This window comes from Hevea brasiliensis, chromosome 8 (genome assembly GCF_030052815.1).
Source record: "Hevea brasiliensis isolate MT/VB/25A 57/8 chromosome 8, ASM3005281v1, whole genome shotgun sequence".
Classification (NCBI taxonomy): Eukaryota; Viridiplantae; Streptophyta; class Magnoliopsida; order Malpighiales; family Euphorbiaceae; genus Hevea; species Hevea brasiliensis.
Genome location: NC_079500.1, coordinates 98,509,269 through 98,626,914, shown reverse-complemented (window position 1 = coordinate 98,626,914; position 117,646 = coordinate 98,509,269). Strand labels below are relative to the sequence as shown.

General features: G+C 33.4%; 8 protein-coding genes, 2 long non-coding RNA genes, 1 other non-coding gene and 2 pseudogenes across 12 annotated transcripts; 7 read left to right on the top strand and 6 right to left on the bottom strand.

The window, feature by feature from the left end:
* Positions 1–9,062: 9,062 nt before the first annotated feature.
* LOC131182554 (uncharacterized) lies at positions 9,063–10,060 on the bottom strand. The gene is made up of 2 exons (XR_009150822.1): positions 9,427–10,060; positions 9,063–9,304 (listed from the first exon to the last, which is right to left on the bottom strand). It is a non-coding gene; the product is annotated as an uncharacterized LOC131182554 (long non-coding RNA).
* A 6,381-nt stretch (positions 10,061–16,441) lies between these two features.
* Positions 16,442–16,548, top strand: LOC131182651 (small nucleolar RNA R71). The gene has a single exon (XR_009150913.1). It is a non-coding gene; the product is annotated as a small nucleolar RNA R71 (small nucleolar RNA).
* A 14,535-nt stretch (positions 16,549–31,083) lies between these two features.
* LOC110664311 (uncharacterized) lies at positions 31,084–33,450 on the bottom strand. Its single transcript, XM_021823933.2, has 3 exons — positions 33,310–33,450; positions 32,548–32,796; positions 31,084–31,406 (listed from the first exon to the last, which is right to left on the bottom strand). Exon 2 carries the CDS (start codon positions 32,789–32,791, stop codon positions 32,558–32,560), a length of 234 nt encoding a protein of 77 aa, XP_021679625.1. The 5' UTR covers positions 32,792–32,796; positions 33,310–33,450; the 3' UTR covers positions 31,084–31,406; positions 32,548–32,557.
* A 610-nt stretch (positions 33,451–34,060) lies between these two features.
* On the top strand, positions 34,061–36,051 carry LOC110664313 (uncharacterized). The gene is made up of 2 exons (XR_009150722.1): positions 34,061–34,199; positions 34,772–36,051. It is a non-coding gene; the product is annotated as an uncharacterized LOC110664313 (long non-coding RNA).
* Positions 36,052–42,481: 6,430 nt separating this feature from the next.
* Positions 42,482–45,684, bottom strand: LOC110664312 (O-fucosyltransferase 19). The gene is made up of 8 exons (XM_021823935.2): positions 45,286–45,684; positions 44,563–44,635; positions 44,391–44,461; positions 44,191–44,279; positions 43,980–44,112; positions 43,667–43,899; positions 43,107–43,583; positions 42,482–42,999 (listed from the first exon to the last, which is right to left on the bottom strand). The coding sequence occupies exons 1-8, from the start codon at positions 45,682–45,684 to the stop codon at positions 42,771–42,773; spliced, it is 1,704 nt and encodes a 567-aa protein (XP_021679627.2). The 3' UTR covers positions 42,482–42,770.
* Positions 45,685–48,057: 2,373 nt separating this feature from the next.
* Positions 48,058–49,651, top strand: LOC110664310 (60S ribosomal protein L35a-1). Its single transcript, XM_021823932.2, has 5 exons — positions 48,058–48,189; positions 48,324–48,359; positions 48,905–49,133; positions 49,221–49,263; positions 49,432–49,651. The coding sequence occupies exons 1-4, from the start codon at positions 48,158–48,160 to the stop codon at positions 49,260–49,262; spliced, it is 339 nt and encodes a 112-aa protein (XP_021679624.1). The 5' UTR covers positions 48,058–48,157; the 3' UTR covers position 49,263; positions 49,432–49,651.
* Positions 49,652–56,297: 6,646 nt separating this feature from the next.
* LOC110664309 (probable sugar phosphate/phosphate translocator At3g11320) lies at positions 56,298–60,660 on the top strand. The gene is made up of 4 exons (XM_021823931.2): positions 56,298–57,161; positions 58,030–58,133; positions 58,263–58,491; positions 60,114–60,660. Exons 1-4 carry the CDS (start codon positions 56,721–56,723, stop codon positions 60,258–60,260), a joined length of 921 nt encoding a protein of 306 aa, XP_021679623.1. The 5' UTR covers positions 56,298–56,720; the 3' UTR covers positions 60,261–60,660.
* A 754-nt stretch (positions 60,661–61,414) lies between these two features.
* Positions 61,415–65,853, bottom strand: LOC110664308 (proline transporter 2). Of its 2 annotated transcripts, XM_021823930.2 has the most exons (8): positions 65,320–65,853; positions 64,599–64,823; positions 64,370–64,464; positions 63,879–64,068; positions 63,061–63,185; positions 62,029–62,244; positions 61,889–61,940; positions 61,415–61,807 (listed from the first exon to the last, which is right to left on the bottom strand). In XM_021823930.2, exons 1-8 carry the CDS (start codon positions 65,420–65,422, stop codon positions 61,563–61,565), a joined length of 1,251 nt encoding a protein of 416 aa, XP_021679622.1. In that variant the 5' UTR covers positions 65,423–65,853; the 3' UTR covers positions 61,415–61,562. The 2 variants fall into 2 exon arrangements, with proteins under 2 accessions (XP_021679622.1, XP_021679621.1); XM_021823929.2 differs by having other exon boundaries at positions 61,415–61,940; positions 65,320–65,852.
* A 5,765-nt stretch (positions 65,854–71,618) lies between these two features.
* On the bottom strand, positions 71,619–73,327 carry LOC110664307 (L-type lectin-domain containing receptor kinase IV.3). Its single transcript, XM_021823928.2, is given in 4 exon segments — positions 71,619–71,878; positions 72,104–72,336; positions 72,338–72,459; positions 72,462–73,327. Coding segments are annotated over 3 exon segments (987 nt in total). The 5' UTR covers positions 73,165–73,327; the 3' UTR covers positions 71,619–71,878; positions 72,104–72,174.
* Positions 73,328–88,877: 15,550 nt separating this feature from the next.
* LOC110664306 (transcription factor MYB1-like) lies at positions 88,878–94,271 on the top strand (annotated as a pseudogene).
* Positions 94,272–95,083: 812 nt separating this feature from the next.
* On the top strand, positions 95,084–100,036 carry LOC110664304 (uncharacterized). The gene is made up of 2 exons (XM_021823925.2): positions 95,084–96,226; positions 99,509–100,036. Exons 1-2 carry the CDS (start codon positions 95,856–95,858, stop codon positions 99,741–99,743), a joined length of 606 nt encoding a protein of 201 aa, XP_021679617.1. The 5' UTR covers positions 95,084–95,855; the 3' UTR covers positions 99,744–100,036.
* A 6,395-nt stretch (positions 100,037–106,431) lies between these two features.
* On the top strand, positions 106,432–108,742 carry LOC110664301 (uncharacterized). Its single transcript, XM_021823923.2, has 3 exons — positions 106,432–106,957; positions 107,058–107,423; positions 107,977–108,742. The coding sequence occupies exons 1-3, from the start codon at positions 106,673–106,675 to the stop codon at positions 108,622–108,624; spliced, it is 1,299 nt and encodes a 432-aa protein (XP_021679615.2). The 5' UTR covers positions 106,432–106,672; the 3' UTR covers positions 108,625–108,742.
* Positions 108,743–114,975: 6,233 nt separating this feature from the next.
* LOC110664305 (18.1 kDa class I heat shock protein-like) lies at positions 114,976–115,775 on the bottom strand (annotated as a pseudogene).
* Positions 115,776–117,646: the final 1,871 nt, after the last annotated feature.

Genomic DNA, 117,646 nt, shown 5'->3' with positions numbered 1-117,646 from the left:
AAAATTGAATGTAAAATAGCATTATCATCTCATTCAAGCAAGGAACTACTATGTAACAGCCTTAATTTTTAAATTTATTATTTTTGGATAAATATTGATATTTTATTTTAATTAAATTTTGGGAAATTAATTGAGATTTTTCGTTTTAGAAATTGGGTTCGATTTTTCGAAATTATAAAATTTTGATGATTTTTAAAAATTAATTTAAAGACCATGTAGCAAAACTAAAAATATATTTGCAGTCTATGAATTTTTCTGAGTTTTCTAGAATTTTTTCGGAATTTTTGGGCCTCGTTTTCGGTCCCAAGGCAGAGTAAAATTTTAAAATTTTGTATCATAAATCGAACTAGTCGAATCGAACCGGATCGGACCGACCCTTTTCTTTTTCTTCCTTCTTCTCCCTTGTGCGCCCGACCTTCCCTCCTTCCCTTCCTGTTTTCTCTCTCCTCCCTCACCCCCAGGCCACGCTGCCGCCTCCTCAGCCACCCCACCTCGCTGGCGTGCCGCCCCACCACCTCCCCACGACTAGCCGACGCTCCAGGCAGTCGAAAAAAGCGCTCGAAGACCACCCGACGCGCGCGCGCCGTTTAGACTTCCCTGTCGAAATCCGGTCGATCTGGCCACCGATTGGGCCGGGTCTTATGACAAACAACATCTATACCTTAAGAGCTTTCCATAGACACCATGAACACTAAAATCCATCAAGCGGTTTGTCCAATTTTTGTTCGGGAAGTTTTAGCCCATTTTGACTTTCGGGCTAGATTTCTCACAAACCGTGAACCCCATGAGAAAACCGAGAGTACCAGAGCGCTCCACTAATCGAGAGCTTCGCGGCAATATAAATTTCAAAATTTTCCGACACCGTTTTTCGGTGGGTCCTACGGAACTTTGTTGTTTTTTTTCGAGCATTAAATGAGCTTAGAAAATTCTGTAAAAATTTTATACTAACCCCCGTGTTGTGAGCTTCGTGTAGGTACCTTCGACAGTTGTCTGAGTCTGTGAATTTCCGACCAGACAGACCGGCTACCGAAAAAGTTTTGAAATTGGATCGGAATTTTGGCTACCCAATCGTTGTCAGATGCCCCGAGCGCATTCCCGAGATCGAAATAGGCATAGGTAAACCCGAACCTTACTTTTTCGTAATTTTCTTGTGCTTAAATGGGATTCAAAATCCAATAAAATATTCGTGGTAGCTCAAAAAATTATGATTCTTTTTGAATTAGCCTAATAATATTGCTAAGGACCGCAGGGCAAAGTTTTAGAGTTTTTAGAGTTTATTTGGGTAGTTTTTGCAAAAATGGTCAATTAGAATGACTAAACTGTAAATTTACATTGTAACACCCCTGATTTTTTTATATATTATTATTGGGCTTCGTGTAGGTATCCTCAATTCGCGGAAATTCGACAGTTGTCCGGATCTGTGAATTTCGGCATGCAGACCGACTACGGAAAAGTCTCGGGTGGGCCGAGGTTTTGGCTAGCCCCCATTGTCGACGCCCCGGCGTCCCCGAAGTCGGAATCGGCAAAGGTAAACCCGAACCTAGTTTTTACGTAATTTTCTAGTGCTTAAATAGGATTAAAAATCCATAAAATATTCGTGGTAGCTTAGAAAATTACGATTCTTTTTGCAATAGCTTAGTAATATTGCTAAGGACCGCGGGGCAAAGTTTTATAATTTTTAGAGCTTGTTTGGGCAGTTTTTGCAAAAATGATCAATAATAAGGACTAAATTGAAATTTTGCGTATTGTGATGGATGATTGATTTGATGGGCCCAGGAGGGGCTGTGTGATATGATTGAACTGTTGATGTATGGATTGTGAGCATAGAAGTGCGTTTTTAGCCCTTTTGCAGGTTGGGTAGGTCCTAGGTATAGGCGAGACTCTGCCGGATTTTCGGCACGACTTAGGACGTATTGGTCTTTTTCTTTGTTTGTATTGAGTCAGATTTATTAAATGATTGTAATAAAATTGTCAGGTGAGCATGGACAGCTTTCTTCCTCCGCCCAGCCGCCACAGTAATTTGTCGTCAAGTTTGTGAGTAAAATATTAATTTTAATTGTAATTTCGATATTATTATATGTTCAGCATGCCCATGCATCACTTATATGCATATATTTATGTAGTTAAACTCTAGGCAAGATTTATGTTGCATTCATAACTGTTGATGTGCCATGAATGTTGTTGTGGTAATTTGGAGCGAGCAGCGTTGGCGTGCGTGTGATGTGGTGTGGACTATGGATAGGACGGGGTAGTCACGGCTTGAGTAATTCGCTGGGACCCGTTCCTTCGAGGGGTAGTCACGGCTTGAGTAATTCGCTGGGACCCTCGATTTGGTTATTAAGTGGAAGTCCGAGCTTGAGTAATTCGCTGGCACCAGGTTGGATTTAAGAGAGCTGTATAGGGGATCAGCTCCCATATGTTATGATTGATACTACAGGGTGTGTGAGTGCTCCAAATTACCTTTTTGATGTTATGATGTAAAAATGTTGTTAATGTTGCATTTCACTCTACAGGGTGCATTAGTTCTAGATAGTTATAGAGATTATGGTTAAAATTGATATTTTACTCTCTGAGTCGAACGCTCACTCCTGTTCAATATTTTTTCAGGCTACAGGAGGATTTTATTTTGGTTAACCTGCTTTTCTCCCTCGCAGGTCAATTATTACTGTTTGTATAAACTTGTTAAATCTTAGAATTTCCGCATGTGTTAGAAATGTTATTTGATTTGGGTCTGTAAACTAAATTATTATTTTGGGACTCAGAAACTTAATATGCTATGCATGTTGATGGATTGGATGAGGGAGCTGAGCTCCCATTTATTATTATGTTGATGATTATGTGGAGGGTGAGCTGAGCTCCCCAATGGATTGTTTATTGTGTTTACAGGTCGGGTGAGTCGAAAACTCCCCGTTGGTAAGTCCATTTTATGGCCGGACTCTGTCCGTTTGTTTTTTTGATATTGGGCCCAAATGGGCCTTAGAGTTGGGTTAATGAACAGTTAGGCTTACTACGGGCCTCGGGGCTTTAGGTGGCCTGTGTCCTAGTCTGGGTCCGGCCCATAGGTTGGGTCGTGACAAATGTGGTATCAGAGCTTAGGCTCCAGATTCATAGGGAAAAATCATCTAAGTGTTGGGAAGAGTCTACTAGGAGTCACATGCGGAGTATAGGATTCTGTTTCGTCTTTTCCTGTAATTCTTTGTTTCTAGATTCTACGTTATACCTCGGGAAATATAAGATTACCTCAGTTAGTGTCTTGATTTTCATGGAGTACATAGAAATGTGAAATAGAGTTAGTAGACGTGTGAGGTCTATCATGAGGATACGTACTCCAATAAATGTTATATTTTTGTCAGTATGGGTTTAAATGGTGTGCCCATTTCGTGTAAGGCACGAGTACATAAAAGTGAGTCTTAAAAGAACAGTTGACCTAGATAAGGATGAGTATACCACTCTTGGCAACATCAGTAGATGACCCAGTCAGAATAAGTTTGTGATAATAGAAGATTCATGAGAGATAAGAAATTAGGAGACCTAGTCTGTCAGGACGTATCGTAGTAACTATACAATGTTCTCGATGTCTGCTCTGTAAGCTGCAGATTACAGTACCGATATGAGATTATTGTGTAGAGCTGCGTGCATCTCCATGGTGCTCCATAATGAGGGTGTTTGAGATGGCTTCTGTTTTGGTACAGTTATGCCAGAACGGAGTTCTGTATTTGCAGAGGAGTTGGGAACTCTTGGTTAAGAGTCTAGAGTTAGAATATTGAAAGGTTACAGTTGGGTGATAACTAGAGTCAGTGACTCAGTTACCCCAGCATGAGCTAGAGTTACATCAAGAGTTGCCATCAGACCAGAGGTTTCGGACTAGTTGCAAAGTAAAGGTGACACTTATAGAGTGAGAATAGTATACCTTGTGTGTATCAGTATGGAATAAAGTACAACTCTACTACCTAGAGAAGGTCGAAACTATGAATTGATGATTTATAGAGCTATGATATGATAAAAGAGTCATTAACTTGACATGGTTCTGGCAAGGTGGTAGATGTAGTACCTTTGTTGCAGCAAGTTAGGATATAGTCCTATCTTTTCAGAATGGATCGAAGGTTATTACTGATAATGATGACTTATGGAATAGTGTCCCAGATGGGACTGTAGAGTGTGGTAGAGAGTAGTTGGCTCGGGTATCCTGGAGAGGATACAAGTTCCATTATAGGAATCATATATAATCAGATCATGATGGATGTAAATCCTTTGAATTGGATGACAGGTTTGTGTGCCCGGAATCTTAAGTTTTGGCTAGTTGAGTAAACATGGAAAATAATAATAATAATAATAATAATAAAATTACTGCAAAATTAGTTCTCGAGGTAGTAAGGGTATTATGTAAGCTAAAGGATAAGAATAGAGATCATACAATAAAAGTATGACTGTAATTTGCTGAGTTCCTTTCTAATTTCAAATTATTCAAAACAATAGTATAATCTAATTATAATAGTGTTAAGAGTAATAAATTAGCGAAGATAAATCACAGAAGGCCAATGGATAAAGAAAGTGCAGAATGAAAGTTTGGACAATTGATTGCAGATGCAATATAATCTAAATGCTAGTGGAAGTACTAGCTAGAGTGGTCAAAGGACCAAATCGAGTAGCAGGACATATGATAACGCGATAGAGACTCTGAAGATATAGTTAGCAAATCTTTGCTATTATGTTAGGAAAAAGAATAGAACCAGGGATAGAATAGTCAAGTTCTATTTTGGGTAAGACAAAGGAAATAAATGAAAGGACAACCTAAAGAGCGCATAATAAAAGCAACAAAGTTAAGATATAGGATAGGCTAAGTGTTATTCTTGGCAAGGAGAATGACAAGGATGGAAAACCCAAAATGGGACCACATTAGTGAGAAAAGTGATGGAGGTATGGAATACAATAATAATGAGTAAATGTTAAAAGGTGTGCGATGGTATTGCGGACTACCTAAATAGGTAGAGAAAGAGAAGTTAGTAAGCAGTAAGTTGAATAAAAGTCAGTCTAAGGGATCAAATAGGTATGATGAGAGGAAAAGAATGATAGATAATGACACATAGGTTTTAGGTTAGACTTTTGAGATAGTGAGAAGGTAGTTAGAGGTTCGTTATGAATGTCAGCAAACATTTTTAGTGTGATCAACGAATCACTTTGTAGTGAAGCAATAACGACAGGACAATAGTAGGGGTAGAACGAAAAGTGACAAGTCCGGATGGTTATAAATCACTAGAAAGTTCAAGGATCAAATTAATGACCCTAGATAAGGGTGGAATTAGTGTTGGAAGAATTTATTAGTGAGAGAAATCTTTCAGGAATCAACAAAAGTTAAGGGCACAATAAAAACGATGATAGATATGAATCATAGGTCGAGTATAAGTAAAGTTAATAAATTATAAAATATTATGTCAAGAAGGAAAATGGTACGGTAAAGGGTTCATGCAGATGATACCTTATAGGTAGAGCATAATTGTGCTAGGAGATGATGAAATTTGGAGAGAAAGACCAAGAAACTTAGGTGAAACGTTATAATATGACAATCGGGTGTAGTTGAATATAAGAGGATATTTTCTTTCTTTTCAAGTTTAGCTTGTGCTTTTGGTTCTAGAAGGTTATATAAGGAACAGAAACTGAGTCAAGGAGACCTAGTTATTGAGATTTTGATAGGCACCAATTCATATACAATTTCCTGATATGAGAATGACAGTAAGTGCATACCTAGTGTTAAGTATGAAAGGACGATCAGAGTAATGACAGGAGTTAAATTGAGTTAGCTACTAAGGCTTGCGACTGTTTTAAACTATGAGCTAGATGAAGTACTATTTATGGATGAGTTTCAATAGATGAAATTGTTGCTGATGGGTAATTTGAGGTTGAAGTTTAGAAAGCTATGGGCAGTATATATGATTATATTAAGGAGAATGAACACGTGAAGTATCTTGTTTGGAATTAAGGCATGACACATATTTCCTACAGCCGTGTTAGTTCAGATGGAACTTATAGTTTATGGGGCTCATATTCATCCAGGATAAGCAATTTCTTACTAAGGCTGGTAGGGAATGATAATGTTCTGATAGTTAAGTTGGAAAAAAAAGGGGATACAAGAAAAAAATTCTCTATGGGTAATTATAAGTGTTACATAAGGTGAAGGATGTGCTGGTAGGAGTAAATCATAGGATTAGAATTCTCGAAGTAATGAAACTAATAATCAAGATAAGACTAAGAAATAAAAAGAAAGTTAAAGTTGATGATGGGATAGACATCTTTGAAGGAAAAGGTGTAAAGATGAGATAGGACTAAAATTAAGGAATAAGTACAGCAGGTTGAAATGATACCAACAATACCAAAAATAGGAAAAGGGAAGTGGATAAGATGCAAAGGACAGGAAGAGAGCTCGATAGAGTCAGTTATACTGATGAGGATAAGGAGTGTCTAACCACTGTCCCTGTGTTAACACTACCTATGAGCGGTGAAGGATACACCGTGTACTGTGACGCCTCCAGAGTTGGCCTAGGGTGTGTTTTGATGCGAAATAGAAAAGTAGTGGCTTATGCTTCAAGACAGCTGAAGAGACATGAGCAGAACTATCCCACCCATGATTTGGAAATGGCGGCTGTAGTCTTTGCACTAAAAATCTGGAGACACTACCTGTATGGTGAAGTGTGCGAGATATACACCGACCATAAGAGTTTGAAGTACATCTTCCAACAGAGGGATTTAAACTTGAGACAGAGGAGATGGATGGAGCTTACGAAGACTATGATTGCCCCATCCAGTACCACCACAGGAAGGCCAATGTAGTAGCAGATGCTTTAAGCGTAAAATCTTCCGCGATTTGGCGCACATTTCAGCAGAGAAGAGACTGTTGATTCAGGAGGTACATGAGTTGATGGATCAAGGTTTAATCCTAGATCTTTCAGATGAGGGGGAATTGTTGGCTCACTTTTCAGTGAGGCCAGACTTGAGGGACAGAGTTAGAGTTTCCCAGCACAGAGACCAACAATTGATGAAGATTATAGAAAGAGTACAAAGAAGGTGAAGGTGGTGAGTTCGGATTTGCCAATGATGGCGCCCTAGTGCAAGGTTCTAGGATATGTGTGTCCGATGTGGACAACCTCAGGAATGAAATCATGCGAGAGGCACACTACACACTGTACAGTGTCCACCCAGGTTCCACCAAGATGTAATATGATGTGAAAGATAGCTATTGGTGGAATGGCATGAAGAGAAACATAGCAGACTTTGTGTCCAAGTGCTTGACTTGTCAGAAGGTGAAGTTTGAACACTAGAGACCGTTAGGGAAGCTGCAAGAGCTCCCTATCCCAGAATGGAAGTGGGAAATGATCACTATGGATTTTGTGACTGGGTTGCCTCGTACCACGCGAGGATATGATTCGATATGGGTAATTGTAGACCGCTTGACCAAATCAGCTCACTTCTTACCTGTAAAGACTACATACTCTGTGGCACAGTATGCCTGGCTCTACATTCGAGAAATAGTCAGATTGCATGGAGTTCCGGCTTCCATAATATCTGACAGAGGGCCCCAGTTCACTTCTCGATTTTGGAGAAAGTTGCAGGAGGCACTTGGCACCTGATTGAACTTCAAGATGACCTTCCACCCTCGACAGACGGACAAATCGAAAGGACGATCCAAACACTGGAAGACATGCTTCGCATGAGTGTCTTGGATTTTGGAGGTCAGTGGGATGAGCAGCTAGCTCTGGTGGAGTTTGCCTACAACAACAGTTATCACTCTAGCATAGGGTTGGCACCCTATGAGGCATTATATGGAAGAAAGTGTAGGTCTCCTCTGTGTTGGACAGAAATGTGATACGGTGTCCGCAAGTGCACGGGTCACAGTAGTATAGTTTTTAAAAATTGATATCGATCCCACAGGGAATTGTGCTTAAATTGGAAATAAAAGTATAAGCAAATTAGAATGACAAAAATTAAAAGATATTAAAAATAAAATCTAAAAATTAAAATTAAGACAAAAATTAAAGATGTAAAATGAAATTTGGAATTAAAATTGGTATTTGAGGAATTAAAACTAGATCAATCAATTAACTAAAATTAATTAAACTAGATTACCCAAAAAATTAATTTGAAATATCTATTTATGAAATTGAGAGAAATTAAATCTAAATTCAATAAAAATAAAAATAAAGTGATTATAGAAATTGGATTTAAATTGGATTTAAATTTAAATTGCTATTTATGAGGTTTGGAGGATTTATATCTAATTTCAATGAAAAATAAATTGATTCTAGAGATTGGATTTTCAATATTGTTTGCATGTGGTTTTTCCTAATTTAGCCAAACACATGAGAATTGCAATTTTGAGAAATCAATTCTTAAATTTTGAAACCTTTTTCAAGCATCTCAAAATTGGTTTTCATTAAATCAAACCCTGTTTTCACGGTATTTCAAATCTAACAAAACCCAATTAATGCTCTAATTGATTTTGGAAAGTTCCCCTTAATCTTCTTAGCTTATTTCTAACACCAAGAAAATAAAGTTTATTGCAAGATTATCCATCCCCAATATTCACTTTTCAGTCCATCTATTAAGGATTAAAACTTAACTTAATGAGGGCCCATTCATCAAGCAAGGAAATAAGCACACAAGCAATAAATCAAAATATAACAATCTTCATTTAAATGGCTAAATCAGTTCAAAACCACAAAACAAATCAATATTTACAAACCCATCTCTAGAATCTCAATCAACTACTCACAAATCATTGTTTAAAGACAAACCCAAATGAAGAAATGAAGAAATAATGGAAATGTAAGCTAAAAGGGGTAGAAAAACCCAGCAAATTTGCAGCAGGATCTCTGCAGAAAAGTCTGAGAAACTTGATCCTTCTTTCTTCTTTGAAGATCTGAGAAGATGCTCCTCCCCTTCCCTCTTTCTATCTTTCTAAAAATGCCTCCCTTGCTCTCTTTCTATCTTTCTAAAAATGCCTCCCTTGCTCTCTATGCTCTCTATATCCCAAGAAAGTGATAAAATGGGTCTTTATATAGGCTAAGGGATTGTTCTAGAATGGGTAAAAGGGGGAAGGATCTAGAAAAAGTGAGGTAAAAAGGCTGGAGTAACGGAAATGCCACGTCAAAAAATTTTCCAGTAAAAACGACATAAGCCGAGTCAGTTGTGTCGCTCTCGGCCATTTTTTTTTCTCAACTTCAAAATTTTTTTTTTTTTTTTTGCAATTCGATTTTAATCTCCTCCAAATGGCTACTCTGATCAAAATACATCAAATTTCTCCAGATTTAACCTACAAAACAAATAAATTTCAAAAATTAAACTAAGAAATGTGAAAATTGTAAAATTGACTAAATATATACTAATATCTAAAATAATAGCTATGAATAAGGGTAAATTATGTGCAAAAATTACTCCTAAATGATGATATAAAATGCATGCATCAAATTCCCCCATACTCAAACTCTTGCTTGTCCTCAAGCAAAATTTCATTAAAACTCATTTGGAAGGGAATAGAATCAGTCTTTGAAAACACAAAATTCACTAATCCAAACCACCAACTTACCTCTAGCCACCAACATTCCAAATTCCCACCAGCAAAAGCACAAAGAATGAAGCAAGCACTCTCAACTATTACAGAATAGCTAAGAATTAACCAATCAACCCAAGCAACAAATACCAACCAACTACAAGAGTCAATTGTGCCAAAACAAACCTAAATGAAATAGATAGCCAATGTGTCTCAAATAGATGGTGAGTAATGTATGGAAGATTATATTGCCAAACCCATATGCAAGCATAAAAGATCTAACTCTACTAATGTAACAAGCATTTTTCAAAGAATCATTAGGTCTTTTTAAGGGTTGTAATGGGGTCTAATAGGGTAAAATTGTGGTTAACAAAGAAAGGGAATAAGGTAAACAAAATATGAGAATAATATTAATCATGAAACTCAAAGTGCATCCAATATTTTTTTTTTTTTTTATATCAAGAGGAAAGAAATTCACAATGAATCTCAAGTGCTATCACAATGATTATACAAAGGGACTATTTTTATGCTTATTTTATTTTATTTTATTTTGATTTTGTATGTGTCCCTATTTCATGTCACACCCAAAATTAACTTTGTGTTATTTTGGTGAACTTTTCAACTTTTTACAATTACTATAGCATTTTTCAAGATGTTTCAATCCTCAGAGTTTTTTTTTTTTTTATTATTATTATTTTATTATTATTAATTTTTTTTTATATCATTATCATTTTTTTATGCACTTAATTGCTAAAATACTATTCACATAGATAGGTGGTAGTGTTTAGGTTTAATGGCTAGGTAAATGATTTGGGTTCCAAAGAAATAAGTAGATTAAGGTTAAAGGGTTTGCAAGGGTTAAAATGAAATTGAGGTAGGTTAAGGCTAAATGTGAGGTTTAAAATATGAAGGAATGCCTAAATCATATTCTTATCAAATGCAAGTTAAAAATTTCGCTTTGAAAGATCTAAGATGCTTGTTCTAGGAATGGTGAGACGACAATGACCATTTTCTTCCTTAAAGGCTTATCAAGACACTCAAAACTCAAAATAACTAACTAGCTTTGCATACCTAAATTGATATATTAATTTTCAGCTATTAAGTAAGAGAAAGAATAATGCTTAAGACTTTGTACCCAGCTGGAACTTTCATTCCACTAACCATCTAAAGGCAAGCTGGATTGCTTGAATAAGTGGCTTATGGAATTCAAAGACTGGTTTAAAAATTCAAAAATTTTAAATGAGTGAATGATATGCATGAGTGTAAATGTATAGTCAACCTAATTGCAACTAAGTATGCGTAACTAAGTATATGAGGCTATATGCAAGTGTATATACGTAGTAATGAATGTGTCACTATATGCAAATGAAAAAGGAAAAATAATTTTTGCAAAAAATTTACCCTCTCCCCCATACTCAGAATGAACATTGTCCTCAATGTTAGAAGAGTGCATGGAATGGGATAATGTGCAGAAAATGGGTAGATCATATGTGCATAAAGAATTATTACCCTGTTGCATAAGCGATAGCACAACTTGTGTTGTGATGACACAAGTTGAGATGAGAATTGTTACCTCATTGAAGTGCGACCAATTTAATTAGATAAAATTTGGACAATTCTTGCACTCATTGCAAAAGAACAGTGCAATGGAATCCATTAATTAAATCGATTAATCTCAAAAATTTGGAATAGGGAAGTTAAGCTCAAAAATATAGCCATCAAGTGTAAATCCGAAGTAGCACATAAAAGCAAGTGAGCAATGTACTAAAAATATAAAAGAAAAATGTATTTTATGAGGAACTAAAAAAAACTGAATAAGTAAATGGTTCAAGTAAAATAAAAACAACACAAGCAAAATAAGTTCAAAATATGAAGTAATTAAGCAATGAAATTAAATCAAAGAAATTTTTTTTTTTTTTTTTTTTTTTTTTTTTTTTTATATGCTCATTTGCTTGCAATGCATTGTATCCCATCTGCACAAGGAAATTAGAACAATGTTAAACTCTGAATAAGGAGTATATAAAAAAAAACTTAAAACAAATGAAAGAAAAATTGGGAGTTATGCACAAAAATGCTAAGTTTAGGTCTTTAGCTTGACCATACTTACTCAAAATTTCATGGAGAATGAGAAAGATAGCAAGTTGCTATTTTCTCAATTGGCTCACCGGCTAAATAATGCCTCAACCTTTGTCCATTTACCTTGAAATTACCAGATTTTTCACCAAAAATTTCCACAGCACCATGAGGTAAAACTTTCACAATTTTGAATGGACCTGACCACCTTGATTTTAATTTTCCTGGAAAAAATTTTAACCTTGAATTGAATAAGAGAACCAAATCTCCTTCTTTTAAGTCCTTTTTCTTGATATGCTTATCATGCCATTTTTTAGTTCTTTCTTTATAGATCCTAGCATTTTCATAAGCATCAAGTCTCAATTCTTCTAATTCATCAAGTTGCAAAAGTCTTTTATGTCCATGACTTGCAAATCAAAATTGATTGCTCTAATGGCCCAATAAGCTTTGTGTTCTAATTCTACGGGCAAATGGCATGATTTCCCAAAAACTAACCTATAAGGTGTAGTTCCTATGGGGTTTTAAATCTGTTCTATATGCCCAAAGAGTGTCATCTAATTTAAGGGACCAATCTTTTACGGACTTATTGTGATTTTCTCCAAGATTTGCTTGATTTCTCTATTTGTGATTTCTACTTGGCCATTTGTTTGAGGTGATATGGTGTGGCAATCCTATGCTTTACCCCATATTTTCTCATCAACTTTTCAAATTGGTGGTTGCAAAAATGGCTACCACCATCACTGATTATGTACGTGGGGCACCAAACACAGTCAAAACAAATTTTTGAAATTTTACCGCAACTTTTGCATCATTGGTAGGTGTAGATCTAGCTTCTACCCATTTAGATACATAGTCCACCCCTCCCAAGATATTTTTATTCCCATATGAAGATGGAACTGGCCCCATGAAATCAATTCCCAACACATCAAAAAATTCAACTTCTAATATGGTGTTGGGGCATCTCATCTCTCTTGGAAATGTTGCCTACCCTTTGGCACCTATCACACTTGCTTACAAAGTCTCTCACATGTTTAAACATTTTAGGCCAATAGAAACCTGATGTCAAGACTTTTCAACAGTTTTGAGACACTAAAATGACCACCATATTCGGAGGAATGACAATGGTAAATAACATCATGCATTTCTTCCTCTGGTATAGATCTTCTTATTATTCCATCATTGCATCTCCTAAACAAAAGCGGTTCTTCCCAAGAATAAATTTTAACATCATGCAATAATCTTTTCTTTTGCTGCCAAGATAAATCAGTGGCAAGACACCACAAGACAAGAAATTCACAATATCGACCAAACCATGGAAGTGCAGAATTCAACACATACAAGCTGCTCATTCATGAAAAATTCATCAATTGGCACAATTTCATCATCTTTATTTTGTTTTTATCCTAGAAAGGTGATCGGCCACCACATTCTCAACACCCTTTATATCTCTTATTTAAAAATCAAATTCTATAAGTAATAAAAACCATCAAATCAAACTAGATTTAGCTTCTTTCTTGCTCATTAAGTACTTTATTCTTTGCATGATCGGTGAAAACAATTACCTTTGAGTTGACCAAATAAGAGCGAAATTTATTGAGTGCAAATACTACATAAGGAACTCCTTTTCGATTGTGGCGTAATTGACTTGAGCTTCATCAAGGGTTCGGCTTGCATAGTAAATGGCATAAGGTTTTCTATCTTTTATTTGGCCAGGCGGCTCAACGACAAACTCACTTGCATCACACATAATTTGAATGGCAAAGTCCAATGCGGGGTTGCATGATAGGAGTATTGTTAATGCCGTCTTTAACCTGCAAAAGCAACCATACAATCTTGATTAAAATCAAATTTAACATCATGATTCAAAAGATTTGTTAAGGGTTTAGCAAGTTTAGAAAAATCCTGAATAAATCGCCGGTAAAACCCAGCATGTCCAAGGAAACTCCGCACTCCTTTGACAGTGGTTGGAGGGGGCATTTTTTCAATAATTTCTATTTTGGCTCTATCCACTTCAATTCCCCTTTTTGAGATTAAATGCCTAAAGCGATTCCCTCTTGGACCATAAAGTGGCATTTCTCCCAATTCAACACCAAATCATTATCGGCACATCTCTCTGCAAGATTTTAGACAAATTAGTCAAGCATGAATCAAAATTAGTTCCATATACTGAAAAGTCATCCATGAAGACCTCCATAATTTCTTCAATAAAATCAGAAAAAATAGCCATCATGCACCTTTGAAATGTGCCAGGCGCATTACACAATCGAATGGCATCCTTCGATATGCAAAGGTGCCATAGGGACATGTAAAGGTAGTTTTTTCTTGGTCATCAGGATGTATTGGAATTTGAAAGAAACCAGAATATCCATCTAAGTAACAAAAGAATGAATGCTTGGCTAATCTCTCTAACATTTGATCCATAAAAGGAAGAGGAAAATGGTCTTTTCTTGTGGCATTGTTCAACTTCCTATAGTCTATGCACATTCTCCAACTTTACTTGATTCTAGTGGGTATCAATTCATTATTTTCATTTTTAACAACTGTCACCCCACCTTTCTTTGGTACAACATGCACAGGACTAACCCACTCCTTTATCGGAAATAGGGTAAATAATTCCAGACTAGTAATTTTAGGATTTCCTTTTTCACAACATCCTTCATTGTAGGATTCAATCTTCTTTGATGTTCAATGGAAGGTTTACTATTTGGCTCAAGGAAAATCCTATGCATACAAACTGTTGGACTAATTCCTTTTATATCATCAATTGCATAACCCAAAACTCTTCTATATTCTCTCAATACTCTCAACAATTTGTCATTCTCAATATTAGTCAAACATGCATTAATTATAACGAGGATATGTTTCATTGGGTCCAAGAAAAGCATACGAGGTTGGAAGGAAGAGGTTTAAGATCTACCTTTGGGGCATCCTCTACCTTTAATGATGGTGGTTTGATCTCCAAATTTTGCACTCCTTCAAGTTGAAAAATTGTGGCTTGAGGATGTGGTGGAGAGCTTTCCAAGTATTGCAAAAATAGCCATGTTATCATCATCAATGCTCCCACCATGGACTAAGCAATTTTCAAGTGGGTCTTGTGGATAGCTTTTTCGAAATGCTCTTGAACAATCTCATCAATAATGTCTACCCATAAACAAGACTCAACTTCTTCATGTTTTCTTTTCATGGTGGATTGATGTTGAATATCATTTGATCATCTCCCACTCTAAGTGTCAATTGCTCACCCTTTACATCAATTAATGCACCAGTATTTGCCAAAAAGGGTCTTCCCAATAAGATAGGAACTTTTGTGTCTTCTTCCATATCCAAAATGACAAAGTCCACGGAATGTAAAATTTTCCAACCTTGATAGGCACATTTTCAAGAATGCCTTAGGATACTTAATTGAGCAGTCACCAATGAGAGATACATGTTTGTGGGCTTCAACTCTCCCATATTCAATTTTCATATATTGAAAGAGGCATTAGGTGACACTAGCTCCAAGGTCACATAAGGCATTTGCCACCTGATTATCACCAATATGACAAGGAATGGAAAACACACCGGATCTTTGAGTTTGGGAGGTAACTATACGGATTATAGCACTGCATTGCTCTCCCAAATTGATGGTGTCATAATCTTCTAGCCTTCTCTTGTTGGAAAGAATCTCCTTCAAAAACTTGGCATAACTTCGGCATTTGGGATAGTGCCTCAGTGAATGGCACATTGATATACAATTTTTTTAGCACTTCAAGGAACTTGCCAAATTGCTTGTCTAGTTTGTGCTTGATGAATCTTTGAGGGTAGGGAAGGGTGGGTTTGTAAGGTTCAGGTGGGATGTATGGTTTCTCTCCCTCATCTTGCTCACTTTTGCTTTCTTCTTCTTTTTCATTTTTCTTGCTCTCAACTGAATTTTCTTCTTTTGTGCTTTCTTTTTCTTCTCTCTTGTTTTCACTCTCTTGACCTACTTTCTTACCACTTCTCAAGGTCACCAACTTACATTGTTCATGAGGGTTTTGTGGTTGGCTAGGTAGTTTCCCATAGGAATTGCTTCCTGATGAGCTTGCTTGTTGCGCCAATTGAGTCTCAACATGCGGTTGTGGACTTGTAATTGATCCATGGTTTGTCTCATGTGTTGCATTTCTTCCTCCAATTTGCTATTCATCTTGCTTTGTTCAGCAAAAATTTCTCCATCATGTTCTCCAAGGATGGCTTCGGTTCATGGGATGGAAGGGATTGTTGTGCTCTTGCTTGATATCCAGGTGGTGGCTGCCTTGTGGGCTGAAATTGAGGCTGAAATTGAGGCTTGTTCTGCTGCATAAACTGCTGGTTATGAGCATAATTTGAGCTTTGGCCTTGTTGAGCAAAAGTTGCTTGTGGTCTCCATGTTGAGTTGTTCATATTAGAATAAGAATTTCCCATAGGTTTTGTTGATAACCTCCTGCATAAGCTTGCTCTTGCAAATAATCATCACCATAAGAAGAATAATTAACTCCACAACTTTGAGTTCCATTTGTGAAGGCAACTTGTTGCATAGTTGTAGGAGTTGAGGTTGTTGCCTTTGTGCAAAAATCACTAAGAAGCTGAGTCAACTGATCAAATTTTGCATTCATGTAGTTAACTGAGTCAAGTTCATAGATCCCAGCTTTCTTTGGCTCAAGTGCTCTAGGATTTCCCCATAAATGGGTATTATGAGCAATCTTCTCTAATAGATCATAGCATTCTTCACTTGTCATTCTCATGAAATCTCCTCCTGCTTGTGAATCAATTGTGTTTCTTATGGCTGGAGTAACTCTGGTGTAGAAATTCTGAACAATCATCCATTTGGGTATTTCATGATGAGGACATTGCCTTTCAAGCTCCTTAAATCTCATCCAAGATTCATACAAAGTTTCATCATCTCTTGGTTTAAAAGCTACCATCAAATTCCTCAAATGAGTAGTTTTCCCAGGTGGGAAAAATTGAGATAGAAAAGCTTGAGATATAACTGCTCCCAAGTAGCTATAATAGCTTGTGGGAGTGAGTCATACCACTCCAATCTTTGAATCCCGAAGAGAAAATGGAAATAATGTGAGCCGAATAACTTCATCAGAAACTCCAGGTTGTCTTTGTGTACCACATATCATCAAAAATTTCTTCAAATGAGAATGAGGATTTTCAAGTGGGCTACCTCCAAATTGTGAATTCTGAACCATTTGAATAAGACCAGTTTTTAATTCAAATTGATTAGCTCCAATAATAGGTGCATTATCTCTCACATCTGCACATCTAGGAAAAGCATAGTCTAACATGGATCTTCTTTGAGGATCATTTTGATTAACCACAGCATTTTGCCCGTTTTGCTCATTTGCTCCATTGTTTCCACCAATAGCTCTATTTTGATTCTCCATATTTTCTATTGTCTCCTCTTGCTCAAATATTTGTTGTTCTTCTTTTTCTGCTTCTTTTCTTCTCTTGTACTCCTTTTTGTTGGCTCGACAGAATTTTTCAATTTCTGGGTTGAACAACAATTCAGTATCACTTGTGCTTTTCGATCGTCTCATAAACAAGAAAAGTACCTGAAAAACACAAGGAACAATAGTGAAAATAAAAGAAAATAAAAATTCTAATTAGCTTAAAACAATTAAAATCCAACTTAAAAACAAACAATTCCCCGGCAACGGCGCCAAAAACTTGATACGGTGTCCGCAAGTGCACGGGTCACAGTAGTATAGTTTTTAAAAATTGATATCGATCCCACAGGGAATTGTGCTTAAATTGGAAATAAAAGTATAAGCAAATTAGAATGACAAAAATTAAAAGATATTAAAAATAAAATCTAAAAATTAAAATTAAGACAAAAATTAAAGATGTAAAATGAAATTTGGAATTAAAATTGGTATTTGAGGAATTAAAACTAGATCAATCAATTAACTAAAATTAATTAAACTAGATTACCCAAAAAATTAATTTGAAATATCTATTTATGAAATTGAGAGAAATTAAATCTAAATTCAATAAAAATAAAAATAAAGTGATTATAGAAATTGGATTTAAATTGGATTTAAATTTAAATTGCTATTTATGAGGTTTGGAGGATTTATATCTAATTTCAATGAAAAATAAATTGATTCTAGAGATTGGATTTTCAATATTGTTTGCATGTGGTTTTTCCTAATTTAGCCAAACACATGAGAATTGCAATTTTGAGGAAATCAATTCTTAAATTTTGAAACCTTTTCAAGCATCTCAAAATTGGTTTTCATTAAATCAAACCACTGTTTTCACGGTATTTCAAATCTAACAAAACACAATTAATGCTCTAATTGATTTTTGGAAAGTTCCCCTTAATCTTCTTAGCTTATTTCTAACACCAAGAAAATAAAGTTTATTGCAAGATTATCCATCCCCAATATTCACTTTTCAGTCCATCTATTAAGGATTAAAACTTAACTTAATGAGGGCCCATTCATCAAGCAAGGAAATAAGCACACAAGCAATAAATCAAAATATAACAATCTTCATTTAAATGGCTAAATCAGTTCAAAACCACAAAACAAATCAATATTTACAAACCCATCTCTAGAATCTCAATCAACTACTCACAAATCATTGTTTAAAGACAAACCCAAATGAAGAAATGAAGAAATAATGGAAATGTAAGCTAAAAGGGGTAGAAAAACCCAGCAAATTTGCAGTGGATCTCTGAGAAAAGTGCGAAACTTGATCCTTCTTCTTTGAAGAAGATCTGAAAGATGCTCCTCCCTTTCCCTCTTTCTATCTTTCTAAAAATGCCTCCCTTGCTCTCTTTCTATCTTTCTAAAATGCCTCCCTTGCTCTCTATGCTCTCTATATCCCAAGAAAGTGATAAAATGGGTCTTTATATAGGCTAAGGGATTGTTCTAGAATGGGTAAAAGGGGGAAGGATCTAGAAAAAGTGAGGTAAAAAGGCTGGAGTAACGGAAATGCCACGTCAAAAAATTTTCCAGTAAAAACGACATAAGCCGAGTCAGTTGTGTCGCTCTCGGCCATTTTTTTTTCTCAACTTCAAATTTTTTTTTTTTTTTTTTTTTTTTTTTTTTGCAATTCGATTTTAATCTCCTCCAAATGGCTACTCTGATCAAAATACATCAAATTTCTCCAGATTTAACCTACAAAACAAATAAATTTCAAAAATTAAACTAAGAAATGTGAAAATTGTAAAATTGACTAAATATATACTAATATCTAAAATAATAGCTATGAATAAGGGTAAATTATGTGCAAAAATTACTCCTAAATGATGATATAAAATGCATGCATCAAAATGGGGGAAGCAAAAGTGCATGATGTAGACCTAGTGCAGTACACTTCAGAGGTAGTTCCTTTAATCAGGGAACGATCGAGGCGGCTTTCGATGGCGAGAAGAGTTATACGCACCCAGACGGAGGGATGTGGAGTTTGCGATGGCGACTATGTATTCTGAAGGTTTCTCCAATGAAGGGAGTCATGAGATTTGGAAAGAAGGGCAAGTTGGCACCTCGGTATATTGGACCTTTTGAGGTTCTGAGATAGAGTTGGAGCGATTTGCCTACGGTTGGAGCTACCACCCAACCTTTCTCACGTTCATCCGTGTTTCACATCTCCATGCTCGAAATACATTCAGATCCTTCTCATGTACTACAACCGGATGTAATAGAGCTAAAAGAGAACTTGACATTTGAGGAGCAACTCAGTAGCCATAGTGGACTACCAAGTGAGACACTAAGATCAAAGCAGATCCCTATGGTTAAGGTTTTGTGGAAGAGCCGATCGTGGAAGAGTGCACACTGGAGTCGAAGCGGGACATGCGTAGCAAGTACCCTTATCATTCAATGTGTAATCATATACTTTATTACGCCTTGTGTAAAATTCGAGGCGAATTTTTACGTAAGGGGAAGAATGTAACACCCACGATTTTTATATATTATTATTGGGCTTCGTGTAGGTATCCTCAATTCGCGAAAATTCGGCGGTTGTCGGATCGTGAATTTCGGCCAGAACGGACCAGACTCTGGAAAAGTCTCGAATTGGGCCGAGGTTTTGGCTAGCCCCATTGTCGGGCGTCGGCGCGTCCCGAAGTCGGAATCGGCAAAGGTAAACCCGAACCTAGTTTTTACGTAATTTTCTAGTGCTTAAATAGGATTAAAAATCCATAAAATATTCGTGGTAGCTTAGAAAATTACGATTCTTTTTACAATAGCTTAGTAATATTGCTAAGGACCGCGGGGCACAGTTTTATAATTTTTATAGATTGTTTGGTCTGTATTTGCTAAAATGATCAATAATAAGGACTAAATTGAAATTTTGCGTATTGTGATGGATGATTGATTTGATGGGCCCAGGAGGGGCTGTGTGATATGATTGAACTGTTGATGTATGGATTGTGAGCATAGAAGTGCGTTTTTAGCCCTTTTGCAGGTTGGGAAGGTCCTAGGTATAGGCGAGACTCTGTCGGATTTTCTACGACTTAGGGCGTATTGGTCTTTTCTTTGTTTGTATTGAGTCAGATTTATTATATGATTGTAATAATATTGTCGGTGAGCATGGACATGACTTTCTTCCTCCGCCCGCCACGATAATTTGTCGTCAAGTTTGTGAGTAAAATATTAATTTTAATTGTAATTTCGATATTATTATATGTTCAGCATGCCCATGCATCACTTATATGCATATATTTATGTAGTTAAACTCTAGGCACGATTTATGTTGCATTCATAACTGTTGATGTGCCATGAATGTTGTTGTGGTAATTTGGAGCAGTGTGCGTGCGTTGGCGTGCGTGTGATATGGTGTGGACTATGGATAGGACGGGGTAGTCACGGCTTGAGTAATTCGCTGGGACCCGTTCCTTCGAGGGGTAGTCACGGCTTGAGTAATTCGCTGGGACCCTCGATTTGGTTATTAAGTGGAAGTCCGAGCTTGAGTAATTGTGGCACGAAGTTGGATTTAAGAGAGCTGTATAGGGGATCAGCTCCCATATGTTATGATTGATACTACAGGGTGTGTGAGTGCTCCAAATTACCTTTTTGATGTTATGATGTGAAAATGTTGTTAATGTTGCATTTCACTCTACAGGGTGCATTAGTTCTAGATAGTTATAGAGATTATGGTTAAAATTGATATTTTACTCTCTGAGTCGAACGCTCACTCCTGTTCAATATTTTTCAAACTCTGAGGAGGATTTTATTTTGGTTAACCTGCTTTTCTCCCTCGCAGGTCAATTATTACTGTTTGTATAAACTTGTTAAATCTTAGAATTTCCGCATGTGTTAGAAATGTTATTTGATTTGGGTCTGTAAACTAAATTATTATTTTGGGACCTGTAAACTTAATATGCTATGCATGTTGATGGATTGGATGAGGGAGCTGAGCTCCCATTTATTATTATGTTGATGATTATGTGGAGGGTGAGCTGAGCTCCCCAATGGATTGTTTATTGTGTTTACAGGTCGGGTGAGTCGAAAACTCCCCGTTGGTAAGTCCATTTTATGGCCGGACTCTGTCCGTTTGTTTTCTTGATATTGGGCCCAAATGGGCCTTAGAGTTGGGTTAATGAACAGTTAGGCTTACTACGGGCCTCGGGGGCTTTAGGCTGGCCCAGGTCCTAGTGCCGGTCCGGCCCATAGGTTGGGTCGTGACATACATATTGTGATTGATGACTGTTTGGATGGGCCTAGGAGGGGCTGTGTGATATGATTGAGTTGTGAGTGTATGATTTGTGAATATAGAAGTGTGTTTTGAGCCCTTTTGCAAGTTGGGTAGGTCCTAGGTATAGGGGAGACTCTGCCGGATTTTCGGCACGACTTAGGATGTATTTGGTCTTTTCTTGGTTTGTATTGAGTCAATTGTATTAAATAATTGTAATAAAATTGTTAGGTGAGCCTAGATAGTATTCTTCCTCCGTCTAGCCACCACAGTGACTGCTGTCAAGTCTGTGAGTAAAATATTAATTTTAATTGTAATTTCGATATTATTATATGTTCAAGCATGCCCATGCATCACCTATATGTAAATATCTATGTAGTTAAACTCTAGGCACGTTTTATGTTGCATTCACAACTGTTAAAGTGCCATGGATGTTATTGTGGTAATTTGGAGCAGTGTGCGTGCGTTGGCGTGCGTGTGGTATAGTGTTGGCTATGGACCGGACGGGTAGACACGGCTTGAGATCTTCGCTGGGACCCGGTCATTCGGGGTAGACACGGCTTGAGTTCTTTGCTGGGACCCCGATTTGGTTTACTAAGCGAAAGTCCGGCTTGAGTTCTTCGCTGGCACAGGTTGGATTTAAGAGAGCTGTATAGGGGATCAGCTCCCACATATTTATGATTTGACATTACTGGGTGTGTGAGTGCTTCAAATTACCTTTTTGCTGTTATGATGTGAAAATATTACTGATGTTGTATTTCACTCTACAGGGTGCATTAGCTTTAGATAGTTATAGAGATTATGGTTAAAATTGATATTTTACTCTTTGAGTCAAATGCTCACTCATGTTCATTATTTTTCAGGCTACAGGAGAATTTTGTTGTAGTTAACCTGTTTTTCTCCTTCGCAGGTTGTTTATTAATATTTGTGTAATTTTATTAACTCCTAGAATTTCCGCATGTGTTAGAAGTATTTATTTGATTTGGGTCTGTAATATAATTATCATGTTGGACCTGTAAACGTATTATTATATGCATGTTTGATAGACTGGATGAGGGAGCTGAGCTCCCATTTATTTTTATGACATTCAGTATGTGGAGGGTGAGCTGAGCTCCCCAATTGAGTATATATTGTGTTTACAGGTCAGGTGAGTCAAAAACTCCCTGTTGAAAGGTCCACTTTATGGCCGGATTCTGTCCGGTTGAATTCTTGAAATTGGGCCCAAATGGGCCTTAGAGTTGGGTTAAGGAATAGTTAGGCTTACTACAGGCCTCGGGGGCTTTAGGTTGGCCCAAGTCCTAGTGCCGGTCCGGCCCATAGGTTGGGTCGTGACAAATGTGGTATCAGAGCTTAGGCTCCAGATTCATAAGGAATAATTGTCTAAAGTGTTGGGAAGAGTCTATTAGGAGTCACATGCGGAAAATAGGGTCCACATTCGTCTTGCATTGTCATATTTGCTTCTAGTTTCTGCTTCATATAATTATGTATAAATATGAGTCTATAGAGCTGTGTAACATGCTATTTTGAATTTTGTGGGCTAATGCTGCTGAATTTCAGAAAAATGCGTAGAAGCAGGAGAGCTGCCACTGCACCAGAATTAGATGTGCCTGACAAGGTGTTGGCACAGGATGAGGCGCCTGTCCCGAGGAGGCCGGGTAGGAGGCCTAGAGCTGCTCAAGTAGAAGAGCAGCTGCCACCAGTTCAGGATCAGTCTTTTATGGCACAGGGTCCCATGGATCCAATGGCAGCTATTCTAACTGGTTTGCAGAGAACCATCGATATGATGGCATAGTATATGGTCCACCCTCCACAGCAGCAGCAGTCCACCGCACCAAGAGGGGAACCTTACAAACAGATAATCAATTTCAAGAAGTTGATGCCTGGTACTTATGATGTGTCAGACGATGCATATCAGTTTTTGGATTCCTGCAGATAGGCAGGAACAGAGTTGCAATTGACTGATAGAAGACTTATATAGTGTATACATTATGTCATGGGGCCTATGCCTAAACAATGGATAAATGACTACATATTACTTCGGATGGAGGGTTTGTCGTGGACTCAGTTTGTGGAACTGTTCATCAACCGGTTTGTACCAGAAAGTTTCAGAGATCAAAAGCAGTGGGCCTTTGAGGCCTTAAGACAGAATGGCAGGTCTGTAGATGAATATGCTACATAATTTCTGGAACTGAGCAGGTATGCCCCTACAACAGTAGCTACAGAAACTATGAAGGTGAAGAGGTTCCTAAAGGGGCTTGACAGAAGGTATGCAAACCTGGCCATGATGTCTGATTAGTCTTTTGATGTGGTGGTTGATCAAGCCAGACAGATTGAGATTAGCTATGCTGTGGATGACAGCGGAAGGGTAAAGAAAAATAGAGCAGAGGGTTCTTCAGGTATTCCCCACATGGGTGCTCCAGATAGCAGAGGCCAGAGTAATTACAGAGGAAGAAGTAGGAACAAGAAGAGTGGTTTTAGACACAAATCTCGAGGATTCAGACAAGGGTATGGATCCAGCAGTGGTCATAGTTTGAGATACAGCAGTTCTGGGTCTGGTTCAGGATCCTCCTTTGCACCTTGTGCACAGTGTGGAAGAGGACATTCAGGATCTTGTATAATGGGTTCAGGAGTATGCTTCAGATGTGGCCAACAAGGTCACTTTGCTAGGGAATGCCTCGTGTTTAGCGAGCCACAGATGGGGTCATAGGGTTCTGTTGCCAATGTTCCTCGTCAGTTGTATCCTGGTGCTTCCAGCATGGCAGTCAGTCAGTTCAGTAGCCAACAGGGCCGAGGACAAGGGAGACGTGGATTTGGAGGCAGATCAAGATGTAGAAGTCAGTATCAGGGTTCTACCACCCAAGGTAGGGGTCAAGCTCGGGTTTTCACCCTAACTCACTAGGATGCTCAGGCTTCCAATACAGTTGTGGCAGGTATTCTTCTAGTCTGTTCCTATGAGGCTCGTATTTTGATAGATCCGGGTGCTACGTACTCATTTGTCTCCCCTGTGTTTGCCATGAGATTGGGTAGAAACCCTATAACTTTAGAATGTCCTTTATCTGTAGCTACCCCACTTAGTGACAATATAGATGTAGACATGGTTTTTCCGGATAGCCCAGTAATAGTGGATGGAAAGATCCTCCCAGCAGACTTGGTTCCTCTACCAGTAATGGATTTCGATGTAATCTTGGGAATGGATTGGTTGGCAACTCATTATGCCACTTTAGACTGCAGGAACAAAAATGTGTATTTTCACATACCTAGTGTGGAAGAGTTTAGCTTTGATAGTGACAGGAGCGTGGCTCCATATAATTTGGTGTCAGCAATTAGTGCTAGAAAAATGTTGAGGCGTGAATGTCAAGGGTATTTAGCATTGGTAAGAGATACATCTATCGAAGGTGTCAACATGGAAAATGTTCCTGTTGTCAGAGAATTCATGGATGTCTTCCCTGAGGAGCTTCCAGGGTTGCCACCGAGAAGGGAAAAAGAGTTCTGCATTGATGTTGTGCTGGGTACAAACCCCATATCAATGCTGCCTTACAGGATGGCACCAGCAGAATTGAAAGAGCTAAGGGAGCAACTACAGGAGCTTTTGGACAAGGATTTTATACGTCCGAGCACTTTATCCTGGGGCGCTCCTGTTCTATTTGTGAGAAAGAAAGATGGGTCCTTGAGGTTGTGTATTGACTATAGACAGCTGAACAAGGTGATTGTGAAGAACAAGTATCCACTTTCTCGGATCGATGATCTGTTTGATCAGCTCCAAGGGGCTAGATTCTTTTCCAAGATAGACCTGCGATCAGGCTGCCATCAGTTTAGAATCAGGAATGAGGATGTATCCAAAACAACATTCAGGACAAGATATGATCATTATGAGTTCTTGGTGATGTCTTTTGGACTCACTAATGCACCAACAGCCTTCATGGACCTGATGAACAGGGTGTTCAGGCCATTCCTAGACCGTTTTGTCATCGTATTCATAGATGATATTTTGGTATACTCTTGGACCGAGGAAGAACACATGTGGCACTTGAGGATGGTGTTGCAGACTTTGAGGGAGCACCAGCTATATGCCAAATTTTCAAAATGTGAATTTTGGCTAGAAAGCATCTCATTCTTGGGACACGTGGTTTCTAGTGAAGGTATTCAAGTGGATCCCAAGAAAATTGAAACTGTAACTGATTGGCTTAGGCCTACAACAGTCAGTAAGGTGCGAAGTTTTCTAGGCCTAGTTGGCTACTATAGGAGTTTTGTGCAGGATTTTTCGAGTATAGCAGCTCCCCTAACTAAGTTGATTCAGAAGAATGTTCCATTCATTTGGACAGATGACTGTGAGGAGAGTTTCCAGAAGCTTAAGGAGTATCTAACCACCGCCCCTGTGTTGACACTACCTATGAGTGGTGAAGGATACACCGTGTACTGTGACGCCTCCAAGGTTGGCTTAGGGTGTGTTTTGACGCAGAATGGAAAAGTAGTAGCTTATGCTTCAAGACAGCTGAAGAGGCATGAGCAGAACTACCCCACCCATAATTTGAAAATGGCAACTGTAGTCTTTGCACTAAAGATCCGGAGATACTACCTGTATGGTGAAGTGTGCGAGATATACACCGACCACAAGAGTTTGAAATACATCTTCCAACAGAGGAATTTAAACTTGAGACAGAGGAGATGGATGGAGCTTCTGAAGGACTATGATTGCACCATCCAGTACCACCCTGGGAAGGCCAATGTAGTGGCAGATGCTTTGAGCAGAAAATCTTCTGACAGCTTAGTGCACATATCAGCCGAGAAGAGACCGTTGATTCAGGAAGTACATGAGTTGATGGATCAAGGTCTAATCCTAAATCTTTCAGATGAGGGGGTATTATTGGCTCATTTTTCAGTGAGACCAGACCTGCGAGATAGAGTTAGAGTTTCCCAGCACAGAGACCAACAATTGATGAAGATCATAGAAAGAGTACAGTAGGGTGAAGGTGGTGAGTTTGGATTTGCCAATGATGGCGCCCTAGTGCAGGGTTCTAGGATATGTGTGCCTAATGTGGACAATCTCAAAAATGAAATCATGCAAGAGGCACATTATACACTGTACAATGTCCACCCAGGCTCCACCAAAATGTACCATGATGTGAAAGATAACTATTGGTAGAATGGCATGAAGAGAGACATAGCAAACTTCATGTCCAAGTGCTTGACTTGTCAGAAGGTGAAGTTTGAACACCAGAGGCCGTCAGGGAAGCTGCAAGAGCTCCCTATCCCAGAATGGAAGTAGGAGATGATTACTATGGATTTTATGACTAGGTTGCCTCGTACCACGCTAGAATATGATTTGATATGAGTAATTGTAGACCGCCTAACTAAATCAGCTCATTTCTTGCCTGTGAATATCACATATTCTGTTGCACAATACGCCCGGCTCTACATTCGAGAAATAGTCAGATTGCATGAAATTTCGGCTTCCATAATATCTGACAGAGGGCCCTAGTTCACTTCTCGATTTTGGAGGAAGTTGCAGGAGGCACTTGGCACACAGTTGAACTTTAGTACTGCTTTCCACCCTCAGACAGACGGACAGTCCAAAAGGACAATCCAAATATTGGAAGACATGCTTTGCATGAGTGTTTTGGATTTTGGAGGTCAATGAGATGATCAGCTACCTTTAATGGAGTTTGCCTACAATAACAGTTACCATTCCAGCATAGGGATGGCACCCTATGAGGCACTATATGGAAGAAAGTGTAGGTCTCCTCTCTATTGGACGAAAATGGGAGAAACGAAGGTGCATGATGTAGACCTAGTGCAGTACACTTCAGAGGTAGTTCCTTTAATCAGGGAACGATTAAAAATAGCTTTCAGTAGGCAGAAGAGTTATGCAGACCACAGACGGAGGGATGTAAAGTTTGCAGTAGGCAACTACGTATTCCTGAAAGTTTCTCCGATGAAGGAAGTCATGAGATTTAGAAAGAAGGGCAAGTTGGCACCTCGGTATATTGGACCTTTTGAGGTTACGGATAGAGTTGGAGCAGTTGCCTACCGGTTGGAGTTACCACCCAACCTTTCTCATGTTCATCCTGTATTTCACATCTCCATGCTCAGGAAATACATTCCTAATCCTTCTCATGTGCTACAGCTGGATATAATAGAGCTGAAAGAAAACCTGACATTTGAGGAGCAACCTGTAGCCATAGTGGACTACCAAGTGAGGCAGCTAAGATCAAAACAGATCCCTATGGTTAAGGTTTTGTGGAGGAGTCAGTCAGTAGAAGAGTGCACCTGGGAATCAGAGCGGGACATGCGTAGTAAGTACCTTTATCTATTCAATGTATAATTCTGTACTTTATTCTGCCTTGTGTAATATTCAAGGACAAATTTTCTGTAAGGGAGAAAGAATGTAACACCCCTAATTTTTAAATTTATTATTTTTGGGTAAATATTGATATTTTATTTTAATTAAATTTTGGGAAATTAATTGAGATTTTTCGAGTTTTAGAAATCGGGTTCGATTTTTCGAAATTATAAAACTTTGATGATTTTTAAAAATTAATTTAAAGACCATGTGGCAAAACTAAAAATATATTTGAAGTTTACGAATTTTTCTGAGTTTTCTAAAATTTTTTTGGAAATTTTGGACCTCGTTTTCGGTCCCAAGGCAGAGTAAAAATTTAAAATTTTGTATCATGGATCGAACCGATCGAATCGGACTGGCCCTTTTCTTTTTCTTCCTTTTTCTCCCTCGTGCGCCCGACCTCCCCTCCTTCCCTTCTCGTTTTCTCTCTCCTCCCTCACCCCTAGGCCGCGCTGCCGCCACCCCACCTCGCCGACGCGCAGCCCCATTACCTCTCCAAGGCCGGCCGATGCTCCAGGCGGCCAGAAAATGTGCGCGAAGGCCACTCGACGCGCACGTGTCGTTTCGACTTCCCAGCTGAAATCTGGCCGATTCGGCCACCGATTGGGCCGGGTCTTATGTCAAACAACATCTATAACTCGAGAGCTTTCCATAGACACCAAGAACACCAAAATCCATCGAGCGGTTTGTCCAATTTTTATCCAGGAAGTTTTAGCTCATTTTGACTTTCGGGCTAGATTTCTCACAAACCGTGAACCCCACTAAAAATCCGAGAGTATCAGAGCGCTCCACTCGTCGAGAGCTTCGCGGAAATATAAATTTCAAAATTTTTCGACACGATTTTTCAGTGGGTCCCACAAAACTTCGTAGTGTTTTTCCGAGCATTAAATGAGCTTAAAAAATTCCCTAAAAATTTTATACTAACCCCCATGTTGTAGGCTTCGTGTAGGTACCTTCAATTCACGGAAATTCGACAGTTGTCCGAGTTTGTGAATTTTCGGCCAGACAGACCGGCTACCGAAAAAGTCTTAGAATTGGATCGGGATTTTGGCTACCCCACCATTGTCAGATGCCCCAAGCATGTTTCCGAGATCAGAATCAGCATAGGTAAACCCAAACCTTGCTTTTTCGTAATTTTCTAGTGCTTAAATGGGATTAAAAATCCATAAAATATTCGTGGTAGCTCAAAAAATTATGATTATTTTTGCATTAGCCTAATAATATTGCTAAGGACCGCGGGGCAAAGTTTTAGAATTTTTAGAGTTTATTTAGGTAGTTTTTACAAAAAGGGTCAATTATAAAGACTAAACTGTAAATTTACATATTGTGATTGATGACTGCTTGGATGGGCCTAGGAGGGGCTATGTGATATGATTGAGTTGTGAGTGTATGATTTGTGAATATAGAAGTGCGTTTTGAGCCCTTTTGCAGGTTGGGTAGGTCCTAAATATAGGGGAGACTCTGCCGGATTTTCTGCACGACTTAGGACGTATTTGGTCTTTTCTTAGTTTGTATTGAGTCAATTGTATTAAATAATTGTAATAAAATTGTCAGGTGAGCCGGGACAGCCTTCTTCCTCCGCCCAACCTCCACAGTGACTGCTGTCAAGTCTGTGAGTAAAATATTAATTTTAATTGTAATTTCGATATTATTATATGTTCAAGCATGCCCATGCATCACTTATATATAAATATCTATGTAGTTAAACTCTAGACATGTTTTATGTTGCATTCACAACTGTTAAAGTACCATGGATGTTGTTGTGGTAATTTGGAGCAGTGTGCGTGCGTTAGCGTGCGTGTGGTATAGTGTTGGCTATGGATAGGACGGGTAGACACGGCTTGAGATCTTTGCTGAGACCCGGTCCTTCGGGGTAGACACGGCTTGAGTTCTTCGCTGGGACCCCGATTTGGTTTATTAAACAAAAGTCCGGCTTGAGTTCTTCGCTGGCACAGGTTGGATTTAAGAGAGCTGTATAGGGGATCGGCTCCCATATATTTATGATTTGACGTTATTAGGTGTGTGAATGCTCCAAATTACCTTTTTGCTATTATGATGTAAAAATATTGCTGATGCTGTATTTCACTGTACAGGGTGCATTAGCTTTAGATAGTTATAGAGATTATGATTAAAATTGATATTTTACTCTCTAAATCGAACGCTCATTCATGTTCATTATTTTTCAGGCTACAGGAGGATTTTGTTGTGGTTAACCTGCTTTTCTCCTTTGCAGGTTGTTTATTAATGTTTGTGTAATTTTATTAACTCCTAGAATTTCCGTATGTGTTAGAAGTATTTATTTGATTTGGGTCTGTAATATAATTATCATGTTGGACCTGTAAACGTATTATTATATGCATGTTTGATGGACTGGATGAGGGAGTTGAGCTCCCATTTATTTTTATGACATTGAATATGTGAAGGGTGAGCTGAGCTCCCCAATTGATTATATATTGTGTTTACAGGTTGGGTGAGTAAAAAACTCTCCGTTGAAAGGTCCACTTTATGGCCGAACTCTGTCCGGTTGAATTCTTGAAATTGGACCCAAATGGGCCTTAGAGTTGGGTTAATAAATAGTTAGGCTTACTACGGGCATCGGGGGATTTAAGCTGGCTCAGGTCCTAGTGCCGGTCCAGCCCATAGGTTGGGTCGTGACACACTAATTATCAAACTTGCAAAAACAAGTGCTATTAAGATTGAAATTAATGGTTTAGCATTGGGGAAATTGGGATTAGTTTTAAGCATTATCAACCGGTAATTAGTTTCAGTGATCAAATTTTATATTTCAATTCCATTAACCAAGTATTACAATGATCAAATTTTATATTTCAATTCCATTAACCAAGTATTACAATGATCAGATTGTAACTACTTGATGTTACCTTGTAGGTTGCAGTCTTGAGGTTTCTACCTTAGCAAATTAGCAAGAAATAAAAATTGCAGATTAAATTTGTTGGTTATGACACAACCAAGGCAAAAATGTTAAGGAGATACCATGGAGGCCATCCCATCAACTGTAATTAGTCTCCAGTTTATGTAGGTGCAAGTATTTTCATTGAGGAAGAGCTGGACCATTCAAAACTTTGAACATCTAGTAACATGGTAATGGTTTTGAAAATCTAGTACCACAATCTACCTACCAACAACAAATTAGCTATCCTGATACCTTCAATCTGCAAATACAGGTAACAACATGAACATGAAGGCAGTAACAGCCATCTCATACATGTATGCCTTGGTTGAATCAGTTAAGAAAGGTGTGCTCTCAAGTAAAGCCATTTCCAACACAATTCACATTTGCCGGATTATTCAATCGCAGAATGCTCATTGCAAAAGGACATAAATACTAACAGAATTAACATATGTTCAGAAAGGTTAAGTCCAGAGTTGGCTACAAGCCTATATGAGCAAAACTTAAAAGCAGTAAAAGTTGTCTCATTCAGCCATTAGTGTAAGGATGGTCAAAGTCCTCACTTCAACACAGCAATTATCAAGAAAAATTATATTTCCATTGCATTCTGGCAAAAAAATTTAGGTTAATGAGCCAACAAAAATGTCATATATAAGGTCAATTTCTAAAACTTCTAAAAGAATACAAAAACCATGTTATAAATTTTTTATCAAACACCAAAATATCCTCATCTGCATGACTGATTGTGTTTTCAAGGCTAGGGTTACAACCTGAAACTCACTAATCATACAAAAGAGAATTTCAACTGCAGCCTTGAATTTTCTATATGCTTCTCTGCCCTTCCAAAAAGAATCTTTGTTTTTGCAGACGCCTTTTAGTCAGAAGCAACTAAATGACTCCTGCAGTCAATGAAGTAAGCAAAAACAAAACACTTGATTAATCACAATGTCAATGAATGCCCTTTTTTTTTTAACAAAGAAACATACATTCATCTAATGCAAGTTAAAATATAGTAGATCAAGGGAAGATGAGAACTCCAGAAGAAATAAAAAATAAAAAATAAAAAAAGAAAAGAAAAAAGCAACAACGTATTAAAATCAAACTAGGGGCAATTAATTGCCTCTGATACACAAATATGCATTTGTTCTACTCTTGGTTAGAAAAGAAATCAGTCTATCTAAGGGTTGAATAAAAGGCAAATAAAAGATTAGCCAACAAGGGATGAGGAAAGAAAATCCATGAATTAATTCATTATCTGTATCTGGGAACGAAGGATAGAGACATAGCATAGAATTCCGTCAATGCCTTGGCAAGTTTGTTATGATTATTGATGTGATATATTCCTTTAGTTGCTGAGTTCTGTCTTTGTATCCAAGCTGAAGTCATGTATAGTTCCCTTCCTACCTAATTAGTTTTACAAAATAGATTTTTCAAGTACAAATTGCATTTGCATATCCTCATAGTTCAACGTTCACCATCCCTGTGGCTGACTGGTGCACACATGTAAGGATAAGTTACGAGAAGGTATAACACATTTGCTTCATATTCTCAACGTGGGGGTTCCAGGGGGAGGCCCAGGGGAAAAAAAAGACGGAGAAAGGAAAAGAAGGAAAAGATTCTTTTCATAGTGTCATTTGTGACATTACAGTTGAATGCTTGTACCACAAGAGACCATATCTAGAAGACAGGCCTATTGAATTTTGACAAAAGCCTGCTAGTTATGAAGGCCTCCAAATCCACTCCCAAATTCTAGATTTATGTTTATGCAGCAAAATGACACTTTGAAGTTAACACAAACTAGCAACTACCCTTTTATCTACCATGATATCCTTGCCAAACAATAACAAGCTATTTAAAGGACTCAGTTTCTGTCTTTGATTAACATGTTATATTTCATAGACCATTCCCACCAAATGGGAAGGGTTACACTTACACTCTCCATGTTCCATACTTCCATTAACATTTGACATTAAATTCACCCTTACAAAGCATAAGCAACCATTGAGCAGATATAAATATAAGCGTATGGTCATATATTACCTTAGCGGCATCATCCAGACACTAGCTTTACAACAATGCAAATGGCATTCAGTATTATAAGAGGAACTCTCATGTACTGGGTTGCATAAATAAGCCCCATAAGCTGCCCTTTGAAAGACTTTGTTCGACCTCCTGAAAACTCTGAGAAGCTCCAGCCTCTTGGTGCAAGGAACCGGTCTTCATTTAATATTGCTAGAGCATTTGCAAGAAGAAGACAGCCCTCCAGTAATGTCCACAAGCCCATGTTCACTACAGGATAAAGAACCCACTAATTAAATGGATTTTTTTTAACAGTGTTTTCCTTTCGTTTTGATCTAAAACAAGCCATGAAATTTTTTTTTTTTATTAATTATTACCCAAATTGTCTCATAACTAAGCTAAATTATTAGCAGGATCTTCAACAGAAAGATCAAAATGAAGCTAGCATCAATGACCCGTGTTCAACAAACTAGCATAAAAGAGCAAATCAGCAAGCAATTCAGATTGCGTTTTAAAATAATAGAGTTATATCCAAAATCCAAGGAATATGACATAAAATTAAATTAAAAAAAAATCAGAAATATGCATGGATCATTCAAATGAAAGATACCCATTGCAGATTTTTGAGGTTTTTGAAGAACAGATAACGAAAAAAGAGAAAATGGAGGATTCCAAAATCAGATTTACGTTTCGAAGAGGAAAATGATTAATGATGCTAAGTTAAAGAAACTAAAGAGAATTAAACACAAAATTGAAATATTAAGGTGCTAGAGTATAATAAACCTGCGGAGTTGCTGCTACTTGAATCGCGTACCGGAGTAGCTAATGCGAGCGACGACCGAGAACCGGAATCTGACTCAGAGTGTGTTGATGTTGAAGTATTTGTTTAAGCAAGCAACCTCCAGATTCAGACCCATTTCTTCTATTCGGGTTGGGCCAACCCATACAATTTAGAATGTACCCATTAATTACCGGGTAAAGGTCGGTTCGCCCGACCGTTTGAGCTACTGTTTGAATTTTTTAATTAAAATTTATTAATCTGAAAAGGATATCCTGCTCAGTCAGGCCACCAGCTATCACTTAAGTCCCTCAGTCCCTGGTGGACCCCACTGAGCCCTACCCCACCACACGACGCCTTTCAGCGCAAACTTACAAGAACGGGATTCGAACCCGAGACCTACCACAGGACCGCATGGCTCTGATATTGATAATATCCTGTCCAATCAGACCACCGGCTACCACTTAAATCCCTCAATCCCTGACGGACCCCACTAGACCCTACCCAATTCATCTTAAAATTTAATTATTATTATTTAAAAAATATTTAAATTTATTTAATTTAATATATTCAATAAAAATTTATATAAAAATTTATTTTTAATAATAATTTATATTTTAAAATTTTAATAATTTTGTAAAATATTTTAATTTTATTTTACATAAAATATATAGAAATTTATAAATATTATTATAAAAAATATATATTTTATATTTAACTAATATTTATATAAATAAATTCGAATAGCCGTAAAATTCCGGCCGTTGCCATCCCAGCAGCGACGACTCTTTAGTTTTTCTGTGGAGAGAAACGCAACAACATCATAAATTTGTGAAGCAAAGCTAAGGTTGGTTGTTCTGTGTATCCAAATCTCCACATCAAGTCTAAGGATGAGGTATTTTTCTTCTTCTTCTTCTTCTTCTTCTTCTTCTTCTTATGCTTCCTATTTGTTGGGAGATATTCAATCCCATGTTTATTTTTCTTTCTGCAATTTCAAATACTGCTTAATGGAGGATTTCTCAAAAATATGGCTGGACTATTGTTGATTTTAATCTAAACAGCTTCTTTCTGTTTATTCCTATGACGGTCGCTGTGAAAAAAACTTAACGCAGGGAAATTGTTTTCCTCTGTGTTTCTTTTATAAGAAGAGTACTAAAAATTGAGTCTTTTGTGTGAAAATAATAGTGCTGACTCTGAAGATTGAGCCTTTTGTTACTTTTCATATGGGTTTAAATTGTGTAGAATAAAGCAGGTTAATTGTTCCCTCAATGTTTTATGCTATATTGGAAATTGCATATTTTTTGCTTCCTTCCTCATTTCATCCTTAAGTTTGGGATCATGATCATTACAGTTGTCAGACCTGGCTGATCGGACTGGTTTAACCGGGAATTGAATTATTGATAGATTCAATTTATATTTTAAACCCTCTTTTGTGAGGAACTGAGGCCGATTTCCACAAATTTTCAGTTAACTGGCAACTTGGTCTGGCTTAAAAGAGATAGACAGGTTTCTTTGGATGGCATGACAGCTTCAGCAGTTGCCACATCATACTGCTGGCAAGGATGGCCCTCGACTTAAAGCTTCACCTCACAAGGTCATGATCACTTGAACTAACTTGAACTCGCCTGGTAGTTATTACTTTCTATTCTAAAATATATATATTTCTTATTTCAAGATATTTATTTTATTATAACAAACATATATCTCTTATCCCAGGATAATCATTTTAGTACCATCCCTCTAAAAGGTCCAAATTGTTGAAGTAGAGAGAAGAAATTGTTCCCTCTATGTTCCATATGGAAATTTCTTTTCCCTTTTTCTATGGTTTCATTTGTTGTCCTGCAAAAAAAAGACACAAACACAGTTTTACAGATAGGAAAGTTTTAACGTGTAACAAGAGGTTTTTACTAGAGTAGGTGTCTCTTCTTGTATGTACACAAAATTCCCATAATTTTAACTGCCCAAAGCTCAGCTTCATCATATTTTTTCGTTAGAATTTATTTTTGTAGTAGTTGTCACCCTTTTGTTATAGTTGTGAAATTGACCATACAGTAATCAAATAGCTTTTATTCCCTGTGGTGTTTGTTTAGGTGAATTCAGAGATCCATCCCTCTTCACAGGCCTTTCTTTTTCTCTTTCTTGTTTTGAGCCTAGTTTGGAAAGGATGATTGGACATTTTAGATCATTTGGTCTGGTGGCCCGCATAAGATTTTATCAAGATCCAAACTTTGTGCCACTAGATATTTTGGAAGATATCAAATGCACTTCATCACATGGCAGGCATGCTGGTAGTAGGGCGATAGAAATAGATAAAAATCCAAAATCCTATAATCAATAACAAAACGTCAGAGTAATATACTTTTGTCCCTCTGTACTAACTTGAATCTCAGATTTCTTACCCAGTTTTCTAAATTCTTCTAATTAAAAAGTTTTGGCATGTTAGTTGATAACACAATTGAAATTCAATTTAAATTGATGTTAAATGAGTTTAGTAGTTCAGTTTTAGACAATATACTGTTTAATTTTGTGTCTGTGATTTATTCTTTATTCCCATATGAGGGAGGGCTGCTTAACTTCTTTCATTCTTTCTTTCAATCTATTTGTTTTAATTTCTTTTGAATGGACAATCAATTGTGATGGTCTTTACTGTTAGATTGTGAAACAATGACAAGAGTCAGGGACAGGACTGAGGATTTTAAAGATGCAGTGAGGCACACTGCTGCTTCTTTGGGGTACAATGAGGTAATCTTCTTTTGTTTTTTTCTCTTTGAATTTCTTTCAATCTTTAATTTGGTATTTTTAAGGTTCCAAATTGTGTTGTTTGTGAAATTTCAGATTTTAATTTCTTTTACATAGAGATTCTGTATTCAGGCTCAAAAAAAGTTTGTGCAATTGATTATTGCCTATTAATATTTTGTTGTATTTTTGGATAATAATTTAGCTTACTGTTTTGTTGACAGACAAATCATTTGTGATGATGTTCTTCTTGGGTGATTTCATGTGTGTGTGTAAACCAATGTTTGAAAATACTGAAGTAATTTCATAATGTTGTTACTGATTTCTGTTTTTCTATGCGGTGCCATGTCCTTCAACAGTCCAAATTGGCAGCCATTTTGGCATCTTTCATTATTCATAAACCTCGATAGCACTTACCTTTTACCAAGGCTGCACTAACAACGGTATGTTGCTGTTGCTATAATGCCATTCTTATTGCTAGAAGTGCTTGGTGGAAATCATAATCAACTTTTCTCTGGGCTTTTTTTATTTTTTTTTTTTTCTGTTTTTTTTACTTTTGAAAGAAATTATGCATCATGAGTTATGGATTTTTTTACTGTCATCTGGTTTTTAGCAAGAAAACATTGGAACTTTGGAACAGTTTATAATAAAGCATCGGAAGGATTATGTGGATCTCCACCAAACCACTGAATAGGAGAGAGATAGTACTAAACATGAGGTAAGTTTTGGAATATGTCTGGGCCATTGTATTTGTAGTCATCATGAAAATACAAGATAACAAATGATTCTTAATGTTTATTGAGTTTGATAGTAGTTAGTTAATTGACCATTTTTTTTTCTATCTGACTTGGTTTTTAACTTTTCTATAACTTTAATTGCCTGTAATTATCACATTAGACCCTAATTGGGTTATAGCTTAGGGCATCAGGGTTTCTGGTTTCGCATATTCCTTGGGTGGATTCTTATTTTGTTTTTATTAACTGAGTTTATAGTTTTGATTTGGCCTTTTTTCTCCCCTTTTGTTGATATTTGCTTATACATTTTCTACTATGTCAATTTTTTTTCAGGTTATGGCATTTATCAAAGCATGTAAAGAACAAATTGATTTTCTTAAAAATAACATAAATGATGAAGAAGCAAACACTAAAGGTTGGCTTGGCATTAAGGGGGACAGCTCCAATACTGATACGGTAGCACACAAAAGTGGTATGACCATGCTTTTCTATAATTTTATATTATGCTTATTGATTGTATATAAAGTAAACTGGTCAAGGGCTGGAATGTTTGTCTGCCTTGGCAAATCATTCCTTTTTTCCTCAAAAGAGAGATGGTGGTGGAATGAGGAAGTACAAAAGACAGTGAAGAGAAAAAGAGAATTGTATAAGAAATTACCTAAATGTGATAATAATGAGGCATATGAACAGTACAAGATAGCAAAGAAAGAGGCAAAAAAGGCAGTTAGTCAAGTAAGAGCACAGGCCTTTGAAAAGTTATATGAGAAATTTGGAACTAAAGAAGGGGAGAAAGATATTTATAGATTAGCAAGGATGAGAGAAAGGAAATGTCAAGATCTAAATCAAGTTAGGTGCATTAAGGATAAAGAAGGAAAAGTGTTGGTGAAAGATGAGGACATTAAAGAAAGATGGAGAAATTATTTTAATGATATCTTTAATAATAGTCAAAATGGTAATAGCGTGAATATAGACTATAGAACAATAGAAAAGAATGTGAATTATACTAGAAGGATTAGATCTTTAGAAGTAAAGGAAGCACTTAAGAGAATGAAAGTGGGTAAAGCCTGTGGACCTGATGAAATACCAATTGAAGTGTGGAAGTGTTTGGGAGATATGGGAGTGGCATGGTTAACTAAATTATTTAATAAGATTCTAAACTCAAAGAAAATGCCTGATGAATGGAGGAGGAGTATTTTAATACTTATTTTTAAAAATAAGGGAGACATACAGAGTTGCTCAAACTATAGAGGAATTAAACTCATGAGCCATACTATGAAGTTGTGGGAGAGAGTTGTGGAGCTTCGACTACGTCATGATACTTCTATCTCTCTCAATCAATTTGGTTTCATGCCCGGTCGTTCAACTATGGAAGCGATCTTTCTTATTAGAAGCTTGATGGAGAAATATAGAGATGTGAAGAAAGATCTACACATGGTTTTTATTGATTTGGAAAAGGCTTATGATAGTGTTCCAAGAGATGTCTTATGGAATGTGTTAGAACAAAAGGGAGTATCTATTAGATACATACAAGTATTGAAAGATATGTATGAAAGAGCAACTACTATTGTGTGCACAGTGGGAGGGGACACAAGAGATTTTCCGATCTCAATTGGATTACGCCAAGGATCAGCCATAAGCCCTTACCTTTTTACGTTAGTTTTAGATGAATTGACAAAACATATACAAGAGAGTATTCCTTGGTGCATGTTGTTTGCGGATGATATTGTTCTGATAGATGAAACACGAGAAGGAGTCAATAGAAAGCTAAAGCTTTGGAGAAGCACTCTAGAGTCAAAGGGTTTTAAATTAAGTAAAACGAAGACAGAATACATGCATTGCAAGTTCAGTGAAGGCCAAACTGGTGATAGGGAAGGAGTTAGTTTGAATGGAGTGGTACTGTCCCAAAGTAATCACTTTAAATATCTAGGCTCAGTCCTTCAAGTAGATGGGGGATGTGAGGAGGATGTTAGTCATACGATTAAAGCCGGATGGTTGAAATGGAAACGTGCCATAGGAGTTTTATGTGATCGTAAAATTCCCAATAAGTTGAAAGGAAAATTTTATCGTACAGCCATACGACCGGCTATGTTATATGGTAGTGAGTGTTGGGCACTGAAAGAGTTATATGCGTCTAAGATAAGAGTTGCAGAGATGAGAATGTTAAGGTGGATGAGTGGCCATACTAGACTAGATAAAGTCCGTAATGAGAGTATTAGAGAAAAGGCAGGAGTGGTGTCAATCGAAGATAAGTTGAGAGAAGGGAGATTGAGATTGTTGGGTCATGTGAAGCGTAGGCATTCGGAGGCTCCAGTTAGACAAGTAGAGCACATTAGGTTAGAGGATAGAAAGAAAAAAAGGGTAGACCTAAATTGACTTGGAGGAGAGTAGTACAACATGACCTAGAAGCATTACACATTTCTGAGGATTTAACCCAAAAACATTTAGAGTGGAGAAAGCGAATCCATATTGCCAACCCCAAATCTTTGGGATAAAGGTTTAGTTGAGTTGAGTTGAGTACTGAATGTTTGAAGATTGTTATTTTCTATGCATATGATTTTTCTATATATCAACTGTAGCAAGAACAAAATCTAATTATGGACCTTTGAATTTTGGTAGTAGGAGGAAAATGGATAATTGCTTGAAAGACATGTTATTGTGAGGTGCATTTATAAATAAATGCTTCCTTCAACTAAGTATGGTCTTTAGTGTTGATTATAATGATAACGGCTTTAGAAAATAAAAATATGTGATTGTTCGACTTTTAATTGCTATTGTTCAAATGTGAATCTTCACAATGTTGGTGGTTTAGTTCATCTGACTAAAATTCAGATTAAGATTTGGACTTCTTTATTGAGAATAATTTAGGCCACCACATGCGTACTGAATTAGTGATGTACATGTGCATAGAGGGTGGTGTGGGTGGTTATTGGAAATCCAAGCTTGCCATCTTGGTGCTACCCGAAGGGCATTCACACATGGAGTAGCCTGGCTATGTGTCCTGACTGGATATTTACTCTCGGAAAACAAGACTTGGCTTGCCATAAATGTAACTGTCATATGCAATTCTCTAAAAATATCCAGGTTCAACACGGTTGTTACTTTGATCATTATGCGTTATAATTGCTTGTATACTCATAAATCGAAGGGAATATTTTGTACTTCTTTGTGTTGTCTGATGTAAACCCTCTTCTTTTTCATCATGGTAACTTGTCTTTGTTTCAGTCTTTCTTCAAATTTTATCCTGTCCTGATTCAGGACTGGCTATTCACTTCACCTTGTATGTTCAAATTACAACATGGTATCACCCATTTTTGGAATGACACAAAAGGCATTTTTAGCTGATTTAATTTACTGTTATGCTACTTTGTATCTGCAGGTAACTCCATTCAGTAACATCACAGTTTGATCAACTAAGAGCCATGTGGTTCAAAGATGCTATTAATAAAAGGATGCCAAGAAGGAAACCTAACCGGGTTGCAAATCCAAGTTCCACAGATTCACCTAAAATAAACAATTCAGAGTTCAGGGAACCTGATGAAATTCAAGCAGAGCCTCTTAGAGTTCAGCAGCAATTATTGGATGATGAAACTCGTGCACTTCACGTAATCTGCATAGTTTTTGTTTGGTGAGATTTTTACTACCTTTCTAACGTCAGGTCCTCCATAGTTCATTTGGTCTTTGAGCACCTTGTTGAAGTTGACTGCTTTATTTGTGATGAAGGTGGAGTTGACTAGTCTTCTAGATTCAGTTCAACAAACTGAAACTAAAATGGTTGAAATGTCTGCATTGAATCATTTAATGTCCACACATGTTCTAAAACAAGCACAGCAGATAGAGCTCCTGTATGAACAGGTTAGGCATTTCTCCATCATGGTTATATTTGCTGCCAGTTATTATCTTGCTAGCATTTTTACAATGCTATTACCTCATATAATCTATTTATCTTTTTAACTTCCAGGTTGGAACATTGTTGCTTATGGCAATTGTGAACAGAATGTCATTTTCCTTGTGAACTTGGGGTTGAAAAGGAGCACAAAATCTGTCAACGTCATTTAGGTTTCTCTTTTGTCTTTTCATCATTGCATCCCGGCTGTTTGGTTTAGAATTAGATAAAATAATGTCAATTAATTTTGCTACGAACTTGTAACTTATTATGGGCTCAAATTACCAGAAGTGGTATTTAGTCATGTTGGATGAGTATCTATCTCTTGCTACATTCCTTAATTTCTATGGTAATCATAATGCAAGGACAGTAGGACGTTCTACCTCCCTTTGTTTTATGGGTTCAGAAGAACATAAATGCAGTTATCATTTTACATTGAAAATTTTGAAAATTCTAACCATGCTCTTTGTGAATTTTGGTAGAATGAAATGGAACATAATGGAATTTAACAAAACAAAATGGTCAATAGAACAACAAACTAGAGAGTATAGATTTATTTCATTACGTCACATTCCAATATTCCATTTCGCTCCATTAGATTTCTACCAAGTACCAAACATGCATTTTGCTGGTTATAAGATATGATAGGGCCTACCTGTGCACAAGAAAATTTATTCTTCTTAATTAAGTTTCAGGTCTGATATTTCATATTTGGGAATGGATATTTGGTGATTAGGTCATATTCACTATTAATAGGTTAAGTTAATCCTATTAGGATTTGTGTAATTTGGTGACACTAGGAGTGGAATTGTATAAATAGGTTTGTAAAGCCTAGTAGCATGTTAGGTATTTCTTTGTTTTGCATTAGCGTCTTAGAACCTCTTTACAGTTTCTAATTTCTCTTTCCTCTGTTTATTGCTATAAATCAATTTTGCTTTCTCATATGTAAATTCTGCTGTTGTTCAGAGATTATTAAACTTTTATAGTCTGTTTTGTTTGTTTAATTCTCCACAATCAGGTTTTCAATACTAATAAACTTCCTTGTTAAATTCAGGTTTCTGTATCTGAATTTTCTTGATATTTTAAATCTGTAATCTTTTGAACTTTTGGGCGCATTTCATGGGGTAATTTTAAAACATGTCCTACATTGCTTACAGTATGCATCTAGTTGTCAATAATTTTTTTTTTCAGTGTTCAATTTATAATCTTTTCTTATTGCCTTCCTTTTTTTGGTTGCTTTTATTCCTTACAACAGGCAGTTGAAGCCACAAAGAATGTTGAACTTGGTAACAAAGAGTTGTCTCAAGCTATATACAGCGAAATAGCAGCAGCAGGACTTTTCTCTTGCTTTTTCTGTTTGTATTTACTTTTTCAATCATCTTTCTTGAGTGGTATAGTTAATTGGATCATTCTATCATTCCCATATCATATACACTTAAGGGAGTGCTTCACCTTGTGGCTTTCTTTGATGTACAAACAAAATGGGAGAAAAAGGTAGACAGATTGAAATTTGAGCAAATTGGTTTTAGTTAGTTTCTAGTAAATGTTGAAATTGAAAACCTTACTCTTGTTGCCATAAATCTCATTTTGCTGGTCGACATGCATTCTTTCAGGTCACAATTTGTCATGCTACCTGTCATTTCGGCTGAGAGGATTGTTTGAATTTTGTATGGAGGATGAATGATTGGGTTAGTTTTTCATTTAACTCACATTTTCAGTTAACACTGATTCTCGTTTCTATTTTCTGTAACAAAAGGAAGGAAAGGAAACAAAAAGATTCGCAAACAAATGGATTGGATCAATGATTCCATAAAATCAGCTTTCGAATGCTTCAACATTGAGTCCATAATGAAAAGGTACATTTAATTTCTTTTGCTGCATTCAAATCTGCAATCTCGCTTGCTTTCATTCACACATTAAGACTGAGTCACATTTGTATTGAATACCAGCCAGAGCTTCAAAATCAATATAGAAAACATAAACTTTTCAATACTCAATATGCACATCACATCTTGATCGTCTCTATCAGATTGGCTATTGCAACCATAGATGTAGGTGTTAGTGTATTGCACAATCCTCTAATCCTCTGTAAGGTTAGATTTGACTATTCCTACTATTTTATCAAGTTTATTGTCTGCATGATGCTTGGTCTTGACTTGTCACATATACAGCCTGGAAAAGGATTTGCATAAAAATTTTCCTCACGTCTTGGGGATTCTCCAGGCAATCTACGAGCAGGCACTCCAATTCTATTTCTATGCAAGTTTCTAACTTCTGATGAAAATTTATTCCAAGATATCATACCATTGTCTAATCTGTCGATCAGTCTTACAAAATTTAATCTGCAAAAATAAAGCAAGCATTCATTCAATACAAAATGATACATTTATGATCAAAAGTTGATAAAAAAAAAAATTCTGATATTATTATAGCTAGTTCATATACGTACTTGTCAGGGATGATGGTTTTTCGAAAACCTTCAAATCTTCTGTGACCTGTGACTGCCTTAGCCATATTTCCATCGTAGCTGTAAATAAAAACATTGCTTTCAACTGCTACAATGTAATCCAGAGCTGCAAGTTGATTTTGACGATTCTTGAAAGGTTTTAATTCCTCCTCTGTTGCTAGGGTGAAATGGGTATATACATTTGGATACTTTGCTTCAAGTGCTTTAATCCCATTTTGCCCATAAATTTCCCCTGCAACTATATAAATCTTTGTGTCATAAGGAAACCCCATTGCCTCAAGAAACACAGTTACCTCTCTTGGGGTCATAGGGCATAATCCTTCAAGTCTCCTTTGTGTACCATTGATATTTTTTTCCTTCCAATGCTTTACCTTAATTCTCATTCTCCTTAACTCTTTATCTTCAGCTTTTGTAAGATTATGACTGCACCCTGTAAAAGCAAGCATGTCCTTTTCATATCTGCAATTATTTTTTTGTAACTAATCAGTAAGACCAACTAACAAAACTCCAGAAACTATATCATCAAATTTATAACAAGTTACCTTAGATGAAGAGCTATGAATGGCTCACCATTGTTCTTGAGTCTATCAATTAACTTCCTTCCCAAATCTTCATTTTCTTTGGTGAATCTTAGCGCTTTGTACATTACACGACAACGGAGTCTCTGAATTGAAGCAGCAACACCATTGTTGGCAAGGCGGGAATCTGAGTGTGTAAATTTAATCACTCTATGCCCTTTTAACAAGGAAACAATGTTCTTCCTGTAATAACTAGGCTGCACAAAATAATCAAATCAACATTTTAGAGTATAATACAAGCTGTGAAGTTTCAGGTGTAAAAAGTCTGAAAGCATACCTTGGACCAAGAGACAGGAGGTTTCTGTAATGGCTTTACTGATGCAAATTGTTCTGGAACAGACTCCACAACTTCAATATCATCTTTCAGAACTTCAATGAAGTGCTTCCAATCAAAGATATCTTTAAAATCACTGAATCAATCAATTTCGTTAAAAAAAATAACTTTTTTACTTGCATATAATAATTAAATGTACAGAAAATAGACAAACCTGGAATCTGTCCAAAAGGAAGAATTATCTAATGATGGAAGAACCAAAGTAGCATTCATAATTTTGGCTATAGCAACCATATCACTTATCTGCAATCCAAAAAATTTGAACCCAAAAAAATAATTGCATAATTAAATCATCAATTGCTTGAAATGCTGATTTGGATTCGATCCGGCTGAATCAAGTTTATGGTATCTTACCCCTATTTTCATTTGATTCAATCCACCATTTGCATGAACTAGAACGTACCCATTTGTGGCCTTTGAAATCCCTAGAAGGTACTTGAAAGTTACAAAAACAAGTAAATGATGGTTAAAGGGAAAAAGGACAAACTAAGAAAGGTATAAAAGGAAAATAATATTCTGAACATACTTTTTTCACTTGTGGATCGGTTAATACATTTATAGAAGTTATCACTGTTGGGCTTCATCCAAATTTCTGGATTCTGAGAATGAAAATAAAATGAAATTAAATTGGGTTCACAATCTAATTAAAAGTGACTGAAAATGATACATCAACTGTATTATTGTCAGCAACTTCACAAAAAGAACTTAAAACCTAATGATATGTATATGCAATTTTGATAAAAACAACACCAACAATATATCACACTTGACATGCTTGTTATGTACAAAAATTCATCTGGAGTTGGCAAATGGGCAGGGATTTGTTTGTACACGTTTCTACAATCTGTTACACGTGCTTCCTGCGTTTTAGCTCCTTTAATGGCTCCTAGTAGGTTTCTGGGTATCCATGGCTACCTAAAGAAAAACCCAAAAACCAACCATACAATCCTAGCTAATGCATTAGCTGGTTAGCCTGACGATAAGTGTATCTCTCAATTCGGGCAAAGTTTCGGGTTTGAATTCCAGGTTCAGAAACAAGAGCCTGTGAATGAAGAAACCAATAAAACTAACAACGAAAATCATACGAGAAAATTCATGCACATTTTGCTTGGAAGCCAAAACAGAAACGGGGAACTTTAAGAATTAAGAGACTGATCAGCTACGGAGAAGACTTTAGGTTCCACGTAAGTTCGAAATTGCATAAAAATGTACGTGCAAATATACATGTTTTCAAGAGTTCTAGTCTAACCGGAATCATCTGGGAAGAAGGAGTCTGCCTGGATTCTTGATCTCCATAATTTCTTTCCTTCACAACATTGTTCACAGATGAGTCATCCACAACTACTGTTGGTTGAATAATCAAATGACTTTTCTCCGACTTCTGCAAGCTATTTAGCAATGCAACCTTGGTAAGCATTGTCAGGGAAGCCAGAACCATCAAGCTCACAAACATCCATCGTCCAAGAATCTTCCCCGGCCGTAACAGTTCCGGTAAGTATCGTGCTCTTTTGTGCAAGAACGCAGCCTGGTTTCGCATCGACATGGTTCCTGACCCTCCATCTTGTGATTCTATCAACTCTATCACTCCACGTCTTCTCGTCTTGTACGCAGGGGTGACGCTGCATGAGTTCTGTGCAGAGCCTGACATGGCCAACCCAGAAAGACAGATGGTAGAAAGAAGTGCAAATTGGGATTATGAGATTGTTCAAGGAAAAGTGCAGAGCCGCAGAGGTCGAGCTGACGGTTGATGGAACTTAGATTTTTTTTTTCTTTTTTCCTATTTTCCTGTGCACTTTCTCTGTTAATAATGGGAGCGAAATAGAGGGCGTAAGAGACTCATTTGTTCTAAATTAATTAGTGTGGTGATGGAGAAAGGAGTTTTGGGATTTCAATTGCATGCTTAACCATCAAATTGTTAGACAATAAAAGAGTTCTAATTAGCTTACTCTAGCTTAGAGTTTATCTTATAAGTTATAAAAATAATTCGATCTATTTGTTTATAATAATTTTTAAACTTATAAAATTAAAAAATAAGGGTTTGATACTTATTAAAAATAACTTTTCATTTTGATAGTTTTATATATGATTTTTATTTAATTTTTAAAATTTTATCATAAATCTCATTTAATGTCTTTTTTATTCATTTTAATAATAAATATGCTTATAAGTTATATTTTATTAAATATATTAACGATTTATTAATTACTTATAAATACTTTAATTAACACACGTCGCTACTTAAAATTTTAAATATTTCTAAAATAAATTAAGCTAATCACCCTTTTAATTTAGTAGCGAAAGCATATCATTTTACTGGTAGAGTCATATTCGAACTCTTCTAACTTTATTAAATAAATAAATAAATAAAGAGTTCTAATTATACAATTAAGCTAATTTTTTGAGATGGTTTTGCTGTGGACTTTTTTTTTCCCATGTCAACCCTATTATTCTAAGCTCTAATTTTATATTTATTTTGAATAGTTTGGATTAAAAATTTAAACTTGAGTAATGGTTGAATGATTGATCATATATAGGGAGGAAAATTAGGATTTTAAATTCTAATAAAATTTGTATCCACAATTAATCCTATCGATAAAATGGCTTAATTTTTCTTTTAATCAGTAAAATAATTTTTTATAAACCTATTTTAATTTTTGAGTACCCCAAATACTAAAAAAGTGTGGAAATCTGCAAATCAAACAGAGCCTTCAAATCTCCCTTCCCTTCATGCTAAAAATTGCAGAGATTGGCAATGGGAATAGTAGACGTGGGGATGAGTTCTTCTAAGGTAAGAGGTTTAAGTTGGGAAGCCAGCAACCGAATATTAGTAGTGATGGTGGAGCACTAACGTCTTGAACAAAAATGAAATAAAATTATGTTTCTCAAAGTCAGAAGAAAGTAAGTGACATGAGCAATTGCAGTTATGGATTCTCACCAACTCAATTCTGTTTGGGTCACCACTTACTAACATACCAAACAATATGGGAAAATAGAAACAATTAATTAATTGTTGTTTTGTTAATATTATAACAATCAATCTAGCCTGGTTTTATTATTATAGTGTTATTAAATTCGGTCCAAAAATTGATTCGGAAGAAACTGAGTGAATGTGTTAGTGATTCAATTAGTAGATCATTAAAAATTAATTAAATATAATAGTTATTAATATAAACAAATAAATTAATATAATTAATTAAATTTTAATTATTTAAATAATACTTTAATATTTATTAAATTATATTTAATAAAATTTGATAGTGTTTTTAGATTTTATATAAAAATATTAAATAATATAATACATAAAAATTTATACGAAATATATAATTCTCTTTTTAATATTTATAAATTATTAAGTATATGTTAAAAATAAATATACATTTCTGAGGATTTAACTCAAAATTATTTAGAGTGGATAAAGAGAATCCATATAGCCGATTCCAAATTTTTGAGATAAAAATAGCCGACTCTAAATTTTTGGGATAAAAACTTAGTTGAATTGAGTTGAATTGTATATGTTAAAAATAAATATCTTTAAATTAAAAAAAAATACATAATTATCAAGTTAGTTCAATTGATTTTAATTTTAAAATTTTTTTATTAAATTTTGAGTTCATTTATCTAAATCCATATATGAAAACAAAAAGATTCTATTTAATAATTGAATCAGTCGTATTAACTGGACTACACTAATTGACGAATTCAATTATCAAATTAATCATATTACTTTTTTATCTAATTTAATTATAAATTCAAATCAATTCAAGGATAATTTCACCCGTTGAATTCGAATTAATAATTATAGTACATTAATCACGTGATAGATTCAAATTTCAATCTTCACTGTTTAATTTCTTTATTACAAAAATATTATAATATATCGTTGGGCCAATTTTTAATGGAACACAAACACATCCTCCAAGCAAGTGTCAGAAAGATTGGTGAAATTTTTAATGGGCCAAAAAGGAGCCCAATTATAATATATCGTTGGGCTTAGGGTCCACATGCTACCATCTACAACTTGGGCTCGCTCTGTATTTATATGCCAGCTGATTAGGGTTTTAGTAATCGTCATCGCAACTCTTCAAGTGTAACCACTTTCAGCCAGACAAACTTGGTGGAAAATGGTGAAGGGACGCCAAGGAGAGCGAGTTAGGTCTGTCATTGATCTATCTATCGTTTCCTTTTTCTAAAATCCTGGCTCTGAAAATTTCATTTCGTGAACGCAATTCTGCAGCTATGAACTAATTTTTACTTCAATTTTTTTTTCTTTGACCTTTTTGTTTGTAGACTCTACGTCAGAGGGACCATCCTGGGATACAAGAGGTAATACGGCTTGATTTTTGATAAATTTTGTTTTTGATGTATTTTTTGGAGATTTAGTTTATTTATTTATTGGCTGTTCAGTTCATTTTTTGTGTTAATGAATCTTAGAATGAAGAAATTAAGATATTAGCACCAGTTTTGATCTGTTGTATTGTTAATTACTCTTAGCTTCTTAATGTATTTGGCTGCTTACTAAACTTGGTATACTTGAAAAGGAAATCAATTTTGGTTTACGTGTTGTGTTAAGGGCAGTCGAATATGCTTTGTTCAGGAGGACTTGAACTATAAGTAGTAAACTAATGTATCATGTACGCATTTGAGTTTGAAGTATTTGTTTGTTTATCGAGAGAACTCATTTGAGCAGAGGAACTTGGACTTTCAATGGAAGCAATGTGATCTATTGTTGAGACTAGGGTCCCTGGAAATGACGATTTATTGTATTGCCTCTTTTAATTGGGCAGCTGTTGTTAGAAATTAGAATTGAAATTGAGGATCTGGGACTGTGTTAATAGTTTTGGGGGCTAAATATGCTTATTGGTTGCTAGGTCCAAGTCAAACCAGTATCCAAACACATCATTGATCCAGATTGAGGGAGTGAATACCAAGGAAGAGGTTGCCTGGTATGCTGGAAAGCGCATGGCTTATATCTACAAGGCCAAGGTAAAGAAGAATGGATCACATTATCGCTGCATTTGGGGCAAAGTCACCAGGCCTCATGGTAACAGTGGTGTTGTACGAGCTAAGTTCAAGTCCAATCTGCCCCCAAAATCAATGGTATTGTAAAAGAATAGCTTCTGTGATTGCTTTGCCATGTCTTTTAGGTTTCTATCTTATTAAATGAGTATTTTTGGACCATTGCAGGGAGCTAGGGTTAGAGTCTTCATGTACCCCAGCAATATTTAAGGTACAGTTCACCCTTTATCCATAGTACCTTGGTTAGTTGTGTATGTTGGGACTAGTTAGTTTTGTGGTAACTTGTTGTATTTTGGTAGTTTGTTGTTTCTTATTTCCTCCCTTTAGGTTCAATTTTTTTACCCTGGTTCTAAATCTTGTCATTCTTTGCCCCTTGCAGTGTCACAAGATTGCAGATTGTGTTCATTGTTGACTTGGAGCAATCTGTATGTTACTTTTTTTATAGCTAAGTTTAAACTTGTTATGTGCTTTTGCGTTTTGAGTAGTGTTTATTTAGAATGCTGGATGAACATTATTTTGCCTCCTTATTAATCTCAGTCTGGATTTTTTGCCCATTTGTTATTGACTGATTGAATATATTGAGTTCTCATTGAACTAAATTTTCAGTGATTTGCCTTGGCCATCTCATTGGTCTTAATTTCAGTCAAGTAATTTTTCCTGCCCCTGCCACCTGTTGATTTATTTTTGGAATTATGCTTATTGGAGGTTGTTATGTTGTTAATATCCATGCTGTATTAGCATTTGTGTAGGATTGTGTTTGCCTCTGAAAAAGCTTACAAGCCTCGGTGGGTTTGTTATGGATGTTTGTTATTTGGTGATAAGTAGGGCTGAGCACTAAACCCTCATAACCAAAAAAACCATACCGTTTTAATTTGGTTTTTTGTTTTATTTTTCAGTCTGAACGGTTTGATTATTTATTTTGGGAAATTTTGGTTATTTGGTTTGGTTCAATTATTAAGGTCAAAAAACTAAAATAGCTGAACTGAACTTATTTATTATCTTATGGTGTCTTGCCTGCTTATGTGTTAAAATACTCTGCTAGTTTCTTTGTCTCTCGTTCAAACAGATCTCCAGCCCACTACCAACAATACAACATGGTGATGCCCATGCCCCTTACCTATTCCCTTTCTCCTTTATCCCTTTCTCTCAGGGCTTTGGAGTTTCGATTCTGAACTCCCAGCCTCAAGTTCCAATCTCTGTTTTGATTCTCAACTGTCAACCTTCTCGTTGTGCGTTAACCTTGCCTCACCTTGACGCCTTCATCAGCCGCCATGCATGGACTCACTGTCGTACCATTTCGACTACCACCATACCAAGGCTTCACCTCATGGTGTCTCTCTGTCTCCACAGTCCACACAAAAGCACTTACCAGGGTTTCATTCCTCCCTTCTGCTCCCTTCTTGTTTTTCTTTCTCGCCAGAGAAGTTTCTCCGCCATCCTCTGTTGTTGATAGTGAAATCTGATGGGAGTTGGGAATTATTAGCTGGGGTTATTCTGTTGGTTGGTTTGCTAGTAAAGGGAAGTGTAGATTTGTGATTGTTAATTTTTTGTTTTTGGTTGAATTTCTAGATTTATTAGAAAATTTCAATAGTTGATTGTTGATTCTTTATAAGCTTTGATTGTTGATTTGGGATGCATTGGAATCTTTGGTTTGATTGTTGAGTGATTTTTCTTGCTGAAAATTTTTAGATGATTTCTAATTCATTTTCTTGCTGTAATATGTCAGTATGCTCTTGCACACGAACTGTTTTACAGTCTGAGTGGAATATCTTTGTTTTGAAACTATTCCTGATCGTCGAGCATCACATTGTTTTTGTTTGATTGTGCCTAAGTATGGTTACCAACTTTCCATTTATTATGTATGTTTCTTTGATTACATCACTTCGGTGATTTTGTTTGATTATGCAGATTCCTTTAATTTATTATGCTGCAAATTTTAGAACTTGTTTTTGTTGAGGGCAAGGGAGTGGCCAAAAATCGAATTACCGAACCAAATCAGTCGGTTCAGTTTGGTTCTATCCATATATTTTGTTTGATTCTCATATTTTAGCATTTCAATTATTTGGTTAGTTAACCCCCTAGTGATGAGAAATAGCATAGTAGCCATCTAAAGATAGGACAACCTCAGAGTTTGTCTATTTCTTCCTGGATAAATACGAGTTAGGAACAAAGTTTGTTTTTGTTGTAGAAGTTTGAAAATAGGATTCCCCCGTTTGGCCTGCTGAGGATTTTATTTCTCAGTCTTACATAATTGAATTCACATGGCGATTCATTTGGCCCTATGCTTACGAATGGCTTGCTAGAGAATTTATTTTTATCAAATCGTTTCCTTGTTTTATCATGCCAATTGTATAAAAAAATAAAGAAATAGAATGGATAACAAATGGGCTCTAATATGATTTTTTTTTTTTTTGGTTTTAATTCTTGGTAAAAATAAATATTTTTAATAAAGACAACAAGTTGCTCAATAAAAAAAATTAAAATGTTAAATTATGCAATGAATGATTGATTCCGTTAAAAAAGAAGATAATCATTGGAATTAATAATTGAGGTATGGTAATAGTATCATGTCATGTCCACATCAAGTAATGTCTACTTTTTTGTGTTTGACGTTTTCATTTCTTCAACTGAACTTTAATTATTCCCCCACCGACAGATCTTGTTACCCCTTTTACGAGCCCTTTCTGTTAGCATTGTTAACTTCTTTGTGCGAGATGTGCATACATGATAAATAAATTGGTTCTGAAGTTTAATCAGATTTTGCAATTGTTTGTAATACCTCGTATTTTATTCAACATGAGGGAGATTCTAATTTAAAACTTCATTCTTTATATCCTTTAATGGCACGAACTGTATCTGTTAATGGTATGGAAAGATCAATAAGGGACCATTCAAGTGGTGAGGAGATTTATTCAGCCTAAAAGAGTCTTAGGTTTGAATTTGTCATTAGCCTTTTAATGTGGTGGTCTATTTACGTTTAATTTTTCTCGTTTACATAAGTATCTTAAGTTTTGGATTAGATAAAGGTCTGATGGAAATACCTTAAATGTGTAAGTGTGGAAAGTGCAATATTTCATGTGAAGTGTGTCTCCGTTTATATGAATATTCATTTTTATTAAAAAAAATATGAAATATGTGAAAAAAAGGTATGAAAAGATCGATCTTTCAATTCACTTTTATATTTATTTATGCTGTGAAAGCAGTTCTGTCTCATCGAATTCTAGTTTGGAATTGATTAAAACTAAACTTAACTCAACTAAGCCTTTATCTTTTGGGGTCGATTATATGGATTCGTTTTCTCCACTCTAAATGATGTTGGGTTAAATCTTCATAAATATGCAATACTTTTAGGTTATGTTGTAATACTCTCCTTCAAGTCAATTTAGGTGTACTTCTTTTTTTTTAATTATCCTTTAATCTAATATGTTTTATTTGTCTAACTGGAGCTTCTGTATGTCTACGTTTCACATGACTAAATCAACTCAATTTCACTTCTCTCAATTTACCCTCAATTGGTACCACTTCTATTTTTTTTCTAATACTCTTATTACGAACTTTATCTAATTTAGTATGACAACTCATCCACCTTAGCATGCTCATCTCTACAACTCTTATCTTAAAAGACTCTTTCAGTGCACAACACTCGACACTCTTTTAGTGCTCAACACTCAACACTCTTTCAGTGCTCAACCCTCGTATAACTGTACGGTAAAATTTTCCTTTCAATTTATTGGGAATTGATTAAAATTAGATGGACTAAAAATTAACATTAATCAAATTATAATTAAATTAAATCAATTGGTTTAATCTTTGATTTTATTTAAAAAAATAAAATCTTGATAAAAAAATTTTCTATTATCAGATTTGATGAAAATTAAAATCAAATTAAAACTAAATTAAAATTGAAGTTAAACTAAAATTGGAATCGGAAACTTTGAACGGTGGATTCTAGTTTCTTTGAATTTATCGGCTTCGACTAGCTCTACTTGAAAGAACAAAACTTCATGTTAATAATATCTAATTTAAGAAACTTGAAAGAGACATTATCTCACACTGAATATGAGGTTTGGCAAACGTATGTGTCATTTAGGCCATAAATCATGCGTGATTAAAGCAAAAGGTATTTGAATCTGAATAGGGAGGTGCAAGGAAAGTAGGCTTTAGAGAAACAAATTAAAACGCAATTAGAAATAGATTATGCTAACATTAACATGGGGGGGGCCAAAGCCAATTAAGATATTAATCTTTGGCCCCTCCTGTTTGAACTTCTCCCAAAGCTGACTAGAATAGTAAAGTTCAAATTGATTCCCAACTACCATTGAAAAGTAATTCAACTTTTCAAGTATTTATGGTCTTATAACTCTGTTAGGTTACTTCCAATTACTAGCAGAGGTCATTGATCTTGAACATTCCAAAGTTTGAATGATTAATTTAAGATTAATGCACAACATGATAATTCATAAAATGCATGAATTTTCATAATTTTTTTTTAACCGCAGAAAGAGCACTGGGGTGTGTAATTTCTTCCTGCCGGAGAGCGGAATGGGTTTCTCCGTTAAAAGTTTTATTTTTATTTTAGAGAGTATTTTATTATATTCCTTAGGATTTTACGGTTTTAGAGTTGACTTTAATATCACTAAATTAAATTTCATTAGTTTATAAGAATATTTATAATATTAATATAAAATAAAAATTCTTGAAGTTGTCCTTAAAACAAAAAATAAATTCTTAGAGCCCCTTTTAGAAGTGGATATTTATACGGAAATTGAGAATAAAGAAAACCATTTATTTACATTATAAAAATAATTATTATTTTGAGAACTTGATTCTTATGTAAAATTGAGATTAAAGGGTCAAATTTTATATGAATAAATTGCAAAAAGAGTAGTTCTAACCATTTGAAAAACATACTTTTTTACATATATAAGTTTGATATCATAATATTAAAATTTTAAAATTATTTTTAAAATTATGAGATTTAGAACTTCAATTTCAATTTAAAGGTGACGAGGCTTCCATCAAATCTTGCTGGGATAATGGGAATTTCCATTTTCTTTATATGAGAAATTTTTTTTTATTTTATTTTTAGATAAATCATTGCACCTATAATCCAGCTAAATTAAAAGAGAATTAATAAATTCCTTTTTGAAGTGATTCATCCTTTTCCTTATTCAGATTTTCCATGTTTATACATTTAATATGTTTCATTTATAGGGAGAAACGATGCATGTGCATCAGATCCGGCACTAATTTCATTTTGCCAAAGTAATTAAATGAAATATTTGACTATTTATTAATTTTATATAAAAATATTATTCCCTTGATCCATAAAATTAATGAATATTAATTTTTTTAAGTTTATATTTATCTTTATTAATTACAATAATTATTTATATAATTTTTTAAAACTCATTATAAAATCTCTACCTTTTATCTATAATTAAGTGAGATAAATAATAATTTAATTAAATTAATAAATATTTTATTATAATTTAAATAATTTAATTATTTATTTAATTACCGTATAAAAACTTTAACACTAAGTATTAAGTTTGTTTAAGAGAAGTTTGTTTTTTTTTTTTTTAAGAACGTAAGGTTTTGAGGGTTTTAAAATCTTTAAAAATTTTACTTTTTCAATTTACTAAATTGATAAATTAGAAAAATTTTCATAATTTATTTTCTATTATTTTACCTTACTTTTAAAAAACTTTCATTCACTCCTTCCAAATACGTCATGGTATATATAGATTTAAATTTGTATTTACATTTTAAATAATATTGTCCATTTATTTTAAATTTTATTTATTTGAATGGAGTTTTTAAAATAAATTTTAATTATATTTAAAATAAATTAAAATAATAATTAAATTTAAATTTAAATCAAGTAATTTTCATGTATAGTTTACTGAGTCATCCATATTCCAATTCATTAAATTTTCATTTAATTAAAAAAAAATTAAGGAAGATTAAAGATTGTTTTAATGATGAAATTAAATTAAAGAGATTGAGTGGGCTCTACCTAATTGCCAATCATGTTGGTTATTTTGGCATCATCCAATTATTTTAATAAAAAAATTATAATTATAATTTTTCTGTTTATTTTTCAATTAATTCAACTCCTATAGTCTCAAAAACGTGCATGGTGATGGAGTAACATACGCGTGGACTAGTGTCCAATTAATGGAATTCGTAGCTGTATGATCCAATGAAATTTCAGCACTTGTCTTTTACAAAGTCATACCAATTTTTGGTATTATTGTAATTCTGCCTAATTTTGGACTCACCTTATTTATTTATTTTTATTTTTTCAAATGGGTATAAACTATAGGTCCACCATCTTCATGTTCATGCTGCCTTCCTCTCCAACCTTTTCCCTCTATTTTCTTGCTTTTCCTTTTCATTTAAGATTTTGGTTTTTTTTTTAGTAAATTAGAAATTCTTAAGCAAATATATTTAATTTTATTATTTAATAAAAAAAACCAAAAAATACTTTTAAACTTCAAAGAAAAAATTCAAAGGATAAAATCGTAAAATTTATTAAACCAAAATCCATAATAATATTTAATTATGAGAGAGGCGTTACAAATTTTTTTTAAATTATTTTTTTTTCCTTTTCATTATATTCTATAACTAAAATTAATAATTTTACTTAAAGGCATTTTATTAAATTTTGATATTTAGTATATATGTATAAAAATTAAATAAAATTTATATTAATTTTAGTTATTTGCATTTTATTTTTGTAATTATATATATATAAGTAAATTGTAAACTTATAAAATTTTTTTATAAAATTCTAAATTGAATTATAAATTAATACATTTTTTCAGTTAATAAAATTAAAAAAAATTAATAAGTAAAAATAAAATTTTTGGTATTTAATTAATGAAAATGAGTTTTTAAAATTTTAAAACTATTATTTCGGCTCTAATAAAAAGTAATTATTTATTTAAAAAAAATATAAATCGCTCGTGGCATCAATTTCCGATTTCGCCAGAAAATATAATAAAATTCATATATATAATTATTCACTGATAGACTTTTATATTTCAAATTTTATGATTAATAGCACTTTGATTTTTCTAGAAATTTATATTACACTGTATGAAAAGTCAAACGACCCTTTCCTTATACTGTACACAAAAATAAAATAAAAATTAATTAATTAATTATTAATTAAACTAGCATACATTATAAGCACTGTGCTGTGATACATACTAAAAAAACCCAATACATATATAAGATCTCTCTCCTCTATTACTAATCTCATTTCAGGGTGAGAAAACGGAAAAACAAAATCACAAACTCAAAAATTGTTTGAAATTAAAACAAAAATTTTTTAAAAAAGCCCCAAAATCAGTCCCTTCATCACGCGTTTTCCTTCCTTCTTCTTCTTCATCCTCCTCGGCTCCTCCATTTTCTTTCCTCTCTGTATTTGCAGAGAAGCTCACATTCCTTCCCTTTCCCTCCAAATTTTCCATTCTCTGTGTTTCAAATTTCGTTATCTATGTCACAGATCCATGGGAGACCCTTTATTCTCTGTTAATTCCTCTCTGTTTGCAGATCCGTAGCAACCCAGTTCGCCTTACCTCTCCTAATCTCTCCCCACCTCCCTAAATCCCCGCCTTCCGATCAGAAAACGGTAGATCCCCCGGCTTAATATCCACCATGAAGACCACTTCCCGGTTGTTCACGATCGGTCTAGTGAGCTCCTGGTATTCCTCAAATATCGGGGTTTTGTTACTGAACAAGTATTTGCTAAGCAATTACGGGTTCAAGTACCCGATCTTCTTGACCATGTGTCATATGACCGCTTGTAGTTTGCTTAGCTATGTCGCCATTGTTTGGATGAAGATGGTCCCTATGCAGACAATTCGCTCGCGCCTTCAATTCTTCAAGATCTCCGCCTTGAGTCTCGTCTTCTGTGTGTCGGTCGTGTTTGGTAACATTTCCTTGAGGTTTCTCCCAGTCTCTTTCAATCAAGCGGTTGGTGCTACGACGCCGTTTTTCACTGCGGTTTTCGCTTATTTGATGACCCTTAAGAGGGAGGCTTGGCTTACTTATGTCACCTTGATCCCCGTCGTTACTGGAGTAATTATTGCCAGTGGGGTATGTGTTTATGTTTATTTGTTTTTGTTTTGTCCTTTTTGTTTTAATTAATGAGCCTTTTAGTTATGCAAATTGTGTAAATGGGTTTGCTTTTATTGGTGCTAAAATTAGTTGATTTTGATGTGTTATTGATTTGAATCGCTGTTTAAGTTGAATATCTTATGTATTTACATTAGCTAGGGAAAGATATGAGAATTAGTTACTTCCAATTTGAATTGTTGATGGGATTTAGCTAACATTTACTGGGGTGGTTTGACTTTAAAGCTGGATAGTGTAGTTGTTGACATTGAGCTGTGGATATATTATTGAGGTATTTTGCTTATATGTATTCTTGTTGAAAGGATTTTGATTATATTTTGCAATAGTGATAATGAGATTTCCATTGAAAATATGGAAGAAAAAAAAAAAAAAGAATTTTTGGCGTTAGTTGTAGTACACTGTGTCTATAAGGCACTTATAAGGCACTATTTGGATGGGACATGGGAAGGGTAATTAATGAAAAGGCAAGAAAGGGTAAGTAGTGGAAGGGTAAAAAAGGTTATAATAAAAAATCTCACATCACCCTCCTTACACTCTGAATTGGGGTGTAAAAAAGAAATTGAGATACGATGGGTAATGGAGGTAAGTATACTTTACTCACCCTTCCCTCCATTAAGTTACATTCACCTCTTTCCAAACCAGGGTACATAAATTGCTTACCCCTTCTTGTATTTATTTACTTCTTCACCCTCGTCCAAACAGAGCCTAAGCTGGAGTTAAAGTGAAATATAGAATTCAAGGCTTTGTTATGAGATGTATTTAGTTTTTTGTGCCTTTCAGATGATCCCCTGGATCTAAATACTCATTCAGCTCTTTTCTCTAACCACAGGGTGAACCGAGTTTTCATCTATTTGGGTTTATAATGTGTGTTGCTGCTACAGCTGCAAGGGCACTCAAATCAGTGCTGCAAGGGATTTTGCTTTCTTCTGAGGGGTAAGGATTTTTGTATATTGTTTTCTGCATTATTTTTACAATTGAAAATGATGGCACTAATTCTTTAGTACTTTTAAATGATCTGAAAAAGGAAATGGATACTAAAAACTCTTGTAACCTTTTTTCTAGGGAGAAGCTGAATTCAATGAACCTCCTTCTGTACATGGCACCCATAGCTGTTGTCTTTTTACTTCCTGCAACTCTTATTATGGAAGATAATGTGGTTGGGATTACACTGGCTCTTGCTAGAGATGATATCAAGATTGTCTGGTACCTGCTATTCAACTCGGCGCTAGCATATTTTGTAAATTTGACCAACTTTTTGGTCACAAAACACACAAGTGCTCTGACTTTACAGGTAACCCTTATTTTCATAGACTTTTCCAAACACATGTTGGTGATGCCATAGAACACTTTTGTGTGTTTTGAAGAGTGGTCTTTAAGAAAGTAACAATTTCCCTCTACCTGGAAAACAGACGTTAGTGTAATATTTTAGGGTGTTCAATTTAACATCAGTGAAGCACGAAGTTACAAGAATCTGAACAAATTTGGGACTTCTTGGCGAATTTTTTACTTTTGCTGCTTATGGAATAGACATTTTCTGGTGCTAGTTCATAAGTTTTAAAATCGTTTAGAGAATCCATATATCCAACCCTAATAAATTTTTGAGATAAAGGCTTAGTTGAGTTGAGTATGGTATTGGCCAAAATGGAGGGGAGTCTTATAGGTGATGAAACTAGCAACATTCAGAGAGTATGGTGTAACTTTAGTCAATTGAAAATTTAGAATCGCAACTGTTGTTGCATTCACACAAGTCATTTAATGGAATATTTCCTATAGTCCCAGAGGATTTTATTTGGTAAAGCTGATTTAAGTGCTGAAATTTATTGAATATTCCAAGCATTCTATCAATGATTGGTGGTGTTATTGTGAATTTTTCAGCTGTTCGTATCAGTCAACAATTTTAGTTGCTTCTTTTTCATTGTTTGTTATGATTCCACTTCTTTCCTCCTAAAAAAATTTGCAAAGAGACTTTTGATTTTGTTCCCTATGGTTTTCCCTCATTTGGTATATGTATGGTCCCTTCTTTTCTTGGTACTTCAGGCCAAGATGTAATTTGATTAACAGTGAATCTAGCCTAGTGAAGAATATTGATCTGACTGAATTTATGAAAATTTTATTTATGAATTTGGGATCATTGAAGTTGAACTTCATTTTAGGCAAGAGGACTCTAATGACAATGACAAAAGTGGTCTTTGTGGCATTAGCTTGTTGGACTTGATTGTTGTGACTTGAGAGCTATATGTGGAAGTTCTATTATTATTATTATTATTATTATTATTATTATTATTATTATTATTATTATTATTATTATTTTGAGTGTTTGAGGAACTCTACAGATTGTTGTTCCATTGGAAGAGGAGATGGGAATGGTAAATCTATTTTGTTTAAGAAGACCTAGGAAACATGAACTGAGAATATGAGGTGAAGTCATTGTGTGCAAAAGAAAATACTAATGGTTCTGTATCATTGAGTGGTTTGGTCATAAGTTGAAAGGAAGCATGGCCAAAGATATGCAGGTTGACCAAAGTTATAATGTTGTGTGGTCTTTTGCTATTTATGTCATGCCCACAATGATTTTCAGATCACCTTTTGAAAGCAACGTAAAATTTTTGGATTCTGATGTCTTAACTATTTATCAATTATCCATTTAAGAATTCCTTGTTACTGTAGAAGGTAGTGCAATGACTGTGGCTGAAGTTGTATAGGCTAACCATTATGTATTTTTAACTATCTCAGGATGATCTGAATTACATAGTTCATTCAATATTTCAACTGCCTGTCATGTTGAATTTTGAAGTATTGATGCACTTAGATATCTGTCCTTCGTTACATTTTTTTTTTTAATTTTTTTCAGTATTCTTTATATTTTTTTCAAGGCTTCTAGCTTTATGATTAAAAATGTTATTGACCTTTCAGGTTCTAGGAAATGCGAAAGGGGCTGTGGCTGTTGTGGTTTCAATTTTAATTTTCAAAAATCCAGTTTCTGTTACTGGAATGCTTGGTTACACACTTACAGTCTTTGGAGTCATCCTGTACAGCGAAGCAAAGAAAAGGAGCAAATGATGCGTAAAAGTGCAATTTTCCAAATATATATTTTGTTTCCATCAGTGCCAGGACTGTGGCAACCTTCATGGGGAGGGAGTTGGGCCGTGAATGGTGCAATGGATTTTGCCCTCTAAATCCTATTTTTTTACAGTGAAACCTGGAGATTGGTTTCCATTTGTATCAGCAACAAGTTCAGGATTAGCAAGAAGTAGAAAACTCAAATAAGTGACTGATTTATCCTTATTAGTCCCGGTCAAGGGTTGTAGAGGAATATCATTTTATCTTTCTTTCTATTTCTTTGTTTTGGTTAATTCTTTCAGGAAATTATTGTAGAATTGGCTCTCTACAGAATCAGTTTGTTATTGATATTTGTCACATTGATTAATTAATGAAAAAACCGTCCAAATCTTTACTGTCATCTGTTATTCTTACTGTTTTGTGTTATCTTATGATGACAAGTTTATACAACTATTTATCAACTTCAATGTTGACAAATGCATACTTGCACACCTGTACTAATTAAGATGTACTCATTGAACGCTTGAATTAAAATCATAATCTATTGAACATCATCAAGACTTATAAAAATCATAATTAAAGTAAGTTATGTTTTTAGTTTAGATGTTCAATTGGTTAATCTCAAATATTACAGTGTGCAAGTCCTTGGTTTATATAGTATATATATTGGTTTTGGCTAAAACTGGTGGTTTGAAGGTTAGGAAAGGGAATGAATCAAAGCCTGAATCAACGCTTGAGTGGTCTATGCATAAGTTGAACTAGTGCAACTATCCAGCTGTTGAACGTTGATGTGACATTTTAAAATTATTTAAATATTCAATTCTTGAAAGATGATTAAACATTAAATATTTAAATTTGTTAAATACTTGCATTTTATTTTTTAAAAAAATGTTTTTTTATTCTTTTTTAATGTTCATGTCGTTATCCTAGGTGTCATAGCAAATATCTAGGCCAACTATAATTTGCCACTAAAGTTGTTGGCGTACAGGGAATGGGGATTGGAAGATGAGGATTCGAATCTGACTCTGCTCATATATCTTTAATCATTAGATCAAACCAAGTTACACTGTTAGCATATACAATTGATAGAAGAAAATATAACATTTTGTACTCATTTCATGTATTGCACAACTGAAGAAGAATGATATATAAAGAATGATTGACAAATAAACTAATTTTATTCTGTGCTTAAAGCTACAAGCTAAAGCCAAATACAACAAGAAATCTAAACGTCACTTAATTTCAGTGACATTTCTGATTTCTGAAAAGGGGTTTAATTGAATCTCCCCATTATAATGATCATCACAAATCTGCAAAAACATGGTATGTCTTGGAATCTACTGCTATAAGTCTCAGAGCTGCAACTGTTGCTGCAATAGACATACAGCTGAAGAAACAAACATTTAGCCAATGCCATTGGATTTGCAAATTGGTTAGTTTGTTCTTCTTTGCCCTCAGGTACATGTGGTTAGCAAGTACAAATGTGAGGGGGAAGGTGCTGATGGCCCCAGTGAGACTCTCAAAATCTCCCAGGAAGGGCAGAAGAGCTGAAACCAATGTGTTAATGGTTAGGTAGCCACCTCTCACCCCTAATCTAAACGACAAGTTGCGGATCGCTAATGGATTACCTTTAATCCCAAACTTGGTATCCAAGTACTCATACATTGGACTTGCAAAAATCTGCAGAAGAAAGAGTACATTAAAAGAAAAATTAGATAAAAGGAAAAGATAAAAGGGTTTTAAAAAAGCATTAGTGTTAATGCATTACATGTAAAGCAATGACAGATTGCAGGAACGCAGCAATGTTGGCCATTGTCTTCACCCAAACAGGACCACTGACGCTGCTAAGCAAATAGGAGGTTGTTGAATTTCCATAAGCCCAATAGCCAATCCAAGTGACAGCAAACAATGGCAAACTTCCAATTATGAATTGAAAATACAAAGCCTTCATCATGTTACTAACAACAGGTCGCCTTATTGTTGCCTGTTGTAAATTAGTCAGTAACAGACGTACAAATTGAAGGCAGAAACAGAAACAAAGTAGGCAAAGATAGGTATTTTATGCATAAACAATTCGGTCCCGCATCCGCTTGAAGACCTCAAACCTAACCCAACTTACCAAAACTTGTAGTCTGTCTAGTCTAAAGCCCTTATTAGATCTACCTTAAAAATGAAGAATTTTAACATTTTAAAGAGTAATGATAAAGATAACTTGGTCATCTATAAGGATAAGAAAGAATTTTCGCTAGTTAGGGTATATAAATGTATCCATTTTCTTCTCTTCTTTCATTTAATTGGTTTTTCAAACATCCATCCCAACAGCATTCTTCACCATTCACACCTGATGAAAATATCCTCCATTGAAATAGTTTCATTCCTCCACTTTACCAAGTTCATATTGCAAACTGAACCATCAAATGATCTACGCAAGAGTTGCTTTCCAGGCCTACTCACCCAGGTGTCCCTATTTTTGTGTGTGCAGATGCCTGTGTTGTTTGTGTATATGTCTGTGGAGACACCCCTTGATTATGCCCCACATCACCAGTCTACTTCCTTCAGGAAGTAGCATGATAAACATTAGCCCCTAAAAGTATTCATAATTGTGCCAGCTAAAAAATGTTGCTGCTGAAAGCCATACCTAAAAGGGGAGAACTATCACTAAATCTGAAATCATGAAATGAACAGAAGCCATCTAGCTATTCAATAATAAATGCATATACTCCAGTATTTCGCTATTTTGATGAATTGAGAATATGCCCAAGTTCAGTGAGAACTCAATGGATTCCAATTCCTCTCATACCTGTATCTCTGGAAGCATTCCAGTGTTAAATGCAAAAACCAGACTAGCACCTGCCCCAATTGATGTAAATATTTTGGATGCTGATGTTCCTGTAATGCTATAGTCCCTTGGTGGTGCTCTGCAGCCTACAATACAGTAGTTATAATTCAAATTCAGCACAATACTAATAATTCAAACACAAAATCTACAGACTAGTTTGAAGTATTGGAAGGATCAGATCAAACTTCATGTCACATTTGCCATTGCATACACAGCCAGATAATATATGTAACACCTTTCTGAAAATGAACTGATCCTTTTAGAACATGACATAATTTCCCAAGCTATTAGGTAAGAATCAATTGGTTGTTCACAGCAGATAAAGAACAAAGCAACTTCCTATGCATTCTTCACAGATAAAATGCCAGAATTCATATATGTTGCATGTTATAACTGCATATAATTGAAGAACAGGATAACTTTAGTTATAAAATTTTTGAGCACGGATGAGGAGAGATGACAGCAGCCAAATAACTGATTATTGAAATGCTGCAAATTTCCTAGAATGGCGAGTACCATGTTGACAACGATGATTACAAATAAGAGACACAGGCATGCAGGGTTCATTGCATAAAGTATTGGCCCGTTCAGGAAATGTTGTTTTCTATTTTAATCCAAAGTGTTGTGAAGACTTCTGTAAAAATCCTCCAGTTCTTCATCACATGCAAGTATGGATCACCAAAATGAAACAAGCACATGTACTTAGATGCATAGTCCTCCAGAATCAATTTCAAAAATTGAACTAATCCAGCACAAAAAATTACATCTTGTTGATTTACCATCTCTAATGGAGAGAACAATTGCTATAATGATGTACATCAGACTGAGGAATGTTGAAACTGCCAACCAAATTCTTAGAGCTGACAAATGGGGAATTGAAATGGCAAACAAAGCACATACAAACCCAGCAATGGCAATGAAGTATGGGAGCTTCATTGCATCATCATCCCTAAAAAGAACATAGACCGCCTGCAAAACAATTACACAGAATCAGCAAAGAACTGCAAATGACTTTAAACTCCATTTGTCAAATGAATGTAATGTGATAATTAGTGAAGCAGAAAATTTAAGTTAGAGCTCCGAACTCTCAGTTTATTCATAATTAATTAGTTTAATGACTAGGAAATATAAGATGACAAACAAAGCGATACAGCAGGAAGGATCACTTTTGAGAGTCTTGCCTACCTTCACAAAATGTGCAAACTCTTATGTACAATTGCCTTCCGTTCATTGCAGGAAAAGGCAGCTAATGTTCCTAATTTGATCTTACCTTAAGAGCTTGACCAGCCAAAATAATGTATCCAGTGTTAATCATGAAAAGATTAACATATTGCAATCCCCATGTAATAGAGTAAGCTTTCTTACCTGCAATAGAAACATCCCATCAAATATAGGCAAACAAAATAAATTAATGAACATATAAAATCAAATAACTAATTACATGATATTAATTAATATAGATGTATAGTTGTTTATATTTTAGATTTTATTTTGCTCACCGTATATATATCCTGCAAGATCTCTGTATCTAATGTGTCTCTTTCCCCCAAATTCATGAAGCTTGGCAACAAGAGAATTTGCATACAATGATATTGCAGCAGCTATAATCAAACCAACTACACCAACTGCCCAACCCAGAGGAACCATAATGGTCCCAGAATATCCCAGCACATAGGCACTGTTGACACCAGTTGTGAGCACAAAACCCACTTGAAACCATGAATCTGTAAATTCCCAAAAAAACGACAGACAAAAGAGCTTAAGCAAACAAGAACTTCCATCCCATAAAACTCTGCTAAAAAAACTAATAAAGATTACCCACAAACACAAACACCATAAAGCTCGCTATAATGTTGGGTCAAAAACATCCAAACAGCCAAACTATAAATGGTCGCATATCAGATTTAATCTCTCCTAAAATATCTCAATAAAAGAAATTTCGAATCTAGAATCTGAGAAGGCCAATCAAGAACTCAATATTTAACCAGAATTAAGGTTCTTTCAGAATCTAATATGATCAATGAAAAAAGGGTATTAACAAAAACACCATTTTACAAGAATCCCTGGTCATTAAAATCATTCACACATTTTTCAGTGTTAGACTCTGCGTATCTGGAAAGAAAACAAAACAAAAAGAAAGAAATGGAAATCCCAAGACAGAAATACTAGCCCAGCCCATACATGCAAAAAAAGAATCTGTGAAAAGAAATAGGAACAAACCACTGCTAATCTGATGAGCAGTTTCAGGAATCTCAACGGCCAACTGTTCTTCATCATGAACTTTTCTTGGCCAAGAATCTTCTCTATCTCCATCCCCATCCATTATTCTCTGCTCTTGGCAGCGGCGATGCGGGTGGTGGACCTGTTGGCAGTTCTCCCTCCCTCCTCCTACTAAGAGCGATTCGCTCTCTTCCTCGAGAATTATTTGTCCCACAGCCAGCGTGTTCCCTCCCTTATATAGCTCTCTGAATCCACTATTCAAAAGGGAAAAGAATTAAAATCACAGCAAAACAAGGCAACCTTTTTTTGGGCAAATGAATTGTATGCTAGTGATGGATTAAAGTAAGATTGGGTTTCGTCAGTCTGTCTTGACAGGTCATTGGTATTGATATTTCTATCTTCCTCTCATAATTGGCCTGCTTGCTGGGATTTTTGGATTTCCTTACACATGCTTAAAATTAAGTTCCATTGCCAACTTCAACCTCTGATTTTCTCTCTTATCTTTGCAACTCTCGCTTTCTTCACACCCACCAAAGTCTTCAAGTTACATTAAATTAATAAAAAAATTTTCAATTAATATTAAATATTATTTTATATGTAATATTACATTATTTTATTTATTAATAAAATAAATATATAATATTTAATACAAAACATGTGGAATATAAAACATTTTTTTCGTTTATTATTTTTTAATTTTATTTTAGATTTAAATAAAAAATAATTTAATTGATTATTAATTTTTTTATGAAAATAAAATATTTAATTATATTTTTAATTATCATATAAAATTTAAATATAATAAATAAAAATAGATAAAAATAATATTTAATAGTATATCTTATATGTAAATTATATATGAATATAAAAGGAAATATATTCATTAAAAATACTAAAAATTCCTGATGCCCCAATGAAAAAATAAATAAATAAATTCTGATATAAAATAATGGCAAAGACATCTTTTTTTTTTTTTTCCTTATGTGGCTCCGCAAATTAGATTTTCAATCAGTGATATTAAATTTGATCCGAAGTTTGATTGATAAAACCAAATGAATTGATATCGATATATCAATGGTTTGATTAATAAATAATTAAAAATTAATTAATTATAACTATATTTTTATAAAATTGATTTATTTAATTAATCTAAATAAATTTACAATAATATCAATGTGATAGAAAAGTGTATTTTTTTAATTGTTAAAATAGTTAAAAGTCCTTTTCAACTCAAATATTTATAATAAAATCAATTTAAAAAATTAATGAATATACAAATATAAATTATTTCATATTTTTAATAATATTTTTATTATATTATTATAATTTTTTATTATTTTTATTATAAATTTTTTATTAAAATATTATAAAAAGTAATAACATATATGATGTAATTATTTTTTTCATATATTAAAATTAAAAAACATATTAAATAAAATTATTATTAATCATATGTAAAAGCTGATGAATACAACAGAGGGGACTTACTTGATGCACCTATGTTTAAGGGAGCTATCACAAGATCACGGGCCAAGACATTGCAAGCAATAGTGGAGGAACATTATTCGGCCAAGGACTTGCCAAGCCCTCAAGGATGTGCCACTTGCCTAATGACATTGCACATACGAGAACAAAAAGAAACAAACATGACCGAATGCTTGGGGGACCCATTGGAGCCTATTTTATGTGGCATGCCAAGTGGCGAATAATCTGGCAACTAAGAAGGATGTGGCAGCTTGTGTGGAAGATAACGTGACATGTGGGACCTCTTCTTCTATAAGTCTACCAACCATTAGAAGATACAGCTTTGCCCAATATGCAAGAGCTACTGGTGTTGGTTATTGTCCACTATTAAAAATTCCAATATGCAAGAGCTAATTAACCAACTCAGACTCTAAGATAAAGAACATTTTTTGGAGATTGTTATCTGATTTGGGAGGCTTCTTTTGCAATTTTGGTAAAAGCTAATTTACCAAATTAGACTACAAGACAAAGAACATTTTTAGGGATCTGATTTGGGAGGGCCTTTTTTTATGGTATTGTAATTTAAACATTTATGGAAAGACTAAGCGAATTATCTAAGCCAAGCATGGTTCATTGGGTAATAGCCATGCTTGGCAAAAACTCACCTCTAAAAGGGGAGTCTCCCTCATTTTGTTGGAGATTTTTGAGATTGTATTTTCTTCCTTCATTGTAGAGAAGTTTTAAGTTCTCATACTGAAACTTTTGTGAGGTTATATTCTTTACTAAGTTCTGCCTAAAACTTAGATTTATTACAAGTTGTCACTTGTAATATCTTAGGCTTATACTTGAGAAATTCTAGCACAGGTTGCCATTGTATTTCAAGTGTCATTGATATCATGTATTTTCTGTTTTTCAAAGTTAATGAAACTCCTCTTTGTTCTAAAGTATTGTCTATCTTATAAGAAGTTGAGTTATTTATGTATGTGCTGGTGTGTTTGTGCTTGGGTGAAGGACGGTTCATCTTCCATGGCTTAATGAATTGTGCTCTCATTTACAGCATTCAGCCAAGGCTTGCATCAAAAGCACAAACAATTTTCATATATATATATATATATATATATATATATATATATATATATATATATATATATATATATATAAAATAGGGAAATATTCCTAAAAAAATGTCACGTGATACTCTTTTTATAGTGTTGTCATGTGGTTAATACGTGACATTTTATTCTATAATAGTTACCCTATTAATACTATAATAAGTAGCAATTATTATATGGTAATTTATAATATATTAAAATATATTAATTACATATATTTATATCTATATTAGATATGGGTAGATTTTAATTATTTTATTATGAAATCTTTATTAAAAAGATTGAAAGGTAAAAGTAATAAAAATAAAATTTTAAATAATTAATAAAAAATATAAAACATTACATTATTTTTATATAAGAAAACACATAAATTAAAATTATTAATAGTCACGTATATTAGCACAAGCAATTTTTGTCTAACATGTAGTATTCTCTTTTATAGTATTGCTATGTAGCATTTTCTATTGTATATAATTTATAAATTATTTAATAGTTATCTTATTAATATTATAATAAGTAGTCATTATTATGAGATAACTTATAATATATTAACATATATTTTATATTTATATTATATATAGAGAAATTTTAATTATTTTTATCATAAAATTTTTATTAACCCGATGAAATACCAATTGAAGTGTGGAAATGTTTGGGAGATATGGGAGTGGCATGGTTAACTAAATTATTTAATAAGATTCTAAACTCAAAGAAAATGCCTGATGAATGGAGGAGGAGTATCTTAGTACCTATTTTTAAAAATAAGGGAGACATACAGAGTTGCTCAAACTATAGGAGAATTAAACTCATGAACCATACTATGAAGTTGTTGGAGAGAATTGTGAAGCATCGACTACGTCATGATACTTCTATCTCTCTCAATCAATTTGGTTTCATGCCCGGTCGTTCAACTATAGAAGCGATCTTTCTCATTAGAAGCTTGATAGAGAAATATAGAGATGTGAACTAAGATCTACATATGGTTTTTATTGATTTAGAGAAGACTTATGATAGTGTTCTAAGAGATGTCTTATGGAATGTGTTAGAACAAAAGATGGTATCTATTAGGTACATACAAGTGTTGAAAGACATGTATGAAGGAGCAACTACTATTGTGCGCACAGTGAGAGAGGACACAAGAGATTTTCCGATCTCAATTGGATTATACCAAGGATCAGCCATAAGCCCTTACCTTTTTACATTAGTTTTAGATGAATTGACGAAACATATACAAGAGAGTATTCCTTGGTGCATGATGTTTACGGATGATATTGTTCTGATAGATGAGACATGAGAAGGAGTCAATAGAAAGCTAGAGCTTTGGAGAAGTACTCTAGAGTCAAAGGGTTTTAAGTTAAGTAGAACGAAGACAGAATACATGCATTGCAAGTTCAGTGAAAGCCAAACTAGTGATAGGGAATGAGTTAGTTTGAATAGAGTGGTACTGTCCCAAAGTAATCACTTTAAATATCTAGGCTCAGTCCTTCAAATAGATGGGGGATGTGAGGAGGATGTTAGTCATATGATTAAAGCCGGATGGTTGAAGTGGAGACGTGCTACGGGAGTTTTATATGATCGTAAGATTCCCAATAAGTTGAAAGGAAAATTTTACCGTACAGCCATACGACCGGCTATGTTATATGGTAGTGAGTGTTGGGCACTGAAAGAGTCGTATGTGTCTAAGATAAGAATTGCAGAGATGAGAATGTTAAGGTGGATGAGTGGCTATACTAGACTAGATAAAGTCTGTAATGAGAGTATTAGAGAAAAGGTAGGAGTAGTGCCAATTGAAGATAAGTTGAGAGAAGGGAGATTGAGGTAGTTTGGTCATGTGAAGCGTAAATATACGGAGGTTCCAGTTAGACAAGTAGAGTACATTAGGTTAAAGGATAGAAAGAAAAAAGAGGGGTAGACCTAAATTGATTTGGAGGAGAGTAGTACAATATGACTTAGAAGCATTACACATTTCTGAGGATTTAACCCAAAATCGTTTAGAGTGTAGAAAGCGAATCCATATAGCTGACCTCAAATTTTTGGGATAAAAGCTTAGTTGAGTTGAGTTGAGTTGAGTTGAGTATGAAATTTTTATTAAAAAATTTTAGAAATAAAAAGTAAAGTAAATAAAATTTAAAATAATCAATAAAAATTAAAATATTATATTATTTTATATATTAAAATTTAAAAAATAAAAATAAAAATTATTATTAATCGTACGTAAAAACAGAAACAATTATCTAATTATTATTAAAAGTGTAAATATTTCCATCGCTGGTGATTAAGACTAATAAATTTGTTTATTAGCCATTGTCAATTTGAGAATTAAATAGAGCTATCCAAGTTGTGAAAGTAAGTCTATCCCACACTAAATTTTATCGGTTTTTCTATTGAATGCAAAATTTACTCATTAAAATTTTTTAAATATGTTTATTTATTATTATTTTTTATTAATAATATAATAACTTTTTTTATATAATATTTACACTATTTTCAATGTAATATTAATATTTTTAAAAAAAATAGAAATAATAAATAAATAAATAAATTTAAAAATTTTAACAAATATAATATTACTCGTTAAGAAAAATAAATTTCATATATATATATATATATATATATATATATATTTATTTATTTATTTATTTTTTCAACTTTGTTTCTTATAATGGAATATTGCACATGCATGAAATTATAGCACAAAAATATATAAATATTAATATAAAAAATAATAAAGATTTAAGTACACGGCACGGCGGGCCAAGAAATTCTGAATTTGGTCATTTGGCGGCGGCCTACGTCGGTGAGGTAGTTGTTGTCTTTCTTTTACGAAGTAAGCGAGACTACGTAATATTATTCAGATAATATAATAATTAAATTTAAAATAAATTGAAATAAATGATGTTAAATTTTAATTAAATTTAAAATAATTTAAAATATTATAAATATTACGCGAATTCAAATATAATGATTTTTATAAGCATTTAGTGGTTGTCATTCCTTGACTTATATGTGTCAACAGCTACCCTGGGATTGGATGACTTCTGGGCCAAGCCCCTACCAGGCTTCCAACCATAATTTCTGGACTAAAGGACAAGCTTGGATGCCATTATGCAGTTAGTATCATGGGCTTAAATCAATGCGAGTCCAGAATCATATTAGTGTCACAGAACAAGTAGGATTCTTACCTAGACGTGTTCATAAATCCAAATGCGTAAAAAGACATATTTCATACGCGACCTACCAATTTTGTAAGTAAAAATTCCCCCTTGTGTTCTAATCCACAAGAATCAAGTCTGGACAAGAATGATTCAAATTAGAGTTATGATCAAGTTTAGCACTAACATCGCATTAGCCAAATTTGTTTAACATAAATCAATACATTGGGATAGAGCAATGATCACTTTGCTCCATGGGTTTTAAATACGTGCAGCCAAGTTAAAATCCTGTGTGGCTACTGTTAAGCTATTACAAATCAATCACAACCGAATTGACTATACAAAACCATAGAGCTAGGCGAGTAGGCGTATTGATAATAATCCAGATTCTCACTCGTTCACATGAAGGAAGAGTCCTAATGTTCTTAACCAAGGGAGCAATGAAATAACTATATTAATTTAGTGTTTTGATGCTCCAAGCTTTTAGAAAATTGAAAATGATATGCAGATAGAATATATATATATATATATATATATATTTTTTTTTTTTTTTTAAATTTTAATTCACTAATTGTCTTTCTGAACTAGTTAGGATCCACTATAATCTATATGGATCATTTGCTTCCATTCTGCATCTTTAAGAAAAATAAGTAAACAAGAGAGGGAAGACAGAGAAGAAGAGATTAATACAGCGTGGCATTCTAACTATTTTCTAGGAAAACAATCACAGTGGTTGTCTGCAAAATGCATAACACCATGAACACTCTTGACTCTACATAGCAAGCTTGTTGCCACTTGCCACTTGCTACTTGCCACTCTTTTAGTGCTTATCTGTTTTAAGATAATCAAACAGAAATCTAAGCAGTGAAGCTACTTGCACTGATATTAAGAAGTAGATAAATTAAAATCATCAGTAAGGTAGTACATACATCGCCTAATGATCAAGCTCAGCAGATACAAAACAGTTCATTGCATACTACATTTTGGATACCCAAAGCAACTGTACATTTCATTAGTTTTGTTAGTACAACAAGAATAACAACACAAACAACTTACATAATAACATAACTTCATTCGCTGCGAGCTCTATTGCCAAGTAAATTCACAAGTAATATACTGCATGATCTCTAATTCTTAACCACTTTCCCATCTTTCTCCACACCTACACTGAATTTTTCATACCTGAATGCCACTGGCTGCACATTACCTTCAATTGGAAATACAGTGCGCCGATTGACATAGATTGCCCACACAAATAGCACCATAAACGCAAATAATGCTCCACATCCCAGTAGCAAAAATCATCCCAGCAAGAATAGTAAAAGGACAGAATCTCCTACTATGCACTCTCAAAGTCTCATTGCTATTATCCACAGAAACATGAGGATCAACTGGTAAGGAATGCATCCAGTCGGAAAATTCCTCAACCTAAACCTCCATGAATACACAAAATATGTCTCTAATGAGTTGTTACCATTCCTTGAGCCTAAGGCCGCATAAACATCACTAACTTCCCACATATTAGACAGATCAATCGAATATGGCCTTTTATCCCTCAATTTACTTAACCTAACCTCTAATCTTTTGGAACTCGCATCATAATTAATCCAAGCCTTCAGTTTCACTCTACTCTTAACACTTACGAATACATCACTAGTATTAGAGTCACCTACATTGCCATCCATTGATGCGCCAAATTCAATATCCGGATACCCTTTCTCACTAGAAACCTCAAATGGAAATTGACCCAGAAATTTTGATGCAAAATTATAGGTACCCATAATAAGAGATATATTATCCCCATTATTACCAGAGAACTCAAACTCAAACTCCGTGGAAAACGATGACATTTTGCTGGGACTAGAACCGAGAAATTTGAAGGGATCCTTGTAAAAGAGAAGACCAGAGCTTGAGGCATGAGGGCTCGTAAGTTGCACACGAGAGCCATCATCGGAGAACTTGGCGTCTCCAAGAATAGCAATTTGGGGATCGAAGTTGGGGTTGCTAGTGACTATGGTAACAAGTGAAAGACCAGAAATGGGATATAGGGTTAGAAGATGGAAAATCACGAACAGAAAGGATAATGCAGAACTGGAAATGTGAAATGCAGCAACCATGATTTGAAGAAATTTTGGAGCGAAGACACGAATGATTCCATGGGTCGAAATTTTACAAAAATTCCATTTTTAGGGTTCTCTTCTCTGGCACGAAAGAACTGATTTGATATGATAATTAGATGCCAAGTGTCTCTTCAAAATTTGGGCGCTGGTTCAGGCCAGGCCTGATTTGGGCCACAACTTTTCACTAGGCCTAATTGACAATAGAAATGGGTTCTTCTCCCTATTTCTTTTTCATATTTTAATTATCATTTCAAATAAAAATAATTCTTAATATTTTAAATTTAGTCTTCTTAATTACTTTTTTTTTTAAATTAATAAATTATTTTATAATAAAAAGTGAAAATTATTTTCTATTATATCTCACTAATTATTACTCGATTCATTTAAACAATTATTTATTAAAAAATTTTAGCGGGTATTATTATATCACTAATAATCGGTCACATAAAAATAGGCAAAAAAAAAAAAATAAAATTTAGAAAGGAAAATATTTTTAGTCTAAGTTGGGTTGGGTTGAATTTAGAGAAAATGGAGTGTTCAAAGTAATAATTGTATCGTGACTAGAGATGAGATAAATTGTATAAAACATTAGCAAATAACAATAACGAAGAGTTTGCTCTTGATTTAGTATCTGTATTCAGCATAACACAATATTAATATATTAAAAATTTATATAACCTTAATTTTGATTAGTAAAATAATTTGAGTTAACTATTTTGAGCCTGTTAATTTAGAGCCTAAAAAATTATTCGAGTCAATCGAGTAAGTGTTATACCATATAGTGACATTTTCTTGTGCAAATCACATAGATGCAAGAAATGGGAAAACAAGTTAGGTTAAGTAACAAGGACAGCTTAGTTCATGGAAATCTTAATGTGATTTTAGGTGTGGGGCTCCCAATTCCATGGACATGAACTTGCTCCCACAAAATCATAACTTGTGCTTAATAGAAATGGATGGTTGACAGGCAAACTTACAGTCAAATGCAAAATAATGGTGGAGAAGATTCTATGCAGATTGTGTTTCAACTGAGCAAAATATTTACTCATCAGACAGTACATTTATGTTCTTCTTTTGATTATTTGGACCAATATTACAAAGTTTCAAACAGCCATAAATTTGGGGATTTTTGTTGGACAGGGTATCTTCATCATATTTGAATGGCCAGGCCCCTCCTAATTACTTTTTATTTTACCTCAATTACCTTTTTTATTGAAAAGAGAATGGCTTTTCCTTGTTTGGTTCATGATTCACCATGATTTCATAATGTATGGTATGATTTCTCTCATTATTTGTAAAGATTATTCTTAAAAAATAGTAATTTTACTGTAACTTTTTAAATCACCAATTTAATGGTTTGAAATGATTTAAATATTTCGTATTCCTATTTTATCTTTTCATGATTTATAAATTTCAATTATATCATGTTCTTTTTTATTCAGAAAACTTTTCTTATCCCTTCATTATTGTAAATGATATTTTAATAATTTTTATATTTATTTTACTATATCATATCATTTAAGAAAAGATTATGAAACCATTTTATACCATGCTATTTTTTAAAATATATTAATAATAAATAATGTTTCTGGCATTATTTTTTTTTCCTGGTTCACATTCGAATTCAAAAATTATAATATTAAAAAATAAATTTAACTCAACTCAACTCAACTAAGCCTTTATCCCAAAAATTTAGGGTCGACTATATGAATTCGCTTTTTCCACTCTGAACGATCTTGGGTTAAATCCTCAGACATGTGTAATGCTTCTAAGTCATGTTGTACTACTCTCCTCCAAGTCAATTTAGGTCTACCCCTTTTTTTTCTTTCTATTCTCTAACCTAATGTACTCTACTTGTTTAACTGGAGCTTTCGTATGTCTACGCTTCACATGACTAAACCACCTTAATTTCCATTCTCTCAACTTATCTTCAATTGGCACCACTCCTATCTTTTCTCTAATACTTTCATTACGGACTTTATCTAGTCTAGTATGGTCACTCATCCACCTTAACATTCTCATATATGTAACTCTTATCTTAGATACATACGACTCTTTCAGTGCCCAACACTCACTAAAAAATAAATTTAATTCTACTAAATTAAAATTTATTGTTAATCAAACATAATTATGCTTCTCTCTTTGAAAATTTCTCATGTTTCATCAATCAATCTCACTTCATTGGACTTAAACTCATAATATTAACCCAATTTAGAAAAAATCTCAATCAAATAAGCCTCTTGATTCATATAAATGAGTTTCACACAAAAGAGAGAAATTATGGGTCCCCAGGCAAGGAGAATCCAATTCCTTTGAGAAGAAGGACTAAGGAATTAAAATCATGCCTAATTTTTCTTTTTTTTTTTTTTTAATAAATTTTCAACCTTTTGGCAGTTTTTGTGTCCTTGATGGAGCCTATGTAGTCCAAGAAGGAGACATTTTGTACTACATATTTTCACGTTTTAAGACAATTTGTACGCTTGTGTGTCCAAAAAATTCTTAACCCTTTCGGCCTTAAGGGTAGACTTGACGCCGTTTGATTTGAAATGAAATTCTAATTAAAATTATATTAATTTAATTAAAATCAATTAAAATCGAATCGATCAGAATTAATATTCTTAATTTCATTCAATTTTAAGTTAAAATTATTTTTTTTTAATTTTATAAAAAATAAAAATTTAATAATTTATTTAATTAAAATTAACTAAAATTAAATTATTTAATTTTAATTTTCTAATTCTTAAATTAAGATCAATATGTACACATTTCTTTTTACCTTTATTTATTATAATATTTTAATTATTCTCATTCATTTCATTGAAGAATTGGGACTATATTTTTTTTTTTAAATGGCTATGAAATTAAAATTCACCATAGCTCGGCCTACTATATATAAATTATACCTAATTACCAAAGCAAATGTAGGTTTAGTTAGGTCCATATGCTTGAATAGTTGAATGTAATGGCACAATTTCCAATCCCACAATAATACATATTAATTAATGATCATGTAAAGCATAACACATGCATCTATTCCCATATTATATATAGGAAAAATTCTTATCTATTGTAGGATGTTTGTACACCTAATTAATAAAAAATTGTAAATATACATTTATCTGTGAAATTTGTCATAATTTTAGCTAATATCTTATTTATTGATTAGTGAGATATATATATTTAAGTGTAAAGAAGATCTATGTGTATTATATAAAAGAAATTAAATTCTAAGTATGCTTAATTCGTATATAAAAAAAAAATCTCCAAACCCTTTAAAAGAAATTAAAAAAAATTATGAAATTAAGTTTTGATGATTTGATATTTAGAATTTCTCAATCAAACTTGCTAGGAACTTTATAAATAGAGTTGACATGAGATAAGAATCAATCGAAGAGGGCTATATGTTCATATTAATATTAATTAATTTTTCAAAAAGTATATATGGTAGATACAATCTATTAATTTGTTCATAAAATACAATAAAATAGAATGAATCTTTGCAAGATATTATAAATTTTATTACATTGCTATAGCATGTGTGTGTGTGTATACATATATATATTCTAAGATTTAGTTCATGATGAATAATGACTTGAAATTTAAGATTGGCATGATAATTAGTCTCATAGAAATTTGTTTTTTTTTTGTAAGGATTATTACATCTTATAATTTTTTAAACAAACCATCTACTTAATTATCCTAAAAAAATACCTAATTAACTATTTGAAAAATGTGGAAAATTGACTATACTAGACACAATTATGTAGCTCATAATATATGTAACCATTTTTACATGAAAAGCAAAAGGTTAATGTACATTTGTAGGGGAAAAGTTCCATTTTCATGCTGATTTAAGGGTGTGCTTTCTAATTATTGAATAAGAAATGCATCAAATGCTTGAGTTGGTGATTAAAAATAGGATTGTGAATGCTGCAAGGTTGAGGCCATGTGAAAAAAAGAGATATCATCAAATGGGTAAGAGAGATTACTATAGAATGTTGGGTGTCATGTGCTAGCTAGCTAGGATTGATCACAAAAAAGAGACTTTATTTGAAAATTAGGGCAAGGTTTAAAGGACTTTTTTTTTAGCTTTCTCACCACATGTGGATGATTCTTTGACTTTGGGACACTCAATCTGAGGCCCAAAGTGGAAAAAGAACTCCTTGAATATCATCTTGCACTGCCTTGGATTCTAATTAAAGTCTTCAAACCATGTGATTTGGATTCTTGACCCAGGGCCACACAAGCATGAAACATGGCCATGCTAGTCTGTTTAAGGACTTTTTGACTCAACATTCATAGCTTTTAGGGATGGCTAATTAGGCAAGCAGAAAGTAACATCAACACATGTTATAGGCTGAGCCAGAAAACTATAAAAACTTGCATTTTTTCTGCAATTAATTTTAGTGTTTTAAGTCATTTCTATGAGTACAGAAGCAAAAAGAAGAAGAAGAGGAGGAGGAAAAAAAAAGCTACTTTTTGAAAAGGTGAAATCAATTTGTTGGAAGTATGTAATGATCTAAAGTTTCCAGAAATGGGGCAATTAGGTTCCTGTCAATGCCTGTTGAAATTATTGTATTCACTACATATGGGGTCACTGTTTTATCAAATAGCTAGCTTCCACTTGATTATATTGTTAATGATGATTCTTGATTCATTCAAAGAAAAAAAAAAAAAAAACTCAAACCTATTTACAAGAGACAAAATATATGTGTATGTAAGCAAAAAATAAGCTGCAAAAGAGAGGGGAAGAAAAGAATCCCTTCACTCAAATTCCCCAAAGAATTGCTTCATTAATTTGCATGTTTTATAGAAAATAATAAGGTGTAGTGCAAAATGTGTAGGCAGGAGGGAGGTGGGTGGGTGTAGGTGTGTGAAATAAGTGCCCAAGAACCTCCACCATAGATAACATATTGATTCCACCTCCATACTAATTGCTTGAAAATAACTGATATTTTTTTTTTAAAGAAAGAAAAATAAGATCCTAGCTCAAAAGATATATAATTTATTGTTTTCACATGTTTCTGAAACATGGAATTATGTATAAATTCTTGGTTTAATTTCACCTTTCTCAGCTTAAAACATTAGTAGTGTATGTGTGTGGGGAATTAATTAGTAATTACTTTACATTCATTCACAACTGTAAATTTACATCAAGAATAAGTAGAGCGTACCTTCTTGGAACTGATCTCTCCATTTCTTAGTGAATTTGTATTCTTATCCAGTGAATTCATGTGGGATTTTGGGTTTCCAAGTTGCAGGGTTTCATTTACATATATAATTTATTCTTTTAAAAAAGATATACACATCAAGAATTGATAAAGTTGTTCACATGATGCAATATTGATTGGAGATTTTCGCAAGATTATTTTAAAAAATTAATTGAAAAAGAAACCCATAATTAAAGTTTCATACATGAAAATTAAAGCACAGCTCAACCAAAGAACATGTAAACAAAACAAAGGTAAAAATTATGTGTATATAACTTACTCATCTATCAGTATTTGCACTGTATTCTCTTCATATACTTCGATACTGGGTTGTTCTCCGGCAGTTTTGGCTTCAGATACAAGGTGATAAGCTGGTGGTGACGGTTGTGGTGGTGGTGATGCATGACAAGAGCGAGGTACTGCACCACCATGAAAACCCCATGTTTATAGAAGCTACCAAAGGAGGAATCCAAAGGGATAGCATGATCCAAAAGATTGAATTATGGGAGAGCTAAGTTTAGGATCAATGCGATCCCTTTGGATGTCTCCTCTAGTTGCAGTAGTAGAAAACCAACAAGCAAATATCTTTAAACTCTCTCTCTCTCTCCCTCGCTCTCTCTCTCTCCATTTTCTCTTTAGTGTAGAGGAAAGTGGGTAGAGGGGGAGCGTTCAATATAAAAGAGACTAAGTGCTCTAAAAATGACTAAAATTTAAAATTTCTTTTTTTCAATTATTATAATTATTTTTCATTATTTTAAATTATATTAATTATGAATTTTTTTTATTTAAACTCAATCTACTATAAATTTAATATATAAAATATATGATGTGATTTCTTTATTAAATATATGAATCTCACATAGTTGTATTCTGATCTATAATAAATCCGATTTAGACAAGAAATAATTCCTAGAGAAGGTGTTGTTGGGAGAAGGTGTTGTTGGGAGAAGTAGCCTCAAATTCAAAGGATTTTTTTTTTATAAATTGTAAAATGAATATAAAAGAATATTTTAATAAATAAAAAAATATTTAATTACTATTCCTTTAGATATAACAATTATTCATGAGGAAATGTTTTTGCAAATTAAATTTATTTATTTATTTATTTATTTGAAGATCCCATTCTTTAACAAACAAGACACATGGAAAAGGTTATAGCAGAAGTGGATCAGTTATCTCTTCTGAGAAATACCCCCAACAAGTTGGGTGGCAATATTTATTAATTTTTATTTTATTGTTTGCTTATTTTTATGAATGTCAAGTGGTCCATTCCATGTTCCCTTTCTTATGCTAAGTCCACAAGGAATACATTCCCAATTTCCCTTTACATTAAAAAAATATATATATACAATATGGTTTACATAGTCAAAGAGATGGACTGCAATGTGTGACACACATAATCATTATTAATTTTAATCTTACTTCTTAAATGCTTTGGATCCACTAAAGATATAGTTTTAGGTCAATCATATTATCATATATATCATTCCTTCGTATGATGAAACACATATATAAAATAAGTGGTTGTTAAATATATTTTGTTATCATGGGTTGCAAACTCAAGTAGAATTAGAGGTTTGTAAGATTTGAATAAAAATAATAATTAATAAACTCAAGTCACAATGATGTTTTCCTCCTATGTAAGAAATTTCTAATCATTAAATTAAATAAAATACTCAAATAATTTCTTAGAATTAGTCGTCATTTTCATGTAGGTAAAAGTGATTTAGGAAAGGGGAAGGTGCCATAATTTCATCACTTGATTGAGGTTGCTAATCCCAAAACATACTGCATTTCACCGCATAATGACCTTTTATCAGCAATATTAAACAATTCTAAAAAATGTATAGTAGAAGATCATGTAATGTAATTAATTATATAATGTAATTAAAATTATAATATAATATAATATAATTATCATTATATTTTTTTTGTAGTTATAAAATATAATATAATGATAATTCTTATTTTAATATTTAATTTATTTATAACGTCAATAATAAATAGTAATAATTGTAGTGATTGATAGTTGAGTGATAGTAGTAGTAATAGCTGTAGTTAGCTGGTAGTGGTGGTGGTGGCAAAATGAAGTAGTGGTAGCAAAATCAAGTAGCGGTGGCGGTGATGGCTAGGTGGTCATAAAGGTAAAAATATTTAAATGGTGATGATGGTAGTTAAGTGATGGTGGTTGTGACAGAATAAGAGTAGTGGTAGTAGTAGCAATGATATAGTAATAATATTGGTAATAAATAAAAAAATCAAAATAAGTAATAATGTAATTACATTACTTTGAATATAATTAATTACGTTACGTAATTTTCATTCTATTATGTCAATTTTTTTTAATGCCAAACATAGTCTTATTTATTTATTTATTTTACAGAGAATATATAAACAATATATAAAGACAATACACATTTCTTAATAAAATCATGATAATTTTATAAAAAATATCAATCATATACATATAAAGAATAGAAACAACACACACCCTTTAATAAAACTATGTTATTTTTGTCAAGACATATTAAATTATATATCCTATATAAAATATTTACAAATGATGCGAGATTCCGAAAGAGCAGCTCTCATGCGCAAAGACACCCGAAATATAGCATGCAACACCATATCGCACAAGCACAATTTTGGCCTTTTCAGAAAAAGAAAACACACAAGAGGACAAGGATAATACACAGTCTTAATAATATTATGAAAATTTTATTAAGACATGCTAAGTTATGTATCTTATACACATATATTTTTCATAAGTGATGTAAAATTTCAAAAGACTAATATATATCTTTATTCTAATTTTACTAATTAAATTTAAATTTTAAGATTATATATATCATAAAGCTATATATATATATTGTAAAATTTATAATATTAATATGAATAATTTATATTTAATGAGGAAATAAATGTAATGATTTGTGAAAATTAATTAATTGTGATATTCTATTAATTTATTGAATTGAAAAATAAAACTTTAAAATTGTGATAGTTAAAATGGTGGAATTATGATGTTTTTGGTAAGCAGTCAACGGGTGGACAATCACTGATGAAAATTACAAAGAGAACTTTCAATATGAGTATATGATTGCTAGTGCCGACCAAAAAGGGCAGTAATTTTTTTATACAAATTAATGAAAAAAGCCAATAAGTTGGTAACTCATTGATAGATTAGAAAAATCTTTAGGTTAAACAACGTGTGTCACGAATTATAACTGTGGGTATCATGGGCCATTATCTATGAATATGTATATATATATATAGGAATTTTGATTTTTATATAAATATAAATATTTATCTTTTATTTTGATATGTCATTTTGATTATATGTACATGTTCTTTTACTCTACTTTCAAAAAATCTTATATTTCTAAAAAATTGGAAAAGAAATGCAACAATTAAAAAATACTATAAAGACATGTTTTGTAATGAGAAAAAAAGAAAAAATATAGAAAAAAAGTAATTTTCTTATTTTATTAGAAAAAATAGGGATAAAAAATTAAAAGTTTAATTCTTTGTTTTGTATAAAATGGAAAAGAGAAGAAAAAAAAAAGTGAGAATTTATGTAAAATGTTGATCTATTTTGTTTTCCACCCAAATTGGGTGGAAAATAGTATAATACAATGTTAATTTTTTTTGTGTCTTTTTTACTTCTCATAGTTATTTTTTAATATAATTTTTTTAATTCGATATAAGCATAATAATAAAAATATAATAATTTTCGTTCCTCTATTTTTTTTTCCATCAAAATATTAAAAATAAACAAATAACTTCATTTCCTTTCTTTTTCCTAAAAAAAAATTGTAAGAAAAATAATAATTTTTCTTTTTATAGAAATTTTACTTTCCTTATGATTCTACTCACTTTTTTTTTTCTCCAATTTACTTTCTGCAAATAAGCAATTATCTATCCAAACCTAAAATAAACGGATTTAAACATAAATTCTGAAGTTGAATTCTCAATCCTTTATATGTATTATATGAGATTTTAGAGAGTGCTAAAATATATTAGCTAGAATCCTTGTGAATAAAGATATGTATGATCATTGAGATTGAATGGGAACAGGATAAAAAGAAGTACTTTCCATGTGTGCCTTATATTCAATAAAAAATTTTATAAATAAATAAATAAATATTTGAGGAGATTATTTTTTCCTTTTTTTCTTAAAAAAAAAAAAAAAAAAGAAATGGGTTGGTAGCCATGTAGCTAAGGGCACGCTTCTATTTTTGATGTAGCAATATCATACAAATGCTTCATAAAATTGGCAATGGAATAAATTCTATTAAATCTTAGCTTTCCATCACCTTCTTGTTCCTAGCATAAATACAAATCACATCTTGTTGGTTGTTTTTTTTTTTTTTTTTTTTTTTTTTTGGCACATACACATCTTGTTGGTTTCTTATAACTAGAAAAGTGATGGGAGAAGGCAAGCAAGCTAGTTCCAAGCTAATGTTTTTGTATGTATAGCCAGCTTGAAGAGAATTTGAAGTAAGGAAACAGAAGCTATATCAATGGTGATTGATTAGCTACAGCAACAAGGCATCAGAACAAGTTATATGAGCCATTGGATGGAAGAGCCATGATCTCTAAATTTCCAAGTTGACCACTTTAGATTATGATGTATGGTGCTAGATCTTGTCCACACTAGTGAAGCATAAATGGACCACAAGCACAGTGCAGGGCTTTCTATGGTGCTCTACAGACCCCACCACCATATGTTTACTTTACACTTTCTCCCTCTCACTCTCACGTAGATAGTGGGGTAATATATATTGTGGTTGGCTGATTCTGTCCAATATACAGTATTTTGAAAGGAGGATTTTTGGTTGTATCTTGGCTTGTATCCATCACAAGGGAGCATATGTGAGAACCCATGTTCCTTCTTTGCAGGACATGAATTTTATATCCACGCAGTGGTTGTTACCCATCTGATACTCCACAAAAACCTTCAAGGGAACCCTGCCGTATTCTTGCATATTGGATAAACTAACCTTCCACACACGGTTCTTTCTTGTTTGGATTCAATGTTAGAAATGGACTCTTCAGCTCAATGGGTACTTATGATGATATGTCACCTATTATTATTATTATTATTATTATTATTATTTCTTTCTGCATTTTCCATGATCATATCCTAGTGAGGCAGCAGGAACAGCAGCAGCAGCAGCAGCTAGCTAGCACTCATATGTATATGTGTATGTGCATATATAGTGAAAACCCTTATTGATGATAAATTGTATTTTCTTCTCATTGTTTTCCTTTTCAAATTTTTTTGGTTTCTTTCTTTTGTATCATTTGACATTATCATTTGGTGGTCCTACTGTGTTTTACCCTCTTACAACTATTTCTTCATTGGATGTTTCAAAGGCAATGGACCACAACTTCTGGCATCATTCTTTATTATCAGATGGAAAAAAAAAAAAGAAAGGAAAAAATAAATTAATGTTCTGCCTCTATATTTGGATCAAGAGTTGTGGACAAGAACTAAAAATTCATATAGATAAGTGTACATATTATTGATATTATATATATATATATATATATATATATAATTTTGCTGTAGTCTTGCATCTTGATTTCCATGGTAGTATATGCTGGTCTAGGAGTACTAACATTTTAACCTGCAATTGCCAGGCCTTATCTTCCTGGTGTCTTGCACCAAAAGTCTTCCTTTCAAGTTGATAAAAAAATATGGGATGCAATAACTTTGTACAGCCAAGTGAAGAAGACTACTAGCCTTTTGGGATCAGCTAAAGTAATGCGGTAACTTATATGTGGCAGAAAGAGCAATATGTGTTCATGCATGAATGCTTCAATTAGTAAAATCTTGTTCATTTGATTCGAATTGAAATTTGAATTCAAAAATTTATAATTCTGTAATTTTTAATACTATTATGCTAAAAATTCATCGGATTTATTTAATCGGTACAATTATAATTAATTAGTTAGGGTGAAATCATGAGTTGAACATATGTAAAAAAATGAAGTTCAAAATTCAAAATAGGCATGCTGGGATCTGCAATTTTCTAGGTCTGAAAATGTTATAGATCATTCAATGCTACAACTTGTGGAGAGAACAAAACAAATAGAAAAAGAAAGATGCCCTAGGGTTTTAATTATTGGAAATTGAAAAACCCTAATGATGTAAATGACTAGTTATCAGAAGAACAGTTTCACTAGCAGTTGCAGATGAATTTTCAATGTCTCATGGACCCAATTAGGAGGGTCTTGTTAGGACCATTCAATAAGTGCTAAGGACACACACTTACCCCACCAATCTGGCCCTACTCCTAATTTGTTTGGAGTGACTTCCATATAGCTTTCAATCAGGTGTGCAAGTGTAGGAAGTGGGACATGAATTAATGCTATATTATTTGTATTTAAACATCTTAATTTGAATTTGACTTGTAATTTGCTTAGTTAGAGCATGCTTCCATAGAAGATTTATATTAGAGAAAGAATTTTTTTTTATATAATTGATTTTAACTGTGACTCAAATTCAAAATTTCACAGTCTTAAATATAAAACTGATATTTAAACTTATATTTATAAAAATTTGAATTTTTAAATTTATGAGTTGAGTGTGAAGGATAAATTCTTAAATTCACTTGAAGTAACACATAGTTTTAATTAATACGTGGGTTGGTCTGAAAATTTCCTCGATAATACAAAAAGAAAAGCTTTTGAATTGAATTATTTTAATTAATTAGTTAATTAAGAAGCCATAATCATATGAAAGTTTGTGTTAATGTGATGAAATGGATGGAAGTTAAAATACAATCCTATATTGATTTCTTCTTGTTATTTTTGAGGCATGGGTTTTCTCCTTTCCCTTTCACATAGATGTTTGGTACCACCAAGTCCTATAGTTGCCACAAAAACATTCTTCCTAGCCTCTGGCTTTCAAGAACTGATGTCTCTATGTTTTTCAATTTACAAAGGATTCTTCAAATCTGAGTCATGTTAAAGGAGAGAGTGAGAGATCATTGCCAGCCACAAATCACAAACGCATTGGCGGGGCATCTATGCATGGTCGCCCATAAAAAGGTGATAACTGGCCCTTTGATGCACCTAATTTTGATGCGTGTGGTCCTTTCTTTAAATTTGGGTCTTCTTTTTTCTCTTTCGCTTTTCGAGATTATGGGTTACGGGGGAATTACTTGGCCCATGCACTTTGGTTGGTTGGAAATCATGCATGTGTGGTTATATATTTTGCTTAGTTCCCTCATCTATTGCTTTGGTTATGCCTAAAGTAATGAGCTCTTTCTTTCTTTCTTTCTTTCTTTCTTTGCCTTTTGATCTCTTCTTCGTCTTTAAGAAATTATATGCTTCCTTTGCCTGTAAAAGTTTGTGCAAATATCAGAAAAGGAAAAGATTTTGAGAGCGAAGTGAAGCCTTGGACCACTTGATTGAGACAGATTCTTTAGTTTTTGTTTCTTACAATTAGGATATTCTAGGTCAGGTTTTACACATTGAGGCTCTGTTCGATAATATTAGTTGTTCTATTAGTTGTTAGTTGTCTTAATAATTGTAATTATTTTACTTAATGTTAGCTGTTAGATATTAGTTGTTGATTAACTATTTATATAACTGTTAAATACTATGTCACCGAACAGTATAGATAAGAAAAATATAGTCAAAATATTAAATATTACCTTAAAAACTGTTGCTAAACAGGGTCAAAGACTAAATATTTTTTTAAACGATTTTAAGGGTGTATTTTTTTATATCGATTTAGTATGTTCAAAGTAAATATATTTTGACCATGATTAAAACATTAAATGCTACCATAAAAATTGTTAGCCGAGCAAAATTTAAGACCAAATGTTTTCTTTAAATGATTTTAAAATTGTATTTTTCCATGTCTACATTGTATATTCAAGGTGAATATCATTGAGATTTTGTAGTTTTTGATATGTACATCCTTCAATATCTAATTCCTTGTATATATATATATATATACACACACACATAGTAAAGAAATTGTGACTTATTATGCTACAAAAACTCTTGCATTATTGCAAGAGCCAATTAAGTATCCAGCATCTCTTTTAAGAAAGAGATAATTATTATAATAAAAGCCAGTTTGGGATGAACTGTGAAATTCAAATTGATGTTATTATCAAAAGAAATTGTAATTCAGACAGGTGGTTAGAGGGAACAATCGAAAATTAATAGCTTCCATAAACGATGAGACAAGGAAGACAATCAAACAACTCAGCACCTTAATTAAGTGAGATGAATTATAGACTCGTCCATTAATCTTGTTCCTTCCCTCAGCTGAAAGAGACTTCCACAATTTCATGTCTGGGCATTTAAGCTATAATAGTGATAAGATAGCTAATGCATTTTGGAGACAATGAAATGAAAAGGAAAGTCAGTGACATGCAATGAATGCTGGTTACCCATTTCTTCTTTTTTATTAAGGTTTTGATTGATATATTACTATTATTGAAATATATATATATTTTTAAATATATTTTAAATTATATATGTATATAATTAACAATTTATTTATTAAACAATTATATTTTAAATTAGCTTTTCAAAAATTAAAAATTGTACTATTGAAAGTTGAAATTTTTAACTTTTTTTTAATAACTACTCACCATTAATAATTAATTTCAGCTAACTTTTTCTTTTAATAGTAAAATGTTTAATTTAGCTTTCATATTTATTGGAGAAGTTCAATTTAATTTATTTTTAATTTTTTATTTAAATTAACTCAAAATTTTCAATTTAAATTTAATTTAGCTCAAAAATTAAAATTTATAGATAAAATTTCTTGATTTCTTAATTTAAATAAAAAAATTAAGAAGTTCAATTTCTCTATTTTTGAGACTAAATTTTTTATTTTTTTAATTTAATTTTAAAAATTAAAGAGTTCAATTTTTTTTATTAAATTGAGTTTAAATTAAAATTTTAAGTCAAATTGAATAAAAAGTTAAAAATATTTTAAACTTTTTTTACACTACCATTACAATTGGGACATGAGATGTGAGGTACAAGAGGATAAGAGAGACTTATTTAAAATGGGCTTCATAAACTGGGCCTAATTTCTTTTCAGAAAATGTTAAACTTGTGAATGTAATAGGGAAAATACATTTTTCACAATGGCCAACATGGGCTTGGGCCAGTGCACATGTGGGTCTTCACAATTACAACTATACATTAAATGTGTTATCAAAAACCTATGATTTCTTGTTTTAAGTGATTTTTGTATTTTAAAAACTAAATTAAATATAGATTTTGTCATTTCTTTTGTCAAATAGACTTCAATTAATAATATAATTAATCTTTCCTTTTGAACTGAAATTAAGAATTCAACTTTTAATGTTTATTATTCTTCAAAGAGGAGTATATATATATATATATATATATATATATATATATATATATATATATATATATATATATATATACTAATAGGAAATATTAAAAAATAAATTAAAATTAAATTTAATAAAATTTAATCATAAAATATTAAAATAATAAAATAATTTTTTAAATTTTTTTTTAATAATATTTAAAATAATATTTTTTTCTTAAAAAACAATTTTTACCCTCTAATTTTAATATCAAACAGACACATATTGAAATTAACTTAACCCTTATTTAGAATGTCAAATTTTACAAGAATTTAATTTAATTATTTTTTTAATTATCATGTTTAGATTTAAAAAATTAAATTTTTTTAAAGTAAATTTTTTTTATTTTTAAAAGAATAAAAATAAATATAATTTTTTGAAAATTTAATTAAATTTTTTTATTAGAAAAGATTTATTTCAAAGGAAACAGTATATTTATAAGAGAGAATTTTAATATAATTTCATTAACAATTATATTAAAATCAATAAATTTTAATTAACCATATTAAAACTCTAATAAAAATAAATAAAATATAATTTTTAATGTTATGAATTATATTAAAACTTTAATAAAAATAAATAAAATATAATTTTTAATCTACTTATATGAAAGAGATTTATTATGAATAAAAAATATTTTTAATAAAAAAATTTCTCCATTTATAGGAATGGATACTCACCTTGCGTCGGTGATACAGAATCTTCCATTACTAGTATCGATGATTTGGCCGAATAACAAACTAAGGGTAAATCCGTCAGAAAATTACGATTCCAATATTTTCACAAACTTTCAAACTCTTGGGCGGTTTCTCTGGCCTGCCAATAACAGAACCCACTTGCAACCCAACAACTTCTCTTTATTTACGACATAACGTAACACATACTTCCAGCAAATCCACCCAATTGTGAGGGTGAATGCGTAATTTAAATACTCTAATTCGGTCCCACTTTCCACCAAAGTATAAAAAGCTAATCCGAGTCAACCGAAGTCAACGAGGAGAATTGAGACAGAAGAACAAACGGCGCCGTATAAGGGGCAAAACTGGGGACAAGGGGGGGATTTTATAAAAGTTCCGTACAAAATGGGAAAAATGAAAGGCGAGACATTGGCCTGAAGAGAAAAAAAAAAACTTCCTCGTTCCTAGTGTGGCCAGTTGCTGTTAGGCAGGTAGGTACATAGAAACACACAAAGGAAAATGCAAAACCCAACTGAGGGTGATACAATGATGAAGGAGGACGACAGCAAGACCCCTTTTTCCCGTTCGCCAACCGCGGATGACTCGGAAGTCGGGGGTGCTGCTCAGTCGGTGGAACTTGGGGGTGGTGCTGGTGGGTCCGGAGGCGGTGGTAGTAGTGGTGGTGGTGGTGTTGTGAGTAGTAGAGTTAAGGGACCTTGGTCGCCTGATGAAGACGCGATTTTGACTCAGCTGGTGAGTAAGTTTGGTGCTAGGAATTGGAGCTTGATCGCCCGGGGAATTCCTGGTCGTTCTGGGAAATCTTGTAGGCTTAGATGGTGTAACCAGCTAGACCCTTGCCTCAAGCGAAAGCCTTTCACAGGTAAATATAATCCCTTTGCTTTGTGTGTTCATGGGTCTATTTTGGTTTTTGTGGTTTTGGTTTTTGAAGGGTTTTGGTTTTTGAAGGGTTTTGTGGGATTGATCTGATAGGAGTTTTGTGGAGTTAATTATTGAATTTATGTTAATACATTGTGGTTATTTTGTTTTTGGATAGATGTTTGGTTTGGTGTTTGTTTTAATTAATATTGTGATAGCATTAGTAGAAACAGAGGGGATAAAAATCACTGATTTCTAGCATTCATCATGGTCCAACTATTGAGTTGTTAGATAGCTTTTCTGTTTCTTTGAGCACGAAATTGGAATAGATGCATTCAAGTGTCTGTTGGCTTTAGAAAGAGGCCCTCTTGTAGGGCTAATTATGATTTTGGACTAGGTTTACAAATTGCATATCTGATGATCCAATTACATCCCATACTCAATTTTCTTGTCTTACTTATAAATGACTGAAAGATCAAGTCTTTCTTATGCCTGCATCAATATGAAACATGAAAAAGGTTATTATTTTCTTATAGAAGATAATTAAAAGATCAGGCTTAGCATTTTGCGACGCCAATAACCAGGTAGACAAGATGAGCCATAGTTCTACACAAGCAGCATGTGTTTAGTTCTTGAAAGAATCATTAGGTGGCATCACATTCCTGGCAGAATGCTATGGCTTACACTTTATTTTTATTGTTTGTCCATACATTCTTCTGTGTTGTGAAGGTCCAAATGGTACTGCATGCTAGAAAAATGAGGTTTGGTAACAAATGAATTGGCTTATAATCATGACCTCTGACAAGCACCACTTTTAGCATTTTTTGTTTCTAGCTAGGAGTTTTTAAGTTATTTAAAGAACGATTAGGTGATGTGCATTATGCGATAGAATGTAGTGGTTACACTTGTTTTTTTTTTTTAACATTCTTCTGTAATGCTAATTTTTATGTGAAACAGTACAATGCTTAACAATTTGTTCCATCAGTTATGGATAGTAAAGATATAGGTAGGTTATGTGTAGATAGTTGATGGTCTTGGATATGAGTTGGAGCCATAATCGGAAAGAGAACTGATTATGAAAGAATATCAACTAGTAGGATGTATCCTGAAGTCCATATTCTGGAGAAAATGGTTTTGTATAAGGATGATTCGTTTCCTTTTTGAGTAGTTCATGATCATTCTGAAAGAGAATCCAAGTGGACACAACAAAACACACCTATGCAAGGGTATTGATATATGCTTGGCTTTGTTATTGGCTCATTGCTGCATCCAGCAATTGCTTTCCTAATGATGTTTTCTCATGTGATGATAGCTGATGCAACGTGTAGAGATCAGGACACGAACAAATATCTCAAGAAAATAAAATAATACAACTCTCAAGCACACAGACAATTGATGGAAAAGCAAGATAGCTTTATTGAAAATCTGGGGAAAATTGATAAGGACTACAATGTAGCTAATGATGTATTTATGGAGTTTAAAAATCGTAAACTAGTTAGGAATAAGTTTTAGAGACCTAATTTAAATAGAAATAATTTTTTAAAGTCCTAAACTCAGTAGCAAATAAACTATAGGTAATTAGGAATCTAAATACATCAGAAAATGAAGTCCCAGCTGAAGTAGGATTACATTTTGCGTCTCCACCGATCAATACACACCCTAATCTGTAAAATTGGTCTCTGGCATGCCTTGCCCGTTTAGATTGCGCAAGTTTGTGCAGGAACCCAAATTAAGCCCCTCTTGTCACACACCCTTGGTGTGTAGTCTTTGGCCCATATTTGATCAATAGCATTGTTGAAATTTCATGACTTTTGTGGGATCTATAAAGTTTAAAATAAGAGAAGCATGTCTAAATCTAAAGTAATTAAGAAACTTATTATGGGAGATTTCATTCATTAAGTTGTTACTTGCATTGTATTTCACTCTTTTCATATATGGGCATATCTGATGCTTTTTTTTTTTTTTAAATTATTCTCAATCAAGAAATAAATCATCCAACCATGAAGCTTTTGGAAATTGTTTAAAATATACTTCTTCAATTGCATGCTAATTGTAAGCTTAATGACAAACTCTTAATTTTTTAATTCACTGTTTTGTTTTCTCATTTAATGAGAACACAGTTTTTCTTTGGACAAATATTTTTAATATCACAAATTCTTAGCACTTCTCTCTCTCTTTCTCTCTCTCTCTCTCTCTCTCACACACACACACACACACACACACACACACGATGTGCTCGGTCTTCTGTCTATTGTTGTTAAAGTCAAGCTGAACGATGCCTTATTTGTAGAGCTTGATGTTTGCAACACAATATGACCAGAAATTATCAGCAAATGTTTACTCTTGCAACTATCTTGACTCGTGGAATTTTCTGCTTGTTATTTCTGTGTTCTTTTATAAAAAATCATGTGACAGTTATCACTGATCAGAATGATTGGCTTACTTTTGGTCCATAATTGGCACTAACCTCTACACAAGCATGCCATAAATATTGGATATGGGTATTATCCATTAGAAATCCTTCCCTTTTTCGCATGGAAAGAATGCAGTGTATAAGGCTGTTGAGAATAATAATCACGTGTGTGTATGTGAGAACATCTAGCTTATGCATGAAAGTGATGTGATGCATAAGGAATGATAATGCTTTGAGTATGAGACTTTTCAAGATGGGGAATGTTTTGATATAGCATGATTTCATATATTTATTTGTTATTAATAGAAATAGATAGTGGAAGTTGTATAGCAATATTTATGTCATCACCATCAGCCCATCACCAATGCCATCAGGTTGGAAAATCTCTCTTCTTGCTTCATTTTTTCTGATATCAACCAATTGCTCAGTTGATAGGTTGCTGAATGAACTTGCTAATTGGTGTTCTTCATTTTCATAAGATTTTTTTTTTGACAAAAAAAAGGAGGGCATGAAATTAAGCTTCAAGTTCCTCTCTTTTTTTTTTTTTTTTTTTTTTAATTTTGACTACTAAATTTCAACACAGGTAATTTTCATCATGCAAGCTGTGAGATTTAGGCAACCAATAAATCTGAACCCAAATAATAAATGGAATGAAAAGGAACAGGGTAGAGATCTTTTTTCTGTTGTTAGTGCCAGATATAATCTGGCTGGAATTTGTCTGATATTTTGCTTATTATTGAAAGATACAAAAGGGTTTGGTCATTTTTGTTAGGTTCATAAGTGTAATTTCTCTCTTCTTCCACCCTTTGACCCCTTGCTTGATAGTGGTTAGTCATGTCAGATGCCTACTCTTATGTCTGCTTTCTGGTTAATAAAAACTATGGTATTTTGGAGGCTGGAACTATGCCTAATGTGATGAAAATTAGCATTATGCAGTTCAAGTGCAGTAATATCTGAGTGTGAAAATTGGATAAAAGAGCCTGGCCGTAATATCTTGTGTCTGATAGTTCTATGAAAAATGAAATAATTATATGGGATGGGAGCTATGCTTTACCTAGATACAAAGTGGTTGGCCTCAGAAGCAGGCTCCACACGAAATTGAGTCTAGTGGGAGCATGCTCCCATACTGGGGAATAATTTCTCCTAAGAAAATGGTTGAACTTGGATTACTGTATTTTCTTTGTATATGCTGCTTGTTTTAGATCTTGTTACTTGAAAATTACTCTATGAATTTGGTGGATAGATTGGATAAATGGTTGATTTCTTATATTTATTGATATGAGTTTCTACATATTTTCTATTTATTTGTGCACTCAATAATAATAATCATACGTGTGATGGACATGTTATGCATTTGACAGATGAGGAGGATCGTATTATAATTTCAGCCCATGCCATCCATGGAAACAAATGGGCAGCAATTGCAAGGCTTCTGTCTGGTAGAACAGATAATGCAATCAAGAATCACTGGAATTCTACTCTAAGGCGCAGATGTATGGATCACAGGAGGTTTAAACCAGGACCTAATTATGCAATGGAAGATGCAAGCCGTGATAAAACTAAGGCATCATCAGAAGAAACCCTGTCAGTTGGTGATGTCAATTCTTTCAAGCTCTCTGAAGGAACAGATGGCACAATAGATGACCAACCTAGCCAGCAAGAAGATAAAGCTCAAAAACACAAGGTTCCTCAAACAAATGATTTTGATTTTGCTGCTGAACCACAAGTACATCATACCCTTCCTCGTCCTAAGGCACGTGTTAGTGCATTTAGTGTTTATAATCCTCCTAGTGGCCCAAAAATTGGCTCTGCGTATTCAAGGACAATTCCAACTCAGGGTCCTCTGGTTCAATCTTCAAAAACAGACTTTGGAGTCTGCAAATTCCTTGAAGATATTCATGTTGATCCTATGGTTCCTTTGCGATGTGGGTATGGTTGTTGTGCAACACCAAGTAGGGGCCATCTTCAGAGCTCATTGTTGGGGCCCGAGTTTGTTGAATATGAGGAGCTTCCCGCTTTCTCAAGTCAAGAATTAATTTCAATTGCTACAGATTTGAACAATATTGCATGGATCAAGAGAAGCCTTGAGAATAATAGCAGTGTGATATCTGGCAATAATGCAAGCTTTAGAATGTCTCAAGGGGCTTCTGTTGGCTCACAAATGGGAATTCCAGAACAGAACTTAAGAAACGGGCATATGCCCTATGAGGAGGGAACAAACAAATTGATGGGCATGATGACAGATACCTTATCAGCATCTGCCTGTGCAACCTTTTGCAATGCAAGCTGAAGTGGAGAGCTTGACCTGAACTTATAGATGCTTCTTTTGTGATTTGCTTTTTGGGGAAATAGTATAGAATCAAAATTACAATATTGTTACAATTGTCTGCATGGTTATAGAAGTTTAAGAATATGATTTTGTGAAGAGGCTCCTTAACTGTCAGCAAAGAGATGATGCCATTTTGTTAACATTCTGCTTCTAAAAAATGTATTAAGAATTGATTAGTTAAGGATTGAAATTTATTTATGCAAGTTATTCCAGCGCTCACATTTTAAGTCCTGATAATCTACTACATTTGATTTCTCCGTCCATTACAGGCCATAAATCTTGTTCTGTTCTATATATGCCATAAGTAATTTACTTGAGCAAGCAAAAGTAGTTTAGGACTCGGTCAATGAACAAGCTTTTCCAGTGGTTGTGTTGAAGAAATGTTTGTTCCATGTGTTGTTCAAAGGTTTATTCCAATTTCCAGGCTACTTTTGCTGAAGTTATGCTGAATGGGAGTCACTAAATTTCTTTTTTCTTTTCACGTGATAAAGGTGAATGAATGCAAAGGATTTTGAATTCCCATCTTCCTTCATTACTCAGGTAGATACCCGACTAATAAATTATCTACCCACCCAAATATGAATGTTCAGCTTCACCCAGCCCAAAATTCAATTTAATCCATCATATATGGATTCAAGTCACACTCAGCCGATTGTTGCAGCTAACGGATTTTTCAATGGCAAAGCCAAAGATGTATGGATTGTATACCCACTTTCCTGATAATAGTCCAACATCTGTGGGAAAACCAGAAACTGGGTTCATCCTCAATTCTCAATTTCTTTGTGTGGTGTGATATGTCAAGAACTGGTTCTCCTTCTTGGGGCATGGTTCTCTGTCAAGCGTCAACTGGTCCCCTGCTCTGTGGCCTTGTTAATCAGATATTGCAGTAAATTTAAAAAGAAAGGAAGCTGCTCTGTGGCCTTGTAATATTGGTCCCCTGTCTGTCTCCAGATTACTACTTTGACCATATGTTAACTTAAGACAGTGCCCCAATTACACGAGGTAAAACCTAAAGCTAGGCTTCGGAAAAATCAGGCACAATCATGAAGCTGCTGCTGATGATCTGCCACAACATAAAGAGAGAAAGCCACCCTTAACACATGATTAGAATTACAAGTCCATTTTAACCCCTTGAAACAAGCTTTTATATCAGAAAGGTGAAGGACAATATTGCCCACTTGGGGCTTAAGTGGGCACTTACCTCATCCAAATCATAAACAGTATAGGTCCATGGTGCAATAAAAAAAGGAAAAAGGCACTGAAGAAGACAAATAAAAATTTGCTTGTTTATCACACATTATCCTATGGCTTTGCTGTCGTAGGAAAAATTAGATTTAACAGGTCACTTCAATATCAAATCATCCTCCAAATCCTTTGCTTTTTAGCAACTTTCTCTTTCTGTCAATCATTTTAGTTAGCTGCTCATGTTTTCTTTGCTTGCACTGACCCAATTAACATGTAGGTAATAAATACTTCAGGGCAGCACTTTACACTCAAAAACAGGAATTTTTGCCAATAAGGAAAGGAAAGTAGACAACTTTCATTATCATTTCTTCTACTCTCCGCATAATACTGTATTTTGATATTTTCTCTGTAAGTTCTCTGTTGATCTTTCTCTCCCCACTTCAAGTTCTGTTCAAAACTGAGATAGAGAGAGAGGGAGGGAGGGAGGGAGAGCACCTACCACAGTTTGTAGTTAATCACCGGATGTTGTGAGAGTTTACATAGAGCTATTGTGGTGGGTATTTATGATCTTTGCCTCACAGAGCCATTACATGAAGATTCACCATCTGGGTCTTGAAAATGGAACCTTCACAGAAACCCCATGTTGTTGTTGATGTTGTTGATGATGATGGTGACGTAGGGAAAAGCAGTCATCATCACCAGTCAGATGATAAAGAGCAAAGAAGCTCTTCAAGTGAGTCTGGCGCTAGCAGTGAAATTGTGAAGGAGAGCAGATCTTCTGTGTCAGAGGTGGATCTGGAGCGTCGGGTGTCCGATATTAAGGTACATTTGGTAAAGGTTGAAAGAGACTGCAGGATTTGTCATCTTGGCTTGGATGCTGGGAATCAGGATTCTGGTTTGCCTATTGAGTTGGGTTGTTCGTGCAAGGATGATTTGGCTGCTGCTCACAAGCAGTGCGCAGAAGCCTGGTTCAGGATTAAGGGAAACAAGTAAGTAGCTAAAAGGGAAAAATGAAATTGATCCTTTTACAGTTATGGTAGAGTTGCATCTTTCTTTTGGGGTTCTTAGCATTTTGTTTCATTTAATGCTTTTTAGTACGTATATTAACTCAGGATAAAGTATTATTCTTGCAAATGAATAAATGATCTTTTCACTGATGTTTTGGAGATGTAATTTTCGGTTCTCTATATTATGTTGAATGATTACAACTGAGTTCATATTTCCTTATTTGGCGCTGGAAATGTATAAATTCAATTCTATTTGTGGGTTTGTGTGGCAAGATTAGTCTGTACTTAAATTTCTGCTGGCTCTTAACATTGTCTGATATGGGGAAAAGGCATAGGCACACAAGGATAGGCACACAAGGGAATATGATGAATAAAATGATGTCATATCAAGTAAAATAATTGAAGCAGTAAAAAATTTGGTATGAGAAACATTTTTCTTGTGGCAGTTAGTTAGTCTGATTAATAAAATGGCAAACAGGTAGGCTATTCCACTCTCCCGCAAGAAGCATTGTGCTGCAGTTTGTTAGTTGTCCAAGAAAATGGTGATGTTATGAACTCCATGGTTTTTGTTGTTTTTGGACTTTTTTTGTGCATATATATATAAAAAAATGTTTTTTCGGTACAGAAGATGAAGTACCTTAAAAAAAGAAAGAAGATATACTTTGTTTAGCGTAAAATTGCGGATTTGGTGAAAATATTGGCGACAATTATCATGCTGAGTGCAAGAACCAGGAAGCTTGTGAATGGAAAATATTCTTTCTCTTTCTCTCTCTAGTAAATGGAAATAAATTTAGAATAAACTCTACTTTTACATACTAAGAGAAAAAGAATGCAAAAGCTGCTTGTCACTAAATCAAGAGAATATGAGAAATAATAAAGGCAAAAGATGAAACCATCAGAATGTCCCACTTGCATTTACAATTATGCAATTGCAAATGTCCCTTCAGTCATTTGTTTTGTAGTAATTAAATTGTGAAAGTAAATTCTCTTTAACCATTTCACTTTTTCTCTATAACTCGAGTTGCAGTTTGATCCTTAGCAAGGATATATATTTCTAGGTTAAAGTACTTGGCATTGGCAGATATTCCTGATATAAATGTAGCAAGTCATATTTATTTTTTGCATGTGAGAATTGGATCTGTGTACCTTGCACTCAATACTTTCAAAATGCATGCATTTAAGAAAGTCAGGTACCCCTTACAATTTGTCATGTTGTCTAAAGTGGTGATATATTAGATATTGTTGTCCTATAACATGTGTGGCTTATGAAGAACGATCAACTAAAGTTGGTTAATGTCACTGTACTCAAAAGAAGAAAAGTTTGGTTTGGTGGCTTGAGTCAATGGGGCCATGTCTGTTTGAAGATTCTCACCACTTAACTATTTTAGTCTTAATATGCTATGCCTAACATACAATAACTTGTAGAGAATTGGATGATTTGCATTAAGTTTAAAAATATATTTGTGTTGCGAAACTTCATGAAAGGCTGCGTGTACATTATCGGATTTACATGTCAAGCTTGCTATTCTTTGTTGATGTTTCCATTTTGTTCAATTTGGAAATGTTGTTCGCTTAATGACTTTACACAAGCTAACAGCCCCATAATTTTTTGTGTCTGCAGTCTGCTGTAATCTGGCATTGCTGTATATCTTATTTGAGCACATTTGTTATGGCACTACAGGAAATGTATATTGGGTTTTTGGGGTTTAACTCTTGATGTCCAGGGTGTTCTTTTATATTTAAAACCATCCAAGTCAAACAGTTCCTTTCTATTCTATAACTTCTGTTGTGGGTTTCTGTCTTACAAAAGTAGAACATAAGGTTCTACAAGTGTTTCCCTCATCATTCTATTGTGGGATCAATCTACTTAAGTTGATAGGAGTTTACAATATTACAATTAAATACAACTGTTTCTAAAACAGTACAGGGTAAACTACATTTGGTATACTGTATAAGGACTCTATTCTATTAGTCTGAGCATTCAAAAGCCTTTATGCATCATAAAAAATTACAAAGTAGGAAAGTTGGTGAATGGATATTCTCCCATCTGTATTTATTGAAGCTCTGAATGTGAGAACGTGGACTCATCACCCTGTGCATTTTTTTGTGCTGTACAACAGGCAACACATTGTTCTTCCAGCAAATCTTTTGAGGATTAAGGACGAACTGCACCTGTTGTGCTGGAAAATCAACACTGTTTAGTCAAAATTCAATCCAGCATGTATAAAATTTGATTTCAAATACAATGAAAGTTGTTCAATTAATCCTGTTCAGCCCACTGGTTAATTGCCTTGGAAAGTTGGTCTATAGCATAATTTTAATTTCTAGTAACTATTTTCCTTTCATTTTTTGGGACTAACATATAGAAACAGAACACAATTTTCTGCATGAAAGTTCTGGAAGATCTGTTTTTTGCGCATGATTGATTATACTTGTTATCTGTAAATGCCTACACTTGATTTTCACCATCCTATTCATATCCAACATCCTGATTTTCTACAGTGCTCCTAGTATGCATTATATATCAATATCTGTAGTTGGAAACTCAAAATTTTCTCAATAGATTTATACCTTGGTAAAGGCATCAATATTGAGTATGGTAAAATTAATGTGTGTGGACATGTATGAAAATATGAACAGGCTGCATGAGGAGCAAATGAACGTTCCATAAAGTAATTGAAGTGCCAGTGTACTCTTTTTTTTTTTTTTTTCCTGGTCATTTTATACAAGCAGCCACTTCTTGCAAAAAAGCTCAATGATTGAACCATATCCAGATAGCACTACCAGAGATTACTTGCATAGAATCATAACTTATGGCTTTTGATTTCTGTCGAAGTTTAGAATGAACTTAAATTGACAAGGTCATTAATTATGTTTGTGACTAATTAGTTTCTTTTTTCGTTGCCTGTTTAAATGGAAAATACTCTCTGTGAGTATGTGATTTATATGTCCTATTCTGTTTTAGAATGCCCTGCATGTTGATCATTAAAGATCATTATTATCTTTGCTTTGTATGTTTCTCTTTGAAGTTTGTTTGAAGTTAACCTTGTTGAACTATGGACAATACTTGTTCACCCAATGTTCCCTGTGCAGTAGTTTTTATTCTTTGTTCTCGTCTTCCTGATTTCATTGAGAACAAGTTAGGAGGAAGCTAATGTTGCACATAGCTATATCTGTTCTTTACATTGATTTTGGTTATGATTGATTTGACCATGTACAGATTTAGGATCAATAACACGTGTGATTTTCTTTGTCTAATTGCAGAACCTGTGAGATTTGTGGATCGGTTGCACGAAATGTAGCTGGTCCAAATGAGGTTGAGTTGGTTGAGCAGTGGAATGAGGTGAATGAAACTGCAGTAGCATCAGCAGCTCCTTCTGTGCACACAAGGGAGACCCGGAACTTTTGGCAGGGCCATCGATTCCTGAATTTCTTGCTAGCATGTATGGTTTTTGCCTTTGTCATCTCTTGGCTCTTTCACTTCAATGTACCTTCATAATCCTGTGATGAGTATTGTAAAGATTTGATGATTGAAGAGATGACAATCGCCATAGCTCCTAGCTTATGCAGGTACCGACTCTGTGCCACGTGCAGCTTAATTTGTCCATAAAAGGTTATTGATTCTCCTATCCATGTGATGTTTATATTAGTATTAGATATGGAAAAAACTGTTCTGTATAATCTGTGCTATGTTGATGTTGATTGGATTTACCCAATCAAGAGAGAGTATTATGTGTTGTTGTAAGCTTTTTAGCTTTGGTATGCAATGCTTGTCTTCTCATTTTCTCAAAATTCTATCTGCATCATCAGCAGAAGGTACTCAATCAGAAGAAGCTACGCAAGCAATTCATTATAAGCTGGTTTTATTTATTTAAATATATATATGTAACAGGAAATAAAAGAAAGCTATACCTGTAGTGTTGATCCTGTCACTGGTTAGTTTCTTGGATTATTCCGGCCTATGAAGAAGTTCTTTCTCAAAGTTGCTATGAGATCTTATAATGATATCCATAAAACCTACATAAACAGCTTTCCTAATGATGTTGCAAGAAAGTCTGACGTTAAGCAAGCTTAGTGCTGCAAAATTTTTGACTTGAAGATGCTAAGCCCTGCAGTAAATTCTTAAAATATGTTTAGAATAGATTTTAAGCTTCTGCTTGGAATGATTTATCATTCACCTTTTGAATTGAACCGTTTCTATTTACCATGGAAACATGAATTGCCAATCGATGATAATGTGCTTTAGTTTAGTGGTACTTGAGTTGTATTTAGGACGATAAAGTCATTGAGTGCTGCAAACAATTGGATGTGTGTAATGATTGAATGTTTATGCATATAATCAAAGGGATACCCGAGTGAATTTCAATGATATCTTTGGTGTCCCCTCTTCATATCTGTTTTCCATGCTTGTGTATAAAGGATGAGAAAGGATAAAATGAAATGGGCATGGGGCCTAGTTGCTTGAGTCACTCCTTAATTATTGGAATGATTAGAGAGCTATGAAATGGACAATGCACTTGCTAAACCATCAATTGGGTCTTCAAAAAGTACAATACAAGCACTGAGCTTCTTCTTCTTCTTCTTCTTCTTCTTTCCTAGGAAATAGCTGTAAGGCAGCAAACCCAGCTAAGGCTATGAACAACTTTGAAATTTCAAGGATTGCCCAACCTTTCATTTGAAAATGATGACCATCAAGCCTGTAATAAAATTAGTGTCCCACCTTTGTGGAAAACCAAATAAAAAGACACTAACTACCAATCTAAGCAACTACTAGATATGTAAGGTAGTGAACAGCGATGGGTGGTCAGATTAGGTCAATGCATTCATGTAGCAGTGCAGCCAGTACTTCCTGCTATAAACAAGCCGCAATTAGCGCCAAAACTAATGATACTCAGCCTTAATTGACACCCAGCTCATGGTGGGAAACTCATATTTGTTTTCCTCTCCATAATCCAATTTCCATTTACAGCTACTTAATTATTGTTTATTCAGAAATTTATTTTTAGGGTCAAAAATAAATATTAAAAAGAAATTAAATAAAATATTGATAAAATTATTGAGAGTAAAATAAAAATATAAAATATAAAATATCAAGAGATAAAAATTAAATAATATAAAAAATATAAATAAAATTTACATGAAAGTACAGAGGCTGAAAAAATATAAAAATATTAGAAGGGTAAATAATAATTTAAAAAAAATATATTAAAATTTATAGGTAAAATTTCCATTTTAAAAAATTTTGGGAGCAACCCTAGTAGTTATGCCCTGTCTATCATATTATTTAAAATAATAATAATAATAATAATAATAATAATAATAATAGTAATATAATTATTCAAAATTTTTATTTTTCAAAATTTCTATAATATTATTATAATAAATAAAAAATATAATATTTATATTAATTCACACTGTGTTAACTTATATCGTTATAAACATCGCAAACGCGAAATTTTTAAATCAGGCATAAATTAATGTATAAAAGTATATTCAAATTCGAGTCCCATGAACAATATATAATATAAATTATTATATTATTAGTCCTAATAATTAAGTGTCAATCACCGATTTATGTATTTAAGAATTAGATGGTGATGGCTACATTGTATGTGATAATGTACAATTTGGAGTTTTATGAGAAGACAATAAATACTTGTATCCCTTTCTCCCTACAAAATGACAATTATTCATGTGCTCCTTACATAATCATAACTAATAAATTGGGAGCAACCAAGCATGAATCTCAAAAAGTTCAGGTAAGATTTGAGCTCAAAGCTCCATGTATATATCTCTCTGAATCTTTTTCATACTATTATCTTCTGAATATTCATAATAATCTAATGTTATTGATACATGATTTTCCACCTTATATTTTGTTAATTAAAATTTTTAATTTTGAAATCAAATTATAAAACATATAACTTTTTAAAAAATGTTATTTAATTAATAAAATAGTTATATAAAATTTACAATTAATTATAATAATAATAAAATGTAAATATTTTAAAATATACAATTTAGGACTTTTTTTCACAACCTCTAAATTATTAAATTATATATTTATATCGAGATATGTACAAAATTAATTAAAATGTATATATAAAGTGTTCAAATCTATATGCAAACATATATACAAAAATTAAATTTAATAGTTAATAAATTCATTCTTATATGAGTTCAAACTCTCCATAACCGCTCGCAATGAGAAATAATAAATATATAATATTAAATTACCCGAAAAGAAGAAAATACAGAGTTAGTTGATAATTTTATTATCATGTGAGTTCGAGCTCTTCATAAATTGCTCTCACTGGAAAATGATAAACAGATAATATTAAATTACCTAAAAAGAAGAAGATAGAGAGTTAATTGTGAGTAGACATGCACGTGGCAGAGATACGCTGAAACATGGGGGAACAAACATTACCAATAAGGAACCCATGCCACATCTAAATTTTAGTGCATGTAAATTCGTCTTTACATTATTGTGGGAGCAAAGGAATAATCATGTTTTCTAGTCTCACTTACAAGTGAGACACCATTACACAATTATCCTAGGATTATTTAGGTTAATTAATTTTAATGTATATATATATAATATTTTTATAATACCCTTGATTATAATCTCAAATATTTATTAATATAGGGATTAAGAGCTCAAATTTTGATATTTTTATTCATGTAAAAACTTTTAATATAAACTAGTGGGTTAATCTAGTGAAAATTATAAATTTGATACTATTTAAAATTAATTAATACATGTATTAACAACAATATCTCTCTTTTATATAATTTTATTTTTTTTCTTCTTTCAAATAATTATGGAAAAAGCCTTCATCAAAGGAGATTTATTCAACCTAAGGTGTCTTAGGATTGAATCCTGCCACTCACCTCTTAATATAGTAACATATTTATGTCGAATTAACCTCATTCACATAAATATCATAAGCTTTGGTCCAGACATAGGTACGGTGAAAATGTTTTCAGATGTGTGCGAATGTAAAAGGCACAATGTCCCTTATTGAATGTGTGATCATTCAATCTATTCATCCATTTTTATTACAAAAAAAAGAATTATAAAGAAGTACTAAAGTAAATTTGGTGATAATTCATAAAGAGTTAATTAAATGATAATGCGTACTTGTATTTCACGATCGAACTCAAGTTTAAGTGGAGTTGTCATTTATAAGAGCAGCTTTAATATGATCGCACTCTGTTCCAAGGAAATTACTCTTCCATCCAGGGAAAGTAAACTTGGCGATACATAGAATGTTTTGAAACGTATTATACCTAATCGACGTGCCATCATTGTGAAGCAAAGATAATCCAAGAATGCAATATATATTAAAATTTCCAAGAACGTGCACAACATAATTGGATACATTTATTTAAAGCTCACAATCTTTGGATACTCAGATAAAAAAATCTGAAAATATTCTGGCTGTCTGGGTCCAATTAATTTAGGGTTAGAAATATTACTGTCAAAGGGAGCAAAGTGTTCATTAATTTGGGGACATCCACTTTCTAAGTTATTGGAAGCTTTGTTTCTTTTACAATTTTAAAAGATACTTTAGTATCTTATGACTAGGTATGTAAAGGGTGGATACAAAGAATAATTAATTGAGTAAATTAAGAGTAATCTAATTATTATTTTTTTTATTATTATTAAGATGTAAGATGTCCAGAGATTTCTAATTGAAAATTTTTAAGATTATTTATTTTTATAATAAGAAAGAAAAATATTTATGAACTACTTATCGAATTTCTATTTGATAAAATTAATGTACAAATAATAATTTCTTATATATTATGATAGAATTCACGTGAAACTCATTACAATCAATGGTTATAATAAAATTATTATACATATATCAGTTTTATATGGTATAATTTTTCATAATCCATTAATTATATAAGATTATTTACCTTGATGATAAAAAAAAAAAAATAGCTACCTTCTATTGGGTAGCCTATTATATTTTTATTTGATGAAATGATGATACTGATGTGAGACCGACTACAATTAACTGCTATAATAATATTGTTATACATATATTAATTTTATGATATAATTTTTTGTAATTCATTAGTTATATATGACTTATCGTGTGTCTATAGTAATATATTATGATTAATTAAATCCAATTAGCCGACTAATTAATTTATGTAGAGCCTATTGTTTACGTTTTGCATATATTAAAATCTTAAATATTTTTATTTCTTCAAGGAAAAAATTCAAGGATTCCAAACTTTATTAGTATAATTTAGGTTGAAATTTTGCTGATACAGAGAATTGCAAGATCAGAAGATTTCTACCTAAGCAATCCTATTTTTATTTTTATTTTTTCCCTAATGAGTGAGTTTAGGGCATGAGAGCGGCTAGTAATTTGCTTATTTATATTTATTATTATAGAATTCACTTATTATAATAATATTTTATTATTAATTATTTATATTTAAATAAATTTATTTATAATCAAGATAAAATTTAATTATAATTCACTCTTAGTCATAATAAAATATTTTATTATAAACAAGAAAAATCATGTAATAATGTAAGAGATTAAAATAGTTTAATCAATGCGTAGGGGCAATCAATAGGAAAACCTTTTGTGTATAATCTGAGAAAAATTTAATAATTGAAGAAATTTGTTAATAAATCGATAGCTCATTTATGGGAAAAATTATATACAGCATTGCTTATTCAACGGATAATTTTTATAGTTCGTCGTTGAATTTCATTTTTGTTCTTCTCTTTCATCTCTTAATTTTAATTTATCATTAAAAAATGTCTGAATTTTAATTTTGTTTGACAAAAATTTTTATAGTAGTTTTATGTTAAAAAAAAATTATATTTTTATTTCTTTCCTCTTACACTATAAAGATACCGGTTATTTCAATCATCATCGAAATCTTTCACAAAAATATCAACATTATTAAAAAAATATACTTCTTAGAATGAATAAAGATTTACCCTTCATCGGATAGTGCTGTAATTACATTTGCAAACGTCATATTGTAGTTTAGAAAGATTTTCTAATTTGAAAACTTACTATTAAAGGTTAAAGAGATTTTTTGTGAAATAAAATTAAAATTTAATAATTAGTTAAGGGATATAAATAAAATATGAAACAAAATTTAGGAATGAGATATAAAAATTATTCATTATTCTGTATAAAATAACTTACATGTTATGGCAAATCAGTAAAGGATTAATGTATAAAAATATATAGGTTCATAAAATTATAATTATCCATCAATTTTTTAAAATAAATTCAATAATTGTAATTATATATATACATCTCTTAAATAACAGGAATAGCATATAATTTCTTCAAAGAATTCCTAAGAATGAAAAAAAAAAAAAAATCAAAGAAAGTTTAGATGGATCAAGATTTGAGATGGGTAAGAAGTCTTTTTTTTTTTTTTTTTTTCTGGGTCCTAAGTAGACAATAAGCTGGAATCATGAAAGGAAACAACTAATTTAGTAACTGTCGTAATCAAAGTGTTTGATAGATTCTGCTATTAAAGGTAATTATATATAGTTATACAAGACCTATGACCTATCCCATTCACATTTCTTTTATATATTCAAATTTTGATCCAAATATCAAAATCCTTGATAAATATCTAATAAATTTCTAAAGAATGAGCTTATGATCGATGTTTGAAAAAGGTATATTATTGAAAGAGCAGTTACGAAAGAATTAATCTTTTATGAATCGTAAAATGAATATAAAGAGATATTTTAATAAATAAAAAAAAATTAAATCATATTCAACTATAATTATTTTGATAAAAAAAAAAGACTAATATTATCTTGACATAGATTCAATTAACAATATGAACCATGTAAAAAGGGGTAAATTTTGTCAACCTACTTGAAGACTAAAGGAACAAAAATGACAATATAGAATTCAATGAAATGCAATATATATATAGTTTAATTAATACAAATTGCTTGAGCCAAAAATTCAAACATAGTTTGGTGGTCAGAATTAAAAATAAATTAAACCCACAAGAAAAGTCATTGAATAGGGGGAGAAAATGGAGAATAACTAACTGGTACCCATTACAAGTCAAAGTTTTCACATATACCCTTAATTAGACAAATTTGATTTGTTGATGATTAATTAATTAGTGGAATAAGCAAAGTTTATTATAAAAGAAAAGAAATGGAGAGAGCGTGCAAACACGACATGAAGAGAAAGTGTACCACGTTGGCAGTGGGCAATGGTCGGTTGGCCATATGTTCACCATAGCTGCCTAAACACACAATTCACAAACATACTCATCTCTCTGCCCCTCTTCATAGTCCCTCCTCCCTTTCAATCCAAGTCTCTCTCTCTCTCTTTATTTTCTGCTTGAAAACTCCCACAACTTGAAGCTAATTAATACATCTGCAATATTCTTTCTCTTTCTCTAATGAGGAAACTTTGTCCAAATTTTGATAGAGAAGATGGGCTCGAGACGGTCCTTGAGGTTCCAATCCCAGAGGAGATGTTTGGTTCAAACAAGAACGGGAATAGGTCGTGGCAGAACTTGAAAGCTTGGATGAGACCACATACTGATAGATCTCTGGCAAACCTATTTGGAAGCAGAAATACAGAGATCCAACTCTTGCTTGGTGTTGTTGGAGCTCCTTTGATCCCTCTTCCCGTCTGTTGTGATCACCTTTTCATCAACCGGAACATCAAAGACCAACCTATTGTAAGTATTAATTATCCACTAAAAAAGATTGGCAAGTAATAGTTCAAAATCAATTAAAAAAAAAGAGAATAAATTTCTTATATTTTTTTGGGATTTGCAGGAGGCATCAATGGCAAAATACATAGTGCAACAGTACGTAGCAGCAGTGGGAGGGGAGAAGGCATTGAATTCTGTAGACAGCATGTATGCAATGGGGAAGGTGAAAATGGGAGCTTCAGAGTTCTGTACAGGAGAAGGGAGCTTGAACAATAAGGTGGTGAAAGTGAAGAATTTGATGAATGGAGGTGGAGAGATGGGAGGATTTGTTCTCTGGCAAAAAAGGCCTGACTTGTGGTGCCTGGAGCTGGTGGTTTCAGGCTGCAAGATTAGCGCAGGCAGTGATGGTAAGGTAGCTTGGAGGCAGACTCCATGGCACCATCCCCATGCTTCCAGAGGCCCACCTAGGCCACTCAGGCGGTTCCTCCAGGTAACACCAAGATCAAAATGTTACATTTCTATTTCTTTTAGTGTACTTGGAAAAATTTTCCACTGATTTTCATGTTCCTGTGCATTTTCATGGGCTTTTCTTGTCTAATTAGTGTAAAATTAAAGATATTCGGTTCCTATCAATTTTTGGGTTCTTTTGAACTTTCTCAAAAGAAGGGAAGAACTGGAGGGACATGAAATTCCATGTTCACATTTGCCACGAATTTGTCCATATGTCTTGCTTTATTATTGGACCCAGCATACCTAAATTATCAAGTTATTTAGTTTTGCATTTAGCCGCCAAGTTCTTGATCTTAATCAAGAAAGTCAACAATCTTGGTGGAGTAAAAAAGAAAGTTCATAAAAGTCAACAGCATAGTTGGTCTGCCATCTTGTTGAAGCAAGGTCCAGATTGAGTAATATGGGCTCTCTTGTTTTCATGCAGGCCCATTAGAAAGCCCATTATATAAACTCCAATATATCCATATATGAATTTAAATGGCATGTTTTAGAGATTCAATGTGTGTTTTCTTATCTTGAATCAAAATCAACAGGGTCTTGATCCAAAATCCACAGCCAACTTATTCTCCAACTCCATTTGCGTTGGGGAGATGGCAATCAACGACGAGGACTGTTTTGTACTAAAGCTAGAAGCTGAACCTTCATCATTAAGAGCAAGAAGCACAAGCAATGTAGAAATAATAAGGCACACAGTTAGGGGATACTTCAGTCAAAGAACAGGCCTCTTGGTCCAACTAGAAGACTCTCACCTTCTAAGAATCAAAGCCTCAGGAAATGACAGCATATTCTGGGAGACGACAATGGAGTCCAGAATTCAAGATTACAGAACCATTGACGGGATAAACATAGCACATGGTGGTAGAACATCAGTTTCATTGTTTAGATTTGGTGAGAACTCAGAAAACCATTCAAGAACAAGAATGGAAGAGGTTTGGGCTATAGAAGAAGTGGATTTTAACATAAAAGGATTATCAATGGACTGTTTTTTGCCGCCTCGCGACTTGAAGAAAGAGGGAGAAGAAGCATATGGAGTTGTGGCTTGCAATGCAAAATTGCCATTGAAGATCAGATCAGCTTCTACTAAGATTAGTGCCTGTAAAGTTGTGGCTATTGATGTTGATTACTCTGAAAACAGTACGGAAACTAGTACTGAAGATGATGATGATGAAGATGATTATTGAAGACTTGTAAATTTTCGTTTTGTACATATTCCATGACAATCTTCATATGTTTGCTTCAGCTGCAAATGAGTCTTTTTGGCTGAGCTAGATTCATATATATTTTGATATTATAATTGAAGCTGATGTCGAATGATATAAATTTTGATATTATATTAAATTATATTTATGAATTCCATTCATCTGGTGCTGTACCGGGTCCATGTCTGGGCCGGTTTAATAACTCTGTTAATGAGGGAACCCAACAGCCCACATTTTCAAGGCCGACGTTCCTGGGCCAACGAAATAGGAACTTAAGGTTGAGATTGAAGACGGAAGGGTTTTGCAGATAAGTAGAGAGAGGAGTAGGGTTGAGCACTATCCAATTTGAACTGAATAAATTAAATTAAATCATTTTAATTTAGTAATTCAATTCGATTTTTAAGATAATTTAATTTAGTTTGATTTTGCATTATAAGAATTTTGATTATTTCAGTTTGGTTTAGTTTTAGAGAAAAAAGATCGATTAAATCGTACTGAATTGCTTTATTGATTTTTAAATTGATTTAATTTTTATAGGAAATTTATGAATTATATGTCATTTTATGTATATAAATTATTTAATTTTATTGATTAATGATTATTAGGTTCAAAGCAATGTCAAAATCAGATTAAATAACTTGAAAATCAAGTCTAGATTAAAAAACCCATCAAAACTCAAAAACTGATTGGTTTGAACCAAATCGAAATAGAGCAATTTGATTCGATTTGATTTTTCATTCATTTTATTTGTTAAAATATGATAATTTAGTTGATTCAGTTTTGATTATTTATTTTGATTTGGTTCAGTTTGAACTAAATGCTCAGTCCTAGAGAGGAGAAAGGAGCAAGAACTGTCCGAGGACACGTGCCACAAAATTGAGAGGAGCATCAACTAGTTTTCCCAAACGTTCAGGTTGCAAAAGTCCAGGATGTGAAATACAGCATGAAAAATGGAACTCTGCCTAACGAGGAAGAGATGTGAGGTCCATTCAGATTTCTGGTTGAAGAATTTATGAGCCAAGGCTTTGGATATATATTTGTTTCTTGGTTAATGTGGATTAGGAAAAAAAAAAACAAAAGAAGATATTTTCATGTTTTTTCTAAGTGGGTTGCTGTGAAATTGGGAAAGCTGGCTTCTGTTTCTTGTTATGGCTCTTCTTGTCGAGTACTGATGAATAAATTGCTCTTCTTGTCTGATATTTTTTATTGTGGGTTTCTGACATAATTTCAAAAGATCATTCATTGCTAAATAAATTTATTAAGCATATGCTTCATTTAACTGCTCTCTCTAATGTTGGCAACTAAAAGACAATAATTGTCTAGATAAAATGGATTTAATTAACACACACAAACACTCAAATAATTTTATTGATTGAAAAATAGTTCAAATACTTCTCACCCATTCAACTCGTAAGAGCTTTTTAACTTAACTCGTTGGAGCTAAGTTCACAAACTATTCTCTCAAAATTTTACAATCACACATTTATGTTTACTTAGCTCATTAGAGCTTTGCACTACAAATCCTCACAATTTCTCTCTCTGTTGCAAATGCTTAACACTTGCTCATATTTATAGCAATTACATGGCGATGCAAGAATGGCCTAGAAGTGTCGACTTAACCATCAAAATATTTCCTGGCTTGCTGGACTTTGGCAATTCCTCATGAAGAAGAAATTTAAAGGCGGTGGGCAACTTGATTTAGTTCCCAATATTTCCTCACTTAAATCAAGTTTTCATTCCAAGCATATTCTTTAATTTTAAGAACAAATCAGCCTTGTGTGGCTTAGTAAAAATATCTGCAACGATTTTCAGATGCACAATACTCAACCGTGATTTCTTTATCTTTCACTGAGTCTCGAATGTAGTGGTGTTTAATATCGATGTGCTTACTGCGTCTGTGAAATACTAGATTCTTTATTAGTGTGATGGTTGAGCTGTTGATCGTTGGATGATCTTGTTGATGTTGTAGTTCATTAAGCATCCTGCGCAACCAAACTGCTTGAGTAACACAAGTAGTCACTGCTATATACTCCACTTTTGCTATTGAAAGAGCCACTACTTGCTGTTTCTTTGAAGACCATGAAAATGCTCTTAAACCAAGATGAAATATATATCCTGAGTGCTTCATTGTTTCTCAATATCTCCAACCTAATCATTGTCTGTATAAGTAATAAGCTCTATACTGTTAGCACTTGCATAAAACATGCCATCATCAAGTGTACCTTTAATATATCTCAAAATCTACTTTGTATCTTGCTAATGGGATTGCCGTGGTGAATCCATAAATCTGCTTATAATTCAAATGCCATAGACAATGTCAGGTCTGGTTGTTGTTAGGTACCTCAAGCATCCAACAAGTATTCTAAAATTTGTTGCATCAACCAAATAACCGCTTCAATCTTTTATAAGCTTCAATCTTTCTTCAACTGGAGTTAGAATTGACTTGCATGCTTCCATCTTAAATTTCTTCAAAACATCTTATGCATATTTCCTTTGTGAGATAAATATGCCTCCATTTGTTTGCTTCACCTCAATACCAAGAAACTAAGACATCAAGCCTATATATGTCATCTCAAACTGAGCAATCATAGCCTCCCTGAATTCTGACAGCAGCTTTGAATTATTGCCAGTGAAGATTAAGTCATCCACATGCAAACAGACAATGGCTGTATCTCCATCCTTATTAGTTTTGACATACAAAGTATGCTCATATGGGTACTTATGAAAACCATGATCAAGAAAATAGGAGTCAATACGAGTATACCATGCCCTTGGCGCTTGTTTCAGACCATACAAAACTTTTTTTAAGGGATAAACTTTATCCTTTTCACCCTTCTTTTCATAGCCAAGCGATTGTTCAATGTAAACTTCTTCTTCAAGTACACCATTTAGAAATGCTGATTTGACATCCATTTGGTATATTTTCCAATGGTTTTGAGCAACAAGAGAATTGATCATACATATAGTATCCAACCTTGCAACAGGAGCAAATACTTCAAAGTAATCAATACCTGGCTTCTACTTGTATCCTTTTGCCACAAATCTCCCCTTAAAGAATTCCACCTCTCCATTGGGCTTGTAATTTGTCTTGTACACCCACTTGACTCCAATTGTCTTCTTTCCTTTTGGTAGAATAATTAACTCCTATGTATTATTCTTTTCAACGGAATGAATTTCTTCATCCATTGCTTTGATCCAATGATCATCTTTAGCTGCTTTCTTAAACATTTTTGGATTACAATCTACAAAGAGAACATAATTGCCAACATTTTCCTCATCATCATAATTAGGATCTTTATCATCAACAATTTCATAATCTTGCAAATGAGCAGGAGGACAACGTTCACATTGTGAGTGTCTAGGTATAAGACGAGATGACTCTTTTGAAAATGGAGGAGAAGATGGCTTACCACTCTGATTAACTGTTTCCACTTCATTGTTTATGAACACTGGTACTAGTAATGATCTCTTTTCTTCTTCTAACCAATCCCATGATCCATCTTCATTAAAAGTAACATCTCTTTTGATAATCACCTTTTGAGTCTTTGGGTTGTATAGCTTGTTCCCCTTTATTTCTAAACTGTAACCAATGAAGATGTATTTTTCTGCCTTGTCATCTAGCTTCTTTCTCAACTCATCAGGTACATGTGAGTAGGCAATGCAACCAAACACCCTCAAATGACTAAGATTAGGCTTCTGTCCTCTCCATGCTTCTTGTAGAGTTTTATCATGAACACTTTTAACAAGGTAGCTATTTAGGATGTAAATCACACAAGCCACAGCCTCCGCGTAAAACTTTTAGGCAACTTCTTACAGTGCAACATACTTCTCACCATATCCATGATAGTTCTGTTTTTCCTTTTTGCCACTCCATTTTATTGAGGAGTATACCTAGCCATTAATTGATGCTTAATTTTATGCTTTCTCAGATAATCATCACAAACAACATATTCAGTGCCTCTATCAATTCTGAAAGTTTTGACAGAATGACCACTTTGCTTTTTAACATATGCCACATAATTCTTGAGTACTTCACATGCGTCAGACTTTTGCTTTAAGAAATAAACTCATGTCTTTCTACTGAAATCATCAATGAAAGTAATGAAATATTTGTTACCTCCATTAGATGGAACCTTCACATAGCATAAGTCTGAATGCATAAGCTCAAGTGGTCCTTTGGCTCTCCATGCCTATCTTATAGGAAATGGATCTTTGTGCTTCTTCCCTATAACAAAAGTCTAACAAATCTTGTCTGGAACTTGAGTAGTTGGCAAGCCTAAAACCCATTCCTTATTTGTAAGATATTTGATGCTTCCAAAATTTAAGTGTCTATGATGCATATGCCATAGCCAACAATTATAAAATACATTAAGAAGAATTACCATAATTGATGTGTGTTGGAAATAGATGGCTGCTTGACATCTTTGTCTTCAATATCACACCTTTCTTTATATCACTTACAGTGCATCGGTGCATGTTGAAACACAAGTCATAGCCATTTTCTGCTAGCTATCCCACACTCAACAGATTTTAACAAATACTAGAAGCATAGTACACCTCAGAAATATAATTCGAGGTCCCATCCTTGACTTTGATAGCAATCCTCCCTTTCCCTAAGACTGGAATTTTGTTGTTATCACCAATCTTCACTGAAGAGCGAAAGGATTTGTCTAGCTCAGAAAAAAATTTCTTTATTGCCACTTAGGTGATTACTGCAACCTGAGTCTAGCGACCACCGACTATCGTTACTGCTACCACTTTATGACTAACCAACAATAGGGTTTCTGGATCATCATTCTGAGCAATTTTGGCATGATATTCTTTATTTTTTGATTTTTGAGCATAACACTCTTTGCTATAATAGCCATAATTTTTTGTAGTTACGACACTGGATATGCGACTTGTATTCAGATTGATAGTGGCCATGCTTTGCATTTATAGCATCGAATATAAGATTTGTTCGGAGAAGATTCATTGCCTTTTGCTCCTTGTCTAGCAGTGGTTCTAAAATTTCTATCTCCTCTGCCTTTATTGTTTAGGCCCCTTCGATTCTGCTCCGTTCTATTTGAAGTAGTCTCCTTTTCACTCCTTAAATTCACCTAAGCCTTTAAAGCTTGCTCTATTGAGTTTTGTGACCTTTTGTTCATCCATGTCTCTCGAGCCTCCAATGAAGCTTTTAGATCACTCAGAATCATAGTCTCAAGATCTTTGGAGTCTTTAATAGCAGTTGCCACATAATCGAATTTATTTGTCAGTATCTGCAAAACTTTTTCCACCACTTTTTTGTCTTTCATTTTGAAACCATTATCTCTCATTTCGTTGACTAGCCTTTGCACTCGTGAAAAATAATAACGAATAATTTCATCTTTGCTTTGCTCTATTAACTCGTACTATCTTTTCAAACCTTTCAATCTAGTTTGTTTAACTGGATCTATACCTTGATAGGTTTTGAGTAGAGTACTCACTCCTCCTTTGCTATTTTGACATGAAATATTTTTTTTAAAGAATTGTCAACTCAACATACTGACAAATCAGGAACAAGGCTTTTTCATTAAGAAAACAATCATGAACCAATTGTTGTATTTCTTCATCTAATGAATTTTCTCTTTCAACGAAGCTCTATAGCTATTGCTCTTCAAAAATAATTCCATAGCAAAATTTTTTTTTTTTCTCCATGTTGAACTTGTTGTACTCCTTGAAGTCATCATGTTGTCATCTTGTTGTGACCGATTCTGATACTAGATGTTGACAATTAAAAGACAATAATTGTCTAAATAAAATAAATTTAATTAATACACATAGACACTTAAATAATTTTATTGATTGAAACCCACTCTCACTCAACTCTCTCACTCAACTCGTCAACTCGTAAGAGCTTTTAGAGCTAAGTTCACTAACTATTCTCTCAAAATTTTCTTATCCCATGTTTACTTAGCTCGGTAGAGCTTTGCGCTACAATAATACTTATGCCGACTTAAACAGCAAAATATTTGCTGGCTTGAGAGCTTACTTAGGACATGCAAGCTGGACTTTGGCAATTCTTCATGAAGAAGAAATTTAAAGGTGGTGGGCAACTTTCAGATAAATTTTTATTAGTAGAACAGAGGAAAATTGGATTCCGGACTCGCTTTAGTGTGAATATCCACAATTTCAATTCTACAGGCATGTGTGTCAGACAAAATCACTTCTGGTTTTAGGGGATTGAAGGTTCTATGAAGTAATGGCCAATTAGATTACAATTTAGACATTGAGAGGTTATCTGTTTTGCTTATCCTAGAGGCATCAATAATTCTTCCTGAAAACCCCATAAAGTAGACAAGGAAACTTTGCATATCTTGCTAAACAGAAGGAAAGATGTTATTTATTCATGTTAACCAAAAAAAACGTACATTTCACTGACAAAACGTTTAAACCAGGACCGTTAACTATTTCATACAAACGCCCATAACACCAGAAGTGCAAAAGCTTTATTCTAGCACTAGTAAAAGAGACTGCTGTTCTAACCAGAGATTTGAATTGGCTTTATCTCAGGTTTCTTTGCCTGCTTCTTAAGCACAACCACTTTAAGCACACCATTCTCCATGTTAGCCTTAATTTGATCCATCTTTGCATTCTCTGGCAACCTGAACCTCCTGAAGAACTTGCCAGTGCTCCTCTCCACGCGATGCCACTTATCATTCTTGTCCTCTTGCTCTCTGCTTCTCTCTCCGCTGATCTACAACACCCTGCCATCTTCAATCTCCACTTTCACCTCCTCTTTCTTCAGCCCAGGAAGGTCAACAGCAAATATGTGAGCGTCCGGGGTTTCCCTCCAGTCCATCCGGGTGTTGGCAATCGCATTTGTTTCTTGTGGAGGGGATGGGACATTGGCCACAGCTCCAGTGAAGAGAGGAAACCCTCAAATGGTCCCAGATGTCTAATGACCAGGGGTCAAAGACGTTGCTCCTTCGTCGTCCAAGGCTTAGTGCCATTCTTGATGGACTCTCTGGATTACCAAGAAAGTCTTTACGGTAGTGATTGAATTTGAGATTTTTGCTGCTTTTCTTATTTTCTTGATGAAAATGAACCCGAGTAAAATATATATAAGGTTGAAGGGAAGAGTCTGGTTCTTTCAAGAATTTCCATTATCTACATTATTCTAAGATAATCTTGATCATGGAGGTGAGCTCGTTTATCATGAACCAAGTGTCGCATGGCCAAGTCCTGTTTAAATCTAGTCCTAACACGTGCTTGCAAGTTTAATCTTATGGCATTTGAGAGATGGCCAAATGGCGGTAGAGTAGGGCAGGTGGCTTCAGCTGAATAACTTACAACAGTATGTTTGGTTGCCACACAACTGAATAAGGCATAGTTTTGGTTTTTTTTTTTTTTTTTTTTTTTTTTTTAATCTTTATTTTTATATTTTTTATATAAAAAAAATTAATTTGTTATATTGAATATCTCCTTTTATTTCAATATTTTCAAATTTCAATTATTAAAATTTTATTTCATAAAAAAATTTAAAGTTTCTTTACGACAATTTTTAAAAATTATAAAATTCTTAATTTCATAATTTTAAACATTATAAAACTATATATATAAAAAACATTTATTCAATAAAAATTATTAAAAAAATTATATTTAAAGTCTAAAAATTTTAATAATGGTAATTCAAAATTATCACCTGAATTTTGTTTATTGTTTTATTAGTACACGATTATATCAACTAATTCATAATAATTAAAAAATATTATATTAGTCAATTTATTTATTTATCAATAATTTAATAAAATTATAATTAATTAAAATTTTATCATTAATAAAATTTAATATGATTATAAAAATATATTTTAAATTATATTATTTAAATAAAATATTAAATAATCCATGCACTACGATGGGTATTATTGATAGTTAAGAACGAATTGTGTGATATATATATAATTAAAATTAAAATAGATGTATAATTATTAATTTATTAACAATATATATATATGAGAAAAAAATATAATTATTTTTATATATAGACATTTTTTTATCATATAGGAATGAAAATTATAATTAATTTAATGTAATTTATAACATTTTCCTATTTATCTATGATTTCTTATAATTTTAAATAATTTATTGACATAAAAAATTAATTTAAAGACAAAAAAATTTTATAATTAATAAATTTTAAAAGCATAATATAGCACAAATAAAAATTAAAATTATATCAACTATCAGTGGTTAGAAACAATTCTAAAATTGGAGTTGATATAAATTGTAGCTGGTATATATTCTATCAATTATCAACCGTAATTTTAATAGATTTATTAAATAGAGTTGATCTACCTGTTTAGAAGTTTATTAACTATTATCTTCATCCAAAAGTTAAATCAAACATTCTCTTAATAAGTTTATTAGATAGGTTGATTTATTAGATAGTTTGATCTATCTATTTGTATGTCAATCAATTATTAGTTGTAAAACCTGTAAATAAATGAGGTAAAATTTTGTTTTAAAGTAATGTGACAAGGAGTTTTTCATTAACTTTTGAAATATCTAATTTTACTATTAAGGAATTATGAATTTTATAAATTATCTAAATATAAATTATTTTAAATATATAAAGATTAAAAATAAGTTATAATTCAATAAAGTTAATCCAATTGGTAAAACTTTCAATTTTGCTAAGAGCACTCTAGGATTATTTATTTTAAATGCACTAGATCGATATGAGAAAGTGTAACCTTAAAATCATCTAAAGAAAAAAAATTTAATCTTGGTGCATGAAAACTGTAATACTCTCAGGCAATAAAAAGGAAGTAAAAAAATTGTAATAATTCAAAATTCATACATATATATATCGACCTTCATAATAATTCCTTTCATAAATTATATTATTTATAAAAATATCAATAAAAATGATTGTATATATTTATTACAAATAATATAAATTGGTGATGAAAATTTGTTGGCGATAATATATCCATCACTAATACTTTCAACAGTATGAAACTCCTCCATATAAAGTCATTAC

Coding starts and splice junctions, on each gene's coding strand:
- LOC110664312 (XM_021823935.2), bottom strand. CDS start 45,684: ATGTCAGGCTCTGCACAGAACTCATGCAGCGTCACCCCTGCGTACAAG. Junction 44,636..45,285: donor CTTCTTCCCAGATGATTCCG/GTTAGACTAGAA, acceptor TTTCATTCTCAG/AATCCAGAAATTTGGATGAA. Junction 43,900..43,979: donor CTCCTGTCTCTTGGTCCAAG/GTATGCTTTCAG, acceptor TATTTTGTGCAG/CCTAGTTATTACAGGAAGAA.
- LOC110664310 (XM_021823932.2), top strand. CDS start 48,158: ATGGTGAAGGGACGCCAAGGAGAGCGAGTTAG. Junction 48,190..48,323: donor CGCCAAGGAGAGCGAGTTAG/GTCTGTCATTGA, acceptor TTTTGTTTGTAG/ACTCTACGTCAGAGGGACCA. Junction 48,360..48,904: donor ACCATCCTGGGATACAAGAG/GTAATACGGCTT, acceptor ATTGGTTGCTAG/GTCCAAGTCAAACCAGTATC.
- LOC110664308 (XM_021823929.2), bottom strand. CDS start 65,422: ATGGATGGGGATGGAGATAGAGAAGATTCTTGGCCAAGAAAAGTTCAT. Junction 64,465..64,598: donor TCTTGCAGGATATATATACG/GTGAGCAAAATA, acceptor TTTCTATTGCAG/GTAAGAAAGCTTACTCTATT. Junction 63,186..63,878: donor TGTTCTCTCCATTAGAGATG/GTAAATCAACAA, acceptor ACTGTATTGTAG/GCTGCAGAGCACCACCAAGG.
- LOC110664304 (XM_021823925.2), top strand. CDS start 95,856: ATGGAACCTTCACAGAAACCCCATGTTGTTGTTGATGTTGTTGATGAT. Junction 96,227..99,508: donor TTCAGGATTAAGGGAAACAA/GTAAGTAGCTAA, acceptor GTCTAATTGCAG/AACCTGTGAGATTTGTGGAT.
- LOC110664309 (XM_021823931.2), top strand. CDS start 56,721: ATGAAGACCACTTCCCGGTTGTTCACGATCGGTCTAGTGAGCTCCTGG. Junction 58,134..58,262: donor ATTTTGCTTTCTTCTGAGGG/GTAAGGATTTTT, acceptor CCTTTTTTCTAG/GGAGAAGCTGAATTCAATGA. Junction 58,492..60,113: donor CAAGTGCTCTGACTTTACAG/GTAACCCTTATT, acceptor TTGACCTTTCAG/GTTCTAGGAAATGCGAAAGG.
- LOC110664311 (XM_021823933.2), bottom strand. CDS start 32,791: ATGGGCTTGTGGACATTACTGGAGGGCTGTCTTCTTCTTGCAAATGCT.
- LOC110664301 (XM_021823923.2), top strand. CDS start 106,673: ATGAGGAAACTTTGTCCAAATTTTGATAGAGAAGATGGGCTCGAGACG. Junction 106,958..107,057: donor ACATCAAAGACCAACCTATT/GTAAGTATTAAT, acceptor TGGGATTTGCAG/GAGGCATCAATGGCAAAATA. Junction 107,424..107,976: donor CACTCAGGCGGTTCCTCCAG/GTAACACCAAGA, acceptor CAAAATCAACAG/GGTCTTGATCCAAAATCCAC.